Source organism: Oreochromis aureus, linkage group 13, assembly GCF_013358895.1.
Source record: "Oreochromis aureus strain Israel breed Guangdong linkage group 13, ZZ_aureus, whole genome shotgun sequence".
NCBI lineage: Eukaryota > Metazoa > Chordata > Actinopteri > Cichliformes > Cichlidae > Oreochromis > Oreochromis aureus.
The window spans coordinates 9,188,682-9,332,860 of NC_052954.1; the positions used below are offsets into that span (position 1 = coordinate 9,188,682).

General features: G+C 40.2%; 6 protein-coding genes and 1 long non-coding RNA gene across 12 annotated transcripts in view; 3 read left to right on the forward strand and 4 right to left on the reverse strand.

Moving 5' to 3' along the window:
* The window catches only part of LOC116309660 (insulin-degrading enzyme-like), a 22,996-nt gene extending 14,260 nt beyond the window's left edge, over positions 1 to 8,736 (reverse strand). The window contains exons 1-11 of the mRNA XM_031726325.2: positions 8,588 to 8,736; positions 7,611 to 7,795; positions 5,518 to 5,725; positions 4,226 to 4,395; positions 3,268 to 3,390; positions 1,574 to 1,686; positions 1,303 to 1,465; positions 928 to 1,020; positions 679 to 770; positions 370 to 450; positions 129 to 232 (exon numbers count right to left, since the gene is read on the reverse strand). Of these exons, the coding sequence (XP_031582185.2) occupies positions 129 to 232; positions 370 to 450; positions 679 to 770; positions 928 to 1,020; positions 1,303 to 1,465; positions 1,574 to 1,686; positions 3,268 to 3,390; positions 4,226 to 4,395; positions 5,518 to 5,725; positions 7,611 to 7,770 (1,307 nt within the window). The 5' untranslated portion in view covers positions 7,771 to 7,795; positions 8,588 to 8,736. The remainder of the gene's footprint in view (positions 1 to 128; positions 233 to 369; positions 451 to 678; positions 771 to 927; positions 1,021 to 1,302; positions 1,466 to 1,573; positions 1,687 to 3,267; positions 3,391 to 4,225; positions 4,396 to 5,517; positions 5,726 to 7,610; positions 7,796 to 8,587) is intronic.
* Positions 8,737 to 17,435: 8,699 nt separating this feature from the next.
* On the forward strand, positions 17,436 to 21,125 carry LOC120443302. Its single transcript, XR_005615329.1, has 2 exons — positions 17,436 to 18,017; positions 20,438 to 21,125. It is a non-coding gene; the product is annotated as an uncharacterized LOC120443302 (long non-coding RNA).
* A 44-nt stretch (positions 21,126 to 21,169) lies between these two features.
* Positions 21,170 to 46,310, reverse strand: ide (insulin-degrading enzyme). 4 transcript variants are annotated; one of them, XM_031737905.2, is made up of 25 exons: positions 46,142 to 46,310; positions 44,051 to 44,235; positions 43,234 to 43,441; positions 40,835 to 41,004; positions 39,941 to 40,063; positions 38,495 to 38,607; positions 38,150 to 38,312; positions 37,763 to 37,855; positions 37,532 to 37,623; positions 37,223 to 37,303; positions 35,521 to 35,624; positions 34,545 to 34,647; positions 34,319 to 34,441; positions 33,817 to 33,899; positions 32,856 to 33,000; positions 30,866 to 30,976; positions 30,657 to 30,777; positions 29,376 to 29,467; positions 28,329 to 28,440; positions 26,699 to 26,866; positions 26,182 to 26,454; positions 25,781 to 25,842; positions 24,023 to 24,095; positions 23,859 to 23,926; positions 21,170 to 23,231 (listed from the first exon to the last, which is right to left on the reverse strand). In XM_031737905.2, the coding sequence occupies exons 2-25, from the start codon at positions 44,208 to 44,210 to the stop codon at positions 23,136 to 23,138; spliced, it is 2,937 nt and encodes a 978-aa protein (XP_031593765.2). In that variant the 5' UTR covers positions 44,211 to 44,235; positions 46,142 to 46,310; the 3' UTR covers positions 21,170 to 23,135. The 4 variants fall into 4 exon arrangements, with proteins under 4 accessions (XP_031593765.2, XP_031593766.2, XP_031593763.2 ...); XM_031737906.2 differs by lacking the exons at positions 32,856 to 33,000; positions 46,142 to 46,310 and adding exons at positions 32,060 to 32,204; positions 45,970 to 46,116; XM_031737903.2 differs by lacking the exon at positions 46,142 to 46,310 and adding an exon at positions 45,970 to 46,115.
* Positions 46,311 to 46,529: 219 nt separating this feature from the next.
* Positions 46,530 to 66,577, forward strand: LOC116318800 (kynurenine 3-monooxygenase). 2 transcript variants are annotated; one of them, XM_039621890.1, is made up of 16 exons: positions 46,530 to 46,559; positions 49,116 to 49,243; positions 49,502 to 49,571; positions 49,711 to 49,808; positions 50,358 to 50,447; positions 51,223 to 51,271; positions 52,713 to 52,800; positions 58,365 to 58,530; positions 58,630 to 58,701; positions 61,482 to 61,603; positions 62,121 to 62,268; positions 62,342 to 62,399; positions 62,492 to 62,574; positions 64,638 to 64,739; positions 64,830 to 64,889; positions 65,975 to 66,577. In XM_039621890.1, exons 2-16 carry the CDS (start codon positions 49,181 to 49,183, stop codon positions 66,119 to 66,121), a joined length of 1,416 nt encoding a protein of 471 aa, XP_039477824.1. In that variant the 5' UTR covers positions 46,530 to 46,559; positions 49,116 to 49,180; the 3' UTR covers positions 66,122 to 66,577. The 2 variants fall into 2 exon arrangements, with proteins under 2 accessions (XP_039477824.1, XP_031593809.1); XM_031737949.2 differs by lacking the exon at positions 46,530 to 46,559 and adding an exon at positions 48,765 to 48,910.
* Positions 66,578 to 67,022: 445 nt separating this feature from the next.
* Positions 67,023 to 77,889, reverse strand: opn3 (opsin 3). Of its 2 annotated transcripts, XM_039621891.1 has the most exons (5): positions 77,738 to 77,889; positions 77,453 to 77,622; positions 75,241 to 75,560; positions 68,827 to 69,078; positions 68,022 to 68,297 (listed from the first exon to the last, which is right to left on the reverse strand). In XM_039621891.1, exons 3-5 carry the CDS (start codon positions 75,544 to 75,546, stop codon positions 68,022 to 68,024), a joined length of 834 nt encoding a protein of 277 aa, XP_039477825.1. In that variant the 5' UTR covers positions 75,547 to 75,560; positions 77,453 to 77,622; positions 77,738 to 77,889. The 2 variants fall into 2 exon arrangements, with proteins under 2 accessions (XP_031593745.1, XP_039477825.1); XM_031737885.2 differs by having other exon boundaries at positions 67,023 to 68,297; positions 77,453 to 77,771.
* A 15,845-nt stretch (positions 77,890 to 93,734) lies between these two features.
* Positions 93,735 to 100,698, forward strand: LOC116318785 (E3 ubiquitin-protein ligase TRIM21-like). Its single transcript, XM_031737925.2, has 2 exons — positions 93,735 to 93,859; positions 98,682 to 100,698. The coding sequence occupies exon 2, from the start codon at positions 98,691 to 98,693 to the stop codon at positions 100,344 to 100,346; it is 1,656 nt and encodes a 551-aa protein (XP_031593785.2). The 5' UTR covers positions 93,735 to 93,859; positions 98,682 to 98,690; the 3' UTR covers positions 100,347 to 100,698.
* Positions 100,699 to 143,879: 43,181 nt separating this feature from the next.
* cdc42ep3 (CDC42 effector protein (Rho GTPase binding) 3) overlaps positions 143,880 to 144,179 on the reverse strand; it is a 6,494-nt gene continuing 6,194 nt past the window's right edge. The window contains exon 2 of the mRNA XM_031737953.2: positions 143,880 to 144,179. This exon is cut by the window's right edge and continues 1,541 nt beyond it. The gene's annotated coding sequence lies outside the window, so the exon portion shown is untranslated.

Genomic DNA, 144,179 nt, shown 5'->3' on the forward strand with positions numbered 1-144,179 from the left:
GACTGCAGCTGTAGTTTAGCTTAAAGTTTATCATACCATGTGCCCACATCTTCCTCCGAGAGGTACTTCATACTTGGTACCAGAAAAAGCAAAGTGAGCCTCACTACACATCACCAAGTCACACTGACCTGACGTGTTCTGGTCTCAGCTTATCCAGCACCATCTCGATTAGATCTGGCCTGAAGTCTTCCAAGAAGTACTCTGCTGATAGAACTTCTTCAAGAGGGTAGTACTGCAACACACAAAGAAACTTGTTAGCACTGTACTGCTTGAAAACACAAACAATCAATTCTGCAATTTTTCTAAAGGCTCCATAAAATGAATCCTCAATTTCAACTAGACACGTGATAAATTGGCCGGGGGACCTACCTGTAGTAAACCTGCTATTTTGGAAGTGCAGTCACGAGGACGCTCCTTGTCTTTAAATCTGAAAGCAACTTTTTTTAAATCCTGCAGAGAGAGGCATAAAGGTTGATGGTATAACAGCTTAAGTCACAAAACATACAATGGTTACATTCAGTTTGAACTATGTACCCTTAATAGAACTCGATCAATAATCCATCTATATTCTATTCTAATTTTTATGACTTTTTAAACTAGTTTTTTACAGTGAGGAATAGAAAATAAGTTTATACTGCCCTTCAGAAACAGTATTACTGAACTGACAACATAAATCACCTTGTACTCGTTAAACACCCACTCTTGAGGTCCTTCAGAACGTAGTTTCTGGATGTACTGGAACATGTGGAAGATTATGTCCTCAATGTGCACTGCAGCGACATACAGATCAGGCCCCAAGATTTAATATTCACGTATTTCTTGTTACTTTATTTCTTTTACTTGTGCATAGTGAGGAATGATCATAATCACATGCAAAACACACAAACTAGATACAATTCATGTAAAGTAGTGAGATGCATGACTTACAGAGGCCCTCCTCAGTCAAGTCCATCTTGATGTTGAAGAACATGAATCCTCTGGCTCCCTCTTTGTGTCCTCCAAGGATTGTGTCCACCCAGCCTTAGAAAGTAATTACCGTTACAAATTAGTAATGTGTTTCTTTCATTTTTATGATGACAGAAACCGTTACTGTGAACGTTTCTGTACTAAAAGAAAATTAACTTCTATTCCAATCACTAAATTAGAGGCGCACCGCTCTGCTGGGTAATGTTGTGTTACATTTTATGGTCACAAAACACATAATTAAGTAACCTCGGAGCCAATCATATATTTTAGGATATGCTTTTACTATGTGTATCGTTTTCTCCTTATAATATTTGTCACCAGCTTGCAGTCTGCTACCTTTAGATTTCAGCTCAGAAAACAAACTTCCAGGTCCTTCGTGACCAATCAGATGTCCCAGATAACGTCCTGGCTTCGATTTGTAGTACTTCCGTAGGTCTGGGATGGGGAAAGTCACATAAAGTTTCCTAATGTCTTTGACAGGAACCACTTTGTAGAATTTCTGTAATAAACAGAAGCGTGTGTGATTCCCACAGTAACATGATAAAAAATGTTGAGAGTCATTTTGCAATGCAAAAAAATGTAAAGGAGTGATAGGTAAGCAGCTCACTTTAAGGTGTTCTTCTTGTAAAGGGTGTTCAGGGAATTCTGGAATAGGCACATTCTTGTTTTCCACTTCTCCAAATAACTTTACCACCATGGCCGTCAACTCATCCAACGACTCTGTCAGCAAAGGGTTAAAAAAAAAAGCAGTAAAGATGTGCTTTTCAAAGAAAAGCTTTAAGGATGTTAGTACTCATCATAATTACCCACAGTGCCCTGGTCCTTGGCTGGTAAGCAAGCATATATAAAACATGTTGTGATGCTACTAAGAATTTGTAAAATCTTATTTAAATTAAAATTAAAACTTAAAATGTATTATTTTTATTTATTATTTTGTCCAAAAGCAATTGTGAGTCATATTTACTATTTGTTTAAGGTGTTTTAAGAATTTTTAAAAGAGTTATTTCTGGCAGTAAATTACATTATGCTGTTTATTAGTAGGTTTTAATACTAATCAGCGTTACTCTACCAAGTGAAGGGAAAAAACATTTTTAACTCATTCCTAAAGTCTTAAAGATTAAGAATATTTATCAATTCATTGGTTAGTATGGCAGGCACTAAGAAGCCAGGACCTCAGCCATTCTATAACAACATCATCTTTAATAGTATCCAGTTACTCGCTGCATGGGTTGGGTGTCATAGTAGAAAGGTGACAATGGTCGTATGGATGTTTCCATTTTTCTTTATTTTTCCAACAAACAAAAGATGCGTGTGGACTGTAAATATAATTTCTGTAATTGCACTGTAAATATACATATTTAAGAACATTGTACCTTCATTCAAATTGTTACGTAAGGGCTATAGACTACTACTGTAATGTACATAACAAAGTCATAATAAATGTAATCAAAAAGTATCCCAAGCAAACATGCTCTTGTCATTTTAACTCGCTCTATAAAGCATTATTATCACTTTGACCTTCAGATCAACCAGTTAACCTTGAAGGAGAGGCGGCGAGAAGTCAAATGCAACATGATATTTTAAGTTATCACGTATCTGTCGGTGTACAGACAGAATGGCACGTACATCACCAAAAACATAACATTCTTGGTGGAGATAAAAAAATATAATACTATTCCCTTAAAAGTAAATACTGCCTAGAGCAGCGGTCCCCAACCTTTTTTGCGCCACGGACCGGTTTATGCCCGACAATATTTTCACGGACCGGCCTTTAAGGTGTCACAGATAAATACAACAAAATAAAACTAGTACCGGTACCGAAAAAAAGAAGATTTATTCATAACACAAGTGAAAAGACCCAGGAAAACTGAGTTAACGATAAAAACGATAACAAAATAACCCTGAAAACCATACATTTCACACCTGAGCCTCAGCTCTCGCGGTCCGGTACCAAACGACTCACGGACCGGTACCGGTCCGAGGCACGGGGGTTGGGGACCGCTGGCCTAGAGAGTAAGCTGCCTTTACGTAGGTTTACACTCTTGGAGTACTTCTTGTTCATCAGGCGTTGCCACAGCAGGCTGCCCAACATGTCTGATTAGGTAGATTTTAATGTTAGATACCCTCTCTGACACAAGCCCCAAGCAGTTGGTGTCTCCTTCTGAATGTGTCACTGTAAAATTCAGAATACCAGCTTTCTGACCACATCCACAAACTTATGTAGTACTTGCACCGTTTGTTGAGACTGAATAATTATTTTGCAACACTGAAACATCACCCATATGAGCAATGACATCTTACCTCTTCCTAACACACACAGTCCCATGAGGTTGGATGAGTAATACGTGGAGTGGAACTTCAGCAGCTCCTGACGGATATCAATCCCCTCTTCAGATGGTCTTGTCTCTAGTGTCATTTTATTACCTATAAGAAAAGGTTATCAGCCCTTTTTTTAAGCACACACATTTTCCAATTGTACAGTTAACTAACAATCATTTTCTGTTGTTATAGTATTTCAAAGAGTCTAAATGAAATTGTCAGCAAACAAATATTTGTGTTAAATTCTTCAAAGTTGTAGTAAAAATTGCTTATTAACTACAAGCTAAAGAGTATGTGAATAAACTTGATTACAGTCTACATGTAGCACTGTATTTGTTAACACAGACACCATCAAAGCAGCAGTCAGAAGAAGCTTATGTTAGTCTGCTGAGTGCACTGCTTTCAGGTCTTTTTGATCCTCTCCTGTTCTTAATGGGAATACAGACGGTATAATTCAAGACTGCCATCAGGTGGCTATTTTGAGCTCAGAGCTCCTCTGAGTATACGTCACTTTAATCTGGAATGACTTTAACAGAATAAACTCTTTTCTCAAACAACTTGACTAATGGCATGTTCATGTTTAAAAACCAAAGCCATTCAGAAACATTTCTGGGCTGAAACAGCTGTCTCATAATAAGTAGGTTGCATGAATGTAAAACTCATTTAATCAAATATTAGCTAGCTCCAGTAATTTCTCTGACCCCTTAACATTAACATATGTGACTGGATTCTGCTCTAGATTAGTAGTCTAATACAAAATCTAAAACACATCATATCAACCCTATGAAGGGAATTCTTGCTTAAATATTCTGTGCAGGGCCGTTTTGCTCTCCAGTCAAAATATCCTGCTGTAACAATTGAAATGCGATGCGCTAAGCAGTCAGAATGAATGATGTAATGATATAGTTTTAAAGTGAAGTCTGGTAAGAACAGTTTCTACCTGTTCCAAATTTACTGAAGGGGTGTTTTGGGTTGCCAGTGGCCTTCTCCAATTGAAACAGCCTCCAAGTATCATTCTTCAGGTTCTTCTCGTACTCAGAGTCCACAGCGTTCACCTCGCGGTCCTTGCAGCTCTCGTCAAACAATGGGCACAGAAAGAACTGCGCAAACCTACAAAGGTCAGGAGTTGCTGTTATCAAGGAGTACATGTAGAAAGACCACAGGGTGTGATAATAGTTATGGCCTAGCCTGTGGCTCAGTATTGTAAAATGCACAATCTTGTTTATTTTAAATAAAGGTTATACACTACAAACATAGAGGGAGGAATTCAAATAAAAAGCAATCTGCCATGATTACAAAAAATGAGGCACACAGATATTACGAAAAGGGATAAGAAAATAAGGCTTACTAATCGACACATACGATCCTTTCATTTTCCAGAAAGGAACCATCATCATCAATAATTCAGATCACTCCTCACAGTTCTTTCCTACCACTGAAGCCCAGGTGGCCTTCACGATTCAGTGGCGCAAGGGAACAATTAGGCGATGCCACAGAAACAGGTGCTTGCTAGAACCATCATTCATTTCTAATTAGGTAAGCCTACCCTACCCTGTAGGTTCATTTCTGACCACCTGAACGTCCTTTCCGAACCTTGAGTCCCAAGGGCTACACTGTATACTGATAACTAGATATTTAGACACCTCCCATAATTTGAAAAATACTGGTAACTACCAGTGCTATCCCTCAGCCTCTAAGGAGACACGCCTGTGGTATCACTTTACAAATCCTATGTTGCCTTATTCTCAAGTTATCACATTCATATGATTTTCAGAAAAATTATTTTGTCAAAGAGATTCAAAATCATCTGAGATTTTTAGTAGATGCAGCTATGGTACCAATTTGAAAATCCTAGGTGACTTCCTTCTTGAGTTATCGCATTCACAAGATTTTCAGAAAACTTGACCTCTGACCTTGACTTTAAGGTTGAGGTAACTCAGATTCAAATTACTCTGAGATTTTTAGTAGATTCATCTGAGATTGATACCTACGGTATCAATTTAAAGCACCTACATCGCCTCGTTCTCAAGTTATCACATTCACAAATGTAGATGTCCATGGCACTCACACCCCTGTCCGGCAGTGCAACAACATAATACCTCATCGGCCTTTTACAGCTAAGGGGTAAAATATGCAACCTAAACACAAACAACCCTGAGCTTTTAATAGTGCATCCTATATCACTTTGGAGTTTCTGCCAAAATTAATACCATCAAATGAACATCAAAGTACCTATCTAACGCTCCTTTCAAGTGCTCATGGGAAACGTCAAAGTAATAGTTGGTATGTTCTCTGCTGGTGAAGGCATTGGAGAAGCCTGCGTGCTCACTGAGGAACTGACTGTACTCGTTCTCCTTGGGGTACTTCTCTGTTCCCAGGAACAGCATGTGTTCACAAAAGTGTGCCAGCCCTGAGATGTTCGGTGGGTCAGACAGAGAACCTGCAAATTAAGAGAAATTCCCAGGGAAATATAGTTAATGGTGCTGTTTCTCTTTGATCAGTGAAATTTGTTCAATGCAACAGTTGTGACTTTTGAAGTTTGCCAGGTGAGAAAAACAGATCTGCAATGGCACCAGAACAGGTAGCTTTATAAGCAATGAGATGCACACTGGTAAGCTGTTCATCATTCAATTAAACACAGAAACTATTTCACATGAATTCACATTCTTCACACACTCAAAGTATCTGTCTAATGCTTAACACTAGAACTGCCAAGGAGGTTATTTTGACCCCTAATCCCATCCCGCCATCTAATATTGATGACTTTTCCTAATTCTGGTTTATTCATTAGACAGGGAATTTTGCAGCACGTGGAATAAAAAAAATAAAAAAATTAAAAAAAATAAACAAAACAAGACTTATACCCCAGAACTGCTGAGGGAGTCATTTCAAACCCATAGAAATCAATGTAAAACATTTCTAGCACAGCTGGTTGCTTGGCAACATGTATTGTTTACAAACATTTTGATATGAAGACTGCTATAACACGACCAAGCGCTAGCTAGATGTGATCAACTGATAAATATATAGGAGTCTGTAGTTTGATAAAAGAATAAGTACTGCAGAGCTGAATGGCTCACAGATGGTATGTTGAGCCACAGCAGATCAGAGATGAGGAGACAGTTATATTGCGAAGTGAGATAAATGGCTTAGTGAGCTATGTCAGGCAGTTTTCTGCATTCACCAAACTTGCTCTCTTTTTACTATAATAACTTATGCTGAACCTGCTGAACATAATCTGGTCGTTGGCAGGTTATGTTCAGAGTTTCTTTTTTGCAGGCTGCGCTCATACGGATCATTTTGTGCAAAAGAAGAGTCATAAAACCCAAAGCCTGAAGCACAAAGCCCTGCTCAACAAAGATGACAATCAGTCAAGTAACCAGTTATCTCGAACTGGAGTGTTAGGTTTTGTTAAACCAGCTAAGCCAAAGAAAGCCTGACTGTGTTGAGCTTTGCCCTCGGGGCAGACTATGAAACCAGACGAGTGAATTGGACAGGTTGCTGGCTGTGCTGAGCGGCTGAACTGAAGAATGTAGTGTCCTATTTCAAGCAAATAAAGAATGAAAACTGGAGGAGAACGAGTGATTCAAACAGTGTCGGATCTGAGGAGAAGCCCTGCAGACTGAGGCAGAGCCGTGCAACCAAGTGGATGAGAGAGAGAGGGGCTGAAGGTTTGATGAAATGGAGGAGATGATAAACTTACAATGTTCTACCTTTACAATCATAAACTTCTTAAAATGTGTTTCTTATTTGTTCTAGCAAATTGTGAGGCCAGTTTTAAAATGTAGCCAATGACTGATTCAATCTGCTTCACAGAGCTTTTTATACCTTCTTTACTTTAGGCAAATACCACAGGTATTCACTGTTAACTTTTCCATAATGCTCTTCATCTGTTATTATTAAAGTTACAGCATTACATGTGGTGTTGTTTGTACCTGCTGTTTACTAGTATCTGAAACTAGATTCTGAACTATGCTACATTTACACACTGTAATGAAATAAGGTTCCCAACTGGTAGGGACTCGCTGTTTGAGAAGTGAAGCTTGTGGATTAAAGCATATAATAATATACTTACTATTATAAACAGAAATACCAGATAATACAAATAAAAAATACCCACCCAAAGCTTAAAGGAAGTTTGGCAACTAATGGGCAACTCTATGAATGGAATTATCCTGGTCTGCAAAGCACAGTTAGAGTATGATGGGGAAAATTTCACTTCCTTTCCCATTTGTTTTTCAGATATTCTTTGTGTGGAAAGCAACATAAAAAACCAAAAAAGTCATGATCACCTGGCACGACAAGAGCAATGAATGCCTATTTACCTATGTGGACATCCAAAGCAGCTGACGATTTGTCTGTAGTTGGGTCACTGATGAGCATTGCCTTCAGGCCATTGGTAAACTCCAGGCCCCTGTACTCCCGCTTGTCCTCAGGTGAGCGAATGACATCACTAACTACCCTCCTCACAACCGGGTCGGTCATTCTGAGTGACAAGGATGACACCAGCCTGCAAGCAAAGAAAACCAACTCTTGGAGTTTATTATATTCTGATTTAACGTGACATAATGGCCAAAGGAGATTTTAGTACTAAACATCCCTCTAAATGTTGGCATACTACACTGTGGAAGCACATTAAGAGGCGACGTCTCTTTCCTATCATTTTTTTATGTAGTAGTCCTCGCGAACTTCCGTGTGCCTCTCAGTTTATTGAATAGGAATGATTTACCCTGCCGTCCAGCTATCTGCAACAATATGATCAAGGTCAAACACCTGCAGTGCTTTAAAAGACGTGAACTGAAGCAGTCTTTCTATACAGCCAACAAAGTAATTTAAAAAGCTGTTATTATATTATCATGGCTCCCGGGGTGTAGATGCTACTTAGAAAAATGTAAGTACAGTGAGGGAAACAGCAAAAACAGGTAAAGGCAGTCACGACGAAGGGAAAGAATCCCGTAGGAAGATGATGACAACTGTCCGGCTGAACAAGAAAAACAACGCACCTGCCTCGCATTAACAGAGATTAGCTACAGTAACTGACTAGAGCACATACATTTATTCAACTCGCAGCAAAGAAACTTTATTTTATTAAAGACAAAAGCTTCAGAAAGGTTTGCAATGTTGAAAAGTGTAATTGTTAATGTAAGCTCCTAGGTTCCACATAAGGTAGGCATGGCTAACAGTTTCGCTTTAGCAAAGTTAGCTGGCTAAACCCGGCACGAGCTGCTAAGATTAGTTTGGTGTGAAAAAAAAATCGCTTAGTTTTAAATAAAAGTAACAATTATTACCTGACAGGGCTTACCTGTTAAAACGGTTAAAACAGAAAAGGTAGCCTGCTGACTCTTGTTGACTGGAGCGTTTGGTTAATGCACTTATACACACTTTGTAGCCTCAGACAGTATGAAAACAGTGTTGAACTGTTTGGATTTATGCATATAGAAAACGAAACCTTAATGTCTGTAGCGTCATCGTCAACAGACGCAAGCAATCGATCGCAGAAGAGCGAGCGCATCACCAGGGCAGGATGTCACATTTCTATAAATGTAACTTCAGTAAATTCTGATACTTACATCCTAGTATAGTTGAAGGTGAAACAGCCGGGATGCATCAGACCCTACAGAGTAGTAGTTCATCATATTGCGCATTGTCAGTGAATCTGACATCGATTACACTGCCGGGGTGAGGAGTTCAGTGTTTTGCTTGGGTGAAAAATGAAAAGCTGCTGAAAAACAACGGGAAAAATAAACAAACAAACAAAAACAACCACTCTCTTTTCAGTGATTGTGAGCTCATGTGCGCACAACTTTGTTTGTGTTATATGCATGCTTGTTCACATACACAAAGGCACACCAGCAGGCACAAACAAATAGCCGAGAACAGAACTCAGGTGGCCCATTTTCTGTAACACGTCAAAGTAAATACATAATAAGCACTGTTACTTTCTGTTTTTTAAGCAGCTGGAGTTATTCTGTGTCTTTACGCTGCATAGCTGCCTCTTCTTCTCTCATTCTCTCCCCCTCCATCTCCTGTTGCTACTTCAATCATGAAACTGATCAATGATCAGCTGATCGGCTTTGCTGTCCTAAGTCCCGTCTCGTTTGTTTATCCCCCACTTTGCGCCAGAAAGACGAAACCAGCGGATGTCGCTAAACAACAACAGCACGTTTAAGCTTGATAAGCTGTTGTTATAATTTATTTAATATGACTTTCTAGTATCAGCTGACGTTTGCTGGAGCCACTGCTGTAAAGGTGCTGGTCAACACACAGTCAACACACAGATAGCCTAACCGATATCTGGTGAGAGGGAAACATGAAGATTAAACCAGGAGATGTCCTTACTGAATCATCAGAGTTATGAACTGTTTCTGAGAGACAAATAACACCAGGATCCTTTTCTATGTAGCTGACAGCTGGTAACTATGCAGGGGCGGGTCTAGCAAAGTTTTGCCAGGGGGCCAGGTAGGGCATTAACAGGGAAAGGGGGGGCACAGAGAAATACTTTTCTTTCTTATTCTCATTTAAAATGTCTAGGTTTTAATAAATACAATCGAATCTTACAAGTTCCGGTAAGTACTGTTTAAAATACCAGAATAGGGAGGATGGTGTAGGTTTAAGTTTATTAGACTGATACATATATACGAACAACAGTACTTACCGGAAATATCAAACAACCTAATAAATAATTACATATACCTAACTAACAGGGTTGCCAACTCCCAGCAAAAAAATAGGGAACCACCCCCCACCCTCCGCCTCATGATGCTTAATCGACATAATCAACTTTAATTTATTGCCAGGGTAAAACAAATGCACAGAAACCAATTATTTTTCTACAGTAATTAAATAGATTCAACATTTTTCTGCAACAGAATTGCAGACTGCACACATGGTACCTTCCCAAAGGAAGAAGTACTATAGCTTATTAGGGCATATGGTAGACTTAATATTTAGTATATACAATAATGAATTTTTATATATTTTACATCAGATGACCACTTTGGTTGTAAGATTCGATTGTATTAAAACCTAGACATTTTAAATAAGAATAGGAAAGAAAAGTATTTCTCTGTGCCCCCCTTTCCCTGTTAATGCCCTACCTGGCCCCCTGGCAAAACTTTGCTAGACCCGCCCCTGCATAGTTACCAGCTGTCAGCTACGTAGAAAAGGATCCTGGTGTTATTTGTCTCTCAGAAACAGTTCATAACTCTGATGATTCAGTAAGGACATCTCCTGGTTTCATCTTCATGTTTCCCTCTCACCAGATATCGGTTAGGATATCTGGTGAGAGGGAAACTGTGTTGACTGTGTGTTGACCAGCACCTTTACGGCTGTGGCTCCAGCAAACGTCAGCTGATACTAGAAAGTCATATTAAATAAATTATAACAATAGCTTATCAAGCTTAAACGTGCTGCTGTTTAGCTCGACATCCACTGGTTTCGTCTTTCTGGCGCAAAGTGGGGGATAAACAGAGGACAGCAAAGCCGATCAGCTGATCATTGATCAGTTTCATGATTGAAGTAGCAACAGGAGATGGAGGGGGAGAGAATGAGAGAAGAAGAGGCAGCTATGCAGCGTAAAGACACAGAATAACTCCAGCTTTGTGTCTTTTTTTTTTATTATTTTTGCTGAAGTTTGGGACAAATCGCGTTCCTTTACACCTAAATACGGAACTTTAAAGTTCGACCTCATCGGCTGTAATTGGTCCAGCCCAGAGTCGATCATGACCAATTGGCCAATCCACCATTTTTCATTGTTTATACCGTTACAAAAAACTAACAAACAAAAACCATCGGCCCACCGGGCGAATGCCCCATATGCCCAATGGCCAGTCCAGCTATGGTTGCAGCTCTAGGGATGACTCTTTCTGAAGCCTCCAGCTGACTGTTTCCTCTCAGCTGTAAAAGGTTGATGATTTACAAAACAGACACCACGTCGTTTAAATAGATGAGGCTTAAAATAAGAGATACTTTACTCTCTGAACATTGTTCCTAGTTTCCATTCATCCATTTAGTTTACTCTGGTCTTAATCAAGATCTTAAGAAGAGATATTGTTAGAACCTAGAAAGAGGAGGAGCAATTCAGACTTTAAGTTTGGAATATGCATTGCTGGACAGAAGAAAGTTAAAAGCTTACAAGACAAGATGCTGAAACGTTACATACTGTGTATGTGTGTGTGTGTGTGTGTGTGTGTGCAAGAGAGAGACAGAGAGAGAGCTTGAGAGAAGCTGAGCTTTATTCAAAGTGATTTGAAACACACTGCAGCAATAAGGGCAAACTAGTGCACAGTTATGTTTACGTGAGCGTTATTTTGTATGCATTTGTACAGTTTGATAACTGTGAGAATACATTGATAGCATTTAGCTCTAGTAACAGGCATTTGTACCAGTGAGCATGAAAAAGTAGGGGAAAGAACTAGTATGTAAGCACTGACTGGTACTGTACAGTGTGTGTGTGTGTGTGTGTGTGTGTGTGTGTGTGTGTGTGTGTGTGTGTGTGTGTTTTTATGCTCGAGTGTATGAATAAACGAGTCAGTTTTAAACAGTAGCAATTTAAACAGTAGAAGAGTAGCACTATATTTATATATATTTATAAAGAATTACAAACAACAATATTTGAATTCAATTCAATTCAATTTTATTGATATAGCAGCAAATCACACCACCAGTCACTTCAAGGCTGTATGTATTATTGTAAGGTAGACCCTACAATAATACATACAGAGAACCCAACAATCATATGACCCCCGTATGTATTATTGTAAGGTAGACCCTACAATAATACATACAGAGAACCCAACAATCATATGACCCCCTATGAGCAAGCACTTTGGCGACAGTGGGGAGGAAAAACTCCTTTAATAGGAAGAAACCTCCAGCAGAACCAGGCTCAGGGAGGCGGCCATCTGCTGCGACCGGTTGGGGTGAGAGAAGGAAGACAGTTGTTGTAGGTCTGATTGAAGGACTGATGTGATGGTAAGTTGACTGCTGCTCCATGAATTAATCAATGGAATTTAAGCCAAATTGTGCCTAATTTTAAGACCATATTCATTGGTTGTTTTTGTTGTTGTTATTATTTTGGGCTTTTTTTTCAAAAGAATTGCTAGCTTCCCTAGAGTTTTGGCAACCCCAACAATCAGATGATTGCTGAGAAAGCACAAGGTTTCATACCCCTGTGCTATTCATGTCAGTGCAGGGTGGTCTCCTAGAGAGGCCAGGGTTGAAAAAGGGATGCTTCAGAACCTCCAAAGGTGTTATGCGCTGATTTGCGTCCAAGGCCAACATCTGTTTGATTAGCCTGACAAATAATTGTTGGCCATTTTCAGGTCCTCGCCTTACCTTCAGTAGTTGTTCGAGGTCATCGAGACACTTAAGTTTTATATATCGAGTTTCCTGGGATTGATAATTTGTCTCGTATTGAAATTGTTCTTTGGTCTTAAATGTCCAGCGCTGTTCGTAGTAGTTATCTTCGATGAAATAGTAATGAGTGTACAAGCCAGACTCTAGAAGATGATCTGGTAGCTGACCCTGAGTTTCAATTATGAATTTCAAAACATCATAATCGTCTCTCCCAGGATAGAGAGGCACCCCTGTAGCAAGCTCCACAGCTACCAGCCCCAGAGCCCACATGTCAATTGCTTCATCATATGGAATGCCAAGCATAACCTCGGTGCACAATAACCAACCGTCCCCACACGGTAACCAGGAATCAGTGCAGAAGCGGGACATGCGAGGCCAAAGTCTATAAGTTTGACTTTGATGGGAGACTCATGGCGATTCACAACCATTATGTTGGCAGGTTTGAGGTCAGCATGCACTATTCCCACAGAACCCAGGTGGAACAGAGCATTTGCGATCTGATGCAAAATTGGCCTGAGTTCTCTTATTGAGAGACCCTGGTTATTCCAGCCCCTATGTAGTCCCACAGGCTTTGATCGAGGAGTTCAAAATTTAAACAAATACGCTGGCCCCATCGAGGAAATAGCCGTTCCATTCAACAATGTTGCACCTGTCTGGATCCAAGCGTCGCAGCTGCTCCAGGATGAAAATTTCATGTTTTGCCTGTTCCAGAATTTCAGGGTCGCCCTTGTTGACTTTAATAGCCACAATTTGGTTGTTTTTTGTATTGCGACACCTGGTTACAACACCGAAGCCTCCTTCTCCAAGGAAAGACTCTACCATGTGGTGATCTCCCAAAATGGTCCCTTCAGATATTTCAAGATCATCTTCAGAGGAAGATGGGTTGGCTGAGGTGTTGACGTGTCCATTTTGAGGATATTCAACTGAGTTTTGGAAACTGCAGTTGAATTTTTGCGATCCTTGACTTTTCCAGCTTGAAGGCTGCTGAGAGACCACAAGGTTTTCTCCCCCTGTGCTATTCATGTCAGTACAGGGGGCACTCCTTGAGAGGCCAGTGTTGAAAAAGGGATGCTTCAGAACCTCCAAGGGTGTTATGCGCTGATTTGCATCCAAGGCCAACATCTGTTTGATTAGCCTGACAAATAATGGTTGGCCATTTTCAGGTCCTCGCCTTACCTTCAGTAGTTGTTCGAGGTCATCGAGACGCTTAAGTTTTATATATCGAGTTTCCTTGGATTGATAATTTGTCTCGTATTGAAATTGTTCTTTGGTCTTAAATGTCCAGCGCTGTTCGTAGTAGTTATCTTCGATGAAATAACAATCAGTGTACAAGCCAGACTCTAGAAGATGATCTGGTAGCTGACCCTGAGTTTCAATTATGAATTTCAAAACATCATAATCGTCTTCCCAGGATAGAGAGGCACCCCTGTAGCAAGCTCCACAGCTACCAGCCCCAGAGCCCACATGTCAATTGCTTCATCATATGGAATGCCAAGCATAACCTCGGGTGCACAATAACCAACCGTCCCCACACGGTCACCAGGAATCAGTGCAGAAGCGGGACATGCGAGGCCAAAGTCTATAAGTTTGACTTTGATGGGAGACTCATGGCGATTCACAACCATTATGTTGGCAGGTTTGAGGTCAGCATGCACTATTCCCACAGAACCCAGGTGGAACAGAGCATTTGCGATCTGATGCAAAATTGGCCTGAGTTCTCTTATTGAGAGACCCTGGTTATTCCAGCCCCCTATGTAGTCCCACAGGCTTTGATCGAGGAGTTCAAAATTTAAGCAAATACGCTCTCCATCGAGGAAATAGCCGTTCCATTCAACAATGTTGCACCTGTCTGGATCCAAGCGTCGCAGCTGCTCCAGGATGAAAATTTCATGTTTTGCCTGTTCCAGAATTTCAGGGTCGCTCTTGTTGACTTTAATAGCCACAATTTGGTTGTTTTTGTATTGTGACACCTGGTTACAACACGAAGCCTCCTTCTCCAAGGAAAGACTCTACCACGTGGTGATCTCCCAAAATGGTCCCTTCAGATATTTCAAGATCATCTTCAGAGGAAGATGGGTTGGCTGAGGTGTTGACGTGTCCATTTTGAGGATATTCAACTGAGTTTTGGAAACTGCAGTTGAATTTTTGCGATCCATGATTTTCCCAGCTTGAAGGCTGCTGAGAAAGCACAAGGTTTTCTCCCCCTGTGCTATTCATGTCAGTGCAGGGGGCACTCCTTGAGAGGCCAGTGTTGAAAAAGGGATGCTTCAGAACCTCCAAAGGTGTTATGCGCTGATTTGCATCCAAGGCCAACATCTGTTTGATTAGCCTGACAAATAATGGTTGGCCATTTTCAGGTCCTCGCGTTACCTTCAGTAGTTGTTCGAGGTCATCGAGACGCTTAAGTTTTATATATCGAGTTTCCTTGGATTGATAATTTGTCTCGTATTGAAATTGTTCTTTGGTCTTAAATGTCCAGCGCTGTTCGTTGTAGTTATCTTCGATGAAGTAGCAATTAGTGTACAAGCCAGACTCTAGAAGATGATCTGGTAGCTGACCCTGGGTTTCAATTATGAATTTCAAAACATCATAATCGTCTTCCCCAGGATAGAGAGGCACCCCTGTAGCAAGCTCCACAGCTACCAGCCCCAGAGACCACATGTCAATTGCTTCATCATATGGAGTGCCAAGCATAATCTCAGGTGCACAATAACCAATTGTCCCCACAGTACCACCAGTAATCACTGCAGAAGTGTTACATGCGATGCCAAAGTCTATAAGTTTGACTTTGACAGGAGACTCATGGCGATTCACAACCATTATGTTGGCAGGTTTGAGGTCAGCATGCACTATTCCCACAGAACCCAGGTGGAACAGAGCATTTGCGATCTGATGCAAAATTGGCCTGAGTTCTCTTATTGAGAGACCCTGGTTATTCCAGCCCCCTATGTAGTCCCACAGGCTTTGATCGAGGAGTTCAAAATTTAAGCAAATACGCTCTCCATCGAGGAAATAGCCGTTCCATTCAACAATGTTGCACCTGTCTGGATCCAAGCGTCGCAGCTGCTCCAGGATGAAAATTTCATGTTTTGCCTGTTCCAGAATTTCAGGGTCGCTCTTGTTGACTTTAATAGCCACAATTTGGTTGTTTTTTGTATTGTGACACCTGGTTACAACACCGAAGCCTCCTTCTCCAAGGAAAGACTCTACCACGTGGTGATCTCCCAAAATGGTCCCTTCAGATATTTCAAGATCATCTTCAGAGGAAGATGGGTTGGCTGAGGTGTTGACGTGTCCATTTTGAGGATATTCAACTGAGTTTTGGAAACTGCAGTTGAATTTTTGCGATCCATGATTTTCCCAGCTTGAAGGCTGCTGAGAAAGCACAAGGTTTTCTCCCCCTGTGCTATTCATGTCAGTGCAGGGGGCACTCCTTGAGAGGCCAGTGTTGAAAAAGGGATGCTTCAGAACCTCCAAAGGTGTTATGCGCTGATTTGCATCCAAGGCCAACATCTGTTTGATTAGCCTGACAAATAATGGTTGGCCATTTTCAGGTCCTCGCGTTACCTTCAGTAGTTGTTCGAGGTCATCGAGGCGCTTAAGTTTTATATATCGAGTTTCCTTGGATTGATAATTTGTCTCGTATTGAAATTGTTCTTTGGTCTTAAATGTCCAGCGCTGTTCGTTGTAGTTATCTTCGATGAAGTAGCAATTAGTGTACAAGCCAGACTCTAGAAGATGATCTGGTAGCTGACCCTGGGTTTCAATTATGAATTTCAAAACATCATAATCGTCTTCCCCAGGATAGAGAGGCACCCCTGTAGCAAGCTCCACAGCTACCAGCCCCAGAGACCACATGTCAATTGCTTCATCATATGGAGTGCCAAGCATAATCTCAGGTGCACAATAACCAATTGTCCCCACAGTACCACCAGTAATCACTGCAGAAGTGTTACATGCGATGCCAAAGTCTATAAGTTTGACTTTGACAGGAGACTCATGGCGATTCACAACCATTATGTTGGCAGGTTTGAGGTCAGCATGCACTATTCCCACAGAACCCAGGTGGAACAGAGCATTTGCGATCTGATGCAAAATTGGCCTGAGTTCTCTTATTGGGAGACCCTGGTTATTCCGGTCCCCTATGTAGTCCCACAGGCTTTGATCGAGGAGTTCAAAATTTAAGCAAATACGCTCTCCATCGAGGAAATAGCCGTTCCATTCAACAATGTTGCACCTGTCTGGATCCAAGTGTCGCAGCTGCTCCAGGATGAAAATTTCATGTTTTGCCTGTTGTAGAATTTCAGGGTCGCTCTTGTTGACTTTAATAGCCACAATTTGGTTGTTTTTTGTATTGCGACACCTGGTTACAACACCGAAGCCTCCTTCTCCAAGGAAAGACTCTACCATGTGGTGATCTCCCAAAATGGTCCCTTCAGATATTTTACGCTCATCTGAGCCGAAGGATGGGTTGGCTGACATGGTGTAATGTTTTCTGAATTGGTTTAGAAACAAAACTGAACTTGTTTTGGTTTCTGTCAGAAAATGCTCTCAAAACCTCTCGAAAGGGTTTTAGTCGCTGTCAGGTCAATGTCAAGCCATAAAGTATAATAGGTGAGCGCTCCTATTTATGGGTTTTGGGATCAAAGCAAAGTTGCCACGTCAGGAAGGATCAAAGCAAAGTTACCGCATCACAAGGGATCGAGGCGTTCGAATATGTGCGCGCATGTGCACACACGTGGTTGTTTGTGTAATGCTGTTCACACTAAGAATTTTAAAAGGAAACTGACAGTTACAAAACTTTTTGTTCGTTTATTTGTATTTGGGGGTTTTTGTTGTTGTTTTCTGCATACCATGTCAAGCTTTTCTGCATAAAGTAATGAAGAATCTTGGATTTTAATATTGTAGTTCGTGGATTTCGGATTTGGTGCTTAAAACTTCGTGAAACTGTAACCGTATTTCATTCACCACAAATAACTATCTGATTGAATAGTTTTCTTATCAGATAGAGAAATAAAACGAGTCGCAAAGTCTAAAAGCAACATTTCTCTGCCTGGGCTGCCTTGTACCTCTGCACGTCAGTCTGTTTCAATGTGTGACTAACGTGCCTGGAAGCATAGCTGGACTGGCCACATAGCTGGACTGGCCATCGGGCATCACCATCACCATCGGGCCCAGTGGGCCGATGGTGATTTCACCATCGTGATTTTTCGTTTTTATGGGCTGATGGGGTTTTTTTTTCTTTTTTTCTTTTTTTCCCCCCGTAACGGTATAAACACTGAAAGGTGGTGGATTGGCCAGATGCTGGGAGATGTGTAAAAATAACTCAATTGTTTGGGAGGAGCAGAGACACGAGGCGGTGAACTGAACTTCAGGTAAGAAGTTATGACCTGCAGTCTATCTGGGTCAGATATAAACCAAGTTTAGGTGGAGTTTATTTTCGTTATGCTGACTTTTTACAGTCAGTCACAATAACTCGTACTGCGTGCTAGCTAGCATGACTGGGCGGGTACTATGATTTTATTGATGCTGAACTTGTTTTATCTTATTTATAAGGTTAGTTATTAGAGTTTTCAACCGTCCCGTAAAAAACGGAATCGTCTGGTATTCGGAGAAAATATTGCGCGTTTCGTATTGAGGTGAAAAGGAACACAGTTTGTCCCGGACTTCAGCTACAATGAAAAAGACACAAAGCTGGAGTTATTCTGTGTCTTTGCTGCACAGCTGCCTCTTCTCCTCTCATTCTCTCCCCCTCCATTAACAGGGAAAGGAGGGCACAAAGAAATACTTTTCTTTCTTATTCTCATTTAAAATGTCTAGCTTTTATTAAATAATTATCTGAATCTTACAACAAACGTTTTCATCTGATGTAAAATGTATAGAAATCCATTTTTGTACGTAGTAATTTTTTTTCAGGGTCCCATCATAATTTCTTTAGAAGTAGCTAAGTACTGTATATGATGCCACTATTTTCCCACATTTTCTAGATTCTGTACCAGTACTGTGTGTAAAATGCCATCAAAAAGTCAATGAAGTTTTATTCTTTCTCACCTCTTTCTGTCTCCTTTCACTTTTTAAAAGTTGCCATGTTAGAAAAAATATTTTGCCCTGCCATGCTGTTTATTGATGTAGCAAATGAATGGTTTATGAAAATATATCTAAATCTGTCATCAGTAATCAGTAGTGATCATGTCTCACCTCTAGTCTTCTCTGTCTTAATTTCAGGTTTTCACCACGTGTTGTAGATAGTTCAGGAGGTTAACTCGACCAAGCAGTCTACTTTCGGGTACTGTTTAGAATACCAGAATAGGGAGGATGGTGTAGGTTTAAGTTTATTAGACTGATACATATATACCAACAAGACGGTGTACATCACTGTCACAACAGCATTTGTATTCATTCAAAGGTTTTATGGCTTTTCCTATAATACCTGGTGGGCCATTCTCAAGTCAAAATGCCCGGGCTGATTTTTTTTCCCAGTCCAGTCCTGCCGTCATCTGAGTAAAATCCGTGAACTTCAGCACTGATAAAGGGTCATTTCTCCCTGCAGATCGTTCTGCAGGGAGAATGGCCCTTTATCTCCCCCCAAAAAAGCCCGCTTATCAGACCACTATGAATAACAGCAAGAGTGGCTTCGTTGTCCGCTTGTAATAATCTCCAAAACAGCCTCCAACCCCTGAGTGGGCTGCAGGCTGGCAGGTACCCACGTAGGGCTGTAGGCGTCAGAGTAGAGTCACCCCTGCATCCAATCTCCCCAATGATAAAAGCCCAGCAGTATTATAGCATTCCCAAAAAAATCCTTGTCCATGTCGCCTTCAGGTGCTGAATGGAGGTCAGAAAAACACTCAAGGTAATGAGTAAGAGCAGGACTAGTAGGTCTGCCGTTTGTAGATTTAGCATGTGTGTGGAATTGGTTGCGATATAACCCTAAATGGAGAAGCCGAGTTTCCTCACACTAGAAAGAATTTAGTAAAATCTCAATTTACTATGGATGCAATGCAAAAATGCATACAAAAATTACCAGTGTACATGAGGACAGGGTCTGATATGTCTGATATTGCTTCCATCATCTCCAAAGCTGGCCCCTTTGCTGCAGCTGGCATCACGGTGGGCTCCATCTACTGGACCGCTGTCACATGAGTGTCTGTCTGCTTGAGTTTGAGTAAAGGAAATTAAAGTCACAGTGAAGTGTAAAGCAGTTTCATGCATCCGGCTTGTTTTCTGTTGCTATTTTTAGATGTAGTGATGTTGAGTTCACAGTTCAGTCAGTTGGACTTGTGTGCAGCTGTTTTCTTGACCATCTCCTCAGGACACACTCTTTACATTTGATCCTGAAAATGTGTATCTACATTTATATCTTCATACCTTTGTTCGTTACATGTATACTGCACTGTGAGAGTCTAACCTTACTCAGGTGTAACTGTCAGTGTGAAATGATGATGCTCTAATGTCTGCTGCTGCTAAAGAACAGCCAGCACTGCTGGAGAGACAGGATGTCTTTTCAAAGGACAATAATATAAATCCATGTAAGGAGCTGAGTTAGAAACTTGATCATCATAACCTGATGATGGCAGACGAGTTTCAGACAAAAACAAATAATATGGAGAGTTACTAACACCTCAAACACCGTCTCCTCATCCATCACAGAAATCCTCGCTGCAGCCGGTCTGCGTTCACTTCATCACAGCCACAAAACAGATAAATAAATCATTCCTCAGCCTCTGAAACTCAACTGTGTCAGCAGCTGCGCTAACAGGTTTATGCAGGAATAAAACTAATACTCGTGTGTCTGCAGGGATCGGCTGTCCAGTTCCTCGGATCCCTGCAGAGGATATTGGCAGACCATGTGTGGGCCACACGGATCCTGTGCGGCGTCCTGGTCTTTCCCACCATCGTAGGGAAACTCATGTTCAGCATCATCAACTCGAACCTGCAGAGGACCATCCTCGTGGGTCCAAATACACTTACACTGTCAACAAACATGATCACAATTGTTTTGCACATGGCTTTGATGAGCAGGATAAAACCCTGGTACCCAAGTCATCATCTCCAATTTTCAAAACCCATCACAGTGCTCCTGTTTTAGTTAAATACTGTGAGGTAATGTTCAAGTTCTGGCAAATGTATTGAAATGTTGAAATATTAGGAAGGATGAATATAGAGCTCTGTAATTTGAGTGAACAGACTGAAACAGAAACTCAAACTCCTTTGTTCATGTGTAAATAACGTGGCTTTGAATTAACAAGTTATTGCTGAGATGAGAATCTGAGTGTGAGAGCCTGTTTAACACACTGTATAACCAACAACCTGGAATATTTAACCTGCACATGTCAACTTTTGTACAGGCGTTGTGAGATCTGCAGACTACACCTTTCCCATCAGATCTCCTCTCTGCCACGAGAGAGACTGAACTGTTGTGCACACGATGCTTCTAACTTTAGACTTCTACAGTATGAGCTCTGTGAATAAATGTATTTTCAAAATATTGACGTGCACGTGTTGAGACTGGAAAAGTGCGACAGACGAGTTTCCATTCAGCTGTTTATTAATTAGAAACACACAAGAAACATAAAAAGACCAAACTCAACACTCTTCACCTGCCCATGACCCCCACCAGCCAATCACAGTCGTTCTGAGTTGCTAAATACATCCAGAAATTTAAAATTTGATTTTCTAAATGAAAACCACTCACTAGGTACTTCACGTCAAACAGTGCACGGCCCGCCCAAGCCTGATATGTAACATTGGTTTCTTCTAGAACGCTGTGTGAAAACTGCTTTATCACCCGCTCTCCTGAGACGCTGTGGAGCTACATGCTGTGTAAGTAATAGACTAAGGCATGCTTCTGCTGCTGGTTCTTTGGGTTTTCACCACAAGGTAATATAGTGCCTTTTAAAGCAGTAGAAGTTGATAATGAAGAGGACTTGCTGGAAATTAAAAAAGTAATAGTTTGGATCCGATTGAGACAGTAAAATGCCAGGAAATATTTAAGAAACTTTTGAAAAAGCAGGACTATTCATGAACTCTACCTGAGAGCAGATATGTTAGGGGAATGGGAAAACATAAATTAAGATTTGTGGCTCCACCAGCAGCAGTTTTTACACTGTGAAACTGGTTAGCACCAAGAGAGCAGGTCACGTTAGCACTGCACCATGCAGGGCCAACAAAGCAATCAGGCTGGAGGCGGTCCTCTCTGGGGTTTAGGCCCACGCTATTTCCTCTGCACAGCATTGAGTTTATTGCTTAGTGAGAGAAGTGCATATATTTCGGTAAAAGGATCCAGACTGGAGCGTTTTACCAAACTCTCGCCTTCAGACATCAATATGAAATGTTTTCTTGTTTTTAGAGAAAAAGTTCAAGCTGCTTTGTTTGACATCTATGCTTTAAGAGCTAATGCTCACCCAGAATTATGCTGGGGACAGGATAGATCCTCCAGGATTGTGCCTCAAATCAGACCAGGATACAAACTAATCTGAAAGGCAGCAGCTGCAGAAAGTCTCTCATGCAGAGTGAACGGATCCTGACGACCTCCCTAAAGCTTCAACACAGAGAAACAAAATGTCTCTACAGCCATTATTTTTAAGTTTTCAGAAACTGATCACACTGTAAATTGAATAACGTACTAATGTAGATGACAGACTAAATGTTTTTATTTTAATTACTAATAAGATTGAATAATAATAAAAAACAAAACAGCATGGACATACCCCTGAGATGTCTGAGTGACATACTACTGTAAAATGCATTAAAAAAGAAGAGATGTACGGGCATGGTTTAGTGGTTAGCAATTTAAAAACAGCTCCTCATAGGATCCCAATATTTTAGCAGTTTACAGGCAAATACATTAAAATTCAGAAATTTGACTTAAAAGATTTCATTTGCCCGAGTGCATCTTCTGGGATTTCTCCCCCCCAGGAGAGCTGTGGTTCCTCTCAGAGAGTTACAAACACACCAGTCCAAACAAATAAAAGCAAAGACCTTCACGGAGCTACTGTCTTTAACCTCAACAGCTCATCACAATAAAATCGCAATCCATCCTCAAAGCAGGATGTCTCTGAATAATCCAAATAAAAAGCCTCCTACTGTGAAGCTTCTGCAGTATACTTGAACTCATTAAAGGGTCCTGGCCCTCAGCTTTTTTTTTTTGCTTTTTTTTTGTCGTTTTGCTTCTTGTTTAGTCTACAGCAGCCTACACAGTGCTGTGAAGCGTGAGCTTACGTCTCCTCTTAGAGACGTTACATGAGGTGATTCTGGTGTTACCTCTATCATTATCACAGCTACGTCAACAACTTTGTGATTTCCTCTTTGAGTGGCTCCTCCCTGCTACACGTGCACACACCCGCATTCAACATGCATCCACGCAAACAAACACACACTCATGCAGGCTCCGTCAGATGAAGGTCTTCCAAGTGGCAGGAGGTGAAGTGGTTAGATGTGAAACAGAGCAGGGCCGCCCTCCGTGCCTCCCTGCTGTGTCGACCTGCCGGCCTCGCTCACAGTTTGGCTGCCATGAAGTTGATGTGAGGTTTGACCAGGGGGAACAGAGGCAGACTCCTCTTGAACTCCGTCATGTCCTGAATCACTGTGGGCTGCAAGAAAGATCAGATCAAAGGAAGGCTGAAAAACGACCCCCTCCATAAACTCCAGAAATAGTCCAGAAACAAACAAATGCTGTTCTCTTTCTGAATGACATGTTATAAGCTTGTCAGATCCTGCTTTTAGGCTCCAAAGTATTAGACACTACAGAACACAATGAACACTGTCATCAAATGGAGAAAAGGAAAAACTGATCAAAAGAGGCTGCCAAGAGGCCTCCAGGACATTAAAGGAGCAGCCTGAATGTCTTCACTGAGCATGGCTAAAATAGCAAGAAGAAGATGCATTTTAAAGGTATGCCCACCTCATTTGACACAAGCTGATGATTAAAAAACAAAAACTGACAGAGTGAAGAATTTTAATTTATAAAAGAGAAAAAAAAAAAGATAATCACATATATTTGAGCAATTCGGTGTGTGAGACACAGACAAGCTACATATCAACCCAGGTTAATGGTGTGGCTTGCAGTTCTACCCTTCAGTTATTGTTTAACAGACACAGATGAGACGTATTGGGATGTCCTGGTTATTGTCACCTTTTCACATTTAAGCTGCGCATTTATAGTAATGTTGGGGGAATCTGTCAGGTTAACAAATAAAAATAAAAGGTTTGATCCTTACCTGTGGCAGGGAAGGAGCAGGAGCCAGGTTGACATCATTCTGAGCGGGGAACTCTCCCACTACTGGACCTGATGTACACACAGACAGGTCAGGCTGACAGTGAGTGACCTCAGTGGGTGTCTAAATGAAGCCCATGTTATCATCCTGTGTCTACAGATACTCACAAGAGTCCATCTCCCTGGACAGCACGTGCACCGACACTTTGTGTCTCTTTGGGGCTTCGACCGTCAGTCGTTCCTGGACAGACAGACAGACAGGTGAGGATGATACATGGAGGTTATCAGGGAACATCATGACCAGAAACTATTCGCTCCATTAATGGAATGACTCATCACTTTTGGGAAAGAGCACTGCTAACACAGAAAAAGAAACCCAGCACAGACAGGATGGCTGTGTGTGTTTCCCCACTGAGTGTGTGATGAGTTGTGACAGCCCTGTGGAGATTTAGCGACACAGTCGGGCTTCATCTTTGACTCTGGATGGAGGATTATATTAGACTGAACATTTGGCTCGTCTGCAGTCAGATGGCGTCAACAGTGGCAAACTGAAATGAAATAAAAGAAAAGACGCAGCTTGTGCGATTGCTGCTGATATGACATTAGAAATGCATTAGGTTTATTCTGCATGGGGGCTGTAATGGTTTCTGCTGCTCTCCGATAATGCCAGTTCTTTCTGGGGCCAGGTGTCTTTGGGCTCTTTATCCCCCTGAAACAAGCCGGCTGGCTGTCATTATTGCCACTGATATGCTGTGAGCATCCTGTGTCAGTGTCACCTCCACAGCTATGAATAGAAGCAGGAGGCTGGATGAGATGAAAGCTAGGAGGGCAGAATGAATGGAGCGGATCTGTGTATGTGTGGACACACACAGAGTAGGTGGTGCTGAATAAAGTCCTTTTTTCCCCATTAGTACCTTCTCGGATCAGCTTGATGCAACTCAGTTCGACTCGTTTTTCCATTACAATCGAATACCACCTAATGTGCGTGGGGTCATTATAGCAACGCAACCGAACATCCCGTGACGTCATCTGTATGTGACACGAACGCTACAACATAGGTGGACCCGGAGGCGATGTTATACCTACTGCTCGGTCTGTGACTTTCTGTCAGACATGGGAACCACAGTGTTGTTTCTGTGTAGCCATTTCTCTTGTTGCCGGGTTTCAGAAATGGTAGATATGATTTTCGTACAGGAGACACTCTCATAACTCATCGAGTGATGCCACCGACTACCCAATCGGTGACATGCAGTCTATTGACGTCACATTTTCAGATCGCCTCTGATTGCTATGAACTCCGGGTGAAAAGGTACTAAAAAAGTACCTGGTATGAGTTACTACCACCTAATGGAATACCCTCAAAACCATGTCGAGCCGAGTCAACCTGAGTAGATACTAATGGAGATTTGTCTGACATATATTCTTTCAGCAGTGCAAAACATGGGGGCGAGGATATGTGACCTTTGGGAAAAAAAAAGATGCTGATGAAAAACTGCAGTTCTTTGAGTGGCCAAACCCCCATAGAGTCCCATACTAAAAGTCTCTAACTTCACAGCATTAAAAAGCATGTTGAGAACATCTGTAAGTTCGGTGAATTCTTTTCATAACGTATCCTTTGAAACTTCATCAGGCTTACAGTGAGGGGCGTGGCCACTTTGACAGGTATACTGACCAGGGAGCTGCAGGTAGCAGGTGAGTAAATGAACTGAACCTCATCTAGTGCACAAATTGATCCTGCTTAACAAACCTGCCAGTGTCTAAACTATGATTAGGAGTTGCTATAGTTACCCTAAAAAAAGCTACAAACAGTTTTGACTCAAACAGATGTCAGACTGAGCAATCCTATAAAAGCACAAGGACACGTCTCATGCTGTTAAAAGTCTTCCAGGGAAGAGGCACCATGAGACATAAAGCTGTACTACTTACTCTGTAAAACTCCATTATGTTTTCTTTTGTCAAAGTCTTCAGATATGCCACTTCAATGTTGTCTGCAAAACAGCAGGAAAAACAGAAGTAAATTAATTAAATTAAATTAAATTAAAAAGAAAAAGACAATAGTTCCAGTTTGCAATGCTTAAGAGATGGACTCAAAAGTAAATCCATGATAAATAAGGTAGGCTATTTTAATTATCTTTTTATATATGATTAAAGGAAGAAACCTCCAGCTGAACCAGGCCCAGGGAGGGGCAGCCATTTGCCACACCTGGGCGGATGGCTGTCTTTTTGTGTTACACAAACTAGTGGATCAGGAAAAACCCATTTGGCCTGCAAACTAAACATAATTAATAGTTATCAGAGAGGTGAACCGGACCGTCGGGAGGCCTCACCTCTATCGAAATTGTACTGCTGAGAGATGATCTCTCCCCAGTATTTAGCACACTCAGCAGACAGCTTCTTCGGTTTGTCCAGGCGGCGGATGGCCAGGGCTTGGATGTGTTTTTGGAAGGCTTCCTCGCTCATTTCCTCAACAGCTTTCTCCATAGCACACAGGAAGGCTTCCACTCGGCTCTCCAGGTAGTGGGGCGCCTTCTCCGACTGGATGATGAAACGCAGCCCTTGCACTCCGTTAGCCCGCCGTGGCCCACTAAAGACAATGTAGCCTTTTGGGGGATTAAGAGAGGAAGTAGGTAGGTAAGAGCTCCTGACTGCTGTAAACACTGTTCCAGAAAGGTTTTTGTAACCCATTCCCCTATGGACCAACTACATGCATGAATAATATGAATAATAATAATACTAAATAATTAACTTGATAAAGCTGACACTGTTTGTATAAACTTGAAATGGTCTGGAAAAAGGTACCCACGTTCTGTGTAATGCCTTATCATGTGTGTTTTGCAGCCTCACCCAGCTGTTCTTTGGTTCTCAGTGTGTTGAAGCAGGGCTCAGAGATGATCTGACAGAACAGCTCCAGCAGCATGTTGTCGTGGGTGGTCTGCATGTCTGTTTGGTAGTAGATCTCGATGCCACAATTGTTGTGTACCTCATTCCTTTGCTGGTAAACATACCAGCCACCTGAGAGGAACACAAGAATATACATTTATGCTGTAATCATGGAAGACAAATCACTCTATGAAAAGATGACCACAACCAAACATCACCAAAACCCCCCGCAAAACAAAATAACTGGACCGTCTTCCTTCACATGGCGATAAAAACCATTTCATTTTATGGGGAAAACTTAATGACACTTCACAACAGTGTATTTTATTAGTTTTTTACATTCATTTTTCAACTTTAACCCCATGAACTCACCTTGTTTTTGTACTTATGCAGTTATATGTAATATCACACAGACTACAAAACAGGAAACAGAAAGCCTAGATGTAAAAATATGAGCACCTGTAATTCTTCTGGCTTTGCTTCCTGGTGTGTGAACGTTCAACAAGGCCTCACTGAGATACGCTGAGAACTAAACTTGGCATGTGAGTGAGCAAAACCATGTGAAGTAATTTAAAGCACAATCCTTTTCATTAACCCAAAATCCACTGACTCATGAACTCTGATAAGCTTAGAAATGAATTTCACCAGCTGTGCTGTACAACTTAATACAATCCATCCCTGCACACTTAATCAGGTCTTTCAGTGCTGCATTAGAAACTTGCACAAGTGGTTCCTACAAAAAGCACATGAGCTGTTTCATTGTAGTTTTACAGCTGAACTTCAGCACATTGCTTGAGCCATAGATAAGTACTGTACAGTAAAACCAGCACAGTTCAGACAGATGACAGGGGACACTTTCCAATAAGGCAGAAACAGCCCGCTGAATGCCAACAGCATCAGTTCTGGTTTGTTTAAATCCTCAGTAATCAAGTCTGCTCTGAATGCAGGACGAGTGCAGGCTGGGTTATGCAGGTGTCTTTATGCACATGCTGACTGAGCACTCTGGACCTGACACTCCCTGAGCACTGAGCTCACATTGTTCTCAACATGTCAAAAGTTCCACACTCGAGCAAGTAATAGCTCAACATTGCTGTCAGACACATCCTTTGAATAATCAAAGTACTAATGTGATGTGTGAAAATGTGAGTTTCTCATTGTAGATTTTGTTAAGTCACAGGGAAACCGTTGATAATTTTCTGTATAATTTACAGCTCTGCTTTTCGCCTCCACATCATTCAGCTTTCCTAATGTGATCTGAAAGGCAGTGCAGGTTTGCCTGTGTGTGTTCATTGTCTGAGCTGCTGACAGTAAGGTGTGTATGTATTGTGGCCAATGACATCCATTTCCACTCAGTGACCATTATGTTCCTTTGAGCTAAATGTGGGATGCTGAATTTAATCAGGTCTTTTCTCGACAAACACACCATGGCGTCACTGATGACGAGGGCGAGAGCGTTGGACAAGAACCCATCTGCGTGGTTGCCGTGGAGACAGTCATGACTGGCAGATGAAGATTTACAGAGCTTAACCTGTGTGTGTGTGTCTGTGTGTGTGTCTGTGTTCGTGTGTGTGGTTTGGAGGAGTAGAGGACCTACCGTCTGGAACCTGCACCTCTCTGTAGCGAATCAGCTGGCTCGGGAGGAGAGGCTTTGTGTGAGCATGCTCAATGAGCGTGTCCTCCACCATTTGCATCATGCCAAGAGCAGACTAGAGGAGTGACAGATGGAAATGAAATTCAAACATTTCAGTCCACAAACTCTTGAATAACACTAGATGAACTCTCAGAAAAACATTTTGTAGAGATCCAAGAATTTTACATTTATCGTACCTACCAACATTTACTACATTACTCAAAATAACCAGCAGGTTCTTTTTATGAGCACCTGTATAGTCAGCTGTGATAGAAGTTATTCTCAATATGCGTGGTAAGCATCTTGACACTGTACTGATATACAGTGTAGACATTTTGCCACCATAAATCAATCAATTTCCTTAAAAAATTAAACATTGTATACTTTATAATATTAATTGTGATACATTCAATAAAACTGGGTTGTTGCACTTTTAAAAAATCAAAGTTTTTAAGATCTAAACAAAGATTTATGCAATTTCTACATAACAATGTATGCTGTACATGTTTTAGCTAATAAATGACTCCGATTCAGAAAACACCGTCTTGCAAAGTATGTGAGTTCAAACATGTAGAAGAGAACCCATACCACCTCAGTCTTTAGTGTATCCAAGTGAAATGCTTAATGATTACTTAACTGACATAATCCCATTACCATTATTACACAATGGTAATACACAAGCAAAATATACATATTTTAAATCAGTTTTATTTGGTTCTTTTCCTTTTCGGCCTGTCTATATGGCTTCTTTACTACCTGGATTCCAACTATCATAAAACCTCAGACTACAAACCTTCTCACATAAACCACTCAGTTAGTTCATCTTCTGCTGTTAGAGAAGCTGTTCATTACTATAATTCGATGATCACGAAAGGATCATTTGTCCATTTTATGAGTGTTATTCTCCCTCGAGCTGGTTGAAGTGCAGCTGGATCACAGGATCTTATATGAGACAATAAACCTCTGAGATATGGATAAATAAGTAGTAATAAGTAGTGACTCCAAACAAACCTCCTTGGTGATGTTGCCATGAAGAAGGGCTTCAATATGTAACCGTGACAACAGCTGAGGTATGAAGGCCTTAAGGCGTGGGAGAGTTACATCTGCAATACAGATGACAGGCAAAAGCAATCAAAGAGTACTTTTCCAAGGCTGGTAACAGAATGATTCAAAGAATGAGTATTGAGTGTGGCAAGGCAGTCTTCCTGCCCGATGAACAAAGCAGCAAAGCAGCACATCATATTGCATGGTAGTAAAAATCATACCTAAAGATTCAGATGTGCATAAAAGTTTAAATTTAAAGTCATGACACTCACAGCGTCTCAGAGACCCCAGACAGAGGAGGACAGCGGGCTAAAAGGACTGATAACAAAACGAGCTGTGCCAAGTGGAGGCCCAGGTGACTGAGCTCCAGGTCCTGACCCAGCAGGTTAATTGAGTCTCATGTGAATCTGAGGATACTCTGTGTAAGCTCTGTGGTTAAAAATATAACAAGCTGCCCTTCAGGCTCCAGACTGGCACTGTGCACTGCTAGGGACGCAACTGCTGGAGGACAGCTTCAGCATTTAAACGAGAACTTAAGGAGAAAAACTGAAAAGAAGAAAAGAACCAAGGTGAGAGGAGACGCCTCTATCAACTGTGTGCAAAAACCTGAAAACTTCAGTGATAGTTTTACATTTTTCACTGTAGCTATGTTATTTAACCTTTACCGTGTCTGGGTTAAATTTGACCTGTTCTGAGATTTGACTACAGTAAAAATACAATGTGTGTCATCTTTTTATCCTGAATTTTGATAAATAGCTACCGAAATGTACAAAAATAAAGACATTTTATCTGCAATCTCCAAATTTTGTTTTAGGCTGCAGGTCAAATTTGATTGCTTTACTGGGTTTAGTCCACACGCTTCATGTACTTTATTTACTTCACATTCATGGCCAATTTAGAGTCACCACTTTACCAAAAATGCATGTTTTTGGACTGTGGGAAGAAGTCAGGGAGCGCAGGGAAAACAGGCCAACTCCACACAGAAAGGAATTGGAACCTTCTCCCTGCGAGGGGGTGGTGACAACTACTGCGCCATCCTGGCACCTGAACTGACCTTTCAGTGAGTGTGGAAAATGCCAGTGGAAGTTCCACACATGCTTGGTTTTCTGCCACTCCGAAAACAAGTTTTTTTTAAATGTAAGAAATGCTCTGTATTCTGTGTTTCAATTAACTCTGTTTAGTCCACAGACGAAAAAGCAGCCAGTAAGCATACCTGCTGAGACAGAAGAGAAACATTAAGAGTCTCACCATCTAGAGCCTCTCTGAGCTCATCTTTGGTCCAAGCGACCTCGGTCATTAGAAGACGGAGGTAGTACATGGCATGCTGGTGAGGCTGCTCAGCTCTGAAGTTATTCAAAGACCTCATGTACTGCAGAAAGAAAGAAGGCAGAATCAGATCACCATTAAAACTGAGACTGGAAGCTAAACTATTATTGAGTCGGTGAGTCTGAACTTACAGCTTCCTTGATGATGTCAAAGCGCTTCTCGTCTATCTCAAAAGTGGCCATCTTCTCGATGATCTTCTTCAGCAGGATGTGCTGTTTGTCACTGTAGCCTTTAACAGACAGCTGCAGCACACAGTGACAGGAGACAGGCGGCACATCATCAACAAACAAAAGGATGCATTAAGCTTATTAGCATAACAGTTAACATTTGTTGTTATTGAAGGTTTTGCATTCATTTGCTGCCATGAATACATGAATGTGTTCTCCATTTAATTTAGTCGTGGGCTGGCCAAACTACTGTGAAGAAAATCTTTCCAGATTAGACCGACTCCTCGTGGTGAACAATAATCAGAATCTCTAGAGACTCAAAAACAAAAACAATGTCAATGTTCTGCCTGAATTCGCTGCACGTGCTTGGGCATAAATGAATTTTCCTGCATCACGCACACCTAACGGCCCTTCATGATTCAGCATAACCTCCCAGGGCTTCGCTGTCACTTCCATCCCACAGCTCACCTCACCTTGTGGCCAAGCCCCTGCAGTGACACCTGTTAAAAGTAATCTCTCCAAACATCGTTAACCTTGACAAACGGCCAGCATCCACACTAATACTGCTGACTCAGATCAATTACTTGCAGCCCATCACACAGCTATACAGCTCTCTGTAAGGACACACCCCAGTCATGAATTCACAGGTGAAAAGGGAGCTAATGAATGCAGGTTAGTTGGTCATTATGACAGCTGAAGAGTTGTTAGAAGTCAGTCAGAAGTCAGATGTTTTAAAGAACAGAGGAGAGACAACACCACAGCAAACCAGATTGATTCAGGCCATTACTTTGATATACAACATTAAATCCCACACATACGCACACGTGCAAGTTGCTCATTCATAAATCAAGGAAACAAAAAAACACGTGATTTAGTGAGACACTCTTAATGATGTTAAACCTAGATAAACCTGCACAGATCTTTAAATTTAATGCTGCGCTCCAGATACCTCAGAACACAGGAGTGATGTCACTCCCACTTTTGTTATTTGCAGGCAAATGCATATTAGACTTCTCTCTCAGACTGAACAAGCAGGATTTCACAGAATCAAGAGTGTAGAAACCACAACTACCAAGTTATTTTCACTCTGTTAAAGCCTCAAAGTGCAACCTTCACTGGCACCCCATCTTCCCTCCAGACTTCAAACGGCTTACTTACGAGGATGGCATTCATCCCTGAGGCTACACCATACACCAGCCCAGCCAGGCGGGCTGCATATGTATACTCTTTTAAATCATCCTTCAGTAACCTGAGCAACAAGTAGGTCATGTTGCAGTGCAGGGGGTCTGCGTAAAGGTAGCGACTAATGGAAGGAAAAAAAGAAAGAAATGAAACAAATAAATGTTTGTTGGGAATCATGTGTTGCCCAACACTAAAGAAAAACACATATGAGAAGAATGATAATGAAGAGTATGTATATGCAGCCAACATGACCAGCTTTCTGTTCTGCACTGACTGACAAAAACTTTTTTATGCAAGAATAGTGGCTGACTTTCAAACCTGATGGCTTAATTACAGGTGTGTGTAATTAACCCCAGCACACCTAAAGGATGATTTGATATGGAGAGAATAAAAGCCCTCACAGGTAGGCATGGTGTTTTATCAGGAGGTTGATGAGCAGGGATAAAAGAGGGAGTTGAAAATAAAACAGATGCTATGCCAGCCGGGTACGGGTTAGAAGGTTTTCTGAAGTGATGTAAAACACACGCAGGTTCAAAATCTCTACAAAACCGTCTCAAATGATCAAGCATGTCAAACAATAACAAACAATTAACTTTTAATATACAGCAGTTTCCTGTTATTGTAACTTGCAGTCTGGCCACAGACGCGGTCAGATTGAAAGGTTAACGTCAGCTATCGACCAAGGCCCACCTGAGCCACTGTAGCCCAGTCTGAGGATAATAAAGGGAAGGCGGCATGAGGTCGGAGATGGGAAGGGATTGTGAATACTTACATACATCCCATAGATGGTATTTTGGAGGTCATAGTTCAAGCCAGCTAGCTCGGCTGCATATGCATACTCGTTGAGGGAGTCCTTGAGGAGCTCCAGGTATAAATATGCCATGTTACAATGCAATGGGTCCACGTACGCAAACGGGCTGTAGAGAAAATGTCACACAAAGCATATAAATAAAGCAGCACGAGCTGATGCAAACTGCAACTATTGTATAGCATGTTTTACAATTTATGAACATATAATTAATTGTAGCTATCAGGAGTGTAACAGTGGAATTACTTACAGACTAATACTGTCTAATTGCAGTCCCACCTAGAAGGGTTTGGCAGTGTTTGTCAAGAAGCTGATCCAAGTTAATCCAAACGATCCTATATTACACAGTAGCTAATTCCAGAAGCATTTAACCCTACTAAATTAAATCAACACTGAACAAGGGAACAGCCACCTACCTTGAATAAAGAAGACAACCAGTAGAATGGTGTGTCCATTTATGTGGAGTTACACATGGCACTCATTTAACTTTGTTGCTTTTAACATGCTGACCTGTGACCATCCACAGTCAAACCTGGACTTATTTTCCAGAAGATCTGCATTTCCAGTGTAACCGATATGAGATCTACTCACAGGTACAGTCGTAAAAGCTACTTTTAGCTGCTCTCTTGTTGCAAGGGTTCATTAAAGTAGGTAACTTTGGCAATTTTACATCTGACACAACTTCAGAGAAAATGTGTGTCTCCTTATCATATTGGGAAACCTGATGCCACTAATAAATGAATATTTTGATATTTATTTTTGCACTTTGTGACCTCATTACTTTAAAACTAATTATGCACTGTTGTAGCAGCAGTACATTTACTATTTCACATTACTGAGTTAATCTTAAGAGACACAGTTTACTTGGTAAGAATTTGTGTCCACACTCCAGCTGCAGAACAAATCCTCAGTATTTACTACTCACCTGAAGAACTCAAAGTTCAGGCAAGCCTTGGGGAGGAAGAATTTGTCATCCTGCTTGAACCACACCTTGCTCATAGCAGTGTCCTGGAAGAAGTGAACACCAAACTTAATTTCATGTTCATGGGAAGTCTTAACAAAGTAAAGCATTGAAATGCAAGCAGAAGGTAAACTGTACAAGCAGACGATGCTCATTTAATCACAGAAATCAAACAGCGTTACTTTGATAGGTTATTTAGCAACAAACAACAAAAGCCATACTAACTTTTATTCAGTTGTTCCTACAGAGATGGAAAATGGAAGCTTTTATTAGCTGCTTAGTTCCTCTGATCCTGACATAACAATAAAACAACTAATGCTTGATGTCTAAATCACAATACCACATTTCCATATGAAAGCATACGATACTTTTAACAAGGAGCAGGTAAGCAGGGACCGTCCACTGCAGTCAGACAATGAAAAGTGACAACACTTTGATGATGGAGCTGTGCAGAGAAAACACTTGCCTTGATTAAAGTGGGAACTGAAGGAGATTCTTTCTCAAGAGGGTAGATCTCGAAGTTGGTAGGGATGAACTCATTTTTCATTGGCAATTTGAATTTGCCGTTGAGGTCTGCATTTGCCCATTTCTACAACAAAAAAAGCCAAACAATCAGCAAGCAGAGCCTTATATAACTGATGTAGCGGTTATACACTGATTACACAGCAGAAAAACTGGAGACAATCATTCACCTTGATGGTCTCCTCAGAGATGGCCTCCTGTTTGTACTGCGTGCCGTACCACTCTTCTGTCATGTCTGTTTGTCCTTCAAATGATTTTGACACCACTGCAACTCTGGAAAAGTAAGAAGACAACAGGTCACATTATAGATCTATACAGAAAGCCCTCTGTGCACAGAGTACTTAGTGCCTGTTTGCTGCACAAGATGTGAGTGCTTTTCCATTTCGATCATGTTTCAGGTGGTGCACAGCCATTGACACATCGTTTGGCTGGAGCTGTCAGACCATCAGAGTGTGGGTTTCACCTAAGTTTGAACATTTATCCCATCAGTATGTTTTAGTTAAACAAAGTTGAAGGACTCAGTGTAAAAGCAAAAGGTGTTTCTCGGTGACTTCACTTGTAGCTGGAATGAGATGGATAAATAAAGAAGCACTTTGTCATGAATTTAAAGCAGTGTTGGCTAAAGCCCAGAGTTAAATGGCCACTTCAGTAAAGGAAGAGACTGGCATGCAAACCCTCAGGGTCAGCCAATGACTGCATGCTGTCGTCTCCTTAATACGCATTAAGGAATGGACCGGTTACAAGTCTGGACTTTGCTTGGCACAGCAGCTGCAACCCAGAAAATGAATTAAAGCTACACCAGGCACACTTTTATTTCAGTCCAGTTATCCAAGTGGGACTGCAGCTGTAAAGCTTAGCTAAAAATTTATTACACCATGTGCCCACATCTTCCTCTGAGAGGTTATACACTCAGATTAAAGTAAAAGAAGCAAACAGAAATTTGCCCAACAAGTTCACTGCTGCAGAAATGATCTAATCAGCAGGTTATTTTTCACTTGATAAACACAAAACCGTGTTCCATAAAATTCACAGTCTTTTTTAAAACCGTTGTTATTGCCTCAATCTACTTCTAGTTTTGTGCAGTTTATTACTTGGTAACAGAAAAAGCAAAGTGAGTCTCACTACAGATCACCAAGTCACACTGACCTGACGTGTTCTGGTCTCAGCTTATCCAGCACCATCTCGATCAGATCTGGCCTGAAGTCTTCCAAGAGGTACTCTGCTGCTAGAACTTCTTTGAGAGGGTAGTACTACGACACACAAAGAAAGCTGTTGGCATTGTACTGCTTGAAAACACAAATGTATAAAAGGCCTCCATAAAGCAAATTCTAAACTTCTACTTAAAAGGACTGATGATCAATCTCATTTACTATTAAAACCTCATTGTGTTTTTGGTAGCACAGTAGATATACAAAGTTGTTGCATAATATCTTACAATGACTACAAGCTCTCAAATGTATGGAGATGTGCATGTATTCCATCTTAAATATGGACAAAAAAAAAAACGTTTATTAGAAATAAAATAAATAAAATAAAGGGTCCAGTTTACTCTGCCCAGTACTGGGTCAACAGGGAGCCATGTGCTTTAGCCCATGGGGTCCAGCTGGCCTTTGCCCAAAGAAGCCTACATGGGTCTAAATAGGCTGTAGGGGTTCAGTGCCTTGTCGACTGGGACCTTCAAAGGTGAAGACACAACTCTCAGCTTCCATGTACTTGCTTGTGGTACATGAAATGTCTGACTGGATACATTGCGCTCGCCTCAACTCTCAGCTTGGGCTCTGGAACAAAGCTCCTGGAGAAGAGCTGGACTCTGTTCCACTCTGGAGATGCACTAGGTGACAAACAGTGGGCAGGGGTGGGTATTTTGCATACATTTGACCACATGCCCTTAGGGTGTCCTGTGGGTGGTGTTTGCCAAGCATAGGTTGTCTGGCCTGTTGAGCTATTCGGTGCTTGAAGAATCACGGTGACAACTTCATCTGCATTGGCACCAGTAAGTCAGACTCATGTCCAGCTGGACCAGGATTGTCCTTCGTATCAGATTCTGTTCAGTTCTACATCTCTGTCTCTACTATATTTGCTTTTTGAGGATCACTTAATTCTGTTGGCTTCATCAGGTAGTGACCTCCAGGTCACACTGAAGCAGTTTGTGGCTGAAGCATCAGGAATGACATTCAGCACCTCCAACTCAGAGACCATGGTTCCCAGCCAAAAAAGGTGGAGTGCCCACTCAAAGTTTGGGTCAAGCTGCTGTCCCAAATAGAGGTGTTTAAGTATCTTGGGATCTTGTTCACGAGTGAGGCTAAAATGGAGCACAGGACTTACAAACAGATTATACCAATGTGGTACAGAAAGAGCTGTGCAGACTGCTTACTGGTCAATCTATATTTCTACTGTTACCTATGGTCATGAGCTCTGGGTTATGACCAAAAGGATGATAATGTGGTTACACACAGTGAAAATGAGTATCTTTATAGGGAGACTGCGCTCTCCTTTAGAGATAGGGCTTAGTTATTCATGAGTATCTGAGACGAGGCCTCCTGGTCGCCTCCTAGACGAGTTGTTTCAGGCATGTCCTACCTGGACAAGGCCCCGGGGCAGACCCAAGACTCACTGGAGATCTCCTGTCTGTCAAGGGAAGAACTCTGTAAAACTGGCTAGTGGGAGGGAAGTCTAGGCTTCTCTCCTTAGACTGCTGCCTCCAGAACCCAACAGTAAATTAAACATTTGGTACCTTACTGCACCCGCTGCAACAATCACATAGTGTGCATTTTGATACAAATAAAAAGTAGCCTGATTCTGACAAGGCTTCTTGGAAACAATGATTGCAGATAAAAAAGGGACCTACATGTAGTAAACCTGCTATTTTGGAAGTGTAGCCACGGGGACGCTCCTTGTCTTTGAACCTGAAGGCAACATTGTTTAAATCCTATAGAGAGAGACAAAAGGGTTGAAGGTGTAACAGTTGAAGTCCCAAAACGTACAATGGCTACATTCATTTAGCTTACTGATCCTGATCTATTAACTGTGATGCACATAATTGAATCCATATGCTATCCTAATTTCTTTTTTTTAAAACTAGCTTTTACAGAGAAGAATATGAAATACGTTTATATTGACTCTTAGAAAGTATTACTGAACTAACAACATAAATCACCTTGCACTCCTCAAACACCCACTCTTGAGGCCCTTCAGTACGTAGTTTCTGGATGTACTGGAACATGTGGAAGATTATGTCCTCAACGTGCACTGCAGTGACACACAGATCATGCCCCAAGATTTAATATTTACATTTCTTTTCCCTACACATACTGGGATTGATCATAATCACATGCAAAACACACAAACTAGGCACAATTCATGTAAAGTAGTGAGATGCATGACTCACAGAGGCCCTCCTCAGTCAAGTCCACATTGATGATGAAGAACATGAATCCTCTGGCTCCCTCTTTCTGACCTCCAACAAGTGTGTTCACCCAGCCTTAGAAAGTATTTATTGTGAAAATTTAGTAAGGTGTTTCTTTCATTTTTATGATAAAGGAAACAGTTACTGTGAATGCTTCTGTCCTAAAAGATAATTGACTTCTATTCCAATCACTGTAGATGAACACAGGTCTCCTGGTGTGTTACATTTTATGGTTTAATGATGAAATTTTTTTTGTTATGTCACAAAACACATAAGTAACCTCAGAGCCAATCATATATTTTAGGATATGGTTTTACTAAGTGTATCGCTTGCTCTAATAATATCTGACACCAGCTTGCAGTCTGCTACCTTTAGATTTCAGCTCAGATAACAAACTTCCGGGTCCTTCGTGACCAATCAGATGTCCCAGATAATGTCCTGGGTTTGATTTGTAGTACTTCTGTAGGTCTGGGATGGGGAAAGTCACGTAAAGATTTCTAATGTCTTTGATGGGAACCACTTTGTAGAATTGCTGTAACAGGAAAAAAAGAACACCACCAACCAGAAATGTGTTACTAAGGAGCTCATTCATCTGACACTTCAATGACTGTAGTAAAGAGAAGAATTTGTGATTCCCACAGTAACACGAAAAAATGTTTACAGACATTTTGCAATGCTGTAAAAATGTAAAGGAGTGAGAAGTAAGCAGCTTACTTTAAGGTGTTGTTCCTGGAAGGGGTGTTCAGGAAATTCTGGAACAGGTACGTTCTTGTTTTCCACTTCTCCAAATAATTTAACCACCATGGCCGTCAATTCATCCAGTGATTCTGCCAACAAAGGGTTAAAAAAATAAAACAAAACCCCAAAACAGTTGATTGGCTAGCTATTAGCATTTCAAGCCTGCAACTTTTAGCTGTCAAACAAAGTGGCTCAAGTAAACCTTGCTTGCAGTCTGTATTTTAACACTAAAGCAAACTGTGTGCATCCTGGCTTGAAATTAGACACTGTTAAGTGTTAAGTTTTAAGTTAAAAGTACATTGCTGAACATTTGGCACTTAACATTTGTATTTTGTTTTGGTTTTTTAATCTAGTTTTTTTTTTTTTTTTTTTTAATCTACATGTTCTTTGTCAAAGAGTATTTGAAGTAATAGTTCAGCTAACTAAAATGTATTAGTTTGGACAGGTAATACATTTTAGTAGTGTTTGAGTCATATTTATAATTAACCCAAGGTGTTCCTAGGTAATAGGAACTCTATTAAACCAACACATTTCTTTAGTAGGATTTAATGCTACAAAATATTTCTCTACTAGATAAGATAAGATAAGATAAGATAAGATAAGATAAGATAACTCTTTATTGTCATTGCACAGTCATACATAGTACAATAGTACAATGAAATTGGAAAAACTACTAAGTGAAGCTAACAACTTTGATTTCAAACTAAGTCTTGAAGTCTTAAATATTAAGAACGCTGATTACGCTCATTGATTAATACAGCTTAGTACAGGAGGACAAGAAAAGAAAAAAAAAAAAAAAAAATCATACAGGCTGTATGACACCACACCCACATGACTATAACACATCTTTACTTCTAATTACTAACTGCATGCGTGGGTGATGCAGTAAGAATGTGACAACTGTGGTATGCAGCGTCATGTGTTCTGTATGGACTGGAAGGGTGGTGACTCTACAAGTCCAGCATTCATTTATTCATTTTACAGGTTTAATTTCAAGTTATTTTGCAACTTTAGATTACTTATATAAATCTATTAATATATGAAAATACATAAATATAGCTTACTTTATACAAAATTAGCTCTTTTTTAGGCATGGCAGCAGCACTTGTCCATGGTACCACTAAGTCAAAAGTGTTCAACTACAGGTTTAATGTCCCTAAAAGCCAGTAACTCAAGTGTCTCATCACTTCCACATTATTCGATGGAACGAGACAGATAAGTTATCTTGAAACTCTCTCGTTTTTGGCAGTGACACCATGCACAGGATCAACGATGTGTTGAGAACAACACGTCATTTTGCTCTAGAATGAAACGTGAAATCCTAGAATTCAGGCGACATTCATGCATGACTTGCACATTGTTCAGGTCAAATGATTATTTTGCAACACTTAAACATCACATGCGTGAGCAATGTCATCTTACCTCTTCCTAACACACACAGTCCCATGAGGTTAGAAGAGTAATATGTAGAGTGGAATTTCAGAAGCTCCTGACGGACATCAACCCCCTCTTTAGATGGTCGGGTCTCTAGTGTCAATTTATTTCCTATAAGAAGAAAAAAAAAAAAGAAGATCAGCACTGTACATATTAATGCAATTAAGAAAAGGCAACACACTCCCATAGTGAAATTACATTCCATAATCAATTTCCATATTATAAAATCAACCCCCCAAAACAAGTGCTACAGTCTACATGAAGCACTTCTAAGACAAATTAAGTGTGTTTTTTTTGTTTTTGTTTTTTTAAAGAGACACCATCAAAGCAGCAGTCAGGAGAAGCTATGTTAGTCTGCTTTCAGACTCGTCTGATCCGCTCCTGTTCTTAATGGGAATACAGACGGTATAGTTCAAGACTGCCATCAGGTGGCTATTTTGAGCTCAGAGCTGCTCTGAGTATACGTCACTCTGATCTGGAATTACTATCAGAAAACTCCTAAACTGCTTTCTCAAAAAACAAACTGAAATTAGTTCATGTTTAAAATAAAAAACCAAAGCCATTAAGAAGTATTTCTGGGCTAAAACAGCTATCTCTGATAAGAAGTAGGCTGCATGAATGTAAACCTCATTTAATCAAATATTAGCCAGCGTTAACATATGCAACTGGATTCTGCTCTAGATTAGTAGTCTAATACAAAATCTAAAAATCATCATATTAACCCTATGAAGGGAATTCTTGCTTAAATATTCTGTGCAGGGCCGTTTTGCTCTCCAGTCAAAATATCCTGCTGTAACAATTGAAATGCGATGCGCTAAGCAGTCAGAATGAATGATGTACTGATATAGTTTTAAAGTGAAGTCTGGTAAGAACAGTTTCTACCTGTTCCAAATTTACTGAAAGGGTGTTTTGGGTTGCCAGTGGCCTTCTCCAATTGAAACAGCCTCCAAGCATCATTCATCAGGTTTTTCTCATGCTCCGAGTCCACAGCGTTCACCTCGCGGTCCTTGCAGCTCTCGTCAAACAATGGGCACAGAAAGAACTGAGCAAACCTACAAAGGTCAGGAGTTGCTGTTATCAAGGAGTACATTTCAGCATGTAGAATAACAACAGAGGTGTGTGATAATAATAATAATAGATTTTGGATTTTCAGCATTTGCTGGTGTGTACAATCTTGTTTATATTAAATACAGATTATACGTTATGACCGTTTGGAAAATGAACAAAAGCTTTGCAAGAGTACAAAGTCAGAGCAACTGCCATGCAAATGAGGAAATGCTAAGCACACTCTAAAATTCATAGTGTGCATCTAAAGATGTACACAGCAACCATTATACTGTAAAAAGCAATCACTGTAGTTCTGTCACATCATAAGGCTGCTTAAAAAAAAAAAAAAAAAAAAAAATCAACATTATTGCATTATCATAATCTTTCACCGTTTACCTCCTAAAAACCTAGAAATGTTGGTTTAATTATGTAACATTAATTTGAAAAGAAAAACCATAATATTCAGATATCTAGTCTGTATATATTTTTAATAAGAATTGGAAAATTAGGCTGACTAACTGACATATATGATCCTTTCATTTTCCACAAAGGAATCATCATCAATAATTCAGATCACTCCTCACAGTTCTTTCCTACCACTGGAGTCCAGGTGGCTTGAACAACATAAGGGAACAATTAGCCAATGCCACAGAAACAGGTGCTTCCTAGACCATCATTCATTTCTAATTAGGTAAGCCTACCCTGTAAGTTCAGTTCTGACCTCCTGAATGTCCTTTCTAAACCAGCACAGCAGACATTAAAAGAACCCCTTGCCTGAGGTTTAAACTCTCATTAGGGGAGCTGATGGTTACAAAGTAGAGACAAACTTTTGTAACCTAGATTAACCAAAGACATGTAGATAAATGTCTATATCGGCATATATATCCTAGACATTTAAGACCACTGAGCTTTTAAATGTGTATCATGTATCACATTGACATTTCTGCCAAAATGAATACCATCAAATGAATACCAACTAGGCCTGCACAATAAATCGAAAATTTATTGTCATCGCGATATCAGCCTGTGCGATGGGCCCATCGCAAAACACGGCGTAAACTGCGATAACTGGGTACCTTAAAATGTTTACACACGTGCTTTAAAGAATTTACCAATCAAAGAAACCCCTTTACACATTTGACCAGTCGAATAGAGCCCTTCACGGCATTAACCAATCAAATGGATTAGAGGCCCGCCTCCTACGTAGGTGGGGAGCGAACAACGCTGCAGCAACGAGTCAGAGTTGTAATGGCTGAGAGCGAGACGAATGACGAGAACCCTACTGACTATGAACTTGTGGCTAAAAAAAAAAAAAAAAACGAAATATAGTACCTCGCTTATTTGGAGGTACTTTGGATTTGATAAAGACGACGTTCTCCAAACACAGGTATTCTGCAAAACTTGCCGAACACTCGTGGCAACCACCAGAGGAAACACGACTAATCTCCACCATCATCTTCAATACAACCACAGAGAACTGTTTGAAGAGTTCCAGAAAGATAGGGCTAGCCAAACAAAGGTTGCTAATGTTAAGACAGAGCACAGCAGCCCAACAGCCGTCTCTGTACCAGAGTTTTTCAAGTGGAACTCCTTATGAGAAAACGTCGAAGCGGTACAAAGAAATAACAGAGGCCATTACACATTTTTTGGCTAAAGACATGATGCCTATAAATACAGTTAGCAGAGAGGGCTTCACCAGTCTGATACATAAAGTGGACCGGAGATACCGCATCCCCTCACGAAACTACTTTTCCCATGTCGCCATTCTGCAAATGTACGAAACATGCCGCAAGACCGTCATGTTTGAACTGAGCCAAGCTGAAAACTACGCAAGCACTACAGTAAAGTTTCCTCTCCAGTTTTGACTTACATCATAACTACTTGGTGAGTGGTAAAATGATGAGCAACTGCATTGAGATAATTTGCAGTATAATTTAAGTTATGTTTATTTAAAACTAATTATAGAGACCGGGAAGGATGTCTTTCAGAATTCAAGCCTCAGAAAATTTTTTATGGGGGCAATGTTTCAATGTTAAAGTGCACTTTGTTGTTACACTGCTAATACAGCAGCTTTCTTTAAATAAAACTGTTGCAGTAAAACGGAAATTATGTAGTCGGGTTTTTTTTGTTTTGCTATTTATTTTATCGCAAGTCATATTGTTATCGCAATATTGATCACAGTTATCGCACATCGCAGGTTTTCCTAATATCGTGCAACCCTAATACCAACATACCTATCTAATGCTCCTTGCAAGTGTTCATGAGAAACGTCAAAGTAATAGTTGGTATGTTCTCCGCTGGTGAAGGCATTGGAGCTGCCTGCGTGCTCACTGAGGAACTGGCTGTACTCGTTCTCCTTGGGGTACTTCTCTGTTCCCAGGAACAGCATGTGTTCACAAAAGTGTGCCAACCCTGAGATGTTCGGTGGGTCTGACAGAGAACCTGCAAATTAAGAGAAATTCCCATAGAAATGTAGTTAATGGCGCTGCTTCTCTTTGATCAGTGAAATTTGTTCAATGCAACAGTTGTGACTTTTAAGGTTTGCCAGGTGAGAAAAACAGATCTGCAATGGCACCAGAACAGGTAGATTTATATACAATAAAGATGTACATGGCTAAATTCTTCATCATTTTTATTCAACATATGAAATTCCTGTGACATTCTTTTTATAACTTCCTCAGACATTCAAAACAACTATCTAATGCTTAGTCAGTGAGAGCTTTAAGCTGTGAGTCACAACAGTTACATGTTATTTGCTGGTCAACAGCTATAATAGAAAACCCAGATAAGTACATAATGTCATATCTAGTTTGCAAATAGAAATACTAGATAATAGACTTCAGAAAATATCCATCCAAAGCTTAAAAGAAGTCTGGCCACTAATGAGGCAACTCTATATATGAAATTATACTGGTCAGCAAGACACAGTTATATTATGATGTGGGAAAATTGCTCTGCTTTTCCAAATAGTGTGATAGAACATGAAAAAAAAAAAAAAAAAAAAAAAATCATGGTCACCTGGCAGGACAAAGAAAATTAAAGCCTATTTACCTATGTGGACATCCAAAGCAGCTGAAGATTTGTCTGTGGTCGGGTCACTGATGAGCACTGCCTTCAGGCCATTGATAAACTCCAGGCCCCTGTACTCCCGTTTATCCTCAGGTGAGCGAATAACATCACTAACCACCCTCCTCACAGCCGGGTCGGTCATTCTGACTGACAAGGATGACACCAGCCTGCAAGCAAAGAAAATCAAATGGACACTTACAGTTAAAAGTCTAATATGTTTTGATTTAACGTGATATAATGGCCGAAGGAGATTTTAGGACTAAAGATGCTTCTAAATGCAAGTGAGCTTAGAAGTCCATATTTGGTATGACCACCTTTATTCTTAAACACACTGTCATGCTAAAAATGAACCAATCAGACACGTTCCAGATAGTATTGCACAGTTTGTTTACATGATTGCCAACATCACAGTCCCAAACCATGACATTGCCTCCACCATGTTTCACAGATGACTATAGAAACTCAGTTGGACCTCTCCCAGCCACCTCCATGCATACTGCTGAGGACTTGCACTGAAATGTTCAAATCTGGATTCATCGCTGTGTAAAATTTTGTTCTTCCACTGATTTTAAGTCCAGTTCTTGTGTAATTTTACATTCTTTAAGAAGGGAAACATGATGACATCCACTCTTCCACTGAGAACATTTCTAATGAGAGTGCAGCGATGAGCAGATGGATCATCTGACGGTCCCAGATGCATCTTTCAAGTATTGACAGGATGTTTTTTCCCCCTATTCCTTAAGGACATGACTGTAAGATACGGTTCATCTGTTGCAGATAATTTTAGACCTGTCACTTCTTCTTTTAACCAATTTCCTCAAATTGCAGGATACACTGCACAAGATGTTGACGTAGGTCATAAGTTTTCAGCTAATAGCTGTATGGGAATCACCTGATTGGTATAAGTGTCTTAACAAAATTTTAAAACCAACACCACAAACATTACTGTGAAAATGATCATGTACAAGGGCTAAAACCGACTCAAAAAGCTGCCAGAGTCCAAATAAAAACTTGTGTCAGAAAGCCAGGAGAACTACTGATCAAGACCAATCAAAATATTTAAATAAATGAAAGAAAGTCTGGTTCCTTGGAAGCATAAAGAAGTGAAATGTGTCTAGACAGTTCTGTATATAAAAAGTTTCTGTCTGAATAAATATGAAAAAAAAAAATAAAATAAAAAAAACACCCCGAAGGATTAAAGGAAGCTGTGTTTTAACAGGTGCCATGACTCACGTAGTTTCTACACATCACTGTAAGAGCTGTTAAGCAACACATGGCTCGTTTACTGCAGTTCTACTGGAATATTACATTAAATCTTTAATGATTTTCGGGAACAGTATTTTTGAACAACAAAAAATTAAACGAAACCATCAACACAGTTTAGATAACCAACTATTATCACTCCCTTGGTGGAATTGCTACTTACGTACAGTAAGCTAAACAGCAATGACAGTTAAAAGACAGCCACGACGTAGATGTGTGGAAACATTAATACATCTCTCTGGTACTGAGCACAACGGGGATTACAGTGTGCTACAGTGACTCAGTAGAGGACATAAATTAATCCATTACGCAGAAAGTCGCGCTAGCTTATTTAATGAGGAATAAAAGCTTCAGAAAAGTTACCAAGCAACCATGTGAGAAACGGGATTTCTCGTCTAACTCTCTGGCAAACATTTGGTTCCGCGAGGCTGAAAAGTGTATTGTAATCGATCACGGAAGCTCCGGACACAAATACACAATGTATGATCAGCTAACATTTCGCATTAGCTAGTGAGGTTAGCTGGGTCAAAAAACCGGCTCGAGCCGCTAAGATTAGTTTGGTGTTTAGCCAGCTCGCTGCTCGGTGTAAAAATAACTCTCCTATTTTTCAGTTACAACACTTACCTAAAAGAGCTCACCTAAAAGGTCGGTTAAGACAGAAAACGTAGCCTGCTGACTGAAGATATCTCGTAAACTGGGCCGTTCGGTTAAAGCACTTAAACATACTTTGCACCCATGAAAAACAAACCTGGGCTGTTACGGCGCCATCTTTGACTAGAAACAAGCAATCGAAAGAAGAGCAGAACGCACCTCACGAAGGCAGGTTGTCAAATATTTAATAAATTCTGCCACTGACGCCTTAGACCACGACAGCGTCAGTCGGAAAGCCAAATACTTAAAATTAAAACGGCAACAAAGCGCCAAGCTGGCTAGAGTAGTTCAGAATATTGCGCACTGTCATTGATTCGGACACCGATTAGACAGCCTGCGTGTGGATTTCCTTTTACGTTAAGCATGACAGATCAAGTTTCCATCCCTTTGTCAGAGTGAAAAATGAATAAAGCTGCTTGAAAATAAAAGAGAAAAATATATAATTTGGTCGTCCCTCCCCCCCCCCAAAAAAATTATTGTTATTACTATTAATAATAATAATGATAATAATTTTTAAAAAATCACAAGGCTTCTCCGTGCTCCCCCACCTCCTCTAAATGTATAATACAAGCAATCGGTAGGTAATATTTTATATTAAAGTCTCAAAAGAAATTACTATATTAGCCTGTATACATTTGAAAACTGTGTATGAATATAAGTTTGCATAATATTATGGTTGTTGTGTCTTTTTTAATTTTACAATTAAGAACAAGCGTCATTGTGATATTTTAAAGTGGAAATGTAAGACTGAAGGATGACAAGAAGAAAATACAATATGACTCAATCGTTAAAAATGAATTTAAATAACCAAAAACTGCTGTTCTGTATTGTGCTTTGGGTCTTTCTTTGCATGATCCTTTCTACAGTCACTGGCCACTTCTTTAGGTCCACCCGTTCAGCTACACATATCTAATCAGCCAACAACATGGAAGCAATTCAGTACATTTAGGCATGTAGACATGATCAAGACAACCTTCGGAATTTCAAACTGAGAATCAGAATGTGAAAGAACGGTGAAATTAAGTGACTCTGAATGTGGCACGCTGTCTGAGTATTTCTAAAATTACTGATTTTGTCCACAAAACAATCTGTAGAGTTTATAGAGAATGGTCCAAAAAGAGAAAACGTCCACTGAGTGGCAGTTCTTTGGTTGAAAATGCTTTGCTTATACCTTCTGATAGGAAGACATCATTAAGGTATGTAGAAGAGCATGTCTGAATGCGCAACACATTTTACATTAAGGAGAATATGAATATGTTATATGGTAACACAGGTTTTTACGGTGGTTGAACTTTTGCCTGTCTTTACTGAGAAACTCTGCCTCTCTAAGAATCTCATTTCATATCCAGTCATGTTACTGACTTATTGCTGGTTACCTAATTAGTTGCACAGTGTTCTTCCAGCTATTCCTTTTTAGTATGACTTGCTTTTCAAGCTTGTTATTGCAGTTTTTTTTTACTCAGTTTAAAAATTAGCCATGTTTTTATGGGACAGATGCCATGTCACAGGGGGAAAGGCAGTGAATACCCTAGACAGGTTTACAGTCTACTGCAGTGTAAATACAGACAAACAGATGTCCATCCACACATATGGCCAAGTTAGGATCACCAGTGAACCTGACCCTATGCATGTCTTTGAACATGCATGTCTTTGGACAGTGCTTCTTACTGTGAAGCAGCAGTGCTAACCAGAGATGGGCCACGACTGATCTGACGCTTCTGTTTAACCAACGTCATTGTTAGTGACTATTAACGATGAATAACTGAGATGTAATAAACACACCTTTATCCTGCTGCTTCTTCCTCCTCCGTTTTTTCCTTTTTTCTGTTCAGCTTCAGAGCTATACTTATGGCGATCTGCTTGCAGAACACTTAAAGTGGATGAACTCGGCCCCAGCTCTGACATTGAAAATACCGATTGTAGTCTCTTTTTTAAATCTGTGGGTGAATAGATGGTAAATAATTTTTTTTTCCCTTGTGTGTTTTTTCCTTCTCCTCGCTTTTCCCCATATGTGTAATTGTAAATGTATGTAATAACTTTAAGAATAGAATAGAATAGAATAGAATAGCTTTTTATTGTCACTGTTACAAGAACAGTGAAAGGCAGTTTGGCATCTCTCCATGTGTGTGGAGTACACAATAGCGTAAGTATTTACACAGTGACAAATTTACATTTACACAAGAAAGATATGTACAAGTTATACATACACCTGCAAACATACACGCACATACATACATATATGTATATATACATATTTGCATCCGTACATGCATACACGCACATATTTCCACATACACGCTTACATCTATATACATACACATACATGCCATCTAACTAGCAGGTGCATTGAGAGGTGCAGTGTGATCAGTGATATTGCACATTGAGTGTGTGTGTGTGGGGGGGGGATGATATTGCACATTGAGGGGGTGCTGTTGGAACTATACTAAATAATGTTATAATAAATACAGTTTAAAGAGGTAAGGGTGTTGTAAATAAATGTATGTGATTCCCTTTGTTTTTCTTGTTTATTTTGTTAGATTTTCATGTTTGTCTTGAATCATAAAATATTGACTGACTGGTGGATTGTATATGCTTACATTAATATATTGCCGGCCTAGTTTGACATTTCCGTGCGCTTGGGGGCCCCCTGCTGGTTGGCGTGGTCATTTCGTCAAAGCGCTATGGAACCTATAGCCACTAGATGGCAGCAGATTTCTTTCCTCATATAGCTATCATTGAGGTCCATTACCTGTTCTTTAGCTCTAATCCGTCACATCAGGCACCGTTTCCGTTAAAGATTCCGGTAACGTCCTCCCCAAAAACATATGTCTGCTGTGAACTTTTGTGCACTCCTATTACGACTGAACTCGTAATAGGACATTAGCTTGGTGAATGTTTTCACTTTCAGGATTAATATCCCGCAATAAGGTACAAGTTATCATAAAGTTAAACTTATGCAACTCATGCATAACTTATGCAACTCATGCATAAGTTTAACAGAAGGACATCTGATGCTTTGTGACAGCAGAGATGACTGTTTGGAGAATCCTGTTATCCGTTGCACGTATTTGCTTTCAAAAGGGGAACTGATTATGAAAGTAAAACGCTCCTCCTCTTTTAAATCTTAACTCAGCTATCCCGTCAGTGCCTTTGGACTGGACACCGTGTGGGTCAGAGAGCTGGAGCACCCTGAGCACAATGGAGAGATCAGCAAGCAGACAGAGCAGGAAAAAAGTTGTAGCAGTGGTGGGAGGTGGTTTGGTAAGACAAGAAACTCAAAGTGAAGTATTGTTAATGTGCTTTTTTTCACGCCGTGTGGCCTTTTATGAGTGGGAGTGACTTTCACACTTTAGAAAGTGTATTTGCATTTTAAAGGCTTCATTTAAGGGGGAAGATTGTTTAGCAGTGGGTATATGCAGCTTACATATTAATATTGTTACTTGTTTGACCATAAGATAATTATGTATACATGACCATGCAGAATGGGATTATACAAAGTTTCTACAATCTATCCTTTAGGTTGGGGCACTGAATGCCTGCTTCTTTGCAAAACGAGGCTTTGATGTGGAACTCTTTGAAAGTCGGGAAGGTAGCAGTCAAAGCATTTTTTTCTTTAAACTTTGCTTTTCTCAGTAATTGCTATCATCACACACCACTCTCTCAATATACCCACACACTGAAGAACATTACACACATGTGTAAAACCTGTGCATGTGGTCTTTGGTCAGATATCCGACGTGCTAAGATTGTGAAGGGGAGAAGCATCAACCTGGCCTTGTCTCATCGAGGCCGGCAAGCACTGAAACATGTTGGACTGGAGGAGAAGGTATGCCGATTCATTCACTGTTTAACTAGTGAAGCGGAGGAAAGGCAAAGTTTACAGGAGGGGGGCTTGGTGACCCCCTGCCGCAACTCCCCACCCCACCCACTTGTTTATTGGCCCAAATGAAAGACCAAAGTGCACGAAGGCAAACCTCCTTTTGATTTCTGAATCTCCCACTCTCCTATTTTTCCTCCTTTTTTTGTTTTTTGCCTGAGTCCACTCAAGATGCTTTATACTAGCATCTAAGGTCACTGACCCTTCTTTTGGTGCTCCAACTTTGCTGCGCTGATCACGTCATAAGCGAACTCTGCATCAGTCCCTTATTTTTACACATGCATGACTTTTTCAGGTTGACAGAATAAGGCCCGCTTCGCCACGTTTTCACATATGCTCTAAAGGGCAAACACTGAGTCACTGCATGCACAAGCTGGCTGTCCATAGATTGCCCTTGTTTAACTTTTGTGCAGAAATTTCTGCCGTTATAAATAATTATTTATCTCAAATGGTCCAGTTTTAACATTTAAGATGTTCTGCAATTTTTTTCTCTCTTAGATTGTTGCCCAAGGAATCCCAATGCATGCAAGAATGATTCATTCGCTGGATGGGAAACAGTCCCCAATCCCTTATGGCAGGAAAGGCCAGGTAAGCCTTACCAAGTGCATGACTGATGTCAGATAAGTACAGAATTTTCTAATTCTGTGATGTCTCACACTTACACAAAACCAGAAAAGTCTAAATGAACCAGATTACACTGTAAAGACTGATTAATGAGCAGAAAATATGTTACTTTTATATGTTATGCTGCTCATTACTGCTTCTTTTTGAGGGCTGTTTAACTGACTGCACATCCATTATCTTCTATCATTAGTTTGCTGAAAAATAATGTTACAGAAGAGTCTGGTTTTTGCTAAACATACTGTAAGGATTGCCTCATGTGTACAGATACGGCCTGCAGATGAATAATTTACTTTGCTTGCTAAACCTTGCCTGTGTTAAAACGCATACACACACTCACACACACACACACACACACACACACACACACACACACACACACACACACTGGTAGTTGTTTGGTGAAGTAACACAAGAATTCACCAAAGGATGACAACTACAAGTGACAGGCTGTGCAGCGAGCCTTGAGTTTTTGTCACACGACAGTATAGAGTTTGTTTGCCTTTACAGACTGCAGACTTTTAGGGTGTCTGGAAGCGGTTGTTCAATTAGAGTGCTGACAGTTTGGCGAGGATTCTTCACCTCGTGGTTGGGGAAAAAAACAAAATTATACAGTGAAGATAGTGAAAGCAGAGGCAGGCATTCTAAACCCTAGAGACTTCCTGTTCCCATATGAAAATGAGCAGAGTTGATAAGCTGTACCTGTACAATTGCACTACATTACAGATTGTTCTTCTTTCAGTACATCCTGTCGGTAGACCGAGCCAATTTGAACAAAGAGCTGCTAACAGGTAAGAACATAAATAGTGTCTCTGGAAGTGAGATGACATTACAAAGCAACTGTCACACCAAAATGGAAGTTTTATCAGCCAAACGCTGAGTCTTTGTTACAAGGAAATGAGTCAAAATGGGATTTTTGGTTTTTTGGCATAGGGTTTCCTTCTTTCAGACCTACAGCCTGTATGGGCAGTTTAACTTGTTGGGATTCAAATAATACAGGGGTGTCAAACATAAGGCCTGAGGGCCAGAATCGACACCACAAAAGACTCCAATCTAGTCGCCTGGATGACTTGGATGGGTCAAACTTTGGACTTTTAATAGCATTTTCATAAGTTTTACAGCTGTTCCTCATGATCAAGTGCTCCCTCATAGCTATTCACACAACATCAAAGTGATTAATTGATAAATAATTAAATGAAAATAAATTACTGGAGGAAAAAAGGGACATTCTTTGTGAATTTAAGCCCAGTTATTCTGACACATTTTTCAGTTATTACAGCAGCATTTTTTCATCATGTAGAAGAACTGCTGAAATTTCTCTTTTTTCTTTCATTTATATATTTTAGAGATTTAATGTAAACTTTTCTACACTGACAGAAAGGTGAGTTTCACTGGTCCGCCCCACTTAAGATCAAAGTGGGCTGCATGTCACCCACGATGTAAAATGAGGCACTGAAATAAGACATAAATGTTACAATGACACCGTTGCCACACCTGACCTGCAAATCCCAAAAGACACACAAATTGCAGATCAAACTTAAAGTAGAGCACATGAATTAATCAGCATTTAACAAGAGTCCCAACTATATGTCTTGTCATTAAGTGCTTTGTGCTGGCTAATGAGCTTTAATGATGAAAAGTGATGCAGAAATAAACAAGTGGATTCGTTCATGTTAAAGGATACATTCTCTTTCAGCAGTTGTCCTAATTTTGTTTGATTGTTATTGAGCTGAGCCTCGACCACTGCAGACGCCTGCTGTGCAGTAGCTTTATGCACGTCTTCAAACCGGCTGAGTGCGTCACGTGACGTCAGAGCATATGTTAGTGTTTCAGCTAAAAATTTTTGCCTAATATTTAATGAAGAGCCTCAGTGTACGTTTGGAGATAATGTGCGACAGCATGGCTCTACATTTAATTAGATTGCCTGCTCGTGCTGAAAGAGAGGCTGATTACAAAGCCGTCACTCTTATCAGGGTCCATCCAGGCTTCTGGAGGGAACGCTGAGATAAAGAGATTTTGGAAAGTGTGACAGCCTAAACATAGGTTTTCATAAAACCACTGTCAGCTGTGCTGTGTTGTTCATGAGATGTGTGCCAATTGGCATGAGGCCGTATTCCCTCAGTGGCTGAACGTTTCCTGATTGTTTTAATGAAATATAGAGCGGTCATATTAAACTGATGCTGTTGTGTCATGCTTGCCATAAACTCTTTTTGTAACATTTTTCCCTCACAGCGGCAGAGACATATCCAAATACAAAGATGAACTTCGACCATAAACTGCAGGACTGGAATGCTGAAACGGGTCTGATGACCTTTGTCAGGTAAACAGTCGCTAATCTTACACATGCACCCATACATGCAGACGGTCACCTAAGGAGAGGGTCTGCACTTTGGGATTCTTTGTTTTAACTCTGGATTTATTGACTATGGGCCTGTACATGTTAAACGCCTAAGGCTGGAGTTGGTGAAAAACGTGCTGTACTTGAAACCTTGTGGTGGGACTTTCTAGTTGCTCTGTAACTGGTTCTGCTTGAGGTAAATGTGACACTGAATTTACAACTCAGTTAACACTGAAACACCCCTGGGTGTCATAATCCGAGTGAGTGTCTGCTGTTTTGGTGTGTGTTGCCTGCCTGTCAGCTACTCCCATGTTTAATTTTGCCATTCGTGGAACAATACTCAGCTCACCTGCAGCTCGCTTCGCACGTCCTCTGCCACTACTGTGGCTGCACAATCATCGCTGCCTATCTGCCATCACTCATTCACTCAGGCTATACGCTACAGCCGCATCCACCTCACCTGCCTGCCATTGTCAATCACCGGAAATAAGGATTGGATCAACCACGGTTCATCTGTTGCAGATAATTTTAGACCTGTCACTTCTTCTTTTAACCAATTTCCTCAAATTGCAGGATACACTGCACAAGATGTTGACGTAGGTCATAAGTTTTCAGCTAATAGCTGTATGGGAATCACCTGATTGGTATAAGTGTCTTAACAAAATTTTAAAACCAACACCACAAACATTACTGTGAAAATGATCATGTACAAGGGCTAAAACCGACTCAAAAAGCTGCCAGAGTCCAAATAAAAACTTGTGTCAGAAAGCCAGGAGAACTACTGTTCAAGACCAATCAAAATATTTAAATAAATGAAAGAAAGTCTGGTTCCTTGGAAGCATAAAGAAGTGAAATGTGTCTAGACAGTTCTGTATATAAAAAGTTTCTCTCTCATCCCACTTCGCAGCCGGGACACTCCCTCCCTTCACAGGGTTAATTTCCCTTAACCTGAAAAGTAAGCCATTGCTCCTAACTCACTGCTCACCTTTTAGCCAGTGGTCCCCACGTCAGAGACTCACACTACATTTTCCTTGTTTCCAGTTTTGTGTCCCTGTGTTCAATTAAGCACTGCTAACTGCTCGTCAGTTGTCTCTTGGGTCTGGTTTTGGGTCCACTTTAACGCATCGGCCTTCTGTCCACTGACAGTACGGAATGACCTAAAAGGAGTGGGGCTCCAGTTTCTATGATGTAAACCGATGACAAGGGGAGGGGGGTTGTTTCTGCAGTTCAGGAGCTCCGTTCTGAGGTCACACCTGCTGCTCACCAGCCTCCAGCCTTCAGAAGCAAAAGAAAACTTTTGCTCATTCAGCCTCTGAGGGGAGAAATTAATAAATCTGTGTCGAGGTAAGCGTAGTGTGGCCGAATTTGTTGTTGATTTTTGCTCAGGAGCCCTTTGCACGCCTTATACGATCAAATGAATCATCAACTGGCATCACGGGACAAGCCTGGTTCGTTTGAGGATTTAGTCTCTCTTTCTCTCTCTCGATTGATAATCATCTGAGGGGGAGAGAGGCTGAACAAGACCATTAATCTCATAAAACAATGTTCCAATCCTTCTCTGTGTCCACTTCCATCTTGCCATCTCCGGAAAAAAACATCCACCTTAAGCTCCTCTCTCTCCTATTGATCCTCCACCCGAACCTATGCAGATCGGGCGATCTTGGCTCACTCAGGAGGAAAGAGAGGTGCTTTCATGCCCGTGAATGTTTCTATTATGGGAATCCAGATCATTTTCTTGCTGCATTCCCGCTTCGCCCAAAAGACTACCCACCCCGATAATTTCAGGGATACAGGTGGATGGCTCGTCGATTACTTCCAAACCCTGTCTCTTACTACCAGTCACCCTTCGCTTCAACCAAGTCTACAATTCCGTCCATGAACTTATAGATTCTGGTGCTGAACTAAACCGCATTGACCTTGAGTTAGCCAAACAGTTGGACCTCCCACTCATCCCCCTAGATCCTGCCATACCGGCCACTGCACTAAACAGCCAAGTTTTTGCTCAAATTCACACCAAACCAAGCCCATTTGTTTATTCTCCTCCGGAAATCATTGGGAATCCATTTCATTTCTCAGATTCGCTTCACCCGACACCCGTTTGATCCTCGGCTGTTCATGATTGGAAAAGAACAATCCTCATTGATTGGGCCGGTAATAAAATAGCAAGTTGGAGTCTCTTCTGTTTGGCAGATTGCTTACAATGGGCCCTACCTACAGGTTCCTCTGACTCATCGCCACCTGTCAACCAACCCTCGGTGCTATCCTCTGTTCTGAAGGAGTAGCATAACCTACAGGAAGTTTTCTGTAAAGATAAAGCTATGTCGCCTCCTCCCCACAGGCCCTGTGATTGTGCCATTGACCCCCACCCCCTCAGTTTCATGATCCAAGTGAGTTTCTGCTGTTTTGTTTTGTTTTCCATGCTGGTTCCGGCATCCACACATTGGGGTGGAGGCTCGTTTCTACACCTGTGGTCCATCAGTGGCAATCAGCAGACTGGCTAATTTAAGACCACTTCAGCCTTCCACTCATTGCCTGTCTGTCAACTACGCCTATGTTTTTTTGCCATTCCTGGAACAATACTCAACTCACCTGCAGCTCGCTTCGCACGTCCTCTGCCACTACTGTGGCTGCACAATCATCGCTGCCTATCTACCATCACTCAGGCTACACGCTACGGCAGCATCCACCTCACCTGCCTGCCCTTGTGAATCACTGGAAATAAAGGATTGGATCAACCACCTCTGTCATCCCGCTTCTCAGCCAGGACACTCCGTCCCTCCACGGAGCTCATTTCGCTTCACCTGAATAGTAAGCCATTACTCCTAACTCACTGCTCACCTTTTAGCCAAACTTCCATTCAGGAATGAATCCCCCTCTGTTTTAGTTGTCCCCACGTCAGAGACTCATGCTACATTATCCTCAACTCACCTGAAGCAGTTTCCCTGTGTTCAATAAAGCACTGTGAACTGCTAATCAGTTGTCTCTTCAGTCTGCTTTTGGGTCCACTTCCACGTATCTGCCTATTGGCCTCTTACACAAAATCTTTTTAGACATGATCAGCATATCCATGCAGTAAAATATTAACACAGGATACATGAGCACAAACTCCGCTCAGACTGATCAGAGGGTCCTAAATTGAATTGAGCCTTATCTATAATGTGTAAAAAACCATTTGATGTCTATGCTGTCCTATCTGCTTGTTTATTCATTTGTATCCCTAGTGGTACTCCATTAAATTTGGACTAGAATGAGTCACTGTGAAGTTACTGCACTTAAAAAACACTTTGATTAAATTAAGTCTTTTGTGAAGGCTCCAAATGCCACCCAGTCTCACACACCTTATGCATCCAGGGCACATCTCTCCTGTTCTGCTGTGGCTGAACTGCAGCAGGTTGTATTTGCTCTCTCAAGCTTATATAATTTAAAGCACACGAATAATCTGCTGGTCATGTCTGTAGTTGCATCATCCCATACTAGGTGGGAAATGTACAACAGAAAGCCATCGGCATGAAATGCGTAAATGCAGATGACTTCTAGTCACAGAGTGTGACTCCCTTAAATCCATGCAGTGCTGCAAATGTAAATTAAAAACAATCTGAAGCCAGACTCTCATCATTGCAAAACCAGATGCTGCTAGATTTACTGTGCACTTGGTAATTATGCACGGCTTTATAGCTGGTCATTAACAATAATAAATCCACTTAGCTAATATTGTTGTAATGGCATTTAATGGAACTATCTGTATTCAGATGTTCCTGTGACCTAAACTCTCATTACTGGGTAGACTGGAAACTGCATTCACAGTATGTATGGCAACCAAATGAAAGATTTGATTATCTTTTATTAGGAGTGTTGCATTTTAACTCCATCTGCGTCAGGACTAAAGTGGAGCACTGACCCCTCACTCTCCGTGACTTAGCATGTTGGCTAATGGAAATAATACTACTGTATATATACTGAATATTGTGTTGACATTCATGGTCAAGAATGAATTTCCAAAAAATAGCTTTGTTAATATCTAAAAGAAATCTTGTATTATCAAGATTTTTTTGGTTTTGAGGTTTTATGTTCTCCACCTCAGCTTTGATTGGTCAAGCACTTTAATTCTTGAGAAAACACATGTAACATGAAATGAAATAGTTGTCAGTCATGTGTGTTGTTAATAATAAAGTAATAAGCTAACTGTTTTTTTTCTGAATAGACGGACAAAAACTGAAATGTTGTCTTCAGAACTTTCTGCCAGAAAGATTTTCTAAGATGTAGTTACAGACAAAGCAATCTATTTAAATCAAACCAGGCTATATTATAAAGTGTTATCATTAAGTTGAACCTGCTAAACTTTAACTAGATTAAGGTTAACTTAGCTTTAGGACCCCATAAATTCCAGTCTCCTGGGCAAAAGTCTAGTATTTGATTATTTACTCAATTAGAGGTCAGGGTTTTTCTAATTTATCCACTACAACCATGACCATTTTTTACTCTTTATACTAGTTCTACCATGTTAGGGCATTGGCATCATTGTGGTTTCCATGGTGACATTAGCATGTACTCATAAACACAGCTTTGAAGAACAGCTAACTTAGCTTGCATACACTCATTTTAGGCAGACTTTAGTTTTTTAAAGACCAAGTTCAGATTTAGGCAGCAGGCAGGTCTGCATGTTTCCACCACAAGCAATGATGCACTGCGTCACAGAAGAAGTGACCTGAAACAAATGAATACATATGGGTCAAAAAATAATTAAATGCACTTAAATAAATTACATTGTGCCGCATTATTTACTGGTGTATGGTGCTCAAGCAATTTGGCAGCACTAAACATCATTTTGTATTCTGCAAGGATCATTAAATACGAAGATAGGTTGCCAAGAAAATATTCAGAGGTAGTTAACTTTGAGTTTGACAGATGCAGCTGCATCCACCTACACATGCTGTCCTGTGAGCAGCATCGGATCTGTGATCGTATGTAAGGTCTGGAACTAAAGAGAAAATCTCTGCATATAGCACACCACACTGTGTGACTCTTATTCTGTACAGCAGCTTTTATAGGCAACGGCAGAAACGCAACCATCCTTTACCATCATTCATCTAAGTAAAAGTTTTTAATGACCACTAAATGATCATCATGTGGCTTTTGATTCTAATAATAGTAACATTCTGACATTGGAAATTTAATATAAATCTGCTGTATCTAATGAAACATTCAAGAAGATACATTTTAAGTCAACTCAGGCTTTGAGTCAGTAGTTCATTTGTGTCTCATTCACACCTTAAGCTAATAGCCTTGGGGCTGAGCAGTTACCTCATTTTCTCAAGTATCAGAAAAGAGAGGCTTTTTATAAAGCCAAGCAGTGACGGCTCTGTATGTGATAGGACACTGCTGCCAGTCAGCCTTTGCTCATTACACGATTCAATTCTTATGGGTATTTTTTGTGTAATTAGGAACTCTGTGGCTTAATCATTAAAGCAGTTAATTCTTAAAAATAACCTCCATGTTACTTAGTTTTTGATGAAGTTAACTTGTCATGTTGCTAATGTGTTTCTCAGGTTGGACGGGTCCAAGGAGCAGGTCAAGGCAGACTTGATTGTGGGGTGTGATGGGGCTTTCTCTGCCGTCCGCAAGCAGTTCCTTCGACGTAGCCGCTTTGACTATAGCCAGACCTACATCCCTCATGGCTACATGGAGCTCACTATGCCACCCATTAATGGAGAGGTCAGCACGCTTCTAGTATTTGGCTCAGCAAAATTCAGCTGCAGTCGTAGTTATCTTTCTGCTCATTTAATTTCTGCTGTCTGTCTTCATTATCCCCAGTTTGCTATGAAGCCTAATTATCTACACATCTGGCCACGAAACACATTTATGATGATCGCCCTGCCCAACTTGGTAAGTGTGAACTGATTTCTAAACTATATCAGTGAATTAAGCAATTCAAGATTTGTTTATTTGTAAAGTTACTACTGCATATTATGTGGAAAGCTAAAGGAAACAAACACTAGCAAATTTCAGACCTTGACTGACCTCTGGGATGTCCTCATGGAGTTAATTAGGCTCACTTCATAACCATGAAGTGAGGCGTACTCATCAGAAGTATCTTGGCACCCTGAGGTTCACCCTACTTTTCACACAGCAGTGTTGCACTCCTTCTCACCTGTGCCTCTGCATCTTTTTCTCTGACTCACACACTCTCTGTCTTTCCTTTATCTGGTTAATCCCATAATGATTTGGCTGTGTGGCTGACTCAGCACAACTCTTTTCCTCACCTAAAGGAGACTAGGTTAAGGCAACTGACTTTGGAGTGCCTTCACACTGTCACTCACTCCCCATTTCCCAGAAACACATTTCACACGGCTGTGAAAAAAAATTGTCTTCCCTGCTGTGGATACCATGGTAACAGTGCTAAAATGTCCACAGGGAGGACTTTGTGATGTTGATAGATGACACCTGCTCAGAAGGACAGATAATGGCACATGCACAACCTCAGTGAACTTCCGTCCTGTGGTGTATGGCATTACGTTTACACTGAGGACGGAAAATTCTAAACTATGATCAGCAGGGAAGATTTCTCAAACATATAAATCCATCCATCCATTCTCTTCTGCTTATCCTTTTTCAGGGTCGGGGGGGCTGGAGCTTATCCCTGCTGTCATAGGGCGAGAGGCAGGGTACAGCACTGTGGCACGGTGGTTAGCACTGTTGCCTCACAGCAATAAGGTCCTGAGTTTATTTCCACCCTCAGGCTGGGCTCTTTCTGTGTGGAGTTTGCATGTTCACCCCATGTTTGCGTGGATTCTCTCCGGGTATTCCGGCTTCCTCCCACTGTCCAAAGCCATGCAGTTAGTTAGTGGGGATAGGTTAATTGGAAACTCTAAATTGCCCATAGATGTGAGTGTGAATCAAACATATAAAATCAAGTAAAAAATCTATTTAAACTTTAAATGCTGCATCCTGCTGCCTTATATGCACCGGGATGCAGCATTTTTTAGAGCGTGCTAATTTTTTGGTAACGCTTTGGGTACTCGAGCTTTGGAATGGCCGTGCATCTCTGGAAACCCACTGAAGCAACTAGACAAAGTTGCTGACACTTGCAATCTGGAAAGCGATTTGATTCACTTTATGCAAGTGTTTAGTGCGTGAGGTACCCGTTTAACTGACTGACATTTTAATACGTCATCTGCATAATTCATTTTTTTTCATTAAACATTTGTGATGAATTTAAGGTGAATGTTTTTAAGGCTTTTAATAATCAAACTGTGTTGATTATATTGTCATTTGTGTACTGTGTGGTATGCAGCGTGTGAGTGATTTTGTTTACTTCAACCAGAACGATAATGATGAAGGAGGAATAAACACAGTGGCCTTCAGTTTTTCTTGATCTTACTTTTTCTTGAACTTGCTTCCAAAAAGGAACAGGAACTTTATCGAGACCCACTAATATGTACATGTACATCACATGTCAATCACAATGGCTTACCTTTCCCCATTATACAGTTCCTGCATTAACTTAAGATTTTCTTTCTTTTTTGTACATGCCAGGGAAGTTAGCATTCCCTCCATCCATTCATTCTCTTCCGCTTATCCTTATCAGGGTCACAGAGGGGTCAACAACACGTTTACCTTTTGGTTCAGAAAAATCTTCAAAAATAGCTCAACTTTTGTGATTATTGAAGCCTAAATGAAATTAGGAGACTATATCACAGTTGCATGACTTAATCGTCACTACCAAACTGGTGACACCAAATGGTAGCAGAATTTATCCTTGTTGGGGAGTTTGTAGGTTCATTGGTCAATCACTTTAAGTAGAATATCCCTGAAACTACTATTCAGTGGCAATCCATGAAAGAGTACTGGGAATGAAAAAAGAAAGAACAATCCTTATGGACTAATGGTATTTCTTTATAGAAACATCTCTTCGCTTATATAAATATATAAATATTCTAAATATTCCTATGTCCCAGAGGACAACACAGTTTAAAAAACAAGCATGTTAACTAATGCTTTACGACCAAATATCAGCAAAACGAATAACTTTCGTCCTTAACTGTACTGTTAAATAAGGAGACAAATTATGCTAATGCTTAAAACTTTAACATCTTTTGATAATTGAATGTTAATCATTATTATTGCTATCAATATACTATAATTATCTATGTTTATTTGGCTGTTCTACTTTCCAGATTTAGATGATTAAATCCATATTATTAAAAAGTGCAATACATAGCTGGCAGTGTAAAACCTGCAGTTAGACTCACATTAACAGCAGCATTAGCATAAATAATAAATACAGAAGATAATTAGATATTATTCTGAAACTGACCATTCTGCAAAATAAGTGCTTTGGCACTTTGTTTTTATGGTAATCTCCTACATTTACTGAATTAAAATGTTATAATAAAGGTGTATTTATTTTGGCTGTTAGTATGCAGTTAGCATAGTTTGGGGAAAAAAACAAGATTCAATGTGCCAAAATTAGTGAGACCACACAACAGTCTAATCTTTCATTTCGACGTATAACTTGGCGTGATGCTAACAGTTCAGTGCTCGTGTATCTCTGCTGGAACAACGGGCGGTAAAAGGTTAATCATGTGAAGCATCCTGTGGTCAAGAGTGTCACGATGGATTTGGGAGCTAACGCCTCTGTGTACTCTGTTTACTTTCCGATTTAGGACAAGACATTCACCTGTACCCTTTTCATGCCCTTTGAAGATTTTGAGAAGATCACCACAGGAGATGAAGTCATCGAGTTTTTCCAGAAATACTTCCCTGACACCATACCACTAATAGGAGCGTAAGTGACTTTCTCACTCCCCATCCATTTCCCTGAATCCCCCGTCTCTCATCTCTGCCTCCTCTGTCCTCGCACTCTGCCTTTATCTCTTCATCCGACCTGCCAAAGTGTCTTCAAAAAGCCTTTTATTTCCCGTCATCCCATCAGCTCCAGCCACATCCACAGCTCTGTTCTGTGAAGTGTGAAATTGCAGACTTACAGTTACGTGGATTTTGTGAGGTGAGGTTCTAATTTGAGGTGAACCATATGTTGCGGGTGACAGAGGTGGAGGGCTGTGTGAGGTGCAGAAACGCTTGAAGCTTTCATTTAGTTACTCATTCAGAGTGCTTAGGCATAAACAGCTAAGTGCCTGCTTTCATTTCTCAGTTTAGCTGCTTAGTTAGACGGACAGAGCATAGCTGTTTTTAGTGTTTTGTGATAAATTCTCTTTTAGCAAACACAAAACAGTCTGTTGCAACTGTCAGATTAAATTGCGCAAAATGAGTTTGTAATTCTAATTTCAATTTGTGCGTTGCAGGGATACTCTCCAGAGAGATTATTTCCGATTGCCTGCGCAGGCCATGGTGTCTGTCAAATGCAACCCATATCACATTGGTGACACGTGCGTCCTTATGGGCGATGCAGCCCATGCAGTAGTGCCTTTCTATGGACAAGGAATGAATGCTGTAAGTAGCACTAAATGAGGAGAGGAAAAGGCAGAATTAGACAGAGACTAATTCATCTATTCATGTTTTATAGGGCTTTGAGGACTGCATTGTCTTTGACGAAATAATGGATCAATTCAATGAGGATTTCAGTAAGCACTTTTTAAATGACCAAAGATTAACAAAGAGAGAAAAGCTGAGCATACAAAATAATTTCCATACGGCTCTTTGTGTATCCCGCTAGGAGCTGTTCTGCCTGAGTATACCAGAGTTCGGGTTCCGGACGACCACGCAATTGCTGACCTGGCCATGTACAACTACATCGAAGTAATCCACATATTGTTTTTTTAAATATGAAAGCAGGACGTTGTGGTCAAAATTTTATATACTGCTCATGGGCATGATTGTCATGGGACTTCAAATTATTTTGTTGAGCGTTTTTTTTTTTTTTTTTTTTTTACATAGTGGGATGATTGTACAGCATACATCTTTAATGACTTAAAAAAAAAAGAATTGGGTGCACAAGTTTAATTTTTTTAATTTTTTTTATTTTATCTAATCCACAAATGGTCAAATATATACTTACACTGTCGTGTCACACTGTGTGGCAGGCAGGATTGGACCCAAACACAGGACTCGCAAAACACAAAGGGATGAACTAAGGGAGGCAGCTTTATTGTGCTGAAGAAAACTAACATACAGAATACAAGAAACAAAATCTAAAACTGGAAACTAGTAGCAAGAACAGAAAAGCTAGAAAACTAAGGAGCTAGGAACAGACTCTGAAGAAACCAGGGAAATGATGACTACTGAGAAACATACACAGCAAATGGGAACGACACGACAACCGGGAGAGGAAAACACAGGGCTTAAATACACAAGGGTGTAACGAAGGAATGGGAAACAGGAGGGAAACACAGCTGATATTAATCTGACAAAATGAGACAGGGAGGAAGCAAAAGTGAAAACACTGAGAATGTCAAAGTAAAACAGGAAACTGACTTGACACTGTGACATGGAAGCATGACTAACTAGGGAACCAGAAACACAGAGACAAGAGTAACTAACCGTGGAATATGGAAGGTAATATGGAAGGCACAGTGACAGAAAACTAAAAATATAGCACAAGGAGAAAACAATAAAGAGAACCAAAAATGTGAAAAACAACAAATCAAAGAATATAACTTAATCCAAAAACCCAAAACACTGGGTCACAGGCCCAGTACCGTGACATATGCTCCCAATAATATTTGGTTAAATGTCACATAAATTGGTTGGTTTCTTGCCACGGCACAGCTTCTAAGCATAGTGGGTTGAAGTTCCAGTTTTTGTGAAGAAAAGGCTTGATGTTAGCCTGCTTTATCTGTTCCAAACCCTGTTTTGATGTGTGTTTTTTCCAACATTCTCCCGTTGTAATATCCACTTGTGTCCAAGTTTCAGCTGTTGAGCTGTTTGAAGTGAAGTTGAAGAATTTGGCAGTAACCCTTGTTCTTCATTACTCCATCCATTTTGTGCAATGTACCAGCCCCGCTACCACCACTATGCATGAGAGTTGTTACAGTGTTGTTAGGTTTGCGAGCCTCACCTTTATACCTTCAAACATACCACTTATCATTGTGGCCAAGTAGCTCGATCATTGTCTCATCTGACCATAGAAATTTTCTCCAGAAGGCATTTTGTTTGTCCATTTGGGAACCTGTGAATTTCAGGTGAGCTTGAATGTATCGGTTTTGGAGCAGGGGCTTATTTCTTGGTCAGCAACGTCTCAGACCATAGTGATGTAAAACTCACTTGAAGGGTGGACAGTGACACTGCTGTTCCAACAGTTTCCAGTTTTTGGCAGGCTTGAGCCTTGGTGGTTCTTGGGTTGTTCCTCAACATCCTAACCAATTTCCTCTCATCTGAGGGTGACAGAAATGACCCATTAAACTTTTGAAACGGCCATCGTAAAGCCATTTTGGAGTACATTTTGATAAGAGGCATGTGCAGTACCGCTACACTAGAACCATTTATTCGAGTGAATCTAAACTGCTCAATAAAATGTATTTCCACTGACCTGAAAACTGAAAAACAAAAAGGTGTTGATGGGCATACGAAACTCTGCTTGGCTCCTAAACCTATGAATATTTAGACTCTTCATCACATCTGAAGCGGAACAGTTCTCTAACCTTCTGTGCATTTAAAGTCTCGCTCTCAAAAGTAATGGATAAAGCAATTAAAACCGATAGCAGGACTATGTGTTGCCTTAACAATACTCTCCCACTGCTGCAATTATATCGAAAGGCGGGAAGAAGGAAGTCTGAAGTTTCTCATATGGCTGAAAGCTCTACCTAATGATATCATAAACAGGTCAAATGGCTCACAAACACATTTGTTGTATTGTTTCGTAGATGCGAGCACACGTCAACTCCAAATGGTTCATTTTCAGAAAATATGTTGACAACATCCTCCACTTCTTCATGCCAAAGACAATAATTCCACTTTACACAATGGTAAGTTGGATACAGTATCTCTAATGAATAGTAGCTGTTTCCACATCATTTTACCTGAAACTAAATCTGCTATTCTTTTCTTGTGTCTAGGTCACTTTCACTAGGACCAGATACCACGAAGCAGTCAAGCGGTGGCACTGGCAAAACAAAGTAAAATACTTGGAGAAAATGTGCTTTTACACTGCACTACACATGAATGCAATTTAATTTTGATGGGACTTTTCGTACCTTTGAACAGCTAAGCACTGTAATTAGCAAAGTGACAGTGTTATCAGAAGCAGCACTAAAGGCGGCTGCGACTCTGAGTAAACAGTTCTCCATTTAACACATATCTCGGCCGTACGCGTTTGTGGTTTCTCTCGCTGGGCTGTAGATAAGGCTGTTAGTCCTTGGCTCTGTGTTGAACTGTCTGATTTGGCCTGTGCTGGCGGCTTCTGCTCTAATAGACAGTTGGACAGCCGGGATTTTCACAGCCTCCCTTGTAAATTGATTCAACCCGTAGGGCTGTTTGGGCAAAGGGTGAAATGACCTTCATGGGAGAAAGAAAAGAAATATTATCTCTGAAGCATTACAGTTAACACGATAATATGGTGTGATACTGAATATGGAATGATAGGTAAAAGATGTAAATATACAATGGTGCAATATTTAGATGTAAAGCCATGTTATCAGTTAGACAGGGAAGGCCAGTGGGGAAAAAAGAGGATAGCAATGCTTGAGTGAAATCAATTTATGTTACCGCTAAATAAAAGCCTCCCAAGAACTGCTAATTTGTCTAACAGGCCAGGTGAGAATGGCTGAAATCTGAGCATCTTGCATATATTGCAACAGTTTTATTTGTACAGTGTGTCAAAAGCGAGATGCTTTCCTCCCGGCAGCCTAGCCACAGAGTTTGCTGGTTGGCACCTCAATAACTCCAGTCTCTGCACATCTCTGCGCCTCATCTCTGGTCCTCGGCGTCACTATAAAAAGAGGAGCATTCATTAATTAAATCCCTTCCACCTGGCCCTCAGCCTCGCTGGCACTGCCCCTCAAGCCCGCTGCACCACCCTTCCACTGCAGCAGAGCCAGAGACCACACCCCTGCCACAGACTGCCATAGATCTCCAGGGAAACATAAAGCACATACGTTTGGGATACTGATGTACCTGAAACTGGAAGCAATTTACAAACCCTTGTGTGATTTGTGAAGCAAATAACTGAATTCAAACTAATCATCTATTCATTTCTTCACAGGTGATAAACCGTGGCCTGCTGCTCAGTGCTGTGGGGGCTGTTCTTGGTGGTTCCTACCTGCTCATTAAAAATCCTCCAGACATCAACAAGCTCATCGTCTCTGCTGAGAAAATGTGGGACAGGCTTGTGGCTCTCAGGACGCTCTGAGCACAGGCATCGTTGCTGATCTCACAGACAGGTGTACAGACTATAGTGTTAAACACTAGAAAAGAATTGAGAGGCGCCCAAATATTAATTAGATTTTGACTAAATGATCTAATTCACAGCTATAACTCCAGTAATGGCAAATTACTCCAATGATGGCTGCCCTCACTTCAAGGACTGACAGTGATTGATCAGAATGACTTACACCATTTCATTAGTGTTATACTGATAATGATCAGCAGTGATGAGCAGAACACTGGGGTTTTAATTATGAAGCAAGTTTTAATTCGAGAACACAGCCTCAGTATTAGGTGTGTGTAGAGGTTTTTACTGTTTTTACACAAGAATGATGTCAGCTTTTTTTCTTTGTCTCCACTGGGCCCAGTGACATTTACTTCATGCAACATCTGGGATTTGTTTTTGTTTTTAAAGGTGCATTAAATCATCTGAGTTATTTTACCATTTCTGATAATGACTGGTGATCAACTGAAGGGCTTGATGGATCAGGTTCTATGTGAGAAGTTTGCTGGAATTTCTTTTCCTATTTCATAAGGATATGACTATCAAACACTGTTCACCTGCAGTATAGGTTTAGATCTGCCAGCCCTCCAAGACTTCACACCACTCTGAGATATGACAGGTATTTTCTGCCTGTCAGACTGTGTTATCTTTGATTTTATCTGTTTATCTTTATTTTTGTAGATTTAACTAAAGAAATTGGAACAATTTATGTGTTTTCACAACAGCCTGCTGGTAACAAAGATACAGTTTTACTCCTGTACTTCTGACCAACCAGCAATGTAGTATTTCCTCTCTTTGGGCTTGGAGTTTGGCTGGTTTGTCCACTTCAAATGTGCTGCTATGCTCACCAGGCTATAATCTATATAAAACAAGTGAAGATGACTGGTTTTAAGGACTTTTATTTACCCTTCATGAAACTCATTGATCATTTTCACTCTCTGGCAAAAAGCATAAATGTTAAATTTCCAGTTTTGTCACCTATGGACACAGCTAGGCAAGTTTTTTTTTCTGTTTCCAGTCTTTATTATAAGATATGCTTCATAATGAAAATACAGTAAGAAATCAACCAAGTCCCAGTTTTCCAACTGTCTAAAAAGACAAAGAAATCCCTCTCACTCGTTCTCACATCCACAGTTAAAAGGGTTTTTATCAGCTAAGGAAAACCATTCATTAAATCTATTCATAGCTGGCAGCTCAGGAGGAAATGAAAGGAGCGTGTCACTAAGGTCTTAGTCTCATTTCCTCTTAGTCTTCAAGAAGGGCTACTCCTAACATCCTAATACATACAAATCTACCAAGTGTAATTTCACAGTGACTGATCTTGTCACACTTGATATTTACATTGAAATAAGATGAGCTTAAGTAAACAGGCCTAGATAGCTTAAAATAGGGTCTCTTTATTGAATCCATACACAGTAATGTCAGTTTGTGCATTATGGGTTATGGCTAAGAATCTAAGGCTTGTATTCCATTATACACAGTTGGGTACCAACCAAAAAATGAAAATGCTACCACGTGTTAAGCCAAACTCAGGTCCTCAACTGCCTTCCATATACTCAACAAAGTCCTACAGCTGTCACATATACTGTATGGCATATCTGACAAATACGTGTGAGAAAAATACCATCACTACTACATCATTAAGTTACTTATATCACAACAGCCGATGTTAGATGAGGATGTCAAACTTTCATATTACTCAAACTGGTTTATTTGAGAACTTGGGCTTACAGTTGGGTTTATACATGAAGCTGTAACCAGGCTGTAACCACGTGTGGACAGAAACAGCCAGGGAGGTCAGACAGGATTATTTTGGCTTGGAGTTGCATGTTAGGTCCTAAGGCATACGGAGTGGTGGGGTGAGAAGTTCGGTGTTTTTGGCTCACAGTGGCCTCACTTGGATAACATTGAACTGCGTGGAGTTTCCAGCCTTGGAGGTCACATCCAGGTGCTGGAAGTCATCGCCGGTGATGATGAAGACGATTGAGGAGGAATTGAAGGTCACCCTCTTCTTGGGTCGCGCCTTGGTGCTGCTGCACGTACTGGACACAACGATCGGTCGGATGGGACGCTCGATCGGAGCCAGGGGGCGCTCTTTGAGGTTCCGCTGCAGCCAAGAGATCCGAGAGCAGAGCAGCTGCAGCAAACAGCGGCGGAACTGTGGAAGAGAAACAGAAGCAAAGGCTGGTATTTAACAACAGCCTCCTGTCTTCACTCATTAGTATGTCAAACACACAAGAGATCAACCTCTAGCCAGCAAACCAAGACTAGTGGACTGGACCATTTCACTCTGACATACAAAATAAAATTCATTTTTATGCTCACCATATTAGGGAATGAAAAATATTTTTTAAATGGTGACATTTTGTGGTAAAATATTCCTCCAATTTGCTACTCAAAGCTGCAGCTACACAGGAGGAGACCAAACCGTCCCCCCACATTGAGATGCTATCGATTTGTTGTGTTTGTCCATATTTAATTATGGGTCAGCTGTGGTCACTCCGGGGGAGGGATGACAAACTACACAGCAAGCGGCTATTCAGAACTCTCAAGTAAAATATATCATGTATTCTAGACAGCAGCCTAACCTGGGCTGATTTTCGAGCAGCAACACAAAGAAATTGGTTCTGGAGAGGTAGCCTTGCCCCAAACATTAAAAAAGAAAGAAAAATAATTTGATTACAAACCTTTCTGCTCATAAAGACGTAAATGAGGGGGTTGTATGCCGTGCTCGACTTGGCAAAGAATGATGGGATGATGGCCAGAGTGGGAGAGACCATGCTCTTCCTGCCGAAGGCCTCCATCATGGAGACGACAGCGTAGGGTGTCCAACAAACCAGGAAGCAGGTTATCATCAGGAGAAACATCACGGCGACTTTCTTCTCATAACGCAAAATCTTGATGATTTGAACCGTTTGGAGGTCTTGGAGAGAGCGCAGCTATAAGAAACAGGACAGAGCAGGATGCTGACATGATGGGATATTTCTTCATCAAGCAAACAAGTTACAGTGACACTTTGTTATAAAGTAAATTTATGTCATAGTCTTTGATTTTGTTTGTTTGCTTTCTGCCTTTGCCTTTTCCCCATCTTACATAATTACCATTCTACTTATCTAAGACAATTTTATGTTCTTTTGGGGGGAATTAATCCTAATTTCTACCTGCTACACCAAAGTAATTTCTCAGCTTTGGGATATACATCAACCTGTGCTGTATTACTGATCTCCCCATTCTCCCCTGTTTGTCTTGTTCCCTCAGCAGCTCTTCTACTTTGATAGTCACATTTCAGTGGTTTTTATTCAGTTTTTCTTTGGTTTAGTTTTTATCATCCTAAGGGCTTTTGCCTGTGTTTCATCTTGGGGCCTGTTCCAGAAAGCAGGCTTAGTCAAAGAGAGGGTTATTTAAACTCTGGGTCAGTTACCATGGCAACAGACTCTGTGAACCTAACCCTCTTGCTGGTAGAATTTGTACAACAAACCTCCCCTCCTGCTAACTTCGCGTATACCAAACATATACCAGAACAAATTAATCTGCAGGAGTTTACATTCTGAAGGAAAGAAGAATATTGGTAAGATGTTAGCTTGTTATCGAAGAAGTATCTTCAACATGCCTGCCTTATGACAGACACAGAACGTGGACATTGTGGATTTCATTCTCGTCTCAGAATCAAACCTTTGCAATGTCTTTCTTTCTAACACTGCGATTCTGTGCACATTCAATCCAGTTTCCCTGCACTGAAATATTTAGTGTAATTACTAGGGGTAAACATTGTTTAAATCAAACAAATTTCTGTGATGCTTTAGTCACATAAAATTCTACAAGTGGCCTAAATGTAGTTTAAATATTATTTTTTAAAATACATCCTCCATGTAGTCTAAATGTGTTTGGGCAGCATTTCAGTAGAAATCAATAAATGTTTAGTCATTTTGAGCTCTTTGCCTGTAAATCACTGTAAAACATTATTATTACTAGGTTAGCTTTTGACTTTATAGTTTAACCAAAAGCAAAAACTCTAAATGTACCATCTCAGGCTGAAATCAACTCATAGTTCTGGGTCAGGTTAAACCTGCTTTCTGGAGCAGACCTTATTTCATTTCCTAATTCTGTCTTCTGTGAGTTGGTTTCAGTAAAATTTCCATAATGTTGTGGGCGATTGTGGCTCAAGAGTTGGGAGTTTGCCTTGTAATTGGAAGGTTGCCGGTTCGAGCCCCGGCTTGACAGTCTCGGTCGTTGTGTCCTTGGGCAAGACACTTCACCCGTTGCTTACTGGTGGTGGTCAGAGGGCCCGGTGGCGCCAGTGTCCGGCAGCCTCGCCTCTGTCAGTGCGCCCCAGGGTTGCTGTGGCTACAATGTAGCTTGCCGTCACCAGTGTGTGAATGACTGGATGTGTAAAGTGCTATATAAATACAGACCATTTATCCTGTTGGCTGGCACTAGCTTTTGTGTAAGCACGGTGTGTGCTCCCCATTTTATGATTGGCCTCTGATTCTACGGCACGACACAATCTCTCTCCTGGCTGCCGTCATTAAGATGGTGATTGGACAGCTGCCGAGTCCAGGTCTCGGCTCAGATTAAATCAATTTAAGCTCTGTGTCAGGACGGCTGTTATTTGGAGTGAGCATCCTGGTTCTGTGTCCCTTGTGGTAAATTTATTGGTTTAGTAACCATATGGATGGATGGAAGGATAGTTAAGAAACAGAAAGTTAGTTTTCATTTTCATTGGGAGTTCTCTTTATTTGTTTTATTTCTTTTTAAATTTAACAACACCCAAAGCTCTACAGCTGTCAGGTTAATTTACTGGTTACAATAAGATAGATTACATTAATTTCCCCTGTTTTACCTCTCTTCTCCTCTTGAGAGTTGTATCTTAAGATCTTGGTAACATCGTAAAAGTCGTGAAAACATGATAATGCCTTGGTAACAGGCTGGGTGCATGACACTGCAGATCAAACCTACCCTTCAGCTAGAGAGATGAGATGATAAACAATATAGCTATTCTCTAGCCTCGCTCAAAAAAGAACACAGCAGCTGAACGTAGACGTGAATACAATATTTATGACTTTACAATTTGTGCTCTTTATGCTCTTTTTCTTATTAATCCACAACCTTTTGCATGCTTAAATTCTATTGTTTCTCCAGGTCTTCACTTATCTACAATAAGAATTTCTTGCTGTGGCAAAGCCGGCCAGCTGCTCTCGTATCAAACCAGAAATAGTCTGCAGGGTACTGAGTTATTCCTCTTTGAAGATGTTCCCAAAATACTGTGACATGTGACAAATCCACCCAGGCCTCTGAGGTGCACGAGCTTGGGGCTCCAAGAACGCAGCAGCTCACACTTCCTGCATGATTGTGCATATTTAAGAAAGGAAACTGATGCAGAAAAGCTTGGAAATCAGTTCGTCCCTTTCTCTTTTACATGTTTCATTACAAAGTATGCTCTGTCACAACTTCAGCAGTCATCTCCTGAATGATGACTGCAGATTCCTTCACGACAAAGTATTTTTTTCGTGAAATTATTAAAATAAACTGAACTCATATCACTTGTCCTTTGCCACAAAAATTTAAGGCAATGCTTCTAAGAAGCACAATAGTGAGTTTTCTGGATGACTTCCAGCGTACAGGACAGGTCCCGAAGGCACAGAGGAATGTAATGATAAAACAGCCGTTAATGAAAAATGTGGGAAAGGCAGCACTTAACCCTTTAAGGTCAAGGAGTGTTTTTTTATTCAAATGAACGCCACAGAGTCTGCATTTTCAGTCTCTGGCTAAAGGTATAAAATAATCAGGCAAAAAGATAAAAAAAACCTGCTGCAACAGTAACTGAGTTTAAGTTTAACAATTTGGGAAGCTATTGACTAGTATGCTTACTTAGCGTCTGGAAGTGACGACTTGTTTGTTGTGGCTTCTTGACTAAGACTTCTTGTTCCAGTCGCCAGTCACAGTTTATAAATGACAACCATTTTTAGGGCATTCGAGTAAAGGCCCAGTGAGCTTATACCATGGCAACATGTCAATCTACAATTCATTTCACACATTACAATAACCTGTGAAGTGTGATGGACTGTGAGGTGGAGCCACATGACTGATGTTCTGTTTTAAACTAACTAAAAATTTAAATTGTCAGATGTCTTTTAGATTAGATTTCACTCAATGCAACCCCTCAGCTGAAACTACACAAATATTTAGTGATATTCCAATATATCAGCAAATACTTACAAAGTAAGTACATAAACAGATTTTCCTAATATTGATTATGTGGTTGGTTTGGTTATGTTTCCAACAGTGAAGTCGCAGAGAGCTCTCTGGTAGACAAACAATGCAATGCCAATACTCATAACATGGTTTTCCCCTGTCTTTATTACTTTGTTATTTATCAGCTGCTATAGAAGCCGATACTGAGTGAATATGTCTGGCGTATCATTCGTTCTATTGGTGTAAAGTCTGCAGAGTTCAGTTCAGCATCTTCTACTACAAAGCTGTGCTGTTGTAATATCTGCAGTATGCAGTGTTTTGTCTTTCTAAAATAAGTAAGGCCTTCTCTGAAAAAGATGTAATCTGGGTGGGTACACGTGTTGCTCTGAATCCTGTAGATACAGCATTCGTGGTGCGTTTCCAGATCTGCAAGCTTCCAATTCAATACTCCCTAATGCACCCCTATAATACCAGAGGCAGGCTTTTAAAACAAGCACCGAGGGACGCTCTTCTCTTCATGCTTTTTTGAAAACAGTTTCCATGTTTTCCAAAAATAATTTCAAATTTTAAGGTTGCTTGACCACGGAACAATTTTCCATTTTGCCTTAAATTAAATTTAGGGCAGAATAGACAGCAGCATTTCTGGATCATGTTCACATATGGCTTCTTGTTTGCATGACAGAGCTTTAATCTGCACTTGAGGATACCATGGTGAAATGTGTTCACAGATAATGATTTCTGGAATTGTTCCTGAGCCCATGTAACAATTTACATGACAGAATCGTGCCTGTTTTTAATCACAGGCATTTGTAAATGCAGTTCTTTCAGACTGGTGAAACTCTGGCTATCTTTACTTGTGAGAAACGCTGCCTCTCTAAGGCCACACATCTTTTCCTCTCCATTTTGGCCTTCCGTCCACACTGAGACGGCGTTTTCGCTCAAGGAAAACGCAGCATTTTCAAAACGCTCTCCAAAACAGATACATTTGAAAACGCCGTTTTCGCGTCGCAGTGTAGACAGCGAACCCAGAGCCTTTTCGAAAACAATGACACATTTTAGTCATGTGATGCAGTCATGTGACCAATTAAACTAAGATAGCGGAGGGCATTACACAGCAGTTGTTTGCTGTCAATTTTGACAGCCCTATTAAAGATTAATATCAGTCTGTACATGCTCCTGATAGCTTTTCTTCAAATTTTTTTATTCTCAATCACTTTTGCAACTTTGTACTTTTGTGTTACTTGCAGCAACAACTCCACCTCATATTAGTCCATTTTAAAAACTCGGTGCTTTTCCTCGACATTTTGCCGCGACGTTTCAAAGAGCCGGAAAGTAAATAAGCGGCAGACAGAAATGAGGCAGGTCGAATCTTCTTGCGTTTCACGCATGCGCAGTACTAGAACATAAGCATTTTCGTCCGCTTCGATGTGGACGCGCAACTCTGTGAAAACGACTGAAAACGATAGTGTGGACGTGGAGCATTTTTAGACGAAAACGCCGTTTTCAAATTTATCCAGGATAGTGTGGACGTAGCCCCTTATACCCAGTCATGATTATTACCTGTTGCCAGTGTGAGATTATTATATTATCTTATGCCATGTTATACCCCTAATTAAAGATTGTGAAACTATTATGTAGTTTTAGTTTGCATTATTCTCCTGAAGAGGTGATAACTATTAGATTTATTAAACTGATTTGTATTGCATTAGACTGCTGATTTGTTGTGAATGAATGATATTGTTTTATGATGCATTATACTGCTGAGTTATAAGAAATATTGTTTTCAGAGAATCATGGCCTTATTTGTCTGATTAGAAAAGAACAGAACAGACTGCACAGGAAGCCAAGGTCATAACTTAGGCTCACTGAGAGAGAGAAAGAATGTGGATGTTTAGGTTTTATGACTTTGGAGGGGGGCCGAAGCTATAAGAATGTGAGAAACGCTCAGACACTTCGAGATCAGACGGACACCCTCCCGTGCTCATCTCCCCTCCGGATGGTTTATGCTCAAAAGTGTTGTATGGAATAATGAGAATTGTATGGAATAAAATGATTGTTGATTGAGCATTTATACACCGAGTGTTGTCCTTCCTTCAGCCCAAAGATCAAAAGAACTGGAGAATTTAACACCAGTTAACCTAAGCGGTTTCTGCTTAAGCTGTTGTTCCTCTAGCTTTTTCTTTTTAGTTCCACTTTTTTTCTCTTGTTTTAAACAACTGATTGGAGATCAAGTGATGACACTGAAATATCCTTTGTAAGTGGTATAAAACGCTGAAATGTTCTTTCGCTGCATGTGATGAACTGACCTCAAAGTCAGCTGAAGTGGAAGTCCTGCGACACATCAGTGCTAAGTCATGTGTAAGCTGAAAGACAGCGACACTCAAAGTGTCACATGAACTGAGGTGTTAGCACTCAAAGCAGCTGGAGTGTGTTTACACATTGGAATTTGCTGTCAGGTATAAGAGCTGGAGTTTTGTTTTTGTATTGTTCTCTGATGTCTCACTTGCATTGTACATGCTTGCACAGTTGAGCTGTCAGTTATAGGACAAGGGAAGAAAACAGCAGTGAAAATTCAAGTTACAGCAAAAAAAAAAGATGTTTCAGGAGTATGACCCAAAAATAAAAATGTGTTTTGTGCAAAATCTTAAAACAGCTGAAGTCTACTATTCTGGAAATGAGAAATAACAATGTAAAACACTCTACATCAATAGATGGGGGTTAATATTTGAATAGAGATGTATTTTTGTGGAGAGGAGTACCATCAGTTTCGACTGTCGTGGTTAATGTTTTGATAGGCTAGCCTTCATTTACAACCCCATGTTGTTCATTCAGTTTCTTAATCTTATTGTTTCTAAGAGAAGCAAGCAATAAAAAAAAAAAAAAGACAAACCATCCTTTTTATTCCTTACCCTTTGCACTGTATACAGGATGTTCCCATAGCAGTAGATCATGACACCAACAGGCACAAAGAAACATGCCAGGAGGAAGAAGAGGATGAACGAGGCATCGTTTGGGTCCTTCGAGGTCCAGTCCAGAGAGCAGCCCAGCCTGTGGATCTCTAGAGTGTAGCGGTTCCACCCGAGCAGGGGAGCACCTGTCCAGGCCAGGGAGTAGAGCCAGATGTGGGCGATGGCTCGCCACGCCCAGGGGAAGTCCACCACCTGTGCATGGACCACCCGGATATAGCGCTCATAAGCCAGGGCCGCCAGAGTCATGATGGAAACGATGCCTGGCAGCAAAGGGAGAGAGACAACCACGCTGAGTAATGCAGACCGCGCACTGCAGGATCTGGGTCAGTGGCTACGCAGCGTGTCTGGGTTGAGTGTACATCGCACTCAGTGTAAACACAAATCTGAACATCTTGTGTCTGGACATCACATTCAGTCATTTTGTTGCAAAACTCTGTGAAGACGCACAGAAAGAGGCTCTTGACTCCCACGCACACACACCTTTTCAACCTGCATCTGCATTACACAGCCTGCTTTTACCACACGTACTGAAGTGGCTTGTGTGCATAGCTTTTGTTCATCCTGTGCATCATTTTACTTATAAGCCTATACGGCATGCAATCTTAAGAGCACCTCTTAAAGCCCTGGTATAGCATCTACAATAACTTGCTGAAATTGGGTCAATATGCCAGGGAAAATATTTTCAGTCAAACTTCATCATACACCCTCCCCTAACCTATATACATGTATAGCCAGTTATGTACGCCCAGATAGGTTTGTTATTCGTTTGTTACATATGAATGAGGCAGATACAGCATCAATAGGTGGATGCACAGATTACAAAGGGAGACGTTATATAGTATGCACTAAGCTTGAGCCACAGCAAGCCAGCTGAAGGAAGGACGTGCTTGGACAGAACAGCCAGGGCTTACTGCTGCAGCTCCTGTGGGCCTTTGTGTGTCAGTTACTGAGTAACACTTAAAGTAATGTGCAAAGAAGACATCATATTTGTGCATGGATTAGTGGAGGACACGCGTACTGTCAAGCCAAGGGGGTTATTTTTATATACTTCAATTGTAACAGTATGCTCAGTGTAAGCAGGTTCTCTGGATTTGCAGTGCTCACACCCAATCAAGCCATGACAACCTGTATGACCTTGAGTTTTTCACATATCAAATATCACACAGAATCCTTTTCTCCCCTTTTAGTGCTGTGTAGTGAATGACAAGAAAGGGAGGTTATCTAAGGGCCAAAGAGACAGAACGCGGCATCTTCTCTCTTCAATGCCACTTTAGTCACGAAAGACTTCATCTTATATAAACTGTTATATCAACACTATCTTTGTATGCGCTTCGATTCTGAATTCTCCTGTGACATGTACATTGCAAGCTACAATCACTGCTGCAGTGCTGCACACCGGACACAGGCGGGCAAGTGTGCCCTTTGGAATATGTGGAAAGAAGACAATGTCACTTAAAGGACAGGATGACAGAAGTCCAGCTGGTTCTCTGGGTTTCATTTGCTGAAGCGGGAGAAAAAAATAAAAGAAGAAGACTTGGAGGCTTGCACTAATGAGCTCATTACCACACACGAGTCCTGCTGAGCTCTAATTCCTACGCTGGTGGGACCCAGACAATGACCCTCAATGTTTATTCACACTTCCCAGCTGAATAGACTTATGCTGGAAATAAATGGACACTTTTGCTAACATAGAAGGACAGGCGCAGGGAGGTGTCAAAACATTCCTCACTGCATGACGCAAGTATAAATACAGGAAGAAAAAAGATACACAATATAAAGCTCAGCATAGCAGCTATTACTACAGCTCATCATGGGGAGGGACTGCATGGTTTACTCTGTATTTTAATACAACTGAAGAGAGGAAATTTGCACAAGAACTCGCAGATAAAGTGTCATTTGAAAAAAACAAAACAATTATATTTAGATTTATGTTACTGATAATGTCTTCGTAGTGCATTCTTTGTTATGAGCTCCTCTCCGCCTTCTGCCTATTTACACTGAGCCGCTATTTCCTTGCATATAGTGCGAGACACACAAAACTGTAACAGGGTTAAAGAATTATATTTGCAAATTATTTTAATAAAAAATATTATTAAATGTTAACACATGATAGCATAAACGATTAAATGACTTTATTTTTTTCTCCTCTCACCAAATAAGCTGTTGCTGAAGCCGTCCCAGATGCACGTCGACTGGCTCCAAATCCATCCGCCTTTAACGCACGAAGCGAAGGTAAAGTTTATTCCGATGACAGAAACTAGTAAATCGCTCAAACTTATGTTGACCAGCAGCAAATTGGTAGGCGTCCGGAGTCTTTTGAACCTACAGTAGAGTATTATGACAAAGACGTTATTGCAAAAGCCGAATACTCCGATAGTCCCAATGGTAAAAGCGAGAAGTTTGTAGGTGCCAAGTGCGAAAATGTAATGTTCTGTACTTCTCCCGGCTCTGGTTTCGTTAGGGAGATTCATTTCGCGGATGAAAACTTGGTTTCCAGCATTGTGCTGCGCGCGTCTCTGGGCACGAGAGGCTGTGCGCTCGTCGGCGCTCTCACACCGGCTCCTCGCGCGCCGCTAATTCAAAAGCCAACCTGAGACTGCTGTTTGCTGAAACTAGGTCAATATACCAGTGACAAGTCAGACCCAACAGGAACGTCAGGCTTCCTTTTATACTTTCAAAGTAAGACTTTTTGTATTCTTGGGTCTATATTTAGGTCTACTGAGATTAGGAGTTTGGCTGTACTTCGAAAACACAAAAAATAAAATAAAAAGTAAAACAAAGACATACATGTTGAAATAAAGGCGTTGTTTCTTTCTTGAATTACCTCATAGCTCAAACAGTTAACAGATAATGCAGCTGACGCTTTAATTTGACTTATGCTTTCAATCCACCGCTTTTATTTTGAAATCAAAATATCCTCTCAATCTCCAGGTCCTGACAGGCAGATGAAACGAACCAATTTAGCAAACATCAGCATTACTTACATGCCTTTATTTTACCCTACTTCTATTTCCGTTTAAAGCCTACGCATGTTTTAAAATGTAAATCCATTTATGACTTTTAATTCAGGACTGCTGTAATCCAATTAAAACCCCCATTTCTTGTGATGCACATAGGGCAATTATATCACAATAATTATAATGCAGAGCTTAAAAATGTTCTCTTTGCCCAGCATCTACCAGCATTAATTTCTGAGCTGTGGATGAGGAGGGTTGTTAGGAACACACACCCAGACCTCATCATCCTGTGGTTGGGCCTACCTCAACTAAGGGTGTATTGTGAGTAAAAGGTCAAAATACTGATGAGGAACACCTGAAGTCATGTCCCTAACACCTGCTGACTGAACAGTAATCTTATGCCTGACAGATTAGAGAGGATGGGGATGTTCTCCAACAGTTTTTTTTTTATTATAGCTGCACCTTTTTATATTACCAATGTAAAAAGGGGTAATGATGAGATTTCACATACATGCTTATATTCTATATTGTGAACCTCTGTAGGAAACTTCTCACACTCAGAGTCTCACATGCACTAGAAACCAAATGGTGACAGTTCATTAACTGTTCTGATTTTCCTTTTTTAATAAATGCGTATTTGTGGGTCCTGTGACATTTTGAGGTGGTCTTCCTCCACCTCGTTTTTTCCACAGAGAAATGTCACTGTGCTGCTGAAGCGCAGGGTTCCCACGGCGACATTGTTTGTGTCTGACCTCGTTTCTGCGCGCCTACAGGTTGATTTAAAATAGCAGAATTCTCTTTAAGATGTGGGGATGTCGCACAGACTGGAAGTGCTTAAATTGTGCAGTTCACCCACTGACTCACTTGCTCACGTGCCGTTCATTCACCACTTAAAGGTTTTTCATTCAAGGCACAGAAGGAGCTTTATGCTCCCCCTCCATACAGCAGGGATTTATGCCACAGCTTGACTCTGTAATAAAATATGTTCTCCTTTCTTGCCAAGGATATTGTAAGGGAGGGTAAGTGGTAAGCCTGTGATTATTACTAACACCCATCTCCCCCTTAAAAACACAGTAGATTGAAGAAGAACTGTGATGCAATTGCGCTGTTATGCTGGAAAACAGTGATTCATCGATATATTGTTCAGACCAGCAGCACTTGAAATTAAACTATTATCAATAAATAGGTCAACAGCATTCAGATATAGATATCTAGTTAAGTTTTTGTTCTGTGTAGGCATCCTTTTTATGTTTAATATTATTGCTTTTACTGCTCTCCATAAGCATTTAAATTTAGACAAGTCTTTAATGTCTTTTCTCCTCTTTTTCTATCTGATCAGACCTTCTGAATAAGGCATTTCTCTCTTAATTTAGCGAGAGGCCATAAGTTTAATTAAATGGAATCCCTCTAAAGGTGATCTCTGAGCATATTTCAGCAATGCACATCTGCTTGAATGTACAAAATCACCCACTGCTTTTCTCCCCGGAGATGCAATTATTGTAACGCTACTCTCACTGTGCTGGGAATTAGCTCCATAATGAACTTTAACGTAGCTTTTTTTCCCCTCTCTGTCACAAACATTAGCACTTCAAACATGACAGAGCTCTATCTCTGGCAGTTCTACCATCACTCAGACATCTATAAGCATCAACACACGCTTCCTGACTCTCTCCTGTCAGGCTGCAGCGGTTAACCCGGCTACCCTCTGGTGTCTTTTAGAGAAACCTGTGTGGGGCTCCAGAGGTGATATTCAGACTCTATGAGCTCATTCAATCATTACAACTACTTTCATGCATGTCCACACGGCTTTAGGCAGAAATAAAGCTGATTGCTTGCTGACTTTTTCTCTTTTTTTCTTTTAGGCGTTCTGAAAGGCGAATTAAAGTAATTTATTCTTCTCTCAAAATTACAGTCCTTATCTGAAATGGACAAAGCAAAGTCCTGTAGCGGGAAGTGGCAAACAAGAAGAACACACAAAAATGTAGCCTTTGAAATACAGAGATGAGGGGGGGAAATGCAGTTTATACGCTCCTCTTTCTTGCTATGAGATTAAAAAGAAAATTAATACTCTCATGTTTGTATTTTGTATATGAAGAATCAACCGGCAGACGATTGTGTGTAAACCTGGTAGACTTGATGGATTGTTAAGACAGCCAAAGTAAGCTAGAAAAACAATTGTCCATAGGGGTGGCTGTAGCTCAGGTGGTAGAGCAGGTCATCCACTGATCAGAAGGTTGGTGGTTCGATTCCTGGCTTCCCCTAGTGTACATGCCTTGGGCAAGGTACTAACCCCAAATTGCTCTCTGATGCATCCATCGGAGTATGAATGTTAGCTATGAAGCACTTAGAAAGATGTGAATGCACAAGTTGTGTGAAGCGCTTTGAGTGCTCAGAAAGAGTAGAAAAGCGCTATATAAGAACCAGTCCATTTACCATAAAAGTGTCATACAAATGCAATAATTAAAGCCACAGCATATAAGCTCCATCTATGTGAAGCTGTGAGTTCACATGTTACTGTCTCTTTTTGTCACTGAAGTCATACAGACCTGTGTACCTGTTAAAGCCCTTCAAAAACATTTCAAACAGAACTTTTTTTTTCATTATGTTTTAATTTTTTCCCTCAAAGAATTTTTATTTCAAAGCCATTAAGTATGGTTCTTTGAAGTTATTAAAGAGCTGAATGTAAAATTAATGTGAAACAGCTTGGCTTAATGAACTCGCTGCACCCCTACTTGGGCTTTCCAAATGTGATTTCACTAAAGGGGGAAGCACGCATTGGACCCCTGATGAATATGCATCTACACACAAATGTTAACTCGTTTAAAGAGAATTCAAAGAAGACATGTGCTCATTTTAAACCCCCTGTTTTTACCTTTGCATACTTCAGAGTTTTATTAAGTTTTGTGTAGCTTATTCTGGGTCTTGGTGCAGACCCTCAGTTCCTCCCTGAAACAAACCGCTCATAAAGAGACCGGAGCTAAAACACTCAAACACAATAAGTGAACAGTAGTGCGTGTGTCTTAGGTGATCATATTAAGGATATGCGTTCTTAATGACATCATACAGAGCTAAGAGTAGAAAAACTGTCCTAAACAGAGCATTTGGAAGAAATTGAAGCCTGAATCTTTGGTGGATAGGGATTGCTTGTAGCTATACTTATTTCATTTTATCTAACTGTGGATATGCTTAATACAATAATTCACCATGACATGAATTTATGAAAAGGATAATAGGTTAATTAATGGATTACAGACCTGCTAACACAGATTGTTTTGTGGGGCCAAGCAATTTACCTTGGCTGCTTTTAGCTCCGAGCACAATATCTAATAAAATTACTGAAGAGAAAGACAGCCCAGTACTTTTGCAACTAATGATGTTCATTTTTTTTTATAATAACTCAACACATGACTAAAACCCACTGATTATTTATTTACTATTGCTTTGACCCAGATGGGCAATTTGACGAGTCACAAATTCAGATTGTCTGATTCCACAAACAGCTGCCACGTTTGACGTGGCTCCTGACTTACACTCAGCCCACATCCACTGCTGCAACAGCTGGCGTCTGCTCATTTTGTTAAATAGCAGAATAAACCATGTGCCCAAAACCAGGTTCTCTCAAATGGCTGTGTCCCATCATCCCTGCCCTCTCCGAGGGATTAACAGAGGAGAGGATTTGAACTTGGAAGTTGAGGACAGAGCATACTGCAGCTTTAATACATTGCTGTAGATGCAGCCCATTCTCAAGTTTTAAAAAGTGTGCTGTCTGTGTGTTTTTGCACGTTCCAGCCTCGTTCTTACAGCTAAAATAATTGTTCATTTTCAAGCTCGCTGCTGGATATAAGCTTTTTAATTGTGTAAACAATTCTCTGTGGATAGCGGCTGTCATTATTATTGACACGCTTATGTTCAGTGCCATAAACGTCTTTGAAAATTTACCAAAGAATCTCTTCTGTCAGTCCCCCCCCCCCACAAAAAAAAAAGGGTTAGCGTCACTGGAGAACAGGGACAAATAAGAGCGCACGCAGAGGATGTGTATGTGTGCATGGCGACACGGTGGTAACACGTCATGAGTCTCCCTCCTTTAAAATCTCGTTTTAACGTTTCACAAGTCAAAGTCCATGTGCAGTTACAAGGGCAGCCAGAATTAAACTGTAATCGCAGCGAGTCACAGATTGGTGGGCTCGATTCTGCCCCTGCAAAGAGCAACTTAATTACGGCGGGCAATTGTGGCAGCTGAATTCTAGAAATAATCTTTTAAAGGGATTCTGAGGAGCACACTTTAGACTGAAACGCTAACCTCTGTGGTGCATCCTTATTGTGCTATGAATAATTCATTACAGTAAACCATATCTTGTCCTCGCAGTAATTGGATAAGATAGACATGTGTGTATGTGTGAATGAGCATTTCATCAGAGCTGCCAGAAATGGAAATTATAACATGCCAACATGCCATTGTGAGAGATAGAACGCCCTTGTTGATTCTGTGGTCTGCAAGTCCCAGAGCCGCAGTGGAGGAGTAAGAGTGTTCTTGGATGCTCTGTGTCCTCATTGAGTCATGGATCCAAAAGAGTTTTAGCTGCCACACCTGTGTTATATTGCACAATGTTTCCAAACCTGGTGGCTGGTGGCTATTAATAAAATATATTTTATTAATAGCCAGCTATTAATAAAATATATTTTATTAATAGCCACCAATATATATATATTTTATTAAGGATTTTATGCTGATACCTAATGGCAGTCAGGGTGCCATTGCACATCTCTGCATGAATATGCCTCCCCAGACCATTACTGACCCACCACCAACTCAGCTCATGCTGAATGATGTTACACACAGCATAATGTTCTCCATGACTTCTGACCCTTTCACAACTGTCACATGTGCTCAGAAAGAACCTGCTCTCACCTGTGAAAAGCACAGGGTGCCATCAGTGGACCTGCCAGTTCTGGTATTCTATGGCAAACGGCAGGCAGTGAGCACAAGGCCCACTGTAGGACATCGGATTCTGAGGCCATCCTCATGAAGTCTGTTTCTGATTGTTTGGGAAGAGATATTCACACCAGTGTCCTCCTTGCACAAAGGAGCAAATACCAGTTCTGCTGATAGGTTGAGGACTTTTAATGATGTGCCATCCTGGAGAAGCTGGACTACCTGTACAACCTCTGTAGGGTGCAGTTATCAGAAAGATCAGGAGGTAAAAATGTTGTTTGGACCCACTTTAACACTGTGATGGCCAAAAGCATGGCCACACTCTGAAGTTGGTAACTCTTTCTTCATTTTAACACAATAACACACTTTAGTTTCCAATAAGTTTATTGATTGGTTTAAGTACATTTGTCCTATTTGTAAGCACGCACGTTTAGTTTACTTATGTATGCATACCAGTTGATTACTTTGTTTCTTTTACCTGTTTCTTACCTGCCATGATCCCTGGGAGCTGCCAGACAGAAGGTGGTGACAGGGTTTCAAGCCGTTAAATACAAAGAAGGATAATTGGACCGCACCACCACTTCCTGCTGACGGGGAGAATGTGTATTTTCTTTAATTAAAAAAAAAGCTTTTGTACTTAATTAAATATTTGAGTGTAGGGTTTAGTGGTTTTGATTTTCTTCTTTGGTTTTTGGTTTATTAACAAACTGGACTGTACTGTATCGCTTTTGTTGTTTATGACTGTGTTTTGTTTAGTTACCCCTGTTGTGTGGTAGTGGTCTGATCAGCCATTATATATACCCCTGTGTTTCCTCTTTAGGTCAGTTATGTTTGTTTGGTTTGTTGAGTTCACAGTTCTTTGCCTGAGTCTAGTTTTGTTTCTTTGACCTCTTTTATGCTCAGCTCAACATTTATTACTTTTGTAAATATAATTTTTGGGCTAATTAAATGAAAACCCTATTTTTCTAGTAATTTCTGTGACTCCTCCTGTTTTTTCAACTCGGTCCATCACAACACGTTACTCCCAACTCTCGTATGCTGGTTTTCAAAAGGCACCGAGGCAGAATTGGCTGTGCCTAAATGGGACGGAGCTAACAGTGGGGAACTTAGCAGCAAAAGAGCTGGACTCTTCCACAGGCAGTTGAGGGTGAGATTATGTGAAATGTAGTATTCATTTCATTTTAATTGCATAAAAGCGAAATAACTCAGGCAAAGTGGGTGGAAATGGAAGTTTATTTTTCTCAGTTATGTCCAAAATATTTGTTTGCTCAAGTAGAAGAAGAAAAATCCTCTCTAATCATTTTGTTTGCAGAGATTCTTTATTTTCACAAATATTTCTGCTTGTTTGTGTACACATCCTCATCTTGGTTTCTCCACATTCATTTTATGTATTTTCAGTGATATTTAAATATGTTTGTGTTTCAAGGTGCTGGAATAGATGTTGCTTCATTTTTCTGATCCCGCACACACACTCTTGACCTAAATCTCTCTTCACAGATGCAGTTTGAAGCTATAATGTCGGTGCATCAGCACTCGCTTTTGTGCACGTCTGTTTCTTCTGCCAATCTCTCTTTTGAGCCCCCTTCACTCCCCAACGGTTCTTTCAAGTTCCCTGCAAAGGCTTTGACGTCAGCACACACCTACTCCTGTACAAATGCAGATGCTGACTGACTCACTGCACGCCAGAAGTGTCAAAGATTTATCTTTGTAATTAGTTAGTTTTCTCCTTTTGTTATTGTTTTTTTTGCAGATGCTGTCTTCAGAGCCTGTGGACATTAAATACATTCAAACACAAAGTCACCCACTGCGACCTGTCAGTGTCAGCTGTCTATTTTCTGCTTGTCTCCATCAGCCTCTGTCCTCACCTCATCACTGGGTGATCTCATGCCACTTGGACTCTGTTTTCTGAATCTGCCATGAGAATAAGTGCTCGTGCTCGTCTCAGGCTAACTTCTCTGCAGTGGTCATCATTATATAAACATCATCTTTGCCAACATTGTCTTACCACCTCACTTTGAAACATGCACTGCAAGCAACCCCTCAGTGTCATCTTTGATGTCCTTCGCTGTCATGTGAGAAATGCTGAGGATGCTCGTCTGCATCGCATTAATTGGACTGATGTTCACAGCCTCACACAGGCGTGTGCATGTCATTATCATAAACGCGTCTTTAGGACTGGTGCTCATCCCCAAAAATTTCATCTAAACTCCGCACAGGGAAATCTGGAGGATGCTTCGCAGAGAAGATGATGGCTACTTGAAAACAATTTTCTGCAATTTCACACATTTGATTTGCATAATTAATATCTGAATTACCCTCTTTCTCACAGGTCAGAAAATCACGGCACCCCCGTCAGTAGGTTAGATGTGATAATTTATGTTTAAGTGCTTCCAGCAGCGTGGCGCATCCCGCTCGAGGCGACTTACTAAACGTGGCTCTGTTTGCAGATGAAGAGGCAGAAAAATGAACAAGAATCCAGAATAAACATCATAAAAAGTAGTTGCTTAATTAATTGCTTCAGGACAATTCAGTTTGAGTTGCTTTTTTAATTGCGCTGCACGTCAGCAGCTCCTGTTATAGTTTATCAGGCAAAAGGTTATGTATTTTTGTAAATTTGTCTGTACACCACCACTGTGGATTCTAATCAGAAGTGATCTGAACGTCATGTGCAGACGTGAAAGGGACTGCCGCTGACCTGGTTATAGATAGTTAAACTTCATTTAGTTCCTGGTATGCAAATCAGCTTTGATTCAACATAACAGGGTAGAAGCTGATTTAATGAGGGATCGTGCTTTTTATCTTTTAGTTCAATACTGTGGCACTAACTGTTCCTTCACTGTCAGATCAGCTTGTGACTCAGTCTGAAAAGGATTTGAAGCCTACTTGTACACACTGGCATTTGTGTAATGCATTTTAAAAAATGGTCTCTGTGAATAATGCTACTCCGTTTTGTTTTGTTTTTTCTGTTTGGTGCTTTGAAGCTGCTCTCGTGAATTTGTGAAGCACATTGTAGTTCTAGTGTTGCAAGAAATTATAGAAATAATATTGTAATTATTATATGTTGATATGTAAACCACACACCATCACCTAATTGCAGCACATATTTGTTGAATCTATACAGAATCAGCCGCCTCTGGTCTTTGTGCTAATTCAGACATGTAAAAGATACTTTGAGTTTCAGTTTTCTTTTTTTGAAAATTGCTTCCACATTTTCAAACTTCCTTATGCTGCTTTCTCTTCTCTTTATCAGTGACCGTGCTCCTCATTTCACCTCCTCCTCTGGCGTTGGCCTGTGCAGCTGGCTGTGTGACAAATCACATTAGCCAGAGGAGACGCTGCTCTTGTCTCCAAGGACACACTCTTCTTTCTGATTGACACACTCTTATTTTCTTTGTACAAATGAACGTTAAGTGCACTCACAGATAAACAACACGAAGTGAAGCGAACGTATAGTAAACACCAACGGTCTTTTGTTACTGGCGGTGAGCCTGTTCTAGGTTGAGTGGCAATTTATCAAAAGCTAATAGTTGCTCATGATTAATAATGGCATACGTTAAATGTGTTGTCAGAGGAAACGATGACCTATGAGGAGGAAGAGGTGTGCACCATTCTTTGGTCTGTCTGCGGTAAAATGCAAGAACATAGTGATTATATATCACTCAATTTAGCTCAACATCTGAGCTAGTGGATGCTTTCTGAGATATCTTTGTCATATTTATCAGGATTCACTTTTTCCTGCAAAAACATCCTCGTAGTGCTCAGCTAGAATGCCCCATGTGATGTTTTTCCACCCCAAATGTACTTATTTTGACTCATTTTAACACATAAAGCACGTTTTGGAAAGATTGTGTTAATTTTGTTTGCTTTTTATACACTTTTTGTAGTTAGGATAAAAAAGTTAAGATATTCAAATGATTTTGAGCACGCTTCTCTTTCATAATATCCAGAGTGTCCTTACTCTGACAGGGTAACGCGTCCTTGTCAGATTTGTTTCAACTGTTCATTCGGCTCAAAGACTGAAACCTTTTAACATGTTATACAAAAGAGTTCATAGGAAAGAAATACTGGTGTTGTGTTATTGATTTATACTGATAAAAAAAACACTGCTTCTTTTCATTTTTGCTTTTAATCAGCCTCCAAAATCTAACAAAATATTAAGAAATAAGTGTCATATTTAGACTTGGTTACTTTCGATCAATCAAATCTGGCATCAGTGACGAGACCAGCAGTGTTTCTTCTTCTGTTTATCCATTTCAGGGTTTCATGTGAGCTCGAGCCTATACCAGGTGCCATGGGGCGAGCGGTAGGGTACAGCCTCAGTCTGTCAGAGGGTTAACACAGAGAGACAGACAATCATTCTCACCTATGGGGTATTTAGAGTCACCAGTTAACCTAACCCCACCAACTGCATGTCTTTGGACTGTGGGGAGAAGCTTGAGTACCTGGAGAGAAAAAGCACAGACATGTGGAAAACATGGAATCTCCACATTGAAAGCCAGTTGTTGGATTCAAACCCAGGACCTTGTTGCTGTAAGAAAACAGTGCTAACTGCCGTGTTGCCCTGCTTTCCAAAATCCTAAAAAATGTCATTTTCATACATACTTTTTTGTTTTAATTTTCTGTTGACACAAAAGTAGTGTAATTCAAAACACATTCCATTACTATAGGCTGCCACAAGTAACATTAACATACTTTCTCAAATTACATCTTACATGTTATACATGTTCTTTGCTTTTGTGCTGCATGAAACATTTATGATAATTACCTACTGGTAGATCTATGCAGCTTGAACTTGTTTGCTTTACAATTCTGTACACTCTGTACTACCTCAGTGTAGCAATTAGCCCAACCTCTCATAGCATGAAGGTAAATAAAAGTTTCCTTAGCAACGGAACTGTAGGAAACACAGAACAGCTTATTATAAAATGATATATTATTTAGAAGACCTTCAGAAACCTTGCTTTGGATGCTACAACATTAATGGACAAGTGGAGATATACTGTGAAATTATACCTTTAATTTAACACTTAAGTTAATCACAAATGGATTCATTAACTCAAGAAGGGAGAAGCTGCTACATCACCTACTAAAACAATTTGGTTTAATAGTGCATACAAAACTAACACCTACAGCTACTTTAGAATCACCAATTTGCATGCATGTTTTTGGACTATGGGAGAAAGGAAAAACAAACCCACAGGCTCATGGAAAACAACTCTCAGTCTGAAAAATCATCACACTGCTGCAATGTGGTCGTGCACTACTGCTCAGCAGTTTGCAGGGTCAGTAAACCAGCTTTGACCAAGCAGAGTGAAATGCACTGAAGCATTCAGATGAAAAGACAATATTAAGTAACAATGTGTGCTGAGTAATAATAATAAAAAAGATTTAAAAGAAACTGTTTGAGACAAGAATTAGAAGTTTAAAGCTACAAAGTAAGAACACAGTACACAAACAGTGAGGAGTTCTAAGACAAAAGGTCATAACAGACTAGATGAGAACCATCCGAGCAACTGGACTGCAAAATCCTGGATTAACCAGCTTTGAACGCTCAATGATTGTCTTTGTTAATCTTGATTCAGAGAAACACTGACACAGGAGAAAAATGTACACCAGCTCAAATACAAATGAATTACAGAATGGGGGATGCACTGAGGCAGCTGTTGCCGTTGGCAAATACATTGCATTTACCTCCAACAGCCAGAAAGAAGAAGAGTCTGGCAGTTGATATAACACCATGGCCCCTGCAGTGAAACTGATGATAGATAATGAAAAGAAATTAGAACTAGAACTAGCAGCTCCTTTCAGCAGACCCCCACTGCGTCGGAAAACCTAGATAGACAGGTGGGGGTGAAACCAGATAACAAAGTCAGAAGAGAGTGAGAATTTCGAGGCCATCCGATCCTCTTAGAGTCACCCTAGCTGTCCAGCTAATCTCCTCATAGTGAGACTAGGCTTCCAGCTATGTCCTGGTCAGGTTTGGGGTGAATGAAGGTTAGGCTAACTCATCTGGAAAGTTACTTTTGATACTTAAAAAGAGTCACTTTATTACTTGAAAATTGTTACTGTAGTAAGTCATTATTAAAACTAATTTATTGGGAACTGATTTTTCACATTTGAGGCTTGTTTGTTTACGCTGCATATAGAAAATGATAATCTCAGTGTGAAGAAATGTGACCTCTGTAATGACGCACACTCATTACAGAGGAATTAAATACAGCCATTTGAGAGGCAAATACAAAAGACATGCAAGCTAGACTGACAAACCATCCCATTGCTTAGTGGAATTAATTGCTTCCAGCAATGAAGCCCACACACTGTGATATCCCTTACCTCCATCTGGAGCAGGTGGGTGAGACGGAGGGAGACAAGTACCTGCAGTTAAACAGCCATTTAGCATTCTGGGATGTAAAGAACTGCTCCCACTGTCATGTGTCATTTAAGACCCCACTGCTTTAAATAATCACCATCATTTATATCAAATTTATAGTTATTTACCTACAGTTTTACAAACTGGGTATCTTGGTGTGATATTAGATGTGACCATACATTTTGGTGCAGACTATGGGGCGCCGTTTGTAAAGTGAAACATGCTGAAATTAACGGCAACATTTTTCCACATTTAGCTCAAAACCTTACAAAAACATGTTTTTTCGAGTAATTTTTTTTACAACATTTAGTAAAATATTTGTAACTTTTCATATTTAAAACACAATTTTAAATGTTAAATCTAAATGTTAAATATTTAATCTGAGATAATCCATCCACAATACCAGGTGAGTCATTCATATACTGCTGCATGGGCTGGGCTGTAGTTACATCGTAAGATTTTAAAAACTGAGCTTTAAAATGATTAGCGGTAATAAAAGCCGAGAGAGGCCGACAGTGATCACTGATTGTTTTTAGGGGCTTTTTGAAATTAAATAGAAGAAGATACAAAACATTAAACATGTTAACAACACAAAAGCCATATTAAACGCAGAATACTTTGGGCCCGGAAGCAGGATTCGTCACGTCATCACTTAAAGACCGGATATTGCTCTTCCCCCCTTTTTAATCAGAAGCCGGAGTTCTAAATTATCAGCTGCAACTAGCAAGCTTGGTTAGCAAGCTGTTTGGACATTAACTAATTGAAATTTGCCAATTCCCCCACCCCCAGATCTGTAGCTCTCAACAAATCGATTCAGCTAAATCTCATCAATTCTTAAAAAAGAGCCATTCAGTAAAATTATGGCATCAAGGGAAGTTGCCTTTGTAGGAGAGTAGCTACTCAGGACACTGCAGGCTGCAGTCAAGAACCACTGACGCTAATGTGTAGTTTTTATCATGCTTTAGCATTAGGTAGCTATGCTAAGTGTGTTAAAAAATATCCTGAGCACAAACATGGTGAAGAAAGCTGGATAGTCTAAATCCACAACTTGGTATTTTGTTCAAAAATAAATCTTTATCTCTTTTACAAAGACAGTTGCAACAAAATTTCACGACTCACTTAGACGGAGAGCGTGGTAGCTAATAGCCTCGCCTAGCATAAATACAACAGTAAACTGTTCCCGATGTAAAAACCTGTAAAGACCTCAGTAGGAGATTAGAAACCACTACTTGCATGATAACCATAGTAAAGGTTTGCAAATAATTTATCCTACATTTTTAAAGTACTAATCACCTGCTATCAAATTTCAAAGTGACAAATTAGTTTCATGTTTCTGTAGAGATAAATGAGCTCTGAGTTTTTATACCCGAATAACCAACTACTACCATTTTTGCTATGTGTGGCCTCAAAGCACATTAAATTGAGCAACATTGTGTGTGTGTGTCTGTGTGTGTTAGTATTCTTTTAATGTATTATGGGAGCCATAGCTTCGATTATTTTTAAGATGCTGGTCAGATTACTAAAATTTCAATATAATAATGGATTGGATTTATATAGCGCTTTTCAAGGCACCCAAAACGCTTTACAATGCCGCCATATCGCGCCATCGGCCCCTCTGGCCAACACCAGTAGGCGGTAGGGTAAGGTGTCTTGCCTAAGGACACAACGACCAGGACAGAAAGGCCGGGGATCGAACCGGCGACCTTCCGGTTACAGGTGCGCTTCCCAACCCCCTGAGCCACAGTCGCCCGTTAAATGAGTCATATGATTCTGTTTTTAGGAATATTATAGGAGGGAGTACTTTGTTTCCTTGAAGAGATTGCTCTGTTAGGGTATCAGCTATGAGAAAAGAATATTCCCTCTCTGGTTCTATAACTCAACTCCAAGTGGTGGTGAATTATTCAGCAGTGAGCTTCATTTTATAGAGAAGTGGAAAGACATGAGGGAAAGACATATGGAACAAAGTCCTGAAAAAGATTATTTGAGCGCTTTCAAGTAAAATAGCAGCAGAGTGACCCAGATGCCTACAGCTATGCAAGAATTCCTTTTTGGTTTTCATGATGCACAGCTGAAGCAGAACAGTGCCACACAGCACAAAGTCCAGCTGGCTGAGTTTTCTTGTAAAAAAAACAAAACAACAGAAGCCTTAAATTTGGGCCTAAAATTGGGTCAGTGGAACAAAGATTTGAAGAAAATTCACAAGGAAAGTGTTACTTCTTTGTGAATCTGAAGGTTTGCTTAACTTTGTGCCTATGATTCACAGCTGGAAGCTCTTCACTGGGTCATCCCATGTTCATTTCATCAGATGCCTCCAACCTGACCAATTTCAGATCATCCTAAAAAAACAAAAAAAGGGGAAAGATATGCTTCTTAAAAGGAAAGTTGGATGCCATTATCTTAAAAATTAGTTGAGCTAAAGGTTCTTCAAATGCTTTATGGTATTTGTCTGGTAGCATGGCTCTAACAATAAGGACTCCCAGTCCATACGATACTTGGATTTCCAGTCAGACATTTGTCTCATTAAAACATTAACGTGCAAAAAACAAAAAACCTTTCATTCACATTTTCATTCAGCTTCAGTGTGATAGTTATGACACCATATCCCAAATCTAAACCAGCTTTTTAGAAGGAGAAAGTTTCTGGTGATATTTGTGACTAAGATGTTCTAATTAAATTTGTGCACCCTCACAGCCTGGCAGGTTATTTATTTTTAGGCCAGGAAGAGATGATGTATGCTGGGTGTCATTACAACACCACATATGACACAACACATATGACCCAGATCCCAGCAGCTATGTAAGAACTCATTTTTGGGTTTCATGATGCACACTGGAAACAGGAGAGCACCAGACAGCCCAGTGTCCAACTGAATTTTCTTCTGGAAAACAAACAGAAGTCTTAAATATAGACCTAAAATTTGGGTCACTAGGATAAAGATTTGAGGATAATTCACAATGAAATTCAGATGCAGCCTCGTTTTACCTTTTGAACATGACTCACAAGCTCTATACTAAAATGAACTCCTAAAGAATAGCACACATAAAAAAACTGTGTATAATCTAATTTAGTTGAAGGTTGTTATAAAGACACATAACCTGGCTGTGTGAATGAATCAAATATTATAAAATAAAATATTCTTTGTGGAAATTGTATGTGTGTTTTTCAGTTAAGTCTCTGTTTTAGTGATGTGTCGGTCGCGAACGAAACGGCTCTTAGAGCCGACTTTTTGACATGAACAACGCGAGCCCGCTCCTTATTGTTTTTTTTCTTTTTTTCTTTCTCTCACCCTCTCTCTCGCACTTTTTTTCCGCTTCACTCCGCACGAGAGCCTTGTGTTTGCGCTGAGCAGAGGGGGGAGGGGCGGTAGGTGCACTCGCAGTAGCACAGGAACAGAGCGGGAGGGAAAGAGAGAGAAAGAGAGCCAGGGACAACAACGTCACATTAGCAAGGTATAGTAATCATCCACAACTATTTTCAGTTGCGGATGATAAAGGATTCAGTAAGTTTATTCATGCAGGCCCATATGACAGAGAATATGCATCTTCTTTTTGTTTTGCATATTTTAATTTATATTGTATTGTGTTGTGGTAGTAGTGATGCGCTGGTAGTGATGCGCTGGTAGTAGTAATGCGCTGGTAGTGATGCGCTGGTAGTAGTGATGCGCTGGAAGTACTCTGTACTTCCCCTCACAGCGTCAACGACCTGAGCCAGGCTAGTCGGTTAATCGAATCGGCCTCCAGATTACTACTACTAATAATGATAATAATAATGATAACATTATAATGATAATTATAATATACTGTAATTAATCATAATTAATGTTATTGTTGTATATATTTAAGAACACTAATTAGAAAATACAAATATATATGAACATAAAAGTATATTTACATTTTTTCAGTAATAAAAATACAGAAATGTAGATGAACATATGCTTTTAACCTGATGTCACCTGTACCTGCAGCAGGCTGAAAGGAGAGAAAAGCTCAGAGGTTTCAAGAATGAATTTCTAACATCTTAAATTTCAAGCATCATTTCAGCTCAGAGAAAACAGCTGAGTTTCTCCTGATCCCCTGACGCCATCATTACTGTGTAAATTCAGGATCCACTCCTGCCCCCTGCTACACCAGTTAGTGGCTACAAACCAGCTGATCCTCCTCTAATGCAGGAAATGCAAACATGTACATGCAGAGGCAGAGCAAGAAATGGAATTTATGAGGGAGCAGAGCTGCAGTTGCGTCTTCTTTGTCTCTGAAAGAAGATTCAGCCGAGTCCATCAGGTTTCTCTCAGCAACAGTGGTGAGTGCAGCTGATCACTCTGTTCATCACAGTCACATTGGTTCAATAGAAATGTGCTCATATAGCCACAGATCTACGGTAGAAACATGGAGCTGCTGTTTGAAAGAGTCTCACTGTGGCACTGCTCAGGAGAATAAACATCTGGGTGTCCACAAGTACCTCCTATCTCATATTCCTAACCTGCTTTCCTTGACCTCAATGAAAACACTGAGGTCAAGGAAAAGTTGTTAGGAGATATGATAAGGACTTAGGAAAAGAGAAGAGCTGTGCGCTGAGAACTGCAGAAGACTAGAAAACACTGACACCATTACACCTTATGTGTGTAAGAGTTTCACTTTCAGGAGGACATTTAAATGAGTCATATGAACGGGGCTGGCTCTACACTGGTACAAGAGGAGGCAACGCCCCTTAAGTCAAGCTTTTAGAAGTTGAGAAAGAAAATTTCACTAGCTGGGCCCACGTCCTCAATTTAGGCTTGACAGCATTTTAGTAGGTAAAAGTGAATGCTTTGACATGAATTGAGCTGCGGTTTCGGGAAGACCTCGAAGGGGACTGGCGATGGCTCCCGGGCCTGGCAGATCCCCATGTGCTAAATAGAAATGAAGAAGTTACAGAATTGAAAACAAGGAGGGAGGGAGGGTGGGGCACGTAAACAGCTTGCAGAACTGGAGAACTGGGGGAACCTGATGATAACCGGAAGGAGCGTTTGGAGGCGTGGTCCCCCTCCTGAAATTCTGATACATAGTTGCCAAAATAGATTACCCACAAACTGAATGTGGACAAGTTTTACTAAAGTAGCAGAAAAATCCACTGAAAAGGCACAAATGAGATGGTTTCACCTCTCGTTCGCTCTTTCCCTCCATGCTCTGTTTGTGATAGTGATGGGTCGGTCGCGAACAAAACGGCTCTTAGAGCCGACTCATTGAAGTGAACGATGGGAACCGGCTGCTTATAGAGATCGACAGACCACGTGACTTTTGCGCATTGCATTGTAGGTACGAGTGGCAGCAAAAACAAAACACTGCATCAAGCGTTAGCATTTCCAGCACCGGCCATCATTAATTCTGCGGTTTTAATTAGCTGCTTCAGTGAAAAACAAATCAACAATGCAAAAAAAACCAAAAACCAAAAACATTGCAAAACAGCATACTGGAAAACAGTTATTCATCACTTGATTGCTTCAATACAACCCTTGGGCACATATATGCTTTTCATGGCTGTTTTGATATCGTTCTCTCTCTTAACCGATCAAATCTCGCTGTGGTAGCAGCTTTAAACTCGATATGACCCAGGTTGATAGAGGGTGCCCAGTCTGGATCGCATTCCAGCATTTTGTAGGCTGGTTTTCCTACAAAACACAACAAACATTAGCCTGCAAAGCCACAGTGAACAAAGCAGCATAGCGCAACGAATTCAATTCAAATCAATATAAGACTTATTTGTAACCTACATCATCAATTATGTTATGATAAATTACGTAATAACTACAACAAAAGACTTACCTTTGTGGAAATGCTTGGAGCAGACTAACATGTGAGCTGGAGTGTTCTGGAATGTTATATTTGGTCTTCGAATGGCTGCAATCCAGGCCATCCGTCGGCTCTTTGTTACTTCGGAAACATGGCTTGAACAATTTCTCTTCCACGACGTAATCCGATCTCTTTACCTGTCGGCTTCCCATGGCTGTCATGCGACCGGCTATTGCAGATAATAATAATACTACAGCTTCTTGCCTTTCTTTTTACGTTTCTTTTTATCACTGTGTGACTGTTTTCTTGTGAAAGCCTGCATGCGCTAGTACCACTTGCCACTCGTACCTACAATCCTTTGCGGTTTTGCCCCAGAAATGACGTCACATTTTCAATCTCTATTCTTTCTCTCACCCTCCTCTGCTCTGTTTGCGCTGAGCAGAGGGAGGAGGGGTGGTAGTTACACTGGCAGCACCAGTAGCACACAAACAGAGCAGGAGGGAGAGAGGGAAAGAGAGCCAGGGGCAACAACATCGACACATTAGAAAGGTATCATAAAGAAAATGAGTGACGCCAAGAAAAGAAGCAAAATCTGAAACCATTTAAATTTTACTGACAACACAAAGGCAGAGTGTAGAGTCTGCAAGAAAAGGATATCATAGAGAGCCGACTCCACAAACAACCTGCACAGGCACCCGAGAACTGTCCACCCATCAGTGCAATGGGAAGATCACACACAGTCAAACTGAGTGTGATATTAATGAAGGTGCATTTTTTTTCTTTTCGTTTTGCACATTTTAATCTATATTTTATTGTGTTGTGGTTTGCAGTGTTTTGTGTTGTTTCACTTTGAATTTGTTTAAAAGGAAAAAGCTGAAAATTTAAAGAGTTAAAAGTTGAATTGTAAACAGTTTGTTTTTGTATTTTATAATTAATTTTTTTACATTTTATGTGGAGTGAATAAATAAAAGCATATGTGTATAATAAACATATATAAATAAAAACACGTTGTTTTTTTTTACATTAGTAATTCATTTTGTGCATAACTTTATATTGTTGTTGATAATAAATTAATTAAAGTAACAAAATAACCTCAAGAACTGCTTGGGAGCCAAAAGAATCAGCTCTCTAAAAAGAGCCAGAATTCCCACCACTAGTTTGTGCGCAGACTCACACAGCACTCCGCAGAGATCGCTCCCTGCAGCTAAACATCCAATCACTGTTAGTATGCAAATGAGCCGGTGTCAGGTTTCTCAGAGGGCAGGGCAGAGCAAAACGAAGCCCATGAGAAGTCCATAACAAATAACTTAGATATGGATGAATCTGTAAGGGAAGCAGGAGATTGTTGTTGTAGAATGAATGAAGAGAAAGGGGAGTGGAGCTGTTCAGCTGCAAACAGAGTTCAGTTCCTTGTAAAACAAACAAGCTTAAAATAAGACGAAAAAAGTTCAAATGTTCAGTTCTGAACCTGCTGTGCTCTACACATTAATTTTAAAATTGTAGGAAAAGACATGGTGATTTTTTTTATTACCATGGCAACCCTTTTTAGTTTTCTTAATATTGGCAACAGCGAGAAATGTTATTGTTATATTTGATATAGGCCATCCAATTAAGGTAAATGTCATGTTTTTAGTTGTCAGAATCTGATGAGGAATATGTAATTTTATTTTTTGTTGTTTTATTTTTCAGTTAACGTAAGCAGGGGGTTTGCGTGCCTCAGTGACCTTGTTTCTTTGGAACGCACCTTCTATCTTTTTGACTTCAGGCTGACTCCACATTTCCTCTTCTTATTAGTGCTTCTGTTTCCTTTAGCTCTTTCACATTAAAAGCAAAGCGCAGGTAAACTTTTATTGTGAAGCATTGAGAGGAAATAGTGTGTTTGTCACAGAGTGAGGAGAGTTTTGTTAGCTGAGTTGTCTCTCACATACCACCACTTTCATCATGAACAATTAAAACAGGAACAGGAAGTTAAATAAAGGGTGGTGCAACACCATCAGCAAACTTCATCTATCCATTTTCATGACTACTGATCAGATTCAGACTCCCAGATGATACAGGCCGGGATACACCCTGGACAGGTTGCTAGGCTACTGCATGTCTAATGCTGCTGAGCAAACTCATCCTGTAAAGTCTCATTTGGGCACGCACTAATAAAAATCTGAACAATGCAAAAGACAACAAATGACAATTTCTTAATGGTATATAGTTGAATTTCAAAATATCGCAAACAACATATGTTGAGCACTTTTAACATGGATTTCTTAGAAAAAATGAAGAAAATACTTTTTCCTTTCAAATTTCATTCTAACCTGAGCTACTGTGAACAAGTTTACCACTAAACAAACAATATCAGTAGACTGTCATCAAAGATGAGGGTGAGGACCCAGGTACTGACAACACAGGGAGACAGGAACTTAATAACAAAAGGCGGGCCGTTTATTTAGGCAAAAAACACAAGGCTACAAAAATAAGAAAAACTAATAACTAATGTAAACTGGGAGAAGCTAAACTCAGAGCACCGCACAAGGAAGGTGGAAAAAACTAGAGATTGGGAACATGGGGAAGATGAACAGACAACCTGACAATGAGCAAAGGGAAAGCAAACTGAACACAAAGCATGTGAGACAGGGGACTGTCAAAATAAAACAGGAAGTGGGACACAGACTGAAACCCAGACAAGGTCAGGTAAAAGTAATACAGACATGACTAAGGGGTGGAGCGAGAGGGCGAGGGACAGAGGGAGAGAGAGAGGGTGAGAGACATGCAGACAAAACAACATAAAGACTAAACATGAAACGTGACTCACAGGTGAGGCACAGTAACAAGAACCTAAAGACTAATAAAATAAGCGAACAGGAAACACAAATGATTAAACTGGGAAGAGCAAGAACCATGACTAACATCAAAGAATAGAAACTTAACCAGAACATCAAACACTGACTCGCAGACTCGGGACCAATAGATCAACATTCTGGAGTTTCCAAATTTTACTCTACTTTTAACTGAGAACATGTTTTGTTTTCAACACCAGGTAAATTTTTAAAACATTTTCTGCTGCTTTACTTTGCCTAAGAACTTTATGGTCCAAGAACCATCAGAAAGTAGAAACTGCCAATCATGTCTGTTGTGGCCTTGACAAATGGCATCATTCTGGTGATTTCCACATTTTTCACTCTCGCCTGGAGGTTTGTTAATTCAGAGGGTTAAAGTGCTTCATCTGCTCGTCACAGCAATAACTCAAAACGGCTGATGGACACGTAAAGATTAAAAGACTGACACTTTCCTTTTTCTTTCTTCTTAAACATTAAATTAAAATTGAATTAAAACTTATTTTTCTTTTCCTTCTCCCTCAGAGTGCAGACATGGCTGCTGCCAGTAATCTGCAATCTGAAGATCAGTTTCTGTGCTCCATCTGTCTGGATGTGTTCACTGATCCAGTCAGCACACCATGTGGACACAACTTCTGCAAAAACTGCATCACTCAGCACTGGAACACTAATGGCAGACATAAATGTCCTATGTGTAACAGAGTGTTCAAGAGACGACCTGAACTAGACATCAACACTTTGTTCTCTGAGATGGTTGCTCAGTTCAGACATGAAGCTCAGCAGAAAGCCAGCAGCAGCAGCTCAGAGCAACAAGCTGCCAAACCAGGAGAAGTTCTCTGTGACGTCTGCACTGGAACCAGACTGAAGGCCCTGAAGTCCTGCCTGGTGTGTCAGACTTCCTACTGTCAGACTCACCTGGAGCCTCATCTGACAAAGAAAGCTCTGAGAGGACATCAGTTGATTGATGCTGTGGAGAACCTGGAAGACAAGATGTGTAAGAAGCATGAAAAACCTCTGGAGCTGTTCTGTAAGACCGACCAGACATGTGTCTGCATGCTCTGCTCTGTTTTAGAGCACAAGAACCACGAGTTTGTTCCTCTGAGAGAAGAATATGAAGGAAAGAAGGCAGAGCTGGGGAAGACAGAAGCTGTGATTCAGCAGATGATCCAGAAGAGACGACTGAAGATTCAAGAGATCAAAGAGTCAGTGAAGACGAGTAAAGGTGCTGCAGACAGACAGAAAGCAGAAGGTGTTCAGGTCCTCACTGCTCTGAAGGAGTCTGTTGAGAGACGCCTGAAGGAGCTCATAAAGGAGATCGAAGACAAACAGGAAACTACAGAGAAACAGGCTGAAGGTCTCATCAAAGATCTGGAACAGGAAATCTCTGAGCTGATGAAGAGAAGCTCTGAGGTGGAGCAGCTCTTACACTCTGAAGACCACCTCCACCTCCTCCAAAGCTTCTCGTCCCTGAAAGCTGCTCCACCCACCAAGGACTGGACAGAGGTCAGAGTCCATCCACCATCATATGAGGGGACTGTGGTGAGAGCTGTGGCTCAGCTGGAGGAGACACTCAGAAAAGACTTGAAGAAGCTGTTTGAGGCTGAGCTGAAGACGGTCCAGCAGTATGCAGTGGATGTGACTCTGGATCCTGATACAGCGTATCCTAATCTCATCCTGTCTGATGATGGGAAGCAAGTATACTGTGGTGATGTGAGGATCAATGTTCCAGACAACCCAGAGAGATTTTCTGCTTGTGTTTGTGTTTTAGGAGCGCAGAGTTTCTCTTCAGGCAGATTTTACTTTGAGGTTCAGGTTAAAGGAAAGACTGACTGGGACTTGGGAGTGGCCAAAGAGTCGATCAACAGGAAGGGAAATGTTATGCTGAGACCTCAGTATGGTCTCTGGACTGTAGTGCTGAGAAATGGAAATGAATACAGAGCTTGTGCAGGTCCTTCATTCCGTCTCTGTCTTTATTCTGGTCCGGAGAAGGTGGGGGTGTTTGTGGATTATGAGGAGGGTCTGGTCTCCTTTTATGATGTTGGTACTGGAGCTCTGATCTACTCCTTTACTGGCTGCTCCTTCACTCACAAACTCCACCCATACTTCAGTCCCTATATGAATCAGGGTGGTAACAACTCTTCACCTCTGATCATCTGTCCTGTCAATCAAACTGAGTCGATCAACAACTGATTTTATTTGATGAACTGATTGAAGTAAAGGTGGCACCTGTGTGTTTGGCACACCGTCTACCGCTCTTTCTTATTTGTCTCATTTTATTATTTTTAGCCAACGTTGTGCAAGATGTCAGTTCCACGCTGTCTTATGATCGCCGACTCCTGGTGCCGTCGCGTGCTCTGGACCCTGTGGACTCCTGGTTGGTTCCCGTTGTCGGCTCTATCAAGAGGAGCCCTCTTAAATCCTTCCTGTCAACATCTGCATTGGTGGGGAGCGGATCAATCAAACCTTCGACCGGTGGATCAGGTAGTCACTCCCCCAGAAGTCTCCAAACCAGCTCCCCTCAGGTTGGGTTTAATAAATGCCAGATCGGTGGCAAACAAAACTTTCATTTTGAAGGATTTCTTTTCTTCCCATGCTTTGGGTTTCCTCTGTCTGACTGAAACTTCACCTGGTGAGTTAAGTGCCTTTTCTGCCGGCTGGCTCTGCTTATTTTAGTGCCCCAAGAGCTTCTGGTCATGGTGGGGGGTTAGCTGTTGTTTTTAAAGCACACTTCGATTTTAGGCAGCTGTCCTCACCGACACGCTACACCGGTTTTGAACTTTGTGTGAACTGGGCCACTCACCTTCGTTGCTGTATGCGATAGTTTACCGGCCTCCTAGAAATAATAAGGATTTTTAATATGAGTTTTCGGACTTTCTTGCTGACTGGACATCATGGTACGACCAGCTCTGTGATTTTAATATCCATGTCTGTTGCCCAGGGAAGCCGCTGGTTAAGAACTTCATGGACTGTCTGTTAAAGGTCCCACTCAAGAACGTGGTCACACATTGGACTTGGTGTTATCTTATGGGTTATCCGTATGTAACTTACATGTCGAGGATGCTGTATTCTCTGACCATATGCCTGTAATGCAGACACTAAAGCGGTTGCGCCACAATGTCATGCTAAAAAGAATGATTCTTTAAAATACAAGGGGGAGCAAGCGAATCAGATACCAAGGGCACACAGATGAAGCAGGTCTGATCGGAAACAGTTTATTTCCAGGCCAGGGAGCATAAATAAAGAAACACCTCTTAAAAACGTACGTAATAAAATGTTATCAATCTATTAAAAATAAATAAAACAATTCTAAAACCAGTAAAACTACAATTTTTGACATTCATTAAAACCCCCTGATATAATTATGCCACATGTTTATTATGGGTCCACCAGGAGGCCAGGAATTCCTTCTTTAGAGCGGAGTCCACGCCAGCCTTGTCTCCGGCAGACAAGGAGGAGCCTCCTATCCTCCTCTTGTCCCTTCACTGGGCCCATTGCATCCCAGCCCAGCTCGTGTTCTGCACCAGAGTCCGTCATGCGATGCCACCACGGCTTCCCTCGCCTGAGCGCCCTGTAAAATAACAAACAGGGGCCAGAACGGTCGTCCCGGAAGCGGAAGCCATGGCGACCCTCTCCCAACCTGGCTTCACCCGGTAAACAACAGTGGAGACACTACTTACAAATGCAGGCAGAGGTATACCTCTGCCCTGCTGCCAATCATACGTGTTGTCTCTTACTGTCGCCGTTCCTTGCTGTCAGGACTGGGTCGCCAGGTCATGCTGGCAATTCCCATCACTACTCTGTTTGTTGAGTCATGCTGATGCTTTTCTGGAGTTTAATTCAAGTCAGAGTAATGTTTTTTTGAGAGTATTTTTAAAATCTATTTAACGCTTTACCCCATAAAAACCTGTGACAGAATGAGGAAACCTCTATTTATGTATTGTGCTCACTCTAGGATCACTGTGATCTTACACCTTCATATAAAATATATTCTGCCATCATAGTGGTGAGACTCCACCGTCTGCTAGTTTATCCACTGCTTTGATAGGGGTAATTAGCAAATGTTAGCATGTTAATGCAAGACAGTAAAAGGGGAACATTATGCAACCCCAATTCCCACAAAATAGGGTGCTACATAAAAAGGAAGAAATCTAAAAACCAATATTTGATAACAGTGATGTTTGGGCCCTCGCACATTATGGCAATAAAAACAGGGATGATTCTGTCATTGAAGTTATTGGGCTCATGGAAATCACTGTATGTGGATACAGTTTTCTGTGTCACTCACAAATACAGGTTAAAGTGCTATCATATAAAGAAGAAGCCATAAGTGACTGGTGCCATTTGCATCTGCATGCTAATTGTAAATACATTCATTCCAAGTCATCTTAGTGGAAACCAACTTAAGATGATTATTACTTTCAACATTAATTTGAGTGTATAAAGGTAAATCAAGAATATACAATAGATCGAAAAAAGTTTAATGCACTAATTTTCTGTGTGGTGTTTAAATATTTTCTTACAAATCTCCTGTTTTTAAAAATCTCTCTTAAGTGTTAAATATACAACCACAAGACTTGTTTGATGTGTTTACTACCCTTTTTTTCCAGTAAGTTGATGACAGTATGTAGACTAGACCATTAGTTGTACCCCCACAAAAACTACAGACTCTTTTCTTCTGTTTTTTATCCCATCATTATTAAATAAGCATGCAAAGTTTTACCAGGGATGATTAATTATTGCATGTGCCTGTCAATAACAATACAGCAGATAATCAGTTAATAAACGGCAATTGCCATAAGGGAATTACACACCTTGATTTATAGGTAATGTTAATGAGTAATGAAGTAGGAAAAATCCATTAAGAAGCGGTTTGGGTCTGTTAGACAATGTTCCAAATTTTATAATTCTGGAAAAGCAAGAGGTAGCTGTAGAAATCTAAGCGAACATCTTTTAAAACATCTGCTCTAAGGATTTTCATCATTCAAAAAAGATCTAGGTCAAACTTGTGAATATAGAGCAATGAATGTGTCTCCAAGTGCCAACGGAAGACAGCGGCAGGTAGAAGAAGATCAGTTCATCTCATATTTTATGCATTGCTTCTCATCTTTGTGGGAGCAGAGCTGAGTCTGAGCCCTGTTTGAAATCTCCCAACCTCATTAGGAACTGGTTTGCTTTTGGGGAATCGGGTCTGTTCTCCTGCCTGCCTGTGAGGAGTAAGACTCTAAAGGAGCCGGTTTGGATGCTTCTTTGATGTTCGCATCGAGGGGATTGTGTGTTTCTTGCCAGGAGAATGATCCACTGTGGAAACTCATCTCTTCTGAACTCATTCACAGGAGCAAACACAAGCACAACAACATATCTAAATATCAGAATTTTTTCAAACCACACAGTTTTATAAGTAGTATCAACAACATTTGCTGTGATTATTAATTTGAAAATCCAGGGTGAAGCAGCAGTTTTACATTTTATTTCAGTCTTTCTTGCCTAGTCCCTTAAATTGGCACATTGTAATGCAGCAGTGAACAGTTCTCTTGACTAAAATGTAGTGTCTGTTTTGGTAATGACATACTCGCTAACAGCAGGTGTTTCCATCTTGCTGGGATTACAGGCCTGGACTGTGTGTAGGATGGAATTTTTCTCCCTGTTTAGTGTCATAGTGATGAGTCTCAGAGGAAAAGTCTTTGACGGGATAATGAATTCTCTTTATGGATAGTTGTTTGTGCTGGAAATGACCTGTCCATGCAGTGTAGTTCTGTGTTAGAGACCAATGTTGCTGGTGACAGGAGCAATCTTGAAGCAATGAAAAAGGATGAAAGTGGGTGGCTTTTTTTGCCTTGCAAACCCAGTTATTTTAAAGAGGGGTGCAGACTAGTTTATTTCAGGTTTTAAGACATGGTAATAGGTCATGTGGTTCATAAGTCTTAAAAGTGTTGAAAACTGAGCATTAATAAAACAAAACTGATAATAATCTTTCTGTACTCTTCATTTAGGTTCGCCTCATGGTGCTTTGAATTCACATCTTTTCAAACTGCGCCTCGGTCTCTCTTGCAAAGATTTACTGTTATAAACATGGCAAATGTCCTTGAGTTTAATGGTTGTTCAAAATCAATTTCAGAGCTAAAGAAGGTAACCTCGGTGCTGCATCAATCTCTCATCTCCTGGCAGCAGTCTTCATGCTATATCTGAATAAGTAAGCAACACCTTAACAATCCTCCCTGCTGCCATCCATCCATCTGTAAATGAGGGAAGCACCCTTTATTCTAAAATTAGTAACAGTGAAAGGACTAGCTAAAAGTTCATGGAAACCTGTCTTTTGCATATGAATGGTTGAAAAATGTGGCGTCTAGCATAGTGAGAGATCGGTAGGCTGATTTTGATGTGTGAAATAAGAAACCTGTTTGTTACAGCTTGCTGGAGGCTTTAAGGACCTTATTGGCGTCATCGAGTGGGACAGGTGCAAACTGACAAGTAAATTTATATTTCTTAGTGTGTCAGCTAAAGTCAGCTTATAGTAGTCTCCCCAGATATATTAACCTTATATTGATTAAAAATCAGAATAGTGTACTGACTACCTGTTTGTGCTCTTAAAGCTTTTTAACAAGTTCAAATTTTGTCTACAATTTCTTTTAATCGTAATTTTTAATAAGTTAATGTGTATATAAAGGTTAACAATGCACATAAAATACTGAAGCTTTTACAGCAGACACTTAACATACAGAGCACAACATGGTTTTTAAACTTGACATGCTATTAGCTCCTCTTGTGCATTTTTGCTTTTTTTTTTTCTTTTTCTTTGCAACAATGTCTCCAGTCTGCTTGTAGTTCACATCAAGCACTCTTTAGAAGTAGGCCAACTTTTTCTCTGAAGCAATATTTCCATGAAAGGTGTCCAAGTAGATCAAGCACTCACAGCATCTATATCTAACATAGGTTTTTCTGTTTTCTTTTAAAGATGTGCATAAGATTAAAGCCTGACCCAGTCTTGGTTCTAAAGATAATGTGTCATAAGTCATATGACTTTTAAAAAATTGACAGTGCCTCCAAGTCTCAGTAATTAACATGTTGAAAGTGAAACAGAAATTTCAGTCTCAATTTTATGAAACAAGCTTTTTCATAACATATTATTTATACTTTATGCTTTATTTATAAATATAATTCACCTATACATTTTTTGATGGTATCATCTCAGAAGCCCGGAAGGATGTATAAGTTCAGACACCTCCAATAAACCTATAGTAATAGCTTTCTCTCACATCCACATATTAGGTTTGGCCTTTCGGTCTTGATGTTAGTGATTAGTTCCTATGACCTTTGAAAGCCTTGCACAAAGGCACAAAGGGGCTATTGCACTATTGTATATCACAGTGATATTCTTTAGAATCTTTATAATACTGGACAGTTAATCTTGAGTGAAATAATGACACTTTTAGTTCCTGTATAAGAGGTGATCACTCTGAGTTTATAAAATAGGCTAAAGTTTGACAAGATTTCCCTTGTTTGCTGTGTTCATTGATACAGGTCACTGTTGTTTTTGTCCACATCTCAGGTTCAGACTAAATTCTTGGATGGGTTGCCATGAAATTTGGGGGAGATGGCTACACAGTTTGTTTTTTCAATTTTTCAATTCAATTCAATTTTATTTATATAGTGCCAAATCACAACAGCAGTCGCCTCAAGGCGCTTTATATTGTAAGGTAGAACCTACAATAATACATACTGAGAAAAAAACCAACAATCATATGACCCCCTATGAGCAAGCACTTTGGCGACAGTGGGAAGGAAAAACTCCCTTTTAACAGGAAGAAGGGGCAGGGCCATCTTCCGCGACCGGTTGGGGAGAGAGAAGGAAGACAGGATAGAAGACATGCTGTGGAAGAGAGTGAGAGATTAATAACAAGTGTGATTCAGCAGAGAGGTCTATTAACACATGTTCAGTGAGAAAAGGTGACTGAAAAGGAAATACTCAATGCATTATGGGAATCCCCCAGCAGTCTACACCTATTGCAGCATAACTAAGGGAGGATTCAGGGTCACCTGATCCAGCCCTAACTATATGCTTTAGCAAAAAGGAAAGTTTTAAGCCTAATCTTAAAAGTAGAGATAGTGTCTGTCTCCCGAATCCAAACTGGAAGTTGGTTCCACAGAAGAGGGGCCTGAAAACTGAAGGCTCTGCCTCCCATTCTACTTTTAAATACTCTAGGAACAACAAGCAAGCCTGCAGTGCAAGAGCGAAGTGCTCTAATGGGGTGAAGTTTAGAATTATATGTGTGCTATATATGTGTCAGACCAGTAAAGCAGCAATTTATTTCATATGCAAGTGATACTAGCTGGGTCTCCAACTATGACCTTAGGCATAATAGCAATTTTCAGGGGAAGTGTCAGTAAGTAGCCAAGCATGAAGGCAGTGCATCAGGTGAGAAGTTTAATGGTGTTGTGCTAAGTTGGAGCCTTCCGGGCCGAAAAGTGAAGCGTGAAGACGCTTTGATTGAAAAGTGAGCCGACACAAACATGGCAGCTGTCTGCTGCCGCCTGCTCTCACCTCCGCTCATCAGAGTCACTGAACCAGACCTCTCTGCCCTATTTGTGGTGCGGCTGCTTTTTGGAACATTTTATTCAATTAGCAGAATAATAAAATAACCTGCTGTGTGTGGCTTTAGCTTCAGAGGATATAATAAAGCAGAAAATATTTGTAACTGTGCATTTCACTCATGCAGTTTGTGGATAGAGCTTCATATCAAGCTTACTATCATTAGCTCATACTTTCACACTCTATATCTAAATGTCACTTCTAGCTCCAAAATAACAACATGCTAGTGGTTTAAATGCCAAAGGCTTTTTTTTATAAAGCAGTGGGATAATTATGTTTCAATCTTAATGTATATTTTCATTCCTACAGAAGTTTAAACTGTTTCTGTGTCCTGTCTAACCAACACCAACACGTTGGAGTTTTTAACAACATTTCTCTTTTTATGGCTAAAAACTTATAACACTGCTTTGGTTCTGTCACATCACTTGAAAACATAAACAACAAAACCTTTTTATCGTTTTATTCCTAATGTTTGTGACACTGTTCCTATTAAAAATGATGCCAATAAATCTGCACATTGTGTCATTATCTGGATGCACAGCAAAGTTTTATTTAGGATGTAGCATATTGAGGTCATTGGTCATTACAGACAACAGAATATCTGATGGAGTTGACCTGCTGTATCAGGCAGATCTATGAGCCATTGCTTTTATTATGTACTGACGGTCATTTGCAGTTGCTACTGCATCACTGCATCTGTAGAGGGCCGTTTGTTAGGAAACTAATATCATGAATTACTTTTGCAAGAGTTAAGTTTGACCTCCCTGATGTGATTGCATCCTTGACATTCTAATCACAGTTGATGAGCTCGGCTTGGAGATTAAATGCATCTCTGTCTGGTGATGAAAAGGTGTGTGTCTCTGTGTAGGATGCACAAAATGTGATAATGCTACACACAGTATTTAAGGTAGGAAATTATGCACATTTATGATCTGATGTCCACCTACATCTGTATCCACATTGCACAGCAATGCCTCAATAGATACTGTCACAGCAGTTTCATGCAGTCTTTCATGACTAGTGTACTGTGACTGGAAATTAGGAGCGGTGGCTTGTGCACAAATAATCTTAGCTTTATTTGAAGCCAAGTTCCCTCTGACTCCTACGTCGGTTTCAAACAGGGCTGAAGCAGGCATGCCGCCTGCATCAGACAATTATCCTGAGAAAACAGCAACCGAAACAGAAAATAAACTGAGATCAATACGCTGCTCGCCTCTCACATGATGACGTGATGGGATCATGTAACATTTGTGGCAGTTAATGTCATTACTGTAGCGTGACAGCTGTCAGAGCCAAAGCCAAGGACAAAAGAATTCAGGGAGACCATTAACAGGAAGGAGTTCTTTGGGTGTAATGAGGTGAAACAAACACTTTATGTTTCTTATGATCTTTTGATCTCTTCTAACATTAGGAAATACATCAATTTATTGATCAATCAATCAATCAATCAATAAAATAATTTATACCTAAATACTTATAGTTTGTGGCACACTTTCTTAAAGTTTAAAGGTTCTTAAAGTTCTTAAAGATTTCTTAAAGGATAAAAATCTGGAGGGGATGTGAACCTGAGCATAGAAAGTCCCTGTTTGCGAAGCATGCCTGTCCTTCACACCAGGCACTCAGTATCAGCTGCCAGTGGGACATGAGAGGCACTTCAGTCTGTTCTTTGGGAAGGTTTACAGGGAAATGCCATCACTGGTGGACTACAAGCACTGAAGCATTGATCCAAGCTGCCGTGCAGGACCTCCGCCTGGAACAGTGGGGCAATAACAGCTGTCTAGCGTTGGGATGTTTAAAAAGGACATAGTTGAAATAAGATCAGCAGTGCAGCTCTTTGCCTGTATATCTCCCAGTGCTCACACTATGGGATAAATAAGGATGTTCACTTGCAGGGAAAAATTTGACAAATAACAGTAAACCAGTGAAATGATGTTAACTCACTTTAATTAATAAATAATGTGTGCAATATCTAGCAGTGTGAATCATTTTGTGAAGATTATATTGTAAGTAGCACCCCAAACCTCCACGCAGCACACTATTATGATTATGATGATTTACCATTATGTATCATTATGTTCCACCTTGTAAGTGGTTTTCTGAGTCATTAAGTTTGCTGCTATTCATTTATTATAATTTCATAGCTTTGTTTCCTTTCAAATAAGATGACAAATTCTTTAAACGGATAAATATATGCTTGTTTTTAACCCATCATAAAAAGAAGATGGCAGATGTAATTCTGATGTATGATGACTCAAAATGATAAAAATCACAAGTTTCTGTACTGTCAATTACAATAAACCGTGGAGTGTATTTCATGCGACTTGCATGTAGTGAAATGGACTGTAACAGAATGTTTCCCGTATTGTGTTAAATGAAACTCATGCATACACCTCCAACAGTTGTGTCACTGTGACAGACACACTAATGGAAACATTTCCAGTTGTTTATTTTAATTTGGACTTTTCTGAATTAATTTTCTTACAAAATATTCAAAGAGGTACGTGAGGTATTCAGGATAAAGTCACATGGTGCTGCTTATCAATTCACTTGTTTAACCCAAGGATTCAAAATGAGTTTTCATACATGACCGATCCCAATTATCAGTAAGTGCACAGGCAACAGAGTGAAGGAAGCTCCATCACTGAGACACTGGAAAATCTAATGGATTATAATCAATTATTACATTAAATTAATGTTTAAAAGACTGTTTTAATTTTTATTTCATTCTGCCTGTGATGCATCAAAAAAAAAGACAAAAGATTTTTCACTCCCATAAATAAATAAATAATAAATAACTAATAAAAATGAAGCAATAATTTCAAGTTCATTTGACCAAATTCCATTAAATATAATATTTTACATTGTACTTATGTAACAAAGTGACACAGAAACTTTATATGTAATTAAATTAAAGTCAGCAATTTGGGCATAATTAGGGCCCGAGCACTGAGAGTGCGAGGGCCCTCATAACGCTGCTTGCAGCTTTAATTTCTTATTATATTTGACAGTCAGAGAAAGTGTGTTCGAATTTGACTAGTAACAACTACAGTAGGTGTCCTCAAGAGTAAAGGTTTCATGTAGAATCAAAAAACTAGTGTCAAACATCGACTACAATACATGTCATGTTCACTGTAACATGTACAGCTTTAGAATATCTAACATGTAGCGGATTGTAATGTTAGATATTTGCACCTTTGTAGGTCAACCCCAGCTTCTATCGTCTAGCAGGTGGTTGAACTGATGATTTTCAAGGCTGCTAGAGAAACAAATCAGCAAGTGACATAGTGACCTATTTTGCTTTAAATCTTCATGTAAACGTCTCTGATAGTCTGCTCAAACAACATACATGTCAATCTCGACTAAATGCTTACGGCTGTGGTTTGTGTGTTTTCGCTCAGCTGCATGAGGACAGGTTTTTCAGAGTAATTCAGAGAGGAGTGCCAGGTCGAACTGACTGGCACAGCTAAGTTTAATTTAAAACCAAATAGTCAAAGTCAAAGTCAAAGTCAACTTTATTTGTCAATTCTGCCACATGTACAGGACATACAGAGAATAGAAATTTCGTTACTCTCAAACCCAAATGAACATTTAAATATAAGAGAGATTAAAAATGCAAGTAAAATAATTAAAAAGTAAAAATTTAAATAAATACAGTACAATATTACATATAACAAAAAAAAGCTATACAATATACAATATACAATATTCAGGTAAGGGTAAATGACATTGAGTGTAAACCAGGCAAGGTAGTGCAAATAGGCAAATAGTGCAAATGGAGATTTGGTAATGTACGGTAGGAGATAGTGTAACAACAAAGTCTTATGAGGTAATGGCAGTCCAATGCTCCACAAAGTGGCTAATAACTAGTGCAGTCAATATTTGGTGCCTGTATACTGTTTATTGCAAGCAAAGGCCTTACAGTATGTTTGCTGTATCACACTTGGAGTTGATAAACAATGATTTTGCATTTGGTAATAAACCTGCAGAGATCTCATGTTCACACCCCACCAAAGCTGTTTGGGTATCATGAAGGGCACTTATACAATATTAACCAGGTGCTATTAAAATTCTGGCTGAACGGTGTCCCGGTGTTATATTACCAAATGCAAAATCATCATCATCCCAGTGTCATCCCAGTGTTCTTGGACAACATCCTTTAGTTCCTGTAGGTTGCAGGGATCAAGCTTATTCCAGCACACCCTGCTGATGTTTGGTTGAATTAGCAGCAGGGGAGTTTGAAGGCTGTGGGAATGCCTCGGGCTCTTTCACATGTTCTTTGAGCCCTTCCTGAGCAGTTTTTGCAGTGTGGCGTGTTCATTAGGTTGTCTTAGGTAGAGACTGCCATAAGGGAGTTCATTTGGCCTACAACAGTGTTTAAGATGGTAATTCATGTCAAAGTCAAATCAACCTAAATGCCAGGGCATTCCCAGCAAATTCCCAGCAAAACATTGCATTTGTGATGAATTTTGTATCAGTGGTTTAATGTTTTGGCCAAAAGGAGTTCAGATCCTTTGATCAATAAGCGTCTTCCTGTTTTTTTTTTCATCTGTGTTAATCCTATCTAAGGGTTTGTTCTCATCACACAGGCCATTGATTGGAGCCCACTCATTTTCATGGTGCCCAGCTGCTAAACAATACTGTCTGTTGTAATCTCAGGAGAGGATTACACTACTGCTACACTAAATCTCTGCAATCCATTTGTACAAGAAACTACAGCGCTGTTCAGTTACAGCCAAGGGAATATATGACCATAAATCTAACACACTAAACAGCAGCAATGTTTTGAGGGCATATGCACACACACAGAGCCTCATATGCACACACTTGAACATAATACATGCATGTATACTTGGACTGTTAGAATAAAAGAGTGTTAAACTGTGGGGGCATGACACATTATCTGCTAATGAAATTTATCCCTCTTCATTGTATGTGAAGCAGTCCTCCTGGCAGATCGTCCTGGCTGGAAGGAGACATGAGTGTGTGTGTGAATTGAGGTGCTACAGCTAGGAGGGGGTTGCTTGTGTGAGGGGAGTACAGTATCTCAAGGACAAGGTCAGAAGATGCTGCAGGAGGAGGATGATGAGGAGGAGGTGACAGAGCACAGATAGTCAAATTGAGAAAAGTGGCTTGCAGTGCGCTTAACACAAGTGGTACATGCGCCGACACATCTATCCACAGGCGTATTATTTACTCAACAGCCTTGTGCTGAGAGTTCACTAAGATTCCTTAGTCCCCACACAAGTTCAATCTCAACACCGAAGCTTAACTGTTTACACTGCAGTGCAGCAAAAGCAAACTCGCATATGCCTTTTTTTGACACTGGTGCTGACGGTGTGGGTGGGTAACAGTAGTCAGCGATGGCAAGATTGATTTTTCATCTGCATTCATTACTCCCCCAACCCCCCGCTCTATCCTTTGAGTCCAGTTTTCTATCTCATTTGCCACCTCCTTTCTTCTCCCGTGATCCTCCTCCTCCATCACACTCTGGTCGGAGGTGGCTATTGGCACAAGCAGGGGAAAGCACTGCTGAGACAAACGAGAGACAGACTCCTCCTGCAGCTGCCTGTTTCACACTTTTAATGGGGCGAGACGCACGCACTGACACACACCCACACACTCTTACTGTCTGAAGTTAATTGTTTATGATGTCTTTGACCACTGCTACCCGAGATATCTTGACAATATGGCAAAGCCGTGGTGAAGAAAGGAAAAGGTATTTCTTGGAGCAGTTTTTTTTTAGTTTAAGTGGACCAGAAATTTGTTGGATGTTAATAAAGTCAAATCAGAAATCATAAGAAAAACAGGAAGTCAAACCTCAAAATGCCTGCCTGCAATCGGGTGATAGAAACAGACGGAGAAGGAGGCAGCAAATGGGCAGCAGAAAGAGGGAGGTGATGCTGGAGGTGTCAGCCTGCATTTGTATCGGAGGACACACGCTGTTTCCCACCGTGTTTGGAGATCAATACCGAGCACTTTTCCACCAATGACCTACTTGAAACACATTGAAATAACAAGAGCACAGCACTACATCCTATGGGGGCTCTCTGCTGCAGTCCATCTCAAACACTCACACAGTTTTGACTACCTGGCCACCTGTGCGGATTTCAGCAAAGGCTCACCAAAGTTAGACAGATTTTACTAGTGGTGGGTTTTAATTTCATTAATTTTATTTCCAATTAATAATAATATGTGGCATGTGTTATTTTAAATTAAATGCCAAATTGTAAGTGAGAAATGTTCATGCTATCCTGGGTTTTTAATCTACTTGGACATTTAAACCTAGCTTATCTGCTAGAAACAAGCTGCAAAAAGAAACAGGTAATGAAAACATGCACATATTTTATAGCTGATAAAACTATTTGTGATCCAGCAGACACACAGAAACCCTGACAGTCATGGCTCCTCAAAGCAGATAAATGTTTAGCACATGCATGGACAGGTTTTTGGCTAAAATCAGCTAAATATGTAGCATTTTTGATAGTCTCACTGACCACTCACAGTGCTTTTACAGTACAGAGCACATCCACTCACTCATACAGCCCTTCTTTTCTAGAACATTGGAAAACAGTTCACAAACTTATATCCAGCCATTACACAGTGATTTTGCAGTAATCCATTTGGTCCACAGTGGTTCAGCTATTTCAAACTGGGTATTAATTCAGAATTATGTCTGTCATCAAAAACCGTTTAATTTTAGCTTTACATGTAGTGTTATTATCTTTTAAAGACTTTTCCAAAGGATTAAAATGACCCAAGACTGCTGTGGGACAGTGCTGTGGGAGATCTGCTGCACCTGCCGATATGCTGTGTAGGTATCAGCAAATGCGCTTGCTTTTATGACAGGGTGGCCTTGACTAATGGCGGATGGCCTTCACAGTGCGTATCTAATTGCACTGCAAATGCTCAATGTATTTTTCAACCGTCCTGTGCCGCAGGAGAATTGTGACTCTCTGCTGTGACCAAATCAGCCACCCACAATGCAGGAGAGAGAGAGGGGCATTTTAATGCTGACGCAGGTGCAATACTCATAGAATTTGTCACACTGCAAAGTATCATTGAAAACAAACAGCTGCAATATGCAGTTTTGTGCCTGTGGAGTAAAATTAAGGCTTTATTATTGATTATTAGGCTAAGTTGGAGACAGTTAGAAATATTTCTTGTATCAAACTAAAGATGAACTGAATTTTACATGTTTAAACTGGGAAAAGGGCTTGCAGGGCAAATTTAATTCAATTTAATTCAGTTTTACAGAATATGTATATGTGTTTTATACTGTAAATACCCAACAATAATAGAGAGAAAACTCCAACAATCAGACAACCTGATATGAGCAAGCACTTGGTGACAGTGGAATGGAAAAACACTCTTTTTTAACAGGAAGAAACCTCAGGCTCAGGGAGCGGCAGCCATCTTTGTGACTGGTTGGGGGTGAGGGGAGGAAGACGAGACAAAAAACACTTCATCCATTACAACAAGCTTTAATAAACAGAAATGTTAAAGCTTAATCTTAGACCTGAAAGGTAGAGAGGGTGCAACCAGGTGTTATCAGCAGGGGCGGATCTAGAAGGGTGGCATGGGGTGGCAGGTGCCACCCTAAAATGATCCCTTGCCACCCCAAGTGCCACCCCAGTTTTGCATATGACAGTGTTGTTTATTAAAATAAGATAGCATTAACAGTTTGAGCGTAGTTACAGTCAACAGTGAATATAAATGCTAAAACTGAATATACTGCATAGTGTCCCCCCCTCCACCATTAACAAATGGTTCAGCCTATAGCAGGACCGGCTTTTTTCTTGTTTTCAGTAGCAAGCGATGTTTATGATTGTGCCAGAGCACATTTTGAACAACACAATGGGAATTTCGCTTTTTACACAGGTGGTTGGATGTTACACTCTGGAAATGGAAGGAAGGTGAGTGTTATTAACCCTCAGTGACACGCTGCACCTCCAAATCACATGACTGATGTAAGCTGACATAGCAACAAGCTGCAGCCACACTGAGTCTCTGTTTCAGCCCACATTGAAAGTTCGGACTTCAAAGTTTTTAAATTTTAATTACAGGCCAGTAAATCCAGAGTTATGATAATATATATAAGCCACGCTTTTTTCTAAATACTGTCGTCACGTTTTTGTGTGTGTGTGCTTTAAGCGTTTTCTAAGGACAGCGCGAAAACAGTAAAGGAAGGAAAAAAAGCCACCTCTTTCCTATCGTGGAAAAATGTACCATGTTGACCAATTATTTAAAAAAAAGTCAACACGTGGGATTTGGTTGTTTAGGAAGAGGGGAGAGTTTTGGGAGTGACGGTAACGGCAGCGAGACAGAGCGAGCGAGTGAGAGAGAGAGAGAGAGAGCGAGAGAGTTTTTAGATGTGGGAGATTTGTGACGTTTAGTGTGGAGTGTATACTTAGTGTGTTGTGTGGTCTTGTGTAGTTGTTCTGTTGTGTAGTCGTTGTTTTGTTTTGTGTGTCAGTGAGGGCACTAATGAATGGGCCTGCAGGTTTATCCCTGTGCTGTTCTCCTCTGTCTTGGTGGACAAACTTTTTTTTTACTGGCACACATCATTTGTGGGGCATCTTATTGCGACACCTGATTGTTCTCTCATTTTAGTTTTAGTAATATTTTTGAATGGTTGTACAAAATGAAAAAGACGGCAGGTGTATTGGCTGCATTTTTAGATAAATAGTTGTATATGTTTACAAAAGTACAATTTATATTTGCATTTCAAGTTATAAAAATTTACTCAACATGTCTGTGGGGTTTTTTTACAGTAAAAAATACTACTAGGATTTTAAGTTCTTTGTGTGATTTCACATCAGTAATACTAATGCAGTATGTCAGTGAAAAAAACAACTAAATTCAGTTGAGCTGAAAAGAATGATACCAAACAAGGCAAGGGGAAAAAATAAAATGAAACAATTTGAGGGTGAAATACAAACGTAAACTCAAAAGGAGTCAAAAATGGCCGGTTGTATTTCAGACCTCAGTGGGTTAATCCAACAAATCATGAAAAATTAGGTTTAAATTTTTGTTCATGACAGTGCAGATTTCTGACATTTTGTGTAATTTAAGCTGTAACAATGTGATTGTTTTCTAACAAAAAACAGTGAAACTTAAGTTAGACTTGTGTTTGTAAATGAACCGCCCCATGTTGTGTAGCTTTCTGGATTTTATACTTATTGGGCTACATATTTATTTATTATACAGGCTATACAGTACATAAGATCAAAACTCACATGTTTTATGTAACTAAAGTGTGTAATTATGTGGGCTACAGACAATAATTAAGTTATAGACTATATTTATATGAAAAATGTGTATACTTACTGCATTTGAATTATTTTAACCATATGTAACCACCTGCATATGTGTTTGAAAAAAAAAAAGGCTTTGATTTTGCCACCCCATTTGATTTCTTTGCCACCCTCATGCCACCCTAAGAAAATTTCTCTAGATCCGCCCCTGGTTATCAGTCCAGTCAATGGACTTTATTAGCAGTAATCAGCCCCATAGAGGTAGCCAGTAGGGGCCTCTTCACAAGGTCAGGTTTGTCATCATCACATAAAGGATCACTAACAAAAGTATGGGAAAGCTCCACAATGAGGGTGTATGTCTTCCAAATCCAAACTGTGAGCTGGTTTCACAGAAGAGAGGCCTTAAATCTGAAGGCTCTGCCTCCCATCTTATTTTTAAGTATCCTATGTCAGTCAGGCTGTGAGATATGCAGACTCAGTGATGCATGGAGTGATGACCCACATGCAGATGCTTGGAGACGGAAGGCTTAACAAAAGACAAGTTGTTTATTGAGAGTAATAACTGGATGCAAAAAATGGTGAACACTGAACACTAAAAACTGAAAACTAAACTGGAACGCACAGACACTAGGAAACTCCAAGGACAGCACAGACAATCCAACAAAGGACAAAGGCAGACTGACACTTACACAAGAGAAGGATTAGGAAAGGAAACACATGGGAACACAGCAGGAACAAATTAGACATAATGAAACAGGGGGTACAAAACTAAACACATATGTCTGTTTAGGTTCTCAGTCATCCAGGTCATATTAATCTAAGGAGCTTGAAGACTTGATTTCTTTAGGTTTCTTGAAACTTAAAGAACTCCAGTCAAGCTTTCTTTTCAAGCTTTAGAAAAATGAACACAATGCACATGAGACAGGAAGTAGTATAAAAACTGAGACTCAGACAAAGACACAAGACGGGGACAGACAAAAAAACACTAGTGACAGGGAATAAAACAGAGAAGAAGGTGGAAACAGGTAAAGGAGACAAAACACAGAGACATGAGTGAGACGAGGAAGAGAGATGCAGAACGAGAGAGAAAGAGACACAGAGGAGGTGAGAACAACACAGCGAGAGAGGGAGAGATGTAGGGAGGTAAATAAACATGGAGAAAAGACACTGAGGACGAGACAGAAAGGCAAACGAGAAAGGAAAGTAAACAATCTCAAGTAAAGCTGAATCACCAGAGATAAACAACATAATCAGAAAATCATATGCACAAGAAAACTAAACTAGGAAACATAAATCACTTTTCAGGAATACACAATGATAACTAAACACAATTCAGAAAGTCCACAAACACAAAACACTCGGTCAAAGATCTGGATCCATGACACCTTAAACTGAATGGTCTTGGGAGTACTTAAAAATCTGAAATCTGAAAGGCAATATAGTATAAATGTGATATTTGGATTTCAATGTTAAAGTTATTTCAGATTATATTGATCCTTTTCTAACATTTACAATGTTACAATGCTATCCAGAATGTCTTACAGGTCTTAAAATTTCCTCTTAAGCTGCCAATTAGTCCCATAAAATGTGCAAACCTTTGACCTTTGACCTGTGCTGTTGAACCTTAAATTACGTGTCTTCATTTAACTCCTCTGCAGAGAGAAATTAGTCTCCCTCAAATTAAATGATCGTATCTCCTCCTTGGCAGACCATTTATGACAGACCATTAAATGTAATATTTTATCCTTTGAAAGTTGACTGGAAAACTGTTTGAGCCACTTTTACCCTTTTTCATCATAAATTCTTCACCCCTTCTTCACAATTAACAATTCTCAGAGAAACCAAATAAGTGATTTGGTTCGAAGCTTACAGGGATTGAAAGCCGCATATGTCTGCAAAAGACACGTATCTTTGTGATGAAATCCTGCTCGGATAAAAGAGAAAACACTGCGTTTTTATCTCTGAGCGCTTTAAAACTACAATCCTGTCTAACATTATTTTTTTTCCCTTTGATGTATGAAAAGCTTTGATTTGCAGAAAGACATTCTCGGCAAGAATAACAATGAATGATTACCCAGAATGTTACATAGTTGGAAAGCAAGCTATTTAACGTAACCTTGATATTCAAACTCTTTGTTTTCAGTGAGACATTTTCCTGCTAAACGCTGAATAAAAATTGCTTTAAAGTAATCCATCAAATGTGTTATTCATGCCTCTTAAAGGTCCTTTTGTTTTAACCAAATGCCCTTTCTAATGGAAGCCTTGATGGATATTTCTTCATTATATATTGTTTTTCTCTTGAGCACTCACGTCTGTTCACTGTGTATAACCTTAGATGGCGAGGCACCTTTCTGAGGAGCCACTTTGATAGCACATGTTGGACCTTTTATGTATTTCTCCATAAAAAAGAATAAAAAATGTACGTACAAAGCTACCAAGCCGTGGTCACTAATGAGAAGCAAGTGTTTCAGGTGACCCTTCAAACCCCACTGACTTACCTGCTGTTCAGTTGAGGGTTGCTCATAGATCATTGTCAGCCGCCTCAACAAATCCAAAATGAGCTGAGTTAAAAGGATAATTCAACATTTTGAAAATTAGACTTACTTACTTTCTTTTTAGGAGTTAGATGAGATAATGAATACCTTTCAGTCATCTAAAGGTTAAGGGTATTGTAAGCTCAGCCGCTGTACAGCTCTGGTCAACTTGACAATGACTGATTGCAATTTCTTGTAATCAGCCCCTATAAGTTGCCCAGACTGACTGCAAATGTTTCCCTAGTGGAAGGCAACTTATCTCCAACCAGCTAAAGTCTGACTTTGACTGACTGCAACCACTCTCAGACGGGCAAAGGTTTGCAGATAATTGTGTGATTTATAAACGAGGACAGATTGCGAACACGTCAGCGACAATGAGCGCAACTCGTCTGCAATGCGTCTCTCTACAATAGGAGAATTGATTCAAGTATTCCTATACAAAACCAAGGTTGCTGAATACCTATGTCATTCTGCAGTTAAATTGCCATTTTACATACGTAGAGCACTTTGCTCTCAGACTGCTGTTTTAAATGTGGCTCCTAGGATATTTAATGTAGAATGGGAGGCTGAATCTTCAGCTTTCAGGTCCCTATCCACAATTTCTTTGTACATGTACAACAGAGGTCTATTCTATTCTATTCTATTCTATTCTATTCTATTCTATTCTGTGGACCAGCTCTCAGTTTCAGATTCAAACTGAGAGCTGGTCCCTCTCTACTTTTAATATTGCGTGCAACTTTTCTTTTTTATACAGCATATGGTTAGGGCTGGATCAGGTGACCCGAATTAGTTATGCTGCATTAGGCCTCGGCTGCTGATGGCTTCCCACGATGCACTGTGTTTCTTCTCCACTAAACATTTTCACTCTCTGTGTGCTTATACAGCTCTCTGCACTGAATCATTAGTTATTATTAATCTATGGCTCACAGCCTGTTTTGTCTACTCACCCCCAACTGGTTGGCTGCCCCTCCCTGAGCCTGGTTCTGCTGGAGGTTTCTTCCTGTTAAGAGGGAGTTTTTCTTCACCAAGGCCTTGCTCATAGGCGGCCATCTGATTTGGAGTGTCCTCTGTATTACTGAGGTTCTTTGCATTACAATATAAAGTGCCTCGAGGCAACTGCTGTTATGATTTGGTGCTATATAAATAACATGGAATTGAACTGAACTGAATTGAATTGTGAGTGGTCACAGACCTGGTGCCTGTCTTCAAAGCCTGGCTTCGTCTCTTAGCTCATACAATCAACTTAAAGAAAAAGAAATGTGCAATATGCACGACTATTTTGCAAGACAATAACAAAAAACTGAAAAAAGGAGAAAGCTCAGTCCCAGGATGTCACATCAGGAAAATAATGGAAAAATAACTGATATTAACTGAAAAACAGAAAAGCAGACATCGGACACACAGAGAGGACATGGCAGACACGAACATAGGAGCAAAGCAAAAAACTGAGGATAGAACTATTAACCAACACAAAGACTATGCACCATTTGTATGCATTACACAAAGACATAAGTAGTTTACAATATTATATATAGAATAAACTTTACAATATTAATAACAATTAATTCACTTCGGTAGAAGAAGCTCAAGAATCCATCTACAGTATAACAGTATAGTACAGTATAGTATCTCTGTATCCTCAGCAGTGTTAAATATGTCCCAGTGTTTTGGTTTAAGGCAGAAACTGTACAGACATAATCAAAGAGTTCCTTAACGTCTGTAAATAATTCCAATTGCAGGGCGGCCATGTTCCTTTATTACACAAAACCTGATTTTAGTCTTCTTTTATTAAAAACTGTATTACTGGAGTTTCCTTCATTTTTTCTTTTTTTGTAGCTAACTTAAAAACATTATATAGTCAATAGGTGGGAAGTAGCTAACTACATATTCTTTCTTACCGAATTTAAATTGAATTTTCATACATTTATACTGGAGTATTTATTTATCTGTCTTTTTTACTTTTTTACTTTCATTCACTGCACTGTAATACAAATATCTAAATGCCTATTTTGAGCCGATTAAACAGAGGGAACGATAATGTATAATAATTGTGCAGTCATCATTGATGCTTATCACACACAACTGATGTAAAAGATAAAGAGATAGAAGAGGCAAAAACAATCTAATTGATGTATTATTTATTGCACTGTGCTCAGGAGTTAAAGTGTGTTTAAGCGGCAGGTAATTTCAAAGGCAGTATTTCGTGCAGCTCGTCACACAGTGTGTCTGCCAGCTAAAGGTAAAGCTGCTCACAGGGAGAGAAAACTATAACGTGTGATAAGTTCACTGACAGAGATGGAGAAAGATGTAAGACAAAGAGGATAGGATCTTTAATATTGTTTTATTACTGTATTAATATGACATGAGGATCAGTTAGCTTCGCTAAAACACCTGAATGTCCCCCAAGAGACCTACTTTTACTTTCATACTTTGAGTACATGTCAGAAGCTGTACCTTTTCACTTTGACACAAATAAAGACTTTAAACTTATTCTGGTATTTTTACCAAAACTATCTGTACTTCTACTTAAGTGTCAGATGTATGTACTTTTACCACTCTTACCACCGCCTCCACTAAAAACTCACATTTCCAAAATGCACTACATGATGAAAACATGAGTTTTAAGCTAGATTTTATTATTATTTATTTATTTATGGCCTCAACTTGGAAATAAAGATTTGGATTTTTGATTGCACTTCTGCAACAATTGCAGTGTGTACAATTTATAGGAGAGTAGGAGTGATATTAAAAAGTAAGTAAGCGTTTTCACATTACATTTCTGCTGGCATATGAGCACAATTTGATATTTCATTAACGCAGTTTTAACAAAACCTGAACAAAATTATGGCAAGACAAAACATAACACAGCGGAATATCTTTACAAAACTACAGACGCAAAGTAGTGATCACAGTGTGTGGCGGACATTTAACTTGTTTACGTCCTAGTTTTCAGCTTTGTATTGCTTTTCCTGCTGCGAGAGTTTGGGATTTTAAAAAATATATAAAAAACAAACAAACAAAAAAGGAACTGATTGCTTTCTCTCAGCTTCTTAACCAAGTGGCAGTGTTTGCTGTGATCAAAGGCAGAGACAGATAAAGCCACCAGACCCTGGATTCATTTGAGTTATAACTGGGGTCTTTCTTCCTCTCTGGCTTGAAAATTGGACATGAAAACTGCACGCTCTGCTGTTGCTGGTGTTGCATCTAAATGATGCTTGTGACATTTGCAGCTCTGTCAGGACTGGGGGGAGGATTTGTAATGACAGTGTGAGCCAGTGCTCAACGCTAACCTTTAATGAGGCCATGACAAAATGTCACTGTTGCTGAAGACATCGCTTCACAACCGCTACACAGAGGTGAAGAGCTGTGCAAAAGCTGGTTGTTTGTCACTTTTCACCTGTTATAAACTCTCTTGTCATGTCTTCATAATAAGTTTGCACTTTCTCCCTGTGTCTGCATGGGTACAACAGATTCCTCCCATAGTCCAAAGACAATAATGTTTGGTGTTTGGTTAACTGGTGATTCAATATTTGCTGTAGATGAAGTGGTTAAGAATGAATGGATGAATGAATGAATTTGAAAAACTGACTGGAAGACATAGCCTGAACTGGCGAAAAGCAGTTGTTGATTTGACCCAGATGTGCAATTTAAGGACGAGGCTGACAGCGGGAGCTGCTGCTGATCAGCAACACGACTTTGTGTTGCTGTTGGTGCCTTTTGGAGCATTTTAATACAATCACCCTACTGTGTGGGGTTGGCTATCCAAGAACTTGATGCTTCATGTTTGGAAAATTATTCTAGTACTATTTTAGTCTGTCACTAAAGCCAAGAAGCTTCTGTTCTTTAAATTATCTGATGGCTCTAAATCAGACCTTAAGTGCCCGAGCTGTTCTTTTTGGCCCAAATGGCTCCGCAGGTCGACTCTTAAATGCATCACGGTGACTTAGTGCAAACTCTCCCAGGGGGTCGCGTCTGTCATTGCCCGTTTTCTTTCCTGCTACTACAACAGCTCAGCAGAAGTACTAGAAGTGAACCTCAGGTGGATAGATGAGGAGCTGCTGCGTGCTTTGAAAAGCAGTTCAGATAATTGATTGTCCATGTTTCTGTCATTGCGACCCTCAGGTGCAGACTCCTTCTCAAATCCCTGACAGCTCTCCCCAGATACGAGAACACTTTGAAAATGCTTGTTCTTATTACATGCTGCTCTGCTTTCAAAAGAGCACATCAGGAGCAATACCACAATACAAGACGAGAGGTCGGGGGCAAGAGAAACACACAAATTACTCTTTTGTGTTGTCCTCTTGTAATGGAAGGAGCTGAGTGTTAGTCACTAAAAACAGCCTTGAGTCGAAACGTAGAAGGAAAGCAGGTAAAACATACATGTTAGACGGGGGCTGGTATTCACGGGGTTTGCTTAGCATGAATTTACAGTTAGTCATATATGACTCCTTTTCCAAACAGCTGTTTCACAGGCAACTAAACATCTATTAAGATTCAGTGGTATTTTCTCAAAAGGAGGCTGGCTTGGATTAGAATTCAGCAGAAGTGCTTAACAGACGTCATGATGGTCACATGTTAAAGCTGCTGCATGTCTGTTTACATGTCTGGGGATTAAGGGGGTTAGAGACCGAATTAATCAACTACTTGTCTTGTTTTTCTTTATTTTACCTTATTTCTGTTAGGAATGCCATGTGAGTGTTTTATATCATAATGTGTCAGAATAGTGTTTCTTAACTAATTGTAAAAGAATAGTTGAATAGGGGGGGAAAAAATGGTTTGAGTCTAACACTTGGGCAACTTTCCCCTCATTTGCCCCTCTCTGACTCATCTCTGCTGTAGAAAATCTCAGCTGCTGACCACAGAGACAGCACCGCAGCACTGAGGGACTCCCTTTGGGGTAGGCAACTGGTCGCCATGTGATTGCATGCAGAGAGCTGCTGGTGCATATGAATATCAGCAATTCCACCCACATTCCCACTTCTACCTGTCAGTGATAGAAATCACAGCAAGTGGGGAAAGCTAGAGGAGAAATGTGTTTAGCCTGCAATGCTGTGTTTTCTTTGCTGTGTGCAAAAAGCATCTTTTTGTTTTGTGCCATATTGGCAGGGAACTCAAATGCAAATATACAAGCGTCTGATTTTATAATTAAAGTCTTTTCGGTTGAATTTAAAAACACTGAAACTAAACAGAAACACTGCAAACATTAAAAAAAAGAAAAATAGTTTTGCCTTTTAGCAAGATTATGATTCAGTCACACTGGAGTAAAAAAAGGGCACAATCTCTTTGTGACTAGGAAAAATTGCTGGTCGTCTGGTGTTTGCATTTAATTTTTCACATTTGGTGGTCGATTGCAATTAGTTGTGACCAGCTGGATCCCCAGAGGTTGAGTATGCAATATGCTCAACCTCTGGGAGACCACTTTTGATCAAGAGCTGACTGCATAGGTTGCGTTGCGTAGTGGGAGGCAACCTGTCTCCAAACAATCACAATTCAACTTAGACCGTCTGCAATCAGTCTCAAACAGATAAATGTAGCTGCAATAATTCTGGTCAGTAAAATGAGACTGTCTGACAGTTGCACGGAGCTCAGAACTCCTGAACTCAAAGAAATCCACTGCATAAAATATGATGGGGATGTTTCTATTATATTATGAACATGGTTACCGTACAGAGGCTAGTTAGGCGTCTAATTACTTCTATGGCATCTTATTCTATTGGAAAAACGAACATACTGAAGTGGATAATGTTAAATCATTTGTCATTTGCACATTGTAAAGTTGTAAAATGCTCTGACACACCGTCAGTATAGACACCACTGTGAGAATCAGAGCCTTGAAATAGAATGTCCTTTTTAATCGGCATAATCCTCGATTATTAATTCATTGGTCAAGGACCCCTAAAAAGGTAATGATGCCATGTATCATTTCTGATGACCGGTGATTTATGACAGCTGAGTCACAGGGCAACAGAGAAGATGGTAGCTGGGGGTCATAGTCGTACATCTTCTCAGACTCATTTGTGCTACAGATATGTTGATGGATGACCTTGCAGTGACAAGGTTTCGGCATGCTTTTTACCTTCTCCTATCAGTCTTTTAAAATAACATTTAATTAAATTTAGCCACATGATGGTGCATCCCATTATCTCCTTTTCCCATAAGAAAGTAGCTATAGGTCTACTGACCTTTTTAGAGTAATGCAGAATGAATTCACAATGACCTCGTACAGATAAACCGTACATGTCTAAGGGTGTAGTCGGAGCGAAACAGTTCATTTTCATTGCATGCATCACAATTACTCATTACTCACAGAACCCAGCTGGGGTTCAACACAGGGGCGATTCTAGGATTAGAGCTTTGGGGGTGCTGAGCACCCAGAGAGCTGCCCAGCCCGGCAAAATAAACTTTACACGTCATGATGAGACTTCTTCCCTGTCTCTGTCGGTCCCTGCATCCTTAAATGTCTCCAGTTGTCCCGAGTTCTCCATGACTGTCTCCTTGGTGCATTTAAACCCCTGTTCCTCCCTGTCCTCATCGTCTGTTGTCTTCGTCTCCGTTATCAGTCATCATAATTTTACCATCTCTGTGCAAGTCTGCAAATTTCTTTATTAAATCATAAGATTCTTAAATTCAACAAGTCTCTCTGTGCCTGGGTCCTCGTCTCAAAACATGACATCACTGTTTTGTACATTTTAACACAATTTAATCCCCACATTTGTGAAAGAAAAACAAAACACTTTTTTTGAAAAGTCTGTATCAAAATCATCAAATCTGATAAAGTTTATTTAAATGCTGCAAAAGAAGAATGGATTGGAATAAAAAAAATACATATCCTAACCTTAATTACTGGGGGAGAAAAATGAATGATGCTCATAGTGAGTAAAAAGTAAACTGACTGCATTTTTTGGACAGAGATTCACTTTTAATGTGTATGTATAATATAATACAGATACATAAAAAATACTCCCAAAACAGAATAAATTATTACAAATAAATTATTACAAAATATTAATAAAAAACTATAAAATGGAGGCAACTTTGCCTGTGGTAGAATGTATACAATGTATGAAAAAATCTTTACTGCAGATACTAATTTGACTAATTTAATAATACTAATTTTGTGTTGTAAGATTTATGAGTTTCATTCTTTCATAGTGGTACTTGGGAGAGCTTGACATTTTATCAGGTGGTACACACTGTAAAAAGTTTGAGAAACACTGATAAGTGTATGTGTGCTTTTGGAAAACATTTAAAGCTGCTGTACAGAATCTTTGAAACAAGCTAGCTTAAAACATTTTTAGAATATAAACAGAGCACTCTGCTTCTCTTTACAGCTCCTCACTCCACCAGGGCACCGTTTGGCACTTTCTGATAGTGTGCAAATGTGATGTACGTACTGCGGCAGTCATACAGACAACTGGACGGTCCAAAAGTTGGCCTACCTATTACTGGCTGAGGTTTTAGTAGAGTTGTGGCTGAACCACATAAAAATATATCATTAATTTTAATCTCCCCAATCAATGATAATGTTATGTTGGAATGTTGTTAAAGAGGGTCAAAAATGTTTCAACCCAGTTTGTTTGTAGATTCTGTATAGCAGCTTTAATGTAGGGTAGGAGAAAACAACTTCCAGATTGTATGAGTAAAATCAGGTTTTTTCTCTTTGTCAGTTTAACAGTTTCTGTTTTGCCTGTCACTGTTCCCTGTCTTTTTTCTTACCTGGTTCTTCCTGACCTTCTACTTTCTCCTCACGTTCCCCTCTTTCCTCTCTCCCTTTTCGGACTGACAATCATACACAAATAGATTGTATTCAATTAGATGAAAAATTACATTAATATGAAAAAAAAATACTATTAAGATCACTAACAAAAAGTCCTCTCTCAGTGTACTTCCAACCAAAGGCAAATAACCAAACCACATGTACATGTAATAAAAGATATAAATATTGAAACACTGATCCAACATTATTCTTTATTGACGGATCATTTGATTTTACACTTTTACCTGAATGTGGCTCCTTTTTTTTGAAAAAAACTTCCTTATATCCATTATGAACCTGGCTGTCTGTCTGTACACACACACACACACACACACACACACACACACACACACACACACACACACACACACACACACACAACAGGAGTTATAAGGTTAATGGGCATTCAGTCAGTTAGCTAGTTAGTATCTATTTCAAACAGGACAGTGGTAACAACAGCAGGCTACGGACAATTTTAAGTTTTAGATTTTAAATAGGCTATATACATTTCAGTGGGAACAACAGGACGGTCAAATGTCACTGATTTTACTACAGAGCAGGACGGATTGTAGGGTAGCAAAGATCGTCGGGAAACACGTTTTCAACACTGCAGGTTACCTGGGTGTAATGTTTTTCGGCTAAAAAGAAACATGGTCTGACTCCTACCGAACTATATAAAGAGTAACTGCAGGTTAAATGTAGCTAATATGTCCTGTTTTCAGCCAGTCACTTACACCTCTGCTCCGCTGCGTCTCAGAGTTTGGGAGAGGCGAGCTGGTGGTGGTGGTGGTGGTGGGGGGGTATCTATACTTTTGTTGTTGAAATGTTACGTCTCAACCAAGTACTGTATGCTTTTTATATTTTTAGTAGTGTGTCACAAAAACAGCAAATATTGTCAAAAAAGTAAGAAATTTTTGGGGGTGCTTTGATTCAAAATGGGCTAAAATCGCCCCTGGTTCAACAGCTGATTTCAGGTTTTTGATGTTCATTTCATAAATGTGCAACGCTCAAGTCAAGCAACAAAGCAACAGCCTATTGAGAATTTTTTATTTGTTTAGTTCTATGTCACTTCTTTTCTTTTCTTTTTACGTTTAGGTTTTTACATTTCAGTTTGGCAAGTCTTTCGAATCAACTGTTCTTCTTTTGAACCAACACATGAGTCTTGTCTGGGTATAAAACCCCCACAAAATTAAAAGATAGACGAAATAAGAAAGATGCATACAAAGAGAGAATAAAAGCCACCTTCATGGTTTGTGGTTATAAATGGATCCATCAGATGGATAAAAATCTTAAACGAATGCGTTGTTTCTCTTGATTGCAATCAGTATATGATGAATTAATCCTTGATTGTTGCTTCTTATCATTTCCACAGACTCAATGATAAGATCTTTTATGTGGAAACTGTAAAAGAAAATGTTTATGAAGTCTATGAGGTCCTGCTGTTACTACTGCCAAGGAGGCTATGTTTTTTATAGTGTTGATGGATGGCATTGTTCTGTCTAAACACAATAGCCTGAAAAGTTTTGAATGAATTCTAATGAAACCTTGCAGCGGTGTGGAGTGGGGTCATGCTAACAATCCATTAAAATCTGGCTTACATCCACCAAGATCTTCAAGGTCAACTCAATGATTTATTGGTCGAAAATTGACAAAAAGCTATATTATTACAAGTGTGTGTGTGTACTGTATAAAGATTTAAAATATGACGCAGCATTCGACCTCTGGCCTATTCTTCAAGGTCAACTGATTGATCTGAAGGTCAAAGTGATAATAATGCTGTACAGAGCTATTTATTAAAGCTATGGGATATAGGGAATGATATATGGGGATTCTAAATGTCACATTAGTTTGCATCCAAATATCGTGTCACATTTGACCTCTGCTCTCACCTTTACATTTTATATCTGCTTTTTCTTCGAGTTGACCCCAAAATGTGTTACATCTTTAAAGAATGGATTGTCCAGAAAAAGTGAATGGGCTGCCAAATTAGTTAGAAATACACCTTAGTAGAATATAATATAATAAGCTCATGTTATTATTATGTCCGGTTCAATATCCATGACCTACTCCTACTACGTACTCTTTGTGTAATCAAAGTAAACATCCATCACGCTAAACGTATTTGAGTTTTGCTGCACTATAAACTTCTTAAAGTTCTTTTTGTTGTTTAAAAACAGCAAAGAAAAAAATTGAATATATTCAAAATATAATGCTATTCCTTTAAAAGTAAGTGAGCTGTTTGGTGGTGGTTTGTGCTGTCGGAGTGCTTCTTGTTTTATATGCAAAGCTGCACGTCTCTTACCTTTCCTGCCCATGCAACCTTTACTGTGTCATTATTGATCAATGCCAATTAGAATGCAAGTCACCAGGCGATAGTCCGACACAAAACACCTGACTCCAATCTCAATCAGCAGAGTAAGCAATGTCATGGGAAGACACGAAGGACTGAGGCTTAGCGTACAGAGCAACCACCCCTTGATAAGTCCAGTACCTCCAGTTACACAAGTTTACTGAGCTCAGGTTTTACTGTGGAGTCAGATATGAATTATAGGACGATTAAAACACTCTGACCCACTTACATTCATTCTGTGGCGGTGGGACGTTTAATAAAGGATGTACAGGGAGAATGGAAGCTGGGTCTGTTGTTCATAATAAAAATTACATTAAGCACATAACTCTGGGCTCTTAATTGAAATGTCAGTCACAGTTAGTTGCTTTTTCATCATTTTTCCTGCTGAATGAAAGGTCTGTGTTTCTCGCCCTGAAATAACTGCCAGATGTCATATTTACTGCCTGTGAGCTGCCCTGTAACATAGACTATTTGCACCATGTTGATCTGGACACTAGATGGCATATGAGGTTAGCTAATAAGACGATCTCAAAGTGTAAAATGATTTAAAAAAATCTTATTATCCCAGAAGATTTCCTCACTAACTCCTTTTGATTTTCAGCCTCTTTTTAAAAGTTAGAAAAATCTGCATAACTGTAGGCAACTACAACTTTAAACTCAAGGCTGTCTGACACTATGGGCTGCTTTGAAGAGTTTTCCTTGATCTCATCATCATGGAAGAGGCAGCTCAGCTTGTGGATTTACAAAGTGTCTGTTATTTTTTTCTTTTGGAGAAAAACTATCTGATGGAAAGCAAGTTATGGGTTCATCACAGACATTTCATGGACATTTAAAATCTGTGTTACATAAGCAACCTCCTCAATGATGCATCACCTTAAGACATCGTTCAGCTCAGTAAATATACACGTGTTAATATTTCTTTAGAGTTCGCACCTACATAAACCTGGCATAAACCCACCAAAAGAAATCAGGCTAGAAAACTGAACTGTGACCACTTAAGACCAAACAAAAACTTTCCACATGGCTTGCTAAGTCAGTGCAAATTTAACAAAGAGATTACAGCAGAGATTTCAAAAACAACATCATTTTTACTGCATTCACAAGTGAGATTTCAGTCATATGGCGAGCGTATTGTGACCGCTCCACTTTCTGAGTTGTTAAACTCTTCTAATAAGGTTTATGTAATTTAGAAAAGCTGACTTGGATCGGATCGTTTTAGGGTTTTAATGGATAAGTTAGCATGCAAGGATTAAGCTGCTGAAATATTCCCTCGTAATGTTCAGTGTCAGCTGGAGGCTTTTTATAATACAAACACAGGGCAGCTCATTATGAGAAGGCGTTAAAATGGCACTATGTTGTTCACAACTCTGCTCACTCTCGGCTTTAGGTTCTATCCATGTTTTCAGTCTCAGAGGAAAGAAGGAGGCTGACGTGATATTTGTATTTTACTGCTCTGGAGGATGGAGATGTTTCCTTTGGAGCAAACTAAAGTCACTTATTTAAAAAAAACAATTCAACAAATTACCTTTCCTGTCCCTGTTTATTTATTTATCACAACAACAGTCATTTATACTGTAAGGTAAAAACCCTGCAATAAGAGAAAACCCCAACAATCGGACCATTCCTCTATAAACAAGCACTTGGTGACAGTGGGAAGAAAAAATTCCCTTTTGAACAGGAATCAGAATCAACATACTTTATTAATCCCTAAGGAAATTATGTGGGTTACAGTTGCTCCAGTACAGTAACAGTAACAGAAACAGACTACACTTTTTAACAATACAATATGTTACAGATTTACAGATTTAAGAAATAGCACAATATATGCAAATCATTCAATAATAAATATCAAGGACTGACAGAGGTGATTATAAATATCTAGAATATTGATAGCAACATTACTGAGTAGAAAAGAGCATGTGCAGATCAGTTTATTGAGTCTGTTGGCATCTGCGACCCTCAACCTGCTCCCCCAGCATGCAACAGAATAGAGGATAGCACAACAGACTCATAGAAAATCCTGAGCATTGTCCGACAGATGTTGAAGGACCTCAGTCGCCTCAGAAAAAAGAGACGGCTCTGACTATATATAACCAATTATACATATAATATATCATAATCATATATAATAATGTATGATTAAATGCAGAGTGGTGTATAACACAGAGTGTTAAGAGGCGAGTGAGGAAGAAACACTCATTGCATCATGGGAATTCCCCAGCAACCTAGGAATAATTGCAGTGTAACTAAGGGAGGATTCAGGGTCACGCCATCCAGCCCTAACTATAAGCTTTATCACAGAAGAAACTTTAAAGCCTAGTAGAGAGGGTGTCTGTCTCCTGGTGTCTGGTTCCAGAGCAGAGGGGCCTGAAAGCTATTCTAAAGTGCTCTGTTGGGGTGCTACAGTTCATATCTACACTTGGGAGCTGAACTATGATGAAGGGCCATGAGTGCTTCATTTTTTACAGCATCTTTCACAAGATGCTATCTTGTTATTTGTATTGTTCACGTTCCCAAACAGACGGGTGAGTATTACACTCTTGAAAATTATACTCCTGCAGCATATTCACAGCATTCTTCTGATTGAGAGTCGGGGCCTGTTCCAGAAACCAGGGTAGGTTTCCTGGTAGGTTTCCTTCTGTAAACCCTGACGCCTCCTCTCCTGTTGCACCCAAAGCAGCTGACTGACCCTCTGACTGAGACATTACTCTGCAGTAATTTACAAAACACTGAAATCCCAGTTAAACATAGTTTATATGCTAGATTACCAGAGTGTAGGAGGAAACCCAAGCAGTCTTGAAGAACATGTAAACTCCACAGACAGGACTGCTTTGCATAAATGATGGGAAGATGGATGATGTTGAATAAAATTGCTCTTTTCCAGCATTTTCCAGTATTGCTGTGAAAACTTAGACAATAGTTGGGATTATGTACCATTTGGAAGTCATAGCTCCCATGAATGGCAGAGAAATGATGGTCTTTCATGTAAGTATTCAAAGATAGCAGGCTGCCACCCTGTGGTTCCACAGATAGCATTAAAAGCCCAGTCAATGCAAATGCTACATCCATTTACTCTCATACTTGTCTTTCATCTGTTTGGTTAGCTCCTTCAGATTGACACTGTGCACCAGTTTTGGCTCATCAATCGGAAGAAAATCCATAACGAACCTTTCATTACAAAAATAAGACACATAAGTACAGTTTGCTCATACAACATGTGTGGTTGCCTGCACATGCCTCCCAGAATGCATTCTGTGGATTACCCCCCAAAAAAAACCAAAACAAAAACCAAACAGTTTTTACCAGCAGCTGCCACTTCTGCCCACTACACTCTACTGGAATATCTTGCTATAATTAATACACAGTTCAAAATGATTTTTTCAGGCTCTCAGTTTTAGACACTTTCGTTCTCATCCGGTGCTTTTAACAGAACTCTCCTCTGATTGGGTGCCCCTCTCTCTCTGTGACATAATTCCAAGTCAAGAGCAGGAAAGAACTGTACAGACACTGACCTCATTAAAGTTTAATATAACTTTAATATAACCCATCATTGTAACAGTGACATCACGTCAAGACTTTGAAAATGGGCACTTTGTGTAAAAACGGCTGTTACGGAACAGCTGTTACTGAATAAAAGTATTATATATTTATCATAATAATTAGATTTTATAGTTGCTGCAGAACCATGACAAGCCTATTCTTTTTCTTTTTAATCTTTCTGTAAACATTCTTACATTGTGGCTCTCTTGCCAAGATTTCCAGTAACAGAATATTTGACATCGGCTTTGCATTGCGTCAGAGATACAGAGCAGATTTGCACACGCCGTAGCGATCATCAGATCATGACTGCCCGCCGCCTCCTCTTCTTGTTCTGTGTGCAGAAATGTGCAAAATGCGTTCCAGTTGTCTGTATGTGGCGATATTACAGCCACATGTACAGACCACACAAAATAAATATACAGCACCAGTATACACTCATATGACTGCGTGCAACTCAGAGCATGCTTTGAATACCTTATTGTCAGCTCTACACCAGCTGATAGAGTCACAGCACAGATCACAGTATTCTGAGTTTAGATTGCTTTGGTTACCTTTCACTGCAGTGTAGGACTTCAGGCATTAACTGTGATCCCACTTAAAAACTCTTTATGTTACCTGAAAGACTCTGAAACCATGTTGATAATTTATGTTTCTTTACTTAGTTTTTTCACTTTATAAACAGTGAGTAAAAGAATTTTACACTTGTATCCACATTCTGATAAGGTCGCGCACAGTGGCACAATATTGTATTTGGTATTATGAAGTTTAAAAAGTCTTCCTGTCATTTATGATCCTCACTTGATCGCTGATGGACAGGAAATATTCCTCACCCCATTTTTACAAGGGTCAGTGGTTGACATCTCAATAAAAATGACTTTAATCAGTTTAATGGGGAGTCCACCTGTTTCTTTGACTAGCATTACCACATATGAGTGGTCACTTTTTCCTAGAGCGCTAATTTGTCTAACATAGGAATAAATAAACTGAAGGAAACGGCCCAGAAACATTAGTTCTTGGTGTTTTTATTAGCCTCGTGTTTCTTGTTGTTATTTCAGATAAAAGATTAATTTAATATACTTTCTTTGCCTGTGTGTGTGTTTGTGTGTGTGGGTCATGGCCACCACTCCTTCACACACAGCCCCCCCAAGCAGTTGGCCTTGGGTGACTCGGTGGGTGGGGAGAAGGTGAAGCTGTTGTGCCCATGTGACATGTTTGGTGACCGATTTTGATGGGGTGCTAATGATCGCGTGGCACGCAAACGGGTCATTAGCCAGGCGGTTGAATTAGCAGGTTGCATGCAAAGGACTTGGGATCAGGCCAGACCACAAAGTAGTTGAGTCATTTTCATTCTTCCTCTCCCTGCCCTTGGAGGGAAATGCAAATGCAGATAATCTCATTAGTAAAACATAACTTTTTCGAAAGGAGCTTTAGAGTAACCCTTGACTGGCAGCTCAGAGCTGTGCTACGTATCACACTTCACATATATCAACTTATATCATCTTCCTGTTATGTTCTTTACGCTCTATTTGTTGCTTATCTTCCTGTTCTTAACGGCCAATTTAGCATCCAGCAGGCTCACAGCTCAATTATGGAGGTATTATCTGTATCATCATCTATGTTTTTATTATGGAAATTACTGAAATCTCAGTATTTACGAGTTTTTGTCAAGCCCATGAGAGTTTTTTTGTTTGTTTGTTTTTGTTTTTTGCAGAGTGAATAGGTGCACTCTAATTCTAATTTACTGGACCAAGGGACAAGAATGTGATGATAAAAAGCAGATAATGCTTTTATACACAATCTGTCAGCAGCGAGAGGCCCCTGGAGCCAGACTGATGCTCAAGTATCATTATGCAGATGCCAACCAAACAGCCAAAGCTTGATTTTCAACAGGTAACAAAGTGAGAAGCGAATGGGCTTAAAGGATTTCTACATGAACTCATGCTTACAGTGGAATCAGAGGCACCAGCATCTCTGTAAAGTTCTCTGTTTTTGCCTCACATTTGTGGTCATACCTATATTATACTTGGTTCTTCTGTGTGTCCTCTTTATTGGGACAAGGAGTTCTGCAGATATTGGGAATAGGAAAAAATGAGTGTTATATTATTGACTGGTAATTAAACAAATGTTGCAAAATAACACAAAAGAAATTAAATAAGTATTTTAAGTATTTACTTTCAAAAGGAGGTAAATAAATAATGTTTTTTTAAGTATAAAGTGTAATACTGGACGTGAAGAGACAAAAAAAAGAATGTTGATAATACTGGATAAAACCTTAAAAACACAATTATCTAGAGCTAAAACCCCCCCCCCCCAAAAGAAACAACAACAACTCATAGTTAGTTAGATTAGGGGGGTCTCGTCCCACGGCGACGCTGGATCGTCTAGACAAGTGCTGAGACCAGTCAGGGTGATCATGGACATCCTATCGGCTTCACGCCAACGCCCTGAGAGACCCTCCTGTTAAGGGCTGAGTTGTGTCTGTGAGTGTGCTTAGACAGTGATTATTTGCTTGATATCGAGAGCATCCGACACAAATCGAACAGCAGAGGGCGGTGCTCGCCATTTTCTGACTCTGACGTTGCCGGGACCATTGAAGTTCTGACATGCTGCAATTTTAAATGTAGAATATCAGCTGAATTTTTAGCTTCATCTGTTTACATCAGAGCCTTCATCTGATTTCAATACAGACAAAGAATAAAAGTCTAAGGCATATTTTCACTGGTAAAATGACAGCATCAGTGTTTGATAATAGGAAACATAGGAACAGCAAAATGCAAAACTTCAAGTTATTAGAAAGGTTGATAGGTTGATAGGATAGCTTCATTTCAAAACATCACTTCCCCCCGACTCTTGTTATTTTGGAATGATTTTCAAACGCTCCGAATGAGAGACAACATCACCTTTAGACAGCTGGAGCAGCAGACTGCATACAGGTTTCACCATAGTGGTGAAGAAATTTGGGGCTGTACAGGTTAGAACAGATGCCGATACAGGGTGAAGAGAGAAAGAGAAATAACGACACGTCTACAACTATTTTGTACTTGTTTAACAAATAACTTATAAACTCACTTGGAGCTTTATTTTAGGGCACTCATATTTACATTTCCTCTTAGCGCACCTTAGGCTGTGAGCACAAGAGCATCTCCAACCTGCTGTCCAACACTTTTGTCTGCAAATTAAAATCTTATCAATAGCAAAAGTGAAGTCAAGCCAAAGCAATAAAAAGAGAGAGGAAGAGGATTAAAACATTAAGCAATACAGAAATCACTAAAAACAGTGCTATAAACAAAAAGATTAAAAACTGTAACTATAGTATTAAATTATGTTATAACATTATATTAACAATTAATATTTAATAAAGATCACTCTCTTCAACATACAAACAATATATCAGAGTAATCACACCCCTATAATAATGTTAAAAATATATATTTTTTAAAATGTATAATTAATAAACAGAAAATAAATGATAGTCCAGCATTTAGCTTACCTGGACCGTGAGTACAAACTGGTGTAATCCACATGAAGACAGTAAAAGAAAGAAAGGCAGCAGGCAGTAGTGTCTCCACCTGCAAGCACTCAACCTGTTTATGCGTTTGGTTATTGGCCCCTGGCTCATCCTTAAAGACATGCTACAGTCATTAAGGGTTATTGATTAGTGATCTGCTCCAGTAGAGTCAATTAAAACCTTTTTTTTTTACAGTCTATGGACATTCCTTTAAACATACCACATTCTTTAAACCCAGTCAAATAACAATCCTTGCCACTGGGTGAGGTCATCACTGAACCTGATCCCCTTCAAAAGGAGAAGAACCTTTGAGCTGTGATCCCTGAGAAAGGTCAGCTATGTTATAGGTGATGTGTGGGAAACCTGAGATAAGTGGGAACATAAATGTTCAAAATGATATTCCACATGCTGTGTAATTCACTGCTGTGGCACAAGCTGGCCCTGTAGATTTATTGTTTTTCATCTGACAGCTCAATGACGGATTGACTTCAATTGCAGACCTATGGGGAAGAGATTTAAAGGTTTATTTTTACGAGGAAATATTTGAAGAAACTATTCAGAGTTGAGTTATTGAGACATCTTCTGAGACATACACATCCAGACACTGGCTCCTATTGTATTGTTCAGTTTTTGGACTCTTTCGAGTCATTTAATGTTGATCCTGATGCTAACTGGGACTCTGCCAAAGACATTTTTAACACTGACTGGGGTTATGAGGACAACCAGTACTCAGATGATTGACAATCCCATGAAACAAGGCTGAAGTATAAGCTGTTATATTGCTTTGCTCCCCATGGAGTCAAATAGAAACGAGATGGATTTCACAGACACGGCGCAGTGTGTTTCAGGTAGAAGCACAATGCAGCTCTTGAGCGCAGGACAGAGGTCACAACACCATGAGAATGTGATCAGCACTCATTCATAATTCTTCTTTTTTTTTTTTATAAATCTCTCCCTGCGTGCTTCGTGTTGTTCCACTTTACTGGCCCAGCAGTAATTCAACTGTGCAAAGACAAAGTGTAAAAGCTGCAAACAAAGCATAAAACGAATGGCCACCAGCTGCTGTTTCTTTTTAGGGCTGCAGGAAAGGAACCTGCATGGAAATTTCCTGCAGATGTGATCGCATGACTGGTTGGTGACAACTTATTAAAAAAAGAGACTCTGGGGCACCCAGTGAGCCTTTGGGGGACAGAGGGATCAAGCTTGCACAGGGACAAGGAAAACATAGAGGGATCTTACCTTAAAAGGCAGAATCCTGAAGGCTGTAGGCCATACCAAGGGAATGTTTCTATGACCTGAAACTTAGGGCTTGGTGGTGTCATGCACTCTTCTTTCTATAACCATAACTCTGTTTCACATTTTATTTTTGCTACATAAACTTGATAAAATAAAACTAAACCACTGTCAGTTCCAAAAAGTAGATCAGCACTTTACTCATCCCTTATGTACAAGTAAGATTTTGGAAATTCAGATATTTCAGTAAACAGCAGACTAACTTTATAAACCCAATGTAATTTTCTGGCAATGTTTTAGATTAGCTTTTTGTGAGCCGTGAGCTTTGCAGTGGTCTTCTGAGACTTAAAGGCACTAGGCTAATGCGTGCCAGGCAGGTCGTAACAACCATGAATCATCGCAGTCAGCACCCTGTTCAGTGTCAGCAAAGCTGAAGCAACCAGTCAAAATTTTAAAAGATAAAACTCTATTTATTTTTGAGATTTAGATGATACATATTATTCTTATATATGATGCTACAGCCAGCAGCCAGTTAGCTTGACTTAACATAGATTCTAGGAATGAAAAGAAATTTGTAGCTCCAGATTTTACAAATTCCCAATTAATATGCAGCTGTTAGGGAGATTTTGTTACTGTGGTCAGGAGCACGTAGCATCTCATTGACATAACCAGTTAACACTGGCAATTTGTTAGTGTTTCTTGACATACAGTTGGGAATTTGTAGGGTGCCTCCTGGCAGCCTTCCAGGTGAGGAGTTTTGGCCATGTCTGGAGGTAGATCCGGGGAAGAGGGAAGACATTATAAAAAGGTGGAAATTTTTATCCATTGGCTTCTGAAGCCCAGTATGACCAAGATTTAGAGATTGGATTTAACTTTTTTTATTCAAGACTGAGAAAGTATACAGTCTTTTTGTGACCACGGATACGACCACTTGAAGCTGAATGCAGATTTACGTAATGCACTTCTGCAGTGGCTTATACTGCCTACGGGAAAGACCAGGACATACTGAGATAGTTAATATCCTAATGTGTAATGAACCTATATCGAATAATATTTCTCTAATTGCAGGACCGTTATAATAATTCCCCTGAGGTGGTGTAGTGATGGGTGTAATTACAGTATTTTATTGTAAAATAAATTAGAGCTGTAAATTTTTTTTTTACCAGATTCATGTTTACTAGCTTGTAAACCAAATAGCATTTCTGCAATTGCAGTGACTTTAACATGCTAACCAGGCAGCTGGAGAGATTTTACCATCAAGCGTACTCGATTCATCAGCTATTATCTTGAAGCCTGAGAACATACATAAGTATGCACTTACCTGTCTAAAAAAGTTCTAAACAGGTCAAATTTGTCTACAAACTAAGACTGAATCATTAGTTGGGCACCACATTAGCAACGTATGCAATTGAGCACATGTTAGCCTAACTTTTTGAAGTAGCTAGCTAGTATTATGTAGGTCAATTGATAGCAGTTAGCCAGTTTAAATACAGGAAAATTTAAAGCTGTCCTTTTCTAGTGCGGTAAACCAAAAACGCTATCTTATGCCGAAAATTTATTTGTAGGTTAGTGGCAGTGTGATCAAAATTTAGCCAGCGTGCAGCCCCTCAAACTAACCATTTATAGGCATGATATTGCAGACTTATTACCAAACTGTAAAGTGAATTGCTAACTTGTAAACACCTTCCAAACTATTCTTAGGAGTGCTATGTATTCCCCAGTAAACACCACTCCCAGGCCACGATTATCGGATCCTAGATGGTGACTTGGGGCAGTCGTCTTATTTGGCTGACAGATGTTGTTGACTTGCCATAGGAAAAGATGGTAAGTGATGTCATTGACATCTATAAGGGGAGATAACTCTAAGCCCATTCCCCTCCCACAACCTTCCATCTACACGACACTGAAGGACTTTTCAGAGGGCTGTTTGGATGATATGCATTAAAGAGCAAATATATAAATACCACCTATGTGTGAATATAGATCGCTGACCCAGAAAAACACACTTATGGGCCGTTGCTGCCCTGGGTTGAGGGACATGCCATAAAGAAAGAGAAAAAATAGAGGCACATGTGATCTTAGAAAGACTTGCTGTATTTGGTTTCACTTCCTTGCAGCCTTAGAAGACAACATGCATTGCTGTCTGGGCTCAGTTTCCTTCTCTGTCTCCCAAGACAGGAATAAATATGAATAAAAATGAATAACTCAGAGATTTTGTACTGTAGGGTTAGCACAGACTTTTTGTAAAGTAGAAGATATCTTTTATAAAATAGAAGAAGACTACTTTTGTAAAGTAGAAGGGTGGCACGGTGGCTAGCACTGGTGCCTCACAGCAAGATAGTCTTGAGTTAAATTCCACCATCAGGCCAAGGTCTCTCTGTGTGGAGTTGGCATGTTCTCCCCGTGTTTGTTTAGAATTTCCAGTTAACCTAACTGCATGTCTTTGGATTGTGGGAGGAAGCCAGAGTACCCGGTGAGAACAATTGGAAACTCTAAATTGCCCATAGGTATGAATGTGGAAGTGAATCTAAGTGGGAATGGTTGTCTTTGTCTATGCGACAGACTGCCGACCTGTCCAGGCTGTACCCTGCCTCTTGCCTTAAGACAGCTGGGATAGGCCCCAGCCTGCCTGGCGACTCTGAAAAAGGATAAATGGATGGATGGATGGAGAAGATATCTTGGAGTATCCATACAGTAATTAAGCAAAGACAATGGATGGTGACCCTTGCAGATTAATGCTTGTTGTGTTGTGTCTAAAGAGAAGAAGAATGCATTGCAGGCTTTAAAATTTAGAACACAAAGTCACCACTAAGTCTCATCTAGCAAACAACCCCCTCATATACAGCTTTTAAAAATATTCATTCAAAATATTCAGAATTTGAGGTGTGAAGATGCTAAAGTTACCACTGTACCCTTATCAAGACTACACAAATAGAACACAACTAACACATTCATAGAGAGGCACGAGTAGGGAAGTGTCATTTGTGTGGAGTGTGTCGTGATTGGGAGCTTGTGTTACTTCTTTCAAAGTAAGAATTTAAATCAGGCCTTACCTTTGTCAGCACTAACTGTAAAAAGTCAATAAGATAGCTTACATTTCTATATATCTATATCTATATTGAAAGATGAAAACTCAGATTGAAGTTATTTGGACAGTTGTGAGTCTTGGTATGTTTTGGTCTCAGTCCTATTAAGACACCTGTGAAGGCTTCTACTGTAACTACACGCTGAAGAAAAAAGATGCAGATGAATGAGTCGTACACTCCTGGCACCATAATCAAACCTGCCTGGGGTTTGTCAAAGAGGCATTCTGGTGCCTGTGAGGTGACACTGTTCTGTTTAACTGTCCTCCTCTTTCTGCCCTCCTTTCAGCTCAGCCCTCACGTGCTAAAGATACAAACTCAACTCTCTATGGTTACCGTCAGCCAAACAATAGTCAACAGTGCCGTGAACCTGAGGTATCCGCTGCCTGCCAGACCAAACTGCATGTGAGCTCGCTCATATCTGCACTGCATCAACTCCTGTTCAAGCTCATTTTATTCAGCCGCAAGAATAAGCTTTCTCTGCTCTCTCCTGTTGTCTTTTGGAAGGGAGCTGCGGCACTACGCTGCTAAATCAGCAGATCTACAGAACACTTGAGTCCAAGCGCTATGCTCAGCATCCCAAAGTAAATGTTCCCAAGAAACTTCTATAACCGAGGCCCCGATTATCATGGCAGTCAGCTTTGGAACATGTACAGTATGCATCAACATTGAATCATATCTCTCCAGCAAGCAAAAGAAATATTTAACAATAATATCTCTGTGAGAAGCTGTGCTCATAACTCAGATAGTTTATCCTGCCCAGAGTCTGGGCTGCATGAAAAGTACTTTGTTTGAGTTTGGGCTCTGCTGTAGGACATTTACAGCAGGTGAAGACATAAGAAGCTTTATCCTGACGCTTGCATCTCATATGTCCCCAGGGACCGTGAACAGGGAAACATCTTATTTAACTTTCCGCTCTCATCTGCCTGAACGCAGCTCAAGTCCGACTATGAGGGACACCTCTATGTTCAGAAGACAGTGTGTGCATTATACAGCTCTGTTATAGAGGTAGGGTGGAAAATTTTGCTTGGTCCTAGCTGTGCTTTCTTTGGCACTGGTGGCCTCTGGGCCAAAGCCTGTTCATCTAAGAAATGACAGCTTCACCTTAGCCCGGGAAACTAAGAAGTCGGATCCCCGGGATTGCTGTGGAGAAACGCAATGTAAGACCAGGTGTTTGGAGGAAAAAAGCTTTGCTTGCTTTTTATATGACGATGTTTGCCCCAGCAGACTCAATTCAAAGTATATTTCCTGAATATGCCCTGTTTTTCTTTCTTGTGTGGTGTACCGTTCTACAAGAGCTGTTTCTGTTTTTGTCGAGACACCAAGTGGTTGGGGAAATTACAAGGCAGCAGGTGGCTACACCCGTGCCCTCCCTATCTCGGCAAACATCGCTAATTTGCTCCTCCGTTCCCTGTAACACTGTTTCGCCTGAACAAAAATGTTTGTACAGAGGTTTTACAAAATGAACATTGCTGTGAATCAACCCCAAGAGAGAGTCTGACTAACTGAAACAAAAACACGATATCAAGATATGCTAAGCAGTGGCTTGCTAGCGAAACAAGTGGAATATTGTACTACATCTGTGGGTGTCGCACAATGAGCTGCCTGATTGTGCTGCTGCGTAGCATCTGTGTGGTGTTATCACAGAATATCAGAGGCAGTTGGAGTTGAGGTTTCTTCAGGTCAACCCTCCACCTTGGCCTTCTGGTAATGAGAAACAGTCCACCAGGACTACTTCCACCTTCCCTCCCTGCTTTTTTCTCATCTGCCCTCAGGCCCCAGGAGAACTCTAAAGCCCAGAAACAAGACACAAGAGACTCCTGATCTAGTTGTATACTTGAAATGCAGTAACTATTATTCAGGCTCTGAAATGACAAAAAATCAATCTCACATGACACAAAGCCTGTCTAACTTTAAAGGCAGAGCCCCAGGTGGTGAGCTAAAGAAATGTTCATCTCGTGTAGGGTGCTGAACTCTCAGCAATAAACAGTGTTCAGAGTGTAACATATGTTGAGTATTTGTGTTGGATTTCATCAAATGCTGGTATTTCCTGGCATTTTTTTATGAGAGAACTTTGGAATGTGTGTGGAAATATGTCTAATATGTTACACAACATACTGAAGGGCTGTGGTTACAAGTTGTTTTGTAAAAACAGCCTGCTTGGGGTCCACACCTGTCAGAATGAAGGCTGTCATCAAGTTAGCGTTGGACCAGTGAAGACACGAGCATAGCAATTACCTTGACAGCTAAGGTTTTCATTACTCATCCTCAGAGGTTGTGCGCTCCAGCTAAGTATACGCAAATCCTTCAGCACTAACGTTGGGATTTTCCAGTGGTTGGGGTATCTGCCATGGCATGGGTTTTTCTTGCGTGGGGAAATGCTCATGTCTCCTACAACATCTGGTTTCACAGCGGCTTCGGATGCCTCGGCTGAGCTGGTCGCGGTTGTTTGTGGATATTCTGAGGCCTTTGATGGATTCTGAACGGTTTGCCACATTGCCTCAGTAAATGACAGAAGCAGAATTGGAGCCAGATAATTATTTGCATATGGAATTAGCGAGCTAACACAAACCAAATTGAGGTGGACTTGTTTTTCTCTAAAATATTATGGCACAGGGATATGTGGGTGTTGGGGGAAACCTGCTCTCCATAGGGTCTTGTTATGACTTAGACCTGTTTGTCTACATTCAAGGACCTGTAGGGGCAGCAAATCAACTGTGGGGGCCAGTGCCGATGGGTAATTGCAAAGGACTGCATGTAGAGGTAATCACTGATGTCCTGTTCTTTAAGGCTGTTGCTTCAACACTGCTGGCTCAAGGTTTGCCTGAAGGTTGTAAGATTGTGTTTTACAGCCTCGCTTCTCTCTGTACACTCTGGCTGATAGACAGTGTGGCTCTAGATGTCAGCCCCCCCCCCCTTTTACTTGGAACAGCTGATTTATGTCTAGTCCTGGACACTTGTGCTCTTTGACTGGAATGCAAAGAATTTCAAAGACCCCCTCCTCTGCCTGTCCCATCCTCATGCAAACAAATGGAGCAGGCGCCTGGCTGGGCAGATGAAAGCCCACCAGTGCTCCCACAGCGGGGCAGGGAGGGAGAATGTAAGGAATGGAAGAGGCAAGACGAGAGATCCATTCGGTTCAGTCAGCCTGCCTGTTTCTTTCTTGGATTTTCAGACTTGATTCATCAGTTGACCTTTATTTTAAGATAAAGAAGACGTAAGAAGCTGTACTACAACAGATCTACTCACATTACAGCTGTTCTTTTCTGTTATAATGTGTCACATACCCGGACAGGTCGCCAGCCTGTTGCAACCATCCGTACTCACGTTCACATCTATGACCAATTCTGAATCACCAATTAACCTAAACCCATCCATGTCTTTGGGTTGTGGAAGTGGATACTCCACAAATAAAAGGCCTGTATTTGAACTCTGGACCTCCTTGCTGTGAGGCAGCCCTGCCTGTCTTTAATTTACCCGGTAACTTCAATTTACAGTAAGGCATTGCTCAATGGGGATAAACTACCTTGTAATAAAATAAAACTATATATTTATAGAAGGCCCCAGTAAATGTATACTCCTCTGAGCTCAGTGTTTTGTGTCATAATTATAAAGGTTCATATAATTTTGCCTAATGATGCTGAATCTAATTGCACTGCATGTGGTTTCTAATTAGTCCATATTTAATTGTTGTTTGTTTTATGGGCATAGCTATCTTTGCTCACTATGTCATGAGAAATATAATTTTTCTAGAATTGTTTTTTTTCTTTTTGATACAAAAGGTTTTGCCAGTACGTCATGAAATGTACCTTATCTAATCATCTTGGGACTCTTATTCCTGGTGTTGCACACATTCCCTGTAAGAAACGATAGCCAGATTATGGGGAAAATGAATTTATTTGTGTTAAAGATTTAAAAACACAAATATGCATAGTGTTTGGTTGTTTGAAATGTGGCAAATGAGTTATGTGACAAACGAAACCGTGCTTTGTTAAACAAACTTGAAGTCACAAAATGCAGTATGTTCTTAGAGAGTGTGAGAATCGAGACTGAGTGTAAAAAAAGGACCTAAAAGCTGTCATATTTTCAACATAAGAGCGTCAATCTATCATGTAGCATTGTTACAGTCATTTAAAATCAAAGACAGAATGGCTGTTTTAGCTGTAACTCAAAAAGCA

Bases quoted from the DNA above. Each gene is read 5' to 3' on its own strand.
- opn3 (XM_031737885.2), bottom strand. From the start codon at position 77,771: ATGAATCTCCCTAACGAAACCAGAGCCGGGAGAAGTACAGAACATTAC. The intron at 69,079-75,240 runs GTAAGGAATAAA...TGTTTCTTATAG, and splicing joins TCCTGTATACAGTGCAAAGG to CTGCGCTCTCTCCAAGACCT. The intron at 68,298-68,826 runs GTTTGTAATCAA...TCTCTTCCACAG, and splicing joins ACGTCTTTATGAGCAGAAAG to TTCCGCCGCTGTTTGCTGCA.
- LOC116318785 (XM_031737925.2), top strand. From the start codon at position 98,691: ATGGCTGCTGCCAGTAATCTGCAATCTGAAGATCAGTTTCTGTGCTCC.
- ide (XM_031737906.2), bottom strand. From the start codon at position 46,055: ATGTTTAAGTGCTTTAACCGAACGGCCCAGTTTACGAGATATCTTCAG. The intron at 37,304-37,531 runs GTGATTTATGTT...CTCTCTCTATAG, and splicing joins GGGTGTTTGAGGAGTGCAAG to GATTTAAACAATGTTGCCTT. The intron at 32,205-33,816 runs GTGAGTAGTAAA...TCCTTCCATTAG, and splicing joins CTGAACTTTGAGTTCTTCAG to TCGCTACCTTTACGCAGACC.
- LOC116318800 (XM_039621890.1), top strand. From the start codon at position 49,181: ATGGAGAGATCAGCAAGCAGACAGAGCAGGAAAAAAGTTGTAGCAGTG. The intron at 49,572-49,710 runs GTAGCAGTCAAA...GTCTTTGGTCAG, and splicing joins ACTCTTTGAAAGTCGGGAAG to ATATCCGACGTGCTAAGATT. The intron at 62,269-62,341 runs GTAAGTAGCACT...CATGTTTTATAG, and splicing joins ATGGACAAGGAATGAATGCT to GGCTTTGAGGACTGCATTGT.